The sequence below is a fragment of the Lepidochelys kempii genome, chromosome 20 (assembly GCF_965140265.1).
Source record: "Lepidochelys kempii isolate rLepKem1 chromosome 20, rLepKem1.hap2, whole genome shotgun sequence".
Taxonomy (NCBI): Eukaryota; Metazoa; Chordata; order Testudines; family Cheloniidae; genus Lepidochelys; species Lepidochelys kempii.
The window spans coordinates 22,636,415-22,776,545 of record NC_133275.1 but is presented as its reverse complement, the minus strand read 5'-3'; the positions used below and the strand labels follow the sequence as shown (position 1 = coordinate 22,776,545).

General features: G+C 54.9%; 1 protein-coding gene and 1 long non-coding RNA gene across 12 annotated transcripts; one reads left to right on the top strand and one right to left on the bottom strand.

Moving 5' to 3' along the window:
* The first annotated feature begins 35,705 nt into the window (after positions 1-35,705).
* Positions 35,706-105,881, top strand: NFIX (nuclear factor I X). 11 transcript variants are annotated; one of them, XR_012155685.1, is made up of 3 exons: positions 35,754-36,011; positions 36,706-36,886; positions 105,273-105,356. XR_012155685.1 is itself a non-coding variant. In XM_073318187.1 (3 exons), exons 2-3 carry the CDS (start codon positions 60,405-60,407, stop codon positions 105,864-105,866), a joined length of 621 nt encoding a protein of 206 aa, XP_073174288.1. In that variant the 5' UTR covers positions 35,758-36,011; positions 60,270-60,404; the 3' UTR covers positions 105,867-105,881. The 11 variants fall into 11 exon arrangements, 10 of the variants coding, with proteins under 10 accessions (XP_073174294.1, XP_073174288.1, XP_073174290.1 ...); XM_073318187.1 differs by lacking the exon at positions 36,706-36,886 and adding an exon at positions 60,270-60,431 and having other exon boundaries at positions 35,758-36,011; positions 105,273-105,881; XM_073318189.1 differs by lacking the exon at positions 36,706-36,886 and adding an exon at positions 60,270-60,431 and having other exon boundaries at positions 35,794-35,846; positions 105,273-105,881.
* LOC140900639 (uncharacterized) lies at positions 104,920-114,517 on the bottom strand. Its single transcript, XR_012155686.1, has 2 exons — positions 114,252-114,517; positions 104,920-107,339 (listed from the first exon to the last, which is right to left on the bottom strand). It is a non-coding gene; the product is annotated as an uncharacterized lncRNA (long non-coding RNA).
* Positions 114,518-140,131: the final 25,614 nt, after the last annotated feature.

Sequence of the window (140,131 nt, the reverse complement as noted above, 5' to 3'; positions counted from 1 at the left end):
CTGCTTCCAGACGTGTGCTCAGGCTGAGCACCAGGGGGCACCCTTGCCCAGCAATTTGTGGCTGGCACAGTGGGGTTTGGGCAGCCTCCGTCCCTGGGAAGCAGCCATTTCCTGCAGCAGGATTGGGGGGCAGGGGGTGCAAGCTCCCAGCTGCTCGCACCCTGCTTTCAGCTTCTCTCTGCCCCCGGAGTGAGGAGGGTGGGGGATCTCCCCAGAGGGAGGCAGAACTGCCATGTAAAGGAGCATCCCTAGCCTGCCTCCAAAAGCAGAATGTGCAGCTCCGCTCTGACCAGCCCTCCCTCATTCAGGGGGCAGGACTGAGGGGGACCAACAGGGCTGGAGGGTCAGGGAGCTCAGGGCTGGGCTAGCAGGGGGCTGCAGGTTGGAATTGAGGGGCACCAGCAGAGGTGGGGGGTGGGAGCCCAGGCTTGGATAGCAGGGGGCTGCTGGAATTGTAGGGCAATGGCAGAGCTGGGGGGTCAGGGAGCCCAGAGCTGGGCTTGCAGGGGGGTGTGGTTCAGGATTGAGGGGCACCAGCAGAGCTGGGGAGCAGGAGCCCAGGGCTGGGCTAGCATGGGGTCCAGGTTGGGATTGTAGGGCATTGGCAGAGCTGGGGAGCCAGAGCCCAGGGCTGGGCTAGCAGGGGTGTGTGGATTGGGATTGTAGGGACCAGCAGAGCTGGGGGACAAGAGCCCGGGGCTGGGATATTGGGGGGCTGCAGGTTAGGGTTGTGGGGGACTGGTAGAGCTCTGCAAGGAAACCTCTCCTTATCTCCTGTTTTTGCGCTGATATGGGCCTTGCCGGCTATTTGGCAGAGCTAACCAGGAACGGAACGTTCCTTGTTTGATCCGATTTGTCTCGATCCAGTTGCCCCACTGGGCTCATCCAATGGAAATCATTCGCTGGGGTGGGCAGGGTGCTGGTATTAAACACCCCTCCTGTCTGGCATGCACTGATCCTTTCACCTGCTCTGATCTGCAAACTGCCAGGCCCCTGGCATTGCTAGCACCGTATGGAGCCATCCCCACAATGCCAGGCCTGGACAGACAAGGTGCCCCCTTGCGGATAAGGACTCTTGGCTCGCAATGGGCCTTTGTTCTTGGCGGAGCTGATCAGTGCCCGGTGAGGTGTGTGCAGCTCCAGTGTGAGTCTGTATCCACCTCAGCCCAGCGCTGGTATCCGAACAGGAGCCTGTGGGGCAGCGGGAGGGGGCTGGGCTCCCGCAAGCTTTGGGGAGAAGGTAGCTGGGTGTGTGTGTGTCAGAAACCGTAATGGAAATGTCCCTGTGTGCTAAGGTAAAGGGTCCCCCCACAGACCAGGCTCTCCTTTGTCCTTGGCATAGAGACTGGCTCTGTGTGTGTGTGTGTGGGGGGGGGGGGGGACGACACTACACACATGGAGACCGGGGACTCAGCCTGGTGTGGGGTGATCTGAGACTAGCTCAGCCCAGGGCGGTGGAGGGGGGAGTTCATTGCCCCGCCCAGCTCAGCTTGACCCCATACCTGTGACTTTACCTTGGCTCTCACTCAGGGAGCAGCGGAAGACGCTTCCCCCCCCCCCCCCGCGTGCTGCTCATCCTTCCTGTTGCTTCCCCTGCCTGTGTTCCCTGAGCCCCCATGCCATGGTGAGGGATGAAACCAGCTGGCAGTCGCCCATAGGGGCCATGGGAAGTCCCTCTGCCCGTGGCTGGGTCTCCTGCACAGCCTAGGTGGCCCATGCTGGGATGGTTGGGGCTAATGCTGCAGGAGCTCTGGTCTATTTCAATCCTCTTTCGAGTTCCTCAGCTCCCCCAGACCCCAATCCTGCCCCCTTTTGGCCTGAAATTTCTCCTGCCCAGGCTGTGGGCCGAGGGGAATCTCTCTGCAGTTAGAAGGAAATTAACTGGGTCCATTTCAAATTAGACACACAGATGCCACCAGCCCCCGGATTCCCCCTCACCCTGCAGATTGTGTTTGCTCAAGAAAGGTTTGGGGTTTCAGGTGTTGGGCCAGAGACATTGTCACAATCACTAATGGGGGTGCTGTGCCCCCGTAGCCAGACTCAGGACTCAGCTGCTCCCAGCTTTTTGCATTAAGCACATTCAGAGTAAGGTTCTCTGACTGCAGAATAAATACACCCTTACCTGGAGCTGAGCAGGAATAAGTAATGCACGTTAAATTCCCTCCCTACCTTAGTGCAGGTTAATTAGCATGTGCAGATGAGGCACAGGGATGTGGCAGAGAAAACGGGATTTCTGATCTGCTGGGGATTCCCACATTTCAACATTTGTTCTGAAAAAGGACGAGGAGCTGGAATTTCCCATAGAACAAACATTCCAGAAATGTTTGATTCAGAGCGATGTTAATGTTTCGTTTCGATAAGGTAAAAACGTTTCCATCACAGAAACGTCGGGCTGGACAGGACCTCGAGAGGTCATCTGGGCCAGCCCCCCGCACTGAGGCAGGACCAAATATACTTAGGCCAGCCCTGACAGGTGTGTGTCCAGCCTGTTCTTAAAAACTTCCAATGACGGGGATCCCACGGCCTCCCTTGGTCACCTGTTCCAGAGCTGAACTAGCGTGAGAGAGAGAGAGATTTTTTTTTCCTATTATTGAACATAAATCTCCATGAGCTGACTCCTTGACTCCTCGTCTTCCCCTCTGTGGGAGTGGAAAACAGCTGAGCACTGTTTAGAACGAACTTTTGAAGACTGTGATCATGTCCCCGCTCCCCCCAGCCTTCTCTTCTCTAGACTAAACATGTCAAAACATTATACCATGACATACAAAATACACTATACGTTGTAGAGAATATTATGTCATAAAATTAATATTTGGCCCAGCTTGTGAGGCCCTGACAAGCACCTGGGTAGCATTTCTCTGCTTGGATGTAATGCGATAACTTTTGAACATTGCATCCGATCACTTCCAAAATCTCAGGGAATATTCCAGGCATCCACGGGCAGAGCCCTATGGATATTTGGAGGGGGAGGGAAATCAGGAAAACCACGACGGGGGAAATGGGGGCCACATGGAGCCCCTGGCCTCTGGTTTGCATAGCCACAGCTTCAGCTACCTCCGTAGTCCTCTATAGGTCAAAGGACCGATTGATGGCAGAAGTTAGCACCTTGCAGCCTAACACGCTAGCTCTGCCCCTCGCCCCAGTGGGGTTTAAAATGTTGGTACTGTGAAAGAGAAAATGAAGAAGAAAGAAAAAGGAGAATAAGAACAGTGGGGGAAGGGAGAAAGGGGGAGAAATAGGGGCACACTCACAGCCCCTGGCATAGGGTGGGGGAGAATGGGAACGCCTGGTGTGGAGGGTAGGGAATGGGGGCACACAGAATCATTGGCATGGGGGGAGATGAGGGGATACAGAGCCCCTGGAGTGAGGGCGGGGGTGGGATGGTTGCAGGGAGTTCCTGAAATAGAGGGGGATAGGAGAGCGGCACCAGGGAGCTCATGTGTGGGGGCAGTGTAGGGATCCAAGGAAACCCTGGCTTGTGGAGTGATCTTGGCCCATAGAAGCAGTTAGAGCAGAACTTCTGTTCCCGGCTCTGGGAGGGGGGAGGGGCTAGTGCTTAGAGCAGGGTGTGTGGTGAAACTAGGAGCCAAGACTTCTTGGGTCTACTCCCAGCTTTGCTGCTACTTGACCTTCAAGCCACTTTCCTTCTCCATGCCTCAGTTTCCCCCTCTCTAGTATAGCACTAATGAGTCTGTAGCAATCCCATGGCCAGCTGGGAATTTCACAGTAACAGTCAGAGTAGAATCCGGCCCCTTCCGTTCAAAAGCCCGGGCCCCCTGTGATGGGATCCCCAGGCACAACCTGGAACTGTGGGACCTCTGTGCTCCCTTAACTCTCCAGCCTGGGCTGTCTCACACAATGCTATGCCAGTGACAAGCTGCAAACCCCTCCAGGCACTGTGATCACTCAGCCATCAGTATGTGGAGCCTCACACCCAGTGAAATTGCATTAATGCTCCCTGAGCCACTCATGAATCATACCGAGAGAGGCACCAGCCAATCACCCCAGCCCTGGCGTTGCACCCCAGAAATATACCATGTTACACTGCTTGAGAATCCCTTGGACAGTGCAAGCTCATTAGTTAGTTTGCCATTTCTTCAAAGGCAAGAGGAAATGCACCAGCCTTTGTAGTCTGAGCTGAGATTCCCCTAGCACTTCAACCAAAAACACACTGTTGTAGGTAAGATATAAAACAGATTTATTAACTAGAGAAAGATAGATTTTAAGTGATTATAAGTAGCAGGCATAGAGATCAAAATTGTTTACCTAAGAAATAAAAATAGAAACGCTGTCTAAATCTAACTTTAACAGACTAAGCAAGGTTTGAATCAAGCAGTCTCTCACCCCAACAGACGTTACAGGCAGCTCACAGTTCTCCATACACAGGCTGGATTCCCTTCCAGCCTGGGACCAATCTCCCTAGTTCAAAGTCTTTTTCTTCCAGATGATCTTCCAGTTGTTGAGATGGGTGGGGGGAGGGAGGAGGCCAAGTGATGATGTCACTGCCCCTCTTTTATATTTTCTTCCAGCTGCTAGAAAGATCCTTGCCCTGACGTGGGGGTCAGGCAGTCCCCATGGGTCAGGCAGTCCCCATTGCCTACGTGCCCTCTCTAAGGAGCCTCTGGGAGAGGGGATTCTTCTTGATGGGCCATCGACGTCCTTCTGGCCAGCAATGGCTGCTCCTTTGTTGTGACTGAAAGGCTAGCTGTGGTGTCTCCCAACCTCACAACATATTTCAGTAGCACGTACAGCAACAAGTCTTAACTCCCCGTACAACGATCACACAGCCAATCCGACAGGGTACTCAGCTTCACCAGATCAAGACTTTTAAAACGATACCTCACAAGGCCTGCATTGTACAAAACACGTCATATGCCCGTCACCGTGGTGAATATGGGGGTTCCAGGGTGCTATTCTGAGGTACAGTGTAACCCCACCCCGAGCTAAAGGAGACTCTCACTATAAGCTGTACAGGGTCTGGGACACAAAGATGTGCAGTTTGGGTTCCATCCACTAGAGGCCAGTCTCTCCCAAAGAGACTAATGACTGGGGATTCCTACCATATTGCTCCTAGATCCTGCCCTCTTTTTCGGCTGGGATTGCATTTGGGGTGGGGGTGAGTGAGGCTTGGAGGAGGCTCTGTCCCCTTTTGCTTCTTCACCCGCTGGAGCATAAAAAATCCCCGTTGGCTGGGACAGTAGCTGCTTTTGCCCCCCTCTCCCTCCGCCCCCCGGCTTTTCAAACCCAGCCAAATCTCCAAGGCTTAGAGCCAAGGTCTCACTTGGGTGGTTTAACCCTTCGCTCGCCCCGCTTGGCTGATCTGTTTCTGCTTTCTTTGGAGATGAGGAGAAACAGATGGGCTCCTTGCCCAGGGGGTTCAAAGCAGACTAAGGGGGTTAGGTACCTGAAACCTCATTGGACTTGGGCTTCTTGTGCCCATCCCACCCTTCTAAAATCTCAGCTGCAGCTGCTGGACCATGCTCTTTAGGGTCACCTGGGGATGCAGGGGAAGTGGGGTCTAGTGATTAGAGCAGTGGGAAATGGGAATCATGCAGAACTCCTGGGTTCTATTCCAGCACTGGGAAGGGAGTGGAGTTCAGTGGTTAGAGCAAGGGTGATTCGGAGTCAGGACTCCTAGGTTCTTCTGTCCCCAGCTCTGGGAGGGGAGTGGGGTCCAGTGGTTAGAGCAGGAGCTGAGAGTCAGGACACCTAGGTTCTATCCCTGACTCTGGGAAGGGAGTGGGGTCTAGTGGTTAGAGCAGGGAGCTCTGGGAGAGGAGTGGGGTCTAGTGGTTAGAGCACTCCAATTGGATCTTCTTTCCTCTTTGACTGTGGTGTGGGTCAGTCCCCCATACATATAAAGAGCTTGAAAAGCAAAACTTCAATAGGAGTGTGACCCCTAAACCCCCACCCATGTGACCCAGGGTAGAGCACATGACTTGGTCACATGACCTGGCTACCATGCACCCCCAGACACACACTTTCAATGGGCATGCTTCTGGGTCAGGCAGGGGGTTAATATCCCCCTGCCTCCCCACTTTTGCGCCGAGTAAAGATTATTGCTCCTAATAACCTGCCATTTGGGAAAGTTTGGAACAATAATGAGGCAGCGTAATGGGTTCCATGCCTCGCTCCTGGGCCGGCCAGGGGAAAAACCCGGTTTTAATTAAAGAAAGAATTGAGCGGGGAGCGAGAGAGGAGGCACGGAAGGAGGTTGTGGGCTGACTGCAAGGGAGACATGAGACGAACCCTGCTATGCTGGGGTTCGCCCTTTACAGAGGGAGGCGACCCCCTAGAAGTACTGCAAGGGACGCTCAATGGTCCTGCTTTCCTAGCGCCGTCCCCAGAGCCCACCCTGCCGGACAGTTGGGACCAGCAATTTCTGAGGTGTTGAAGGGCTGCTCATGGTGGAAATCAGAGCGCTCCAATCAGGGGAGGAGGGGAGGCCTTGTCATTGTCATCCCTGTGTTACAGATTGGGAAACCGAGGCAGGGAGAGGCACAGCCGCTCACGCAGTGAGTCAGCAGTGGAAGTGGCAACAGAACCCAGGGGTCCTGACTTACAGCCCCTTGCTCTAACCACTAGTTCATGCAGTGGCTTTCTGGGGTGTCTCCACTTGGGGTGGCCAGGGAAGGTCCTATCCGAAACCTGCTCCTTTCCCCACAAACCTTCATTCTCGAATTGAACCCGAGCTCAAACTCTTCAGAGGTATGAGAAGGTCCTGATGCAATTCACTTCCTTCCGGCCCTTCCTGTGTTAGTACAGTCCCTGGATCTACAGCCTGATGGTAGATTGGCGCGAGGGCCGCTTGTTCTAAGACTCTGCTTCCCACGGCCCCTGGGGAGCAGAGAATAGCCAGAGCTCAGGGCTATCTGTCCATCCATGCCCCTGACCCACCCCCACGGGCCCTGGGGAGCAGAGAACAGCCAGAGCTCAGGGCTGTCTGTCCATCCATGTCCCCAAGCCACCCCCACAGCCCCTGGCGAGCAGAGAACAGCCACAGCGCAGGGCTGTCTGGCCAAGCCCTCAAGCCACCCCCATGGCCCCTGGAGAGCAGAGAACAGCCAGAGCTCAGGGCTGTCTGGCTGAGACCCTGGCCCACTCCCACAGCACCTAGGGAGCAGAGAACAGCCACAGCGCAGGGCTGTCTGGCCTTGCTGCTTACACTGGGAGAGAGATAATGTAGGGTTCACACTCCAGCCAGGATGCCCTTGTATGCAGAAGGTATTTTCAGGGTGCCCTCCCCCTGTTTTGTCCCCGTTTTCACTGTCAGCGCATCCTGAAGGGCCCTAAACGTAACTGGGGATGGAGCTCTGTGTCTTCATTTTGTCTGCATGACTGATAGGAAGGGAGAAGTTCCCTAAAGTGACAGGTTAGTGCTAGAGAAGGGTGGGGTCTAGAGCAGGGGTGGGCAAACTTTTTGGCCTGAGGACCACATCTGGGTATGGAAATTGTATGGTGGGCCATGAATGCTGACAAAATTGGGGGTTTGAGTGTGAGAGCTCTGGGGTGGGGCCAGAAATGAGGAGTTCAGGGTGTGGGAGTGGGCTCTGGACTGGGGTGGGGGTTGGAGTGCAGGGGGGGTGAGGGCTCCAGCTGGGGGTGCGGGCTCTGGGGTGGGACTGGGGATGAGGGGTTGGGGTGCAGGAGGGTGCTCTGGGCTGGGACCAAGGGGATCAGAGGACAGGAGGGGGTCAGGGCTAGGGCAGGGGGTTGGGGTGCAGGAGGGGGTCAGGGGTGCAGGCTCTGGGTGGCGCTTACCTGAAGCAGCTCCCAGAAGCAGCAGCATGTCCCCCCTCCGGCTCCTATGCGGAGGTGCGGCCAGGCGGCTCTGAACGCTGCCCCTTCCGCAGGAACCATCTCTGCAGCTCCCACTGGCTGCGGTTCTTGGCCAATGGGAGCTGCAGAGCCGGCGCTTGGGGCGGGGCAGCATATAGAGCCCCATGTCTGCCTCTACACATAGGAGCCAGAGAGGGGACATGCCGCTGCTTCTGGGAGCCGTGCGGAGCCTCGGCACATGCAGAGTGGGGCAAGACCCGGACCCTGCTCCCCAGTGGGAGCTCGAGGGCCAGATTAAAACATCTGAAGGGCTGGATATGGCCCCCAGGCCGTAGTTTGCCCACCCCTGGTCTAAAGGTATAGGGCTGGGAGCCAGGACTCCTGGGTTTTATCCTCAGCTCTGGGTAGGGAGTGGAGTCTAGGGGTTAGAGTGAAGGGGAGGGGGGCTGGGGGTCAGAACTCCTGAGTTCTATTTCTTGCTCTGCAAGGGGGTGAAGCCTAGCAATCAGAGCACTCTGATTGGCTCCTCATCCCTCTTGACTCTCGCGTCACTCAGTTTCCCCATCTGTACAATGGGACTGAAGAGTAAACCCTCCGGCTGCTGTGGGAGGTGCATGACCCCAGACCCGCTGTGCAGCCCAGAGCCTGCCCGCATGATGCAGGTGGGCCTGTCTCCACAGCTGCCCTACGACAGTGGGAGCTGAGCTTGGCCCTCGGCGGCAGGGCATCCCCCAGTGCGATTGTCCCCTGCCCCAGTGTGGATATCCTATAGGGTGCAGCTGCTCCTGCCCCCTGTCAACCTCTCGCTCCCAGCCCTGCACTGCAGTGAAAGCCCTAAACCGACCCCAAAGTGGAAACACACTTTTCTTCCCAGCTTCTCTCTCCCCCATCCCAGGCCCCGGTGCTGCGTGTCGGCCAAGACGCCTTCCAAAAAAACCCCACCGCAGCTTCAGCTAGGCCAGCTCCCGCTGCGAAAACCTGCCTGAACTCAAACCTCCTCCACAAAGCGGTTGCTGCGTGTCGTCTCCCCGCCTGGGGGGTCATTTTCGGGGTGAATCTGCTCAGATCGGCTGAACTTTGACCTCCTCCCAGCCTTGCTTCAGGCGATATTTACGAGCTCTCTCTGTGTCTTTTAATGGAGGCGAAGCATCGAAGGGAACTAATTGTGGCTTTCCAGCCCAGCTCCCAAATTCAAACCCAGCCATTCCAAAAGCCTTCTCTTCTCCCAGCTCATATCACACTCCATAAATCTCAGCCCATGTCATGGCCCCCCCTTACAATCCGATCTCTCTGTATTTCCCCCACCGCTGCCATTTTTTCCCTCTCAACCTTTCTCTCTCTTTGTTCTTAAGTTTTGCCAATTTTTTTTTAAAGGCACATTTTTGCAAATTGCTTCCAAAAGTCTGCAGTTGTAGAAAACACACCCCGGGCTGGGGTTTATTTTTGATTCAGGGTTCATTTTATATCCTCTATATAATATACATTGGAACACAGGGAATGGCTAAGATGTAACGTTTTTCTTGGCTAACGTCTCGACTGGAACTTTGATGGGTTTTAGAGTTTCTTCAAAAGTTTTTTAAAGAGATAGAATGCAACTTGGCTGTTCTAATAGGAGCCTGACCCCAGCTTTCACAATCGGGTCAGAACTTCCCCTAGGCTTTGAATCCCATGTTCTCGTGTGGGTCCACTACAGAGTTAGTAGATAGCCCCAAGATTCAGAACTGGACCATAACTTTCCTAGGGACACTGGGACCCTGCCTATGGATCTGGGCCTGTTCACTTGAAAAGGTGACAGCTTTTCTTCTCTCCTGTGTCTGTTCTTTGTCTGCGTCCTGTGTCTTCTCTTTGTCGGTTTCCTTGTCCCTACCTGTGTACTTTTTGCTCTTGTCCCATAATTCTCCAGGCCCAGATCCCGGCCGTCTGAATTGTATGGGCCTGAGTGTCTGCTCTGTCAATCCCATTTTGCCTGGGTGGAACAGCCTGGTGAATCGGGCCCAGTCGGGTTCTTCTCTGAGTAAGGGGCTATTCAAGGTGGGTTCGGGGGAAGGATAAGAATGGTGGTTCTAATGGTCCATTTGTCTGGCCTACTCATTTAGGCCATGGACTAGCACTCAGGAGAACCTGGCTTCTCGTCCTGACTCTGCACTGGCCTGCTGGGTGACTTTAGGCAAGTCACGGCACTGCTTTGTGCCTCAGTTTCTCCTCCCAGCCTTTGTCTGTTTAGACTGTGAGCCATTGGGGGGGCAGGAACTGTCTGTGCAGCCCCTCGCACAATGTGGGCCCCAGTCTTGGTCAGAGTCTGGGCAGCACCTGGTGTAACGGGGTCCTCAGTGTTGTTTGGGGTCTGTGCAGCACCCATCACAGTGAGTGGGGTGGGGGGGACTCAATAGGGGGCACTCTCCCCTTGCAGTCAGTGCTGGCCCCAATGCAAGCTAATAGGTGCTGTACTTCAGGGAGTGGGGTGGAGGGCTCAGAGCGCTCTCCTCTTGCTGTCAGTACTGACCACAGTGCCCCAAAATGTCACAAAAGGGTGGAGGGAATGGAGCAGGGGGCACCATCGGAGGGGCTCTCCCCGCTTGCAGTCAGTGCCGGTCCCAATGCCCCATTGTAGCGCTAGGGGGCGCTGTGCTGCAGGTCGTGGGGTGGGGAGCCCCGTAGGAAATGCTCTCCCCTGGCATCTGTGTGAACCCAAGCGCAGCGCTAGGGGGCGCTGTGCTGCTGGTGTTACTGCTTTTCTGATGAGAAATAAAATGAGTCTTTGGGGGCCTTATAGAACCTGGCGTCGGTCAGCCCCAGAGTTTTGAACATATGCTGATTTCGCCAGCTGTGCTGCTTCAGGTGCATGCCATCCCCTTCTTCCTCTCGCATCCTGAATTGTTTCTTGGTGTTGCTCCATGCTGCCTGTTGCGCACCACCCCAGAGGTGGCTGCATTTCGGAGCTGAGTAAAGCAACAGTGATCTAGCTGTCTGCTGGATCCATTCTTCAAGATGAAAGATTCCTTGGAGACCTCAGGTAGGAGCCACTCAGGTATATTTTATGCTATAAAATATACAATATTTTTATTATTCATTACTTTTTACAGTAGTATGTAGAAGTTCCAATCAAAGAGCAGAACCTGGTCATGTTGGGTGCTGCCCCTGCCCCTAAGAGCTCATAATAAAAATAAGCAAGACAGATAAAGAGAGGTGGGGGGGAAACTGAGGCACAGAGCGGTTAAGTGACTTGCTCAAGGTCACCCAGCAGGCCAGTGGCAGAGCTGGGAAGAGACCCCATGTGTCCTGATTCCTAGCCTGGTGTTTGATCTCTGTTAACCTATGATCTAACCAAAGTCTACGATGAGAGCGACGCTGAACGTGATGAACAGATTAAATGGATCGCCCGTGGCTCATCCTGGTGTTTCACTTTCATTGAGTGGGCTTGGGAACGGGAAGGCTCGAAAGAGAGAAGATCGGTGCTGTGTGCAAAAAAAACCCCCTCCGCTGCTCTTCACGCGGCTAATTGCCTTTGCAGATCCTGAGTGGACGGCATCCAAAATGCCCTGAAACGGTTGTCAGCTGCAGAGGTGGCTGTGTGGGGGTGTGACGAAGACAACTTTTCAGCCCCCCCCTCCCGATGCAAATGCTGCCGCTCGCTTTCCTCGGAGGCCAGCGTGGCCGGTTGTGTAGCCGTGTGTGTGTGGTTTTGAATTCATTTCCCAAAGAAGATGTAGCATCTTCACACAGCACTTGACTCCTACATCTGTGTTCACAATATGGCGTCCTGGCACATCTGTTGGCTCTGAGACTTGTAGTGCAAATACAGCCGGCTCTGACCATCTGGAGAGAGGGTTTGGGTTGTTGTGGTGTTTTTTTCCCCTACCTCCTCTTCTTGTGTGCTGGGTCTGGGGAGAAAAAGCAGATCCATCTCTGGGATAACTGGAGGCATATGGACGTTACTTAAGACTAGCTCCCAGTGCTGGCAGTTCTCTGCTGCCGCTGAGCAGGACGCGTTCAGCAGGTTGACGGTCTCCTGGCATAAACAGCCCTCACGCACGCATATAGATCTGCATAGGCATACGTGTACATACGAACACCCCACACGCTCCGCCCTCTACACACTTACACCACACACGGGTTTGGTAACACCCACCATAACCACATACATGTATGTGTGCACCCCCCCCACAGTAGACGCACACATAAACACACATACGTATACACCCACCTGCATGCATACACCCCATACCTAAACATACACCACATACGCGTTACAGCCATGAACACCCCCACCCCCCACATACGTGTATACACCCCCCAGCCAGACACCCCACGCTGTAGCCACATGCAGATATGCACACACCATACACATGCATGTATACGAACACACACACATACAGATATGCACATGCCATATACATACGTGTATACACACATGCACATACCTATACACAGATGCACACACCATAGGCATACATGTATACAAACACATGTACATACACCAAACAACTGCACACACATATACACCACACACAGACATCACACACGCACTACAGCTGCATACATACACACATATAGAGCTACACATCCACATATATGTATAAACCCCCTGCACACACATACATACACCGCACACACAACAGCCACATCCGCATACACACGCATACACATATCCGCACGCACTATACTCCCCAAGCCCCTTGGCAGCCCCAAATGCCCCTGGATCAGTGTTGGCTGACCCACTTTAGATTGTTTGTGTTGCTTTCGATATGCTCTCTCTCCCCCGGGAGTCTGGAGGCCCCAGGAGACCTCATTGCCCCAGACTGGGTCTGGTCTCCCCGACCTGCCTTTAGATATTGGACAGTGACTGCGTGTTGTATGTCCCATCCTCCTGTTGCTTCCACCATTCTCCCCCACTCTTAGCGTCAGCCTTTCCTTCCCTCCCTCGCAGACCAGCAGCAGGCCTTGGCTCGGCGTAACAGACCGCGTATCTTGATGATCGTTGGTGAACAGAAGGGGACCCACGCTGGTGCTCAGTCCCTTTGGAATGTCTGATGGGCCAATTGGAGTGGTGTTTGCAGCTAAACTGGAGATGGATGGATCAATCTAGCTATCCGCATACGCCCCGTCTGTCTGTCTACTAGAGCATTTACCATCAGGAAAAACTGAACTCCCAAATGCTCAGTGGAGGCTAAAATTTCCATGTAGGTTGAAAATGTAGCCAGTATTCATTACCAATCTCCTTCTGCTTCTGCATTAAACCGCTGGGGTGGGTGGCTCAGTAGGGGGCGCTCTCCCCTCGCAGTCAGTGCTGACCCAGCATGGCACTAGGGGGCGCTGTGCTGAAGGAAGCAGGGTGGGTGACTCAGTAGGGGGCGCTCTCCCCTCGCAGTCAGTGCTGACCCAGCATGGCACTAGGGGGCGCTGTGCTGAAGGAAGCAGGGTGGGTGACTCAGTAGGGGGCGCTCTCCCCTCGCAGTCAGTGCTGACCCAGCGTGGCACTAGGGGGCCCTGTACTGCGGGACTTGCCATCTCTCAGACAAGATGGAAATCCCAGGCCCTGTCTGGCAATAACCCTCTGGCACTTTACAGCAAGAATAGGCGTGTGAATCCCGACATTCCAGCCAACTATCCAGCTCAGTAATGACAGGCCTTCCCCATCCCCCCGCCTGCAGGCTGTTTCAGGTACAGGACTCTCCTTCCCACTGTTGCTGTGTGCTGTTAGCCAGCTTGCCCCAGCAATGGCTGCATTTCAGCACAGATGGATGAGTCGTGGCTAGCAGGGATAGAGCAGTGATTCTCAACCTAGTTACCGTTATGGGCTGCACATGCAGCTCTCTGTGTGTTATGTGGGTCACATCCACACACTGTGTACCTGTATGGCCCTGAGGATGTCACCTGGACTGCAGCTGTGTGCTGATTGGGCCACGGGTGGAGAACCACTGGATTACAGTGAGGCAGGTTCTCCCTTCTAGTATGGCTCTTAGTGCATGGCTTCAGCTGCTCTTCAGTATAACAGGCCTTTCACTGGAGGCAGTCGTCTCTTTGGAGAGACAGCATGGTCCAGTGGATAGAGCACTAGACTGGAACCTGGGTTCTATTCCTGCCACTGACCAGAGGCATGGCCTTGGGTGAATCACGTCCCCGCTCTGTGCCTCAGTTTCCCTATCTGTATAATGGGGAGAATGATTCTGCCCCTCTGCTTTGTAAAGCACCTTTGAGAGCTACAGATGAGAAGTGCTAGATTAGAGCTAGGTGGTGTTATTTATTAGGTGTATTATGGGTGTGCCCAGGAGCCCAAATAATGGGCCAGGACCCTATTGTGCTGGGTGCTGTACATTATTTGTTAGGTTTATTACGGTAGCCTCCAGGAGCCCGAACCATGGACCAGGACCCCACTGTACTGGGCATTGTACAACCACAGAGCCAAGAGACAGTCTGGACTCCTGTGGCATCCAAGGGACCCAAGGATTGTATGTCCTGGCTATAGTGAAGGACAGGGGAGGAAGGGGAAAAAAACCCACGTTTCCTGCCTCAGTTTCTCCGTGTTTCCCAGCATGTGGTGGTTGCTTGTTAAGCTAGGTATAAGCACCCTGCCAGCTCCCCCCTGAGGGATTTCCCCTGCAAAGGACCCAGTAGGCCAAATGAACAGGAAACAGGGAGGTCTCCGTGCTCTCGTTTGAAGGAGACGATTGGGCCTTCGTTTCAATCAGAACTTGTGACTGTGCTGGAATCATCAAAGAGGGGAAGTTTGCCACTGCGTTGGAGGAGGGGATCTGGGGCACATTTGGTTCTGTTCCCACCTCTGTGGAAGAGTGGGGTCTAGTGGGTACAAGAGGGGGGCTGGGAGTGAGGACTCCTGGGTTCTATTCCCAGCTCCAGGAAGGCTGTGGTGTCTAATGGTTAGAGTGTAGTCTGGACTCCCAGCTCCGGGCAGGCTGTGGTGGCTAGTGGTTAGGCCGTGGTCAGGACTCCTGGGTTCTTTACTGCTTGATGTTGACCAAGTTTTGAGAGACACTCCTGTGGAAGGGGCTGTAGCAGGCAGGAGATCAGGGTATGTTTGTAAAGGAAGAAAGAGAGAGATTCTTCCTCATCTCAACCCAGAGACTTGGAGCTCTCTGTGCTGCTGCTGGCCAGCACAGGTCAGGTATCTCCTTTGTGCCCTGGGCCTCCAGCTGAAGATCCACCAGGCTTGATGGACAACCTGAGGGAATGGAGTGGGAGGCACGCCAGCCTTGCCCACGTGCGCGTGCGCACACACATGGAGGGAGACGGCTCAGCAAACAGCCACAGATCAGAGGGAGAAGGGGAGGGGGTAGGAATGGGGGTGGGGAAGCTTGAAGCAGATGGTCACTTTGGCAGGGCTCCGAATAAAGAATCTGTTCCATACATCGCGCACAGCAGTCTCGGGGCCTGGCTGCTGCCAGGAAAAACAGAATTACCTCTCTGATTACAGCGAGCGAGAGCGAGCACTCTTCCTGTAACACTGTGCTTTGTGAGCCAGCCAGGCCAAATAAGGGCCATTTAAAAAAAACAACCCAAATGGAGCAATAAAGATCTTACGTGTAAAGATCATACGTGTCCCTTAGCCTAGGCTTGGCATGACTTTTGTGCTGGCTGGGGTCAGCAGCTCCTGACACTGGAATGGCCTCATGCATACAAAAGCAAAGCACTTGGAAAATTCCCCACCAGCGCACCACTGTGATGGTAAACGCCACCAGGTGGGGCTGTTGCGTGGTCTTTTTTGGCAGTGTGCGAGCAAATTTTTAGCCTTGGGAGAATTGCTGCATGGTAATGTTAGCCTGAGGTTTTGCGAGCGTGACTTGCTGGTCAGGGTGGGTTAAAGGGCCCAGATTTGCAGAGGCCATGCATAGAGCTGCTTGGAAAATTCTCATCAAAATGTTTTTTCAACAACAAATTTTGGTCAAAATTGAGTCATTTAGAAAAACGTGTCAGATGTGAAGAAAATTTGTTTTGGGGGAATCCCCCCAAAACCAAAGCGTTTAAGGGCAAGAGGCCTCTGGCCAACTCTAGTTACTTAGTTGGCACAGCTGAGCAGGGGTCAACTGATTCCATTATAAAGAGCAGCAGGCAGCTGCAGAGTGGGTGGAGATCAGGTGGGATGTGGCGGTTGCTGGGCATCAGTAGATGCCAGCAGAGAAAGCTGAGATGTGGTAAGTCTAGGTAAGAAGTGCTGAGAGAGCAGGAATTCAGACCCTCAGGGAGAAGGGGTTGTGCCCATCTTGGGAGTAGGGGGAAAGGAGGGAGGAGTTGGGCCCACTCTGAGACTGGGCCAGAAGAGGTATTATTTGTGAGTTTATACCCCAAGCAGGTATATTGTTACTGGACATGAGGTTTTTGTGAGTTCTTGCAGAACCAAAAGGGAGAAACTGAGGCAAAGGTTACTTGCTGGGCCATCCTCAGGCCACAAGGGGTTGTGCACGAGGCAGCTTGCCCTACAACCACTCTGTTTTGGAATGGGAAAAACTTAAAAAGCCATGTCATTTCCTGCCAAATGGAAACACCACTTCCTGCCCAGAGTTAGCAATGAGTCTGTCCAGCCCCAGCCATGGGGGCCTGGCTCTTCAGCTCAAGCTGTAGCAGCTCCTGCTTTTAGCTCCGAGGCTCCAGGTTCAATCCCCAGGCTGTCAGCCAACCTGGTGGCCCTAGGATGGGTAGAGGATGCAGCAGGAAGGTTTGCTCTCTGCCTTGAGCTCTGAGTGGAATTGGTTCGTGGGAGCCAGGCACTGGTGTTGGGCTGAGGTCCCTGGGAAGAAATGGCCTGCATGCTGTTTGTGAGCACCTCTGCTCCAGGACTGGTGTGTGTCAATAAAACAGTCCACAGACTCCGCCCCACTGAGCCCTGCTTCAGGGGCCGATGATCTGCAAAGCCCAGACATCTGATACCTTGGCATGGTGCCTTCCCTCTGCCGCCTCTTCTGCCCTACCCCCTTGCCTGATGTTTGAAACCTGTTGCTTCACTCACGCTCTGCCTGTATGTTCTCTGCCCCATCCCACAGCTGTTGTATTTTGGTTGTAAGCCATGCAGGGCAGGGGTTGTCTCTCTCTCTGTGTCTGTGCCATGCCTGGCACAAGGGAGTCCTAATCTTGGCTGGAGGCAGGGGAGTCTAATGGGCAGAGCACTGGATTGGGGCTCTGAAGGCCAGGATTTTGTTCCTAGTGCTGCTGCTGGGTGATCTTGGTTGAGGCACAGAGAGGTGAAGTGCCTCAGTTTCCCCATCTGCAGTGGAGATAATGACACATAAAATGCTCTGAGATCTACTGATAAAGATTGTGGTGCCATTGGAATGTATTATGTGCTACGGCGGCGGTTCTCAAATGTCATTGCACCACGACCCCCTTCTGACAACAAAAATTACTACACCACCACAGGAGGACTGAAGCCGGAGCCCCCCAAGCCCCATCGCTCCATCGGGGGGGCCAAAGCTGACGCCTGAGCCCTGCTGCCCCGGGTTGGGGGGCTAAAGCTGAAGCCTAAGGGCTTCAGCCTTGGTCAGGGGGCTTGTAACCTGAGCCCCACCACCAGGGCTGAAGCTGAAGCCTGAGCCCCCCCCTCCCATAATAAAACCTGGGAAATTCCATCAAAAAACATAGTGAAGAAAACGTTACAGCCTTAACTCTGCCCCTTCTGGGCCTATGAATTCTTTTGATACAGTCTTTAATTACATTCGGCAAGATCGTATCAGGCCATCTCTTTCCGCAGTCTCGGGTACATACGTGTAGCGTCTTGCAATCCTTTCTTTCATTCTTGCCTACAAAAGCTTTTAAAAAAACCACCCCGCTAGACTACGAGACTCAACATGTGCCTCAAAGGTTGTCGGCGGAATTGTGTGGTGCTGCGCGGCGGGGTTTCAGGTGAAGTATTTGTGTACTTAAAAATTGTATCATCTTTGCAGTGCACGTGCAGGAAGGGAAAGAGTTAGTGTGTGAGGGTCGTGAGTGATTGAGAGGGGACGGTACCCCTTATTGAGCCATCTGCACCATTCCCTGCAGCTCAGTGCCCCCCCCCACTGGGGCATTGGGGTCAGCACTGACTGTGAGGGGAGCACCCCCTACTATGTCAGTTCTCCCTGCAGCGCTGCACCTGCCCCCCCCCCCCAGCACCTTGCTGGGTCAGGGCAGGGCCTGTCTGGGTCTCCCTTGATAGGTGGCGGAGCGGGAGTTATTGGTGACAGTGGGAGCCATTTTTGTGGCTCTCTTGACCAGCTGGGGGCACGGTTGCAGCTGAGACCTTGTTTGGGGCAGCAGAAACTTCCAAGACCAGCCCACCAGGGCATGGGGGCAGGGGGCAGGGCGCGGGGGCCAGAATAGCTCACTGCAGGAGAGACTGAACTTCATTTCACGTGGAGGCAGGATGGAGCAGCACCTGCAGAGAAACCAGCCCTGTGGCCCACGAGGGAGGACCAGTGCTTAGGGCCCTCTGAAGCCAGGACCGTCCCAGGAGGAAAAGCAAGAGGCCGGTCTCACAGGAGCAGCTGGATCAGTCTGGCCTGGGCATGTGGTGCCCCTCAGGGCCAGGGCGTACGACAGGCCGAGCAGGTGACTCACCAGCTGAAGCTGTTGGTGCTCTCCACTTCCCGACTAACTAGCGAGGCTTGAGATCTTCCCTGCCCAGCAGTGCCAGCCCCGAGGCCCGTGGCATCAGCAGCTCAGCAGGGCTGGGACTGCTCAGACCTTGGCTGGGACACTTGCAACGAAAAGCCGGAGCCCTGGGGGGTGGGCTTAGCAGGGGGCGCTCTCCCCTGGCAGGTAGAGCTGGCTCCAGGGCGGTGCTAGGGGGCGCTGTGCTGCAGGGAGCGGGGCAGGGGGTCATCAGGGGGCGCTCTCCCCTGGCAGGTAGAGCTGGCCCCAGGGCGGTACTAGGGGGCGCTGTGCTGCATGGAGCAGGGCAGGGGGGCTCAGCAGGGAGCGCTCTCCCCTGGCAGTCAGTGCTGGCTCCAGGGCGGTGCTAGGGGGCGCTGTGCTGCAGGGAGCGGGGCAGGGGGTCAGCAGGGGGCGCTCTCCCCTGGCAGGTAGAGCTGGCTCCAGGGCGGCGCTAGGGGGCGCGGTGCTGCATGGAGCAGGGCAGGGGGGCTCAGCAGGGAGCGCTCTCCCCTGGCAGTCAGTGCTGGCTCCAGGGCGGCGCTAGGGGGCGCTGTGCTGCAGGGAGCGGGGTGGGGGGGCTCAGCAGGGAGCGCTCTCCCCTGGCAGGTAGAGCTGGCCCCAGGGCGGTACTAGGGGGCGCTGTGCTGCAGGGAGCGGGGCAGGGGGTCAGCAGGGGGCGCTCTCCCCTGGCTGCGCTGGTTCTAGTGAGGTGCTCCCCAGTGGGGTAATGGGTGGGACTGGAAGCAACAGCCTGCTCCTGAGGGGTGTATTTTGTGGGGGCTGGGCCCAGAGATTTGCTTCTGAGGGGCGCTGTGAAGCAGTGATTGGCTCCAGTGGGGGTAGTTGGGGAAGGGGGGTGCTCAGTCTGCTCTCAGGGTAGTTGAGGGGGGGACGTGGGGAATTGCGGAGAGCCCATGGAGGTGGGGTGATCCGCCTGGGGGGATTGTGGTGGAGGGTGATCTGTTCCTAGGGGGTAACTGGGGGGGCTGTAGGGGCACAGGAGCCACCCCAAGGAGCGGCTGCGGGGGTTGATCTGTTCTGGGGGCCAGGGGGGATGTTCACCTCTTGCAGGAGTGGGGGGTCTGCTCCCCGATGTCCCTTGTGTCCCGGATGCCATCCCCTCGCGGGAGGTTCCGAGGGGTAAGAGCCTCTGAACAAAGCCCCGATTGAGGAGGCGCTACCAGTGCCATGGCAACGCCGGCTCCGTCTCGCAGGGGCAGCGTGTGCCAAGAAGGTGCCATGGTTACGCCCGAGGGGCATGCGGAGATCCAAGCCGCCGACGCGGGCAACCGTCTGCCCCCCAGGGAGGGCACTCCCCTTAAAGGGGCAGCATCCCTTCCTCCCCCTTCCCCTGGGTTGGCGCAGGCTGGCACAGATTCCGGCTGCCAAGCAGTGACTGGGCTGGGCGGGAGAGCTGTGCTCAATGGGGCGCCCCCCTCGGTTGGCACGGCCTCCGGGGCGGCTTATTGTTGTGCTGTATACCAGCTCCATGAATAGAAGGTGGCATCTGTTTTCTCCCAGCGATGGGAACTCTGGTACCGGATTAGAGGGGGTGGCAGTGATGGTGCGGGGGAGGGGGGGAGGGCATGGATTGGGGCGAGGGGAGGGGGTGCATTTTATTGTCCAGAGGGGCACTTGCCTCCGTCTCTTTAATGCAGCTCACAGAGCTGTGAGAGACTGAATGCCAACAGCTCAGACCCAGTCTGCCCTCGCTTGGCTGCTTTGCCAGCCCCTTGGTGCCAGCGCCCCCCCCAACCCACTGCTGGTGGTGGGGGTGCAGGTGGGGGAGGGTGGCCAGCCTGCCACCAGACTGCGAGGGAAGGACAGATCTGCAAAAGGAGGAGAGAAAGACCCCAAAAGCAGGAGGTGGTTGCGGGGGGGGGGGGGGGAGCAATGCGGAGTAGGAGTCAGGACTCCTGGGTTCCCCTCCTTGCTCTGTCACTGACTCATTGTGCAGACAAATCGCTGCCCCGATTTGTGCCTCAGTTTCCTCATCTCTGAAGTGGGGGGAGAAAAATAGTCCCAGGGCAGGTGGAGGACGGGGTGTATGATTAATACCCGTTTGTCGAGAGCTGTTAGATTCTCCAGAGTGAAGTGCAGTGCAGACAGAACAGAATACAGAGAATATTCCTGCCCTTTGGTCAAACTAAGATTTCATTTGGTACAAAAATGTGGCACCAAACCAGTGGCGAGGCCACTCCCTAGGGAGCCAGGACTCCTGGGTTCTCTCTCCAGCTCTGGGAGGGGAGTCGGGTCTAGTGGTCAGAGCAGGGGGGCTGGGAGCCAGGACTCCTGGGTTCTCTCTCCAGCTCTGGAAGGGGAGTGGGGTCTAGTGGTCAGAGCAGGGGGGTGGACCTGGGAGCCAGGACTCGTGGGTTCTATTCCCAGTTGTACCACTGACCTGCTGGGTGACGGACAAGTCCCTTCCCTTTGCCTCTGTTTCCTCTCCTGCCCTCCATCAATTCTGACTGGAAACTCTTCCAGACGGTCCCTCCCTGTGTCTGTGCAGCACCTGGCCCCACGAACCCTTGGCAAAGCCGTCTCCTTGCCCCCTGGATCCCTCCTCACAGCTCTCCTCTTCCCTGATCCCACAAAACAAGTGGGCCTGGGCAGGCAGACAGGGCTCAGAATTGGCTCCTGGATTCCTTGTGTCTGTCTGCCTGTCCCCGCCCCGGGCACTGTCAGAAGGCTCTTGGGCGACGCCATCCCTTGGGTGTGTCTGCTCAGCACCGGACCTCCCAACCCTTCAAGTAGTTACAGCGGGTGCCACTCGGGATTGGCCCATCCATCCCGATGGAGATGGAGGGGCGGACAGGCTACATTGGACTGGCATTGTGACCCCCTGCTGGGTCTGGGGGCCTTCAGTGAACGGCCCTTCAGCCGGGACAAGGCATTTTGGGGTCAAAGCGGGGCAAGCCTGCGAAACCTGGGAGGTCTGCCCCAGTGCGGTCCTGCTCCGAGACTGGTTCCGTCTTTGCCAAAACCCCTTCAGGGAAACTGATGCAGCTTCTGTGGGGGGCCCTGGGTCAGTGGGTGAAGGTGCAGCATGACAGGGAGCGGGGTTAAGGGCTCCTCAGGCCAGCAGCCAAAGGCAGCGCGAGGTCCCACAGCAAGGAATGTGTGAAATGGACCAATTCAGAGCAGAAATAAGGTGCTGGGTTTACACAGGGAGGGGCCTTAGCCACAGAGGCAGTGGTGTAAGGGACGCAAGGACGAGTTTCTCATCTGTCTAGCTCTGCCAGCAGTGATGGGCCCCAGGCGGAGGTGCAGGGGGCTGAACCAGCCACCCAGAACAGGCCTCTCTGGCTTTGGGGTCTAGGAAGCTGTGAAAAATCAATGGCGTTTGGGACTCAAAGAGCTAATATCAGAGGGAGGGAGGGAATGGCGGAGGGGGCACCCGGACTCCTGGGTTCTCACCCCAGCTCTGGCAGCTTGGCGGGCAGGCTAACTCCTAAGCAGCTGGCCATCCAGGCTCCATCTGATTTCAGGAAGCCCAGCCTCTGAGGGAGGGTTGGAGAGCATGGCTGTGCCCACCTGTGCTGTGCCCCCCATGTCTGCATGAGCTCGCCACAGCCCACCCCAACAAGGCTCTAGGCTGCCACGGCGCATGGCTCTCCCTGCAAACGGCTGCAGCTGGCAATAGCCAGCAAATCCTGTTGCTGACGGATTGCCAAGCAGCCAGCAGCTCCCCCCATGTGCCCCTGTGCCAGCCCCCCTCTTCCACTTGACTCTTTCCCTATCTACAGGGGGAACAGAACATCAGGAGGCTGCTTTCCTCCCCCCCCCAGCTACAAAGCGATTAACTCAGGGGGCTGGGGAATCCAGCAGACCCCCTTCCCTTTCCAAAATAGGCTGGGGGGAGGAGTGGGGAGCTGGCTGGCACAGGAGATTCAGAACCAGGGAGGGCCCTTCGCCACCACCCCGCCCCCATCCCCCCGAAGTAGCTGTTTGTCCTCCAGCCATCCCATCTGCTGCGGGAGGCCCAGGGCTGCTGCCAGCTTCTGCCAGGCTCTGGGCTGCGCCATAGCTGCCTCTCCCTGGCGCGCCTGAGCTAGGCTGCGTTGTCCCCCCGCCATCAGCCCCTGCCACACCTCGACTCCGCTGAGCGCTCTGGGGCAGGGGGAGAGGGGCTGCAGGGTGTCTGGCTGGACAAGGTTGCAGCTCTGCATATACCCCTTGAGGTCCCCAACCCCGCAGCTCAGCTAATGCTATCTAGCCTGACCCACAGCCCCACTGCCGCCCCATCCCTGGCCACCCCAGCTCCTCGCTGGGGGGGGCTGTTCCACTTTGAATGGGTCCCTGCTGGATTCTCACTCCCCCTGCTGCTCCTGGTAATGCCCCTTGACTATGGAGGTGTAGGCCCTGAACTCGCTAGTCCTGGCTCCCAGCCTTCCAGCCACGAGACCCTGCTCCCCTCCCAGAGCCAGGGGGAGGAGGGGCTCTCAGTAGGGGGCGCTCTCCCCTCCCAGTCAGTGCTGACCCCAACGTGCTAGAGTGACATAAACTGACAAATTCTGGCCATCAAAGCTTCCATGGCACCTTCCATAAGGAGAGGATTAATCTAGCCAAATTCCAGCCATTGTGCCCCCCCTTGAGAGCCTTGTATAAATAACCCCCGTCCCCCACCCCAGAGGCTGCTGCATCTTGTGGCCAGGCGAGGAATCCCTGTAGAAACAGCTGCAATGCCCCACCCCAGAGGCAGTCCTGTCGGGGAGAGTGCTGGCTGAAACCATTCCTCATGTGTAGCCTTCTTCTGCGCCTGGGGACAGGAAGCCAGGGAGAAAACTCAGCTATTTTGGTCCTTCAGGGATTTATTTTTAGACCTTTTCAAAGGCCCGACCAGAGAGTGAGTCATCCCGACACAGCGCTGCTGAGCCGCCCCCCAGCTGCTCCACTCCCCCTACTCTGGCCTCCAAGCCTTGCCCATCTAAACTTGCCCTGTACCCACATGATGCCCCACTTCCTGTGCCATCTCTAGCTGTTCTGGGGTCTCTCTCCCCCCCCGATCTCCCCTTTCCTTGTCCTTAGTAGGGACCTGGCTGCTTTGGGTTTCATACTCTGCATGGGAGTTATAAACCATTCCCATCCCCCCACCTCCCCATAGCCTCCAGCAGCAGAAATGGGGAACAGTCGTCTTGCGCCTCCCCAGACGCTGCTGCCAGGCCTCAGGCCAGGGAAGGGGCATTGGCCTCCTTGTACCCCCAGCTCTGTTGGTGCTCCTCAGTCTCTATCTGCAGCCCCCCTGCTAGCCCAGCGCTGGGCACCAGCGCGACTCGGCAAATACGCTCCACTGGAGAGTTAAGCAGGCCCTGGGAGTGGGAGCTGGGCTGTGAATTCACAGGATGCTGGGACTGGCAGAGGGGGGCCTAGATTCCCCTCATTCCACCCATCTGTGGAAGAAGAGGCAGAAGGTGCCCCGCCCAACGCCCCTATTTGTCTGCTCCCTGGGCAACCTGGGCGGGGGGCTGTGCCAGGCATCACTGCTGCCTGCCCCACCCCGGTGGGGAATGCAGGAATTGGGCAGACCTCCCCCTCCCACCGCGCTCCCTACCCTCTGCCCCCTGCTGGCATCTCAGCAATCCCCGGGCTGGTTGGTAGCAGGAGCGGGGAGGAGTTGGGCTGGGGGACAGGATCCTGAGGAAACGGGGGGTGGGGCGGTTTGACCTTTGAAATGTTTTGCTTCTCCCTTTCCAGAGCTGGGGATAGAACCCAGGAGTTCTGGCTCCCAGCCCCCCTGCTCTAGTCACTAGTGCTGCCTGCCCTTTCCAGCCAAGGGGGTTAATTGGGGTAATTAACGAGGGCAGGAAGGAGTGACCTTACCATGATGTGGATCGGCCAGGCAAAGGGGGATCACTAGCCCCCTCCCCAAATGAGGCTTCGTCTATCCTTGTCCGTCTGTCCTGAGGTGCAGATCAATCCTGCCAGCAGCTGAGTCCCATGCCGCAAGGGTGTGTCTGTGTGGGAGGGATGGTGCAGCTGCCCAGGCCCGTGTGCCAGACAGTCCCCTCCTGCAACATTCATGATCCCACCCACCAAGCATTCTGTGCAGCAAATGGCCTCCCAGCTGTTGGTGCCAGGAAACATCTGGGTAGAGGGGCTGGGATGGGGGGCTTTGCTGGCAGTGACTGGTCACCTTCTGCCCCCACCCCCCACTCTGCCAGCATCGGCTCCCCCTCATGCACGTAGCTATCCCTGGCTGTGTGAGGGAGTGGTGTCTAGTGGTTAGAGCAGGAGGCTCAGGGCCATGCCCTGGCTCCCTGCTTGAGGCCTGGGTGTGCACAGAGTGGGGGCTGGAGGGGAGGTTGGGACCCTGGGGCTGTATCTGGTGGATCCAGTCTGACACCCCTTTCCCTATGCTTTGCAAACAGTAACTAGACCTTACTCCCTCCCAGAGCTGGGAATGGAACCTAGGAGCCCTGGCTCCCAGCTTCCCCCCCCGCTCTAACCACTAGGCCCACTCCCCTCCAAGAGCTGGGAACAGAACCCAGGAGCGCTGTCTTCCAGCCCCCTGCTCTATCCACTAGATCCCTCTAAGACTCCTCCGTTATTGACTCATTGGCACTGGGTTTGGCTCCTTCAGCTGATTGTGGGGCAAGGGGAGTTTTGGAGGGGAGCTGGAACCAGGCAGTCTCTGCCATGAGATCCCAGCCATGATGGGCATCTCCTGGGGCTGCCAGGGCCTGTGCCCCTTGGAACTGTGAGCGACTGACCCAGCTGCTTGTCAGGGCGCTGGGGGGAGTGGTGAGAGAGCAGGATATTGCTAACAGATCTGCCTCAGTCCCTGCCTCACAACTGGGAGTCCCTTGCATGAAACAAGTTTGCTGGGTCTCAGCCCAGTGGTTACCCCAAAATAGAACCCAGAAGTCCTGACTCCTAGCCCCGCCCACAGCTCTAGATGCCCTCTGATTAATGGACACTAACCAGGGCCCATGGAGGCTGATGGCTGAATGGACCATGGAGATCTAACCCCCTGCTTCCCCACCCAGGGCAGGGCTCAGAGAAATTGGGTGGGGAGGCTGTGTGCTATGGTTAAAATTGGCTTAAAACCAACATTGATCCAGCTGATTTTGTTTAAAGGGCTGGTTTCTGAGCTGAGGGGGGAGCCCAGGGCTGGGCTAGCAGGGGCTGGGGGCTTGAATTGAGGGGCATCAGCCAAGCTGTGGAGGGCAGCCCAGGGCTCACATAGGCTGTGGGTGACAGAGCTGGGGGGAGGCCAGAGCTGGGATTGCAGGGAAGCTGCAGATTGGCATTGAGGGCCCCTGGCAGAGCAGGGCGAGGGGACAGGGCTGTTGTCGTCCTGTCACTTTTTACAGGAGTGGAAGGTCAGCGAACACCGAGCTGCTGGTCCTTGGTCTGGCCCCAGCCCAATCCACAGGACCCACGAGCCTCACTGTGCCGGGCGCTCTGAGTGCATCACCAGCTGGAGCCGGCCGTGCCCTGCACCTCGCTCCGAGGGTGCATTCCAGGGAACAGAGCCTCCGGGCAGGCAGGTGTCTCCCCTCTGGGGACGGTGCAGCTGGGGAGGCATTCTGTGTGAGTAGGAGGAGCTTGAATTGTATTTATTTTGGAAAGGACACCTTAATGAGAAAACCCTGAGCTTCTAAGCAGCCACTCCAGTGAAGGACAAGAGAACCCAGGAGTCCAGGTGCCTCCCGCGCTGCTTCAACCACTAGACCCCACTTCCTGCCCAGAGCCAGGACTAGAACCCAGGAGTCCTGACCCCCAGCCCACTCTGCTTTAGAGCCCACTCCCCTCCTGGAGCTGGGGCTAGAACCCAGGAGCTCTACACCTGCTCCAGCAGCTGGGATCTCCTTAGCTGGCCCCCCAGGCCAGCGGGAAATCTGCAGGCAGCCTAGGCACAGGATCGGCTGGGGAGAGGTGGGTGGTGCAGTCAGCCTGGGCCAGGTACCGAGAAGCCAATACTTGTCTTCTAACGAAGCCTAAATAATTAATGGTGCCCAGGCTGCTCCCGCCAGAGCCTTCTTGTTCCATCCTGTCCCAGTGATAACACCTAGCAAAGGGGCTGCTGTAGGCCAGGCGTGGTCCACATGCTCCAGGGCCCAACAGGACAATGAGGATAAGGCTGTGGGCACCAGCAGAGCTGTGAGCCCAGGCCTGGGATAGCAGGGGGCTGCAGGTCGGGTCTGAGGGGCACCAGCTGGGGAGTACCAGTGGAGGGCTGGGGTTCAGGACTCCCATGCACACCCAGGTTTGGTAACCTGAGCTGCTCCAGCCTGACTGATGGCTCTGACGCTCCCTCACCTCTCCCAAGCTCAGGCTCTATGACTGCTGCCCATTCAGAGGCTGCAACTAGATTATGGTGGAGATTCTGCTGTCTGCCCTCGCCAGGCTCGTTGCTATTGTGAGGTGTCTTACTCTAACATCTAGCCATCCCACTGGAGGTTGTGGCCCCCACGCGCCAGGCGCTGAACAGACACCGAGAGGCAGTGCTCAGTTTAAATACACAAAGGGTGGGAGGGGAAACTGAGGCATGGAGCAGGGATGGGGCATGCCTAAGGTCACACAACAGCTCAGTGGCAGAGCTGGGAATAGAACCCAAGAGTCCTTATTCCTAGGCCAGTTGTTTACCCACAAGACCATGCTGCTCTGTGACCTACTGTTCAAACATCCAGGCATGGAGGGGCCAACTGCAGGGCTGAGAGGGCGTTTCAGGCAGCCAGTTTTAGCACTTGGGGAAGGGAGGACCAAGCTCTGGGCTTGAGACTAGCCACTGAGGCTGCCATTGGTCCGCCTTTTGCTTGTCTGAGAACTGGAGCATCCCAGCTGGCCCCAGCGTTAATGGCGAAAGTTTGCAGCTGATCCACACAGTTCTGGGAGTGATAAATAAGAGGACAGATCAGTGATGTGGTGTGGTCTGCTAGCAAACAATGCCTTTTAATACGGCCAAGTATAAGTGTATCTGTCTAGGAACAAATCCTAGGCTGTACTTAGAGGCTGGGGGGCTCTGTCTTGGGGAGCTGCGACTCTGAAAATGATTTGGGGGTCATGGTGGAGAATCAGCTGAACACGAGCTCCCAATGCGATGCTGGGGCCAAAAGGGCCAATGCAAACCATGGATACTTAACCAGGGAAATCTCGTGTAGGAGCAGAGAGGTGATTTCACCTCTGTATGTGGCCCTGGTGTGACTGCTGTTGGGATCCTGTGTTCAGTTCAGGTACCCACAATTCAAGAAGGATGTTGCTGAATTGGAGAGGGGGCAGAGAAGAGCCATAAGGATGATTAGAGATTAGAAATGTCGGATAGCGAGAGACCCAAGGAGCTCAATCTATTTAGTGTAACAAAGAGAAAGTTAAGGGGTGACTTGATCCCAGGGTATATGTACCTTCATGAGGAGCAAATATTTAATAAGGGGCTCTCCAGTCTAGCAGAGAGATCGAACACGGTCCAACGGCTGGGAGTTGAAGCTAGGCAAATTCAGTTTGGAAATGAGGCATAAATTTTAACACTGAGTAATTAACCACTGGAACAATTTACCGAGGGTCATGATGGTTTCTCCATCACTGGTGATTTTTAAATCAAGACTGGACGTGTTTCTACAAGCTCTGCTCTTAGGGCTTATTTTGGGGCCGTTCTCTGGCCCGTGTTAGCCAGGAGGTCAGACTAGAGGGTCACAACAGTCCCTTCTGGACAGGTGGACACCCTCTCTAAGTCAGGCAAGTGGAACGTGCTGCCTTGCTGAGCGTAGTGGGGGTACCCCGAAGCTGACCCAGCTTACGGCCTGAACAGACACTAACTGAACTGTTCTGTCAGACCTAAAACAATCCCACACAATGGAAGGCACTGGGAAAAGGGGGAATATTAAAAATGGTGGGCTTCCCCCTAAATACAGGGGATGGTGGGTAACGGGGGGGGGAGATCACACAGTGTCCCAGACCCCTTCGCCCATTCCCCCGAGTCTGCAAATCCAGAGGCCCCGAGGGAGGAAGTGAAGAGGGAATGAAATGTTCCTGGCCCAGGATTCCAGGTGCTGAGGGATTAGGTAGGTGGTGGGGGAGGGGGCACCAGGGTTTGGGGGTCTGCGTTATATGACTAGGGGGCCCAGATGTTGACTGGAGCAGGCCAGATTGGAGCTGGCGCCTGCAGAGGGGAATGGCCCCGTTTCCCATTCCCTGCCCCTGAGCCGGCCAGCCCTCAAGACACGTTTTATGTTTCTTTTACTGCATATTGAGGCCCAGTTTCCTCGTAGCGCAGCCGTGAGGGGCTTGGTGTATCTTCTAGGTTCCCAAGACTCTGTGCTGACAATGGGTTCTGTCCCTGGCTCTGGGAGGGGTCTGGGGGCTAGCTGGGTGAGCTAGTTCCGGTGAGACAAGGCCCTGTCACCTGATGGTTCTTGTGCCACGGACCTTTCCTCGAGGCTGACGCCAGCAAATGCCTGTTTGCCTTGGCTGTGGTAACTCCTCCATTCTCCTCATCTTCCCCTGCCTGCCTTCCAGGGAGCTTAACCAGTCTGGTCCTATGGCTCCCCTCGGTACCTTATCTCCGATTCACCCAGGGGTGAGCTGAAGGCGGATGGGGAGTGACTACCCCCAGGGAAGGACCCAGGAGTCCTGCCCAGCTCTGAGCTAATCGCGGAAGCTTGTCTAGGCAGCGAGTGTTCCTGGTCCCCAGCCCTATGGTGAAGGTGCTGTCTGCCCACACATTTCCCCTGCCCCCAAGACTGGTCCTTTGGTAAGGGAGCCAGGCACTGTGCAGGGCAAAGGTTAAAGGGCGCCCTGGCCCCTCTGTGCTGGCAGCCTGAGCCACGGGCCGAGCACACCCATCACCCACCACAGAGAGTGAAGCAGTGGGGCTGGGACAACCGCAGGGAGCGGGAGCCCAAATGTGGATCTCACTGCTAGCCCTGGAGGGGGAAGCCCCAGGCACCCAGAACCAACGGCACTTGACCAGTCTCCGCTGAACCCCTAGCCCCCACTCCCCTCCCAGAACTCAGAATAGAACCCAGGAGTCCTGGCTCCCAGCCCCCCTTCGCTCTATCCACTAGACCCCGCTCCCCTCCTGAGCTGGGGTAGAATCCAGGCGTCCTGGCGCCCAGCCCCCCCCTGCTCTAACTGCTAGACCCTGATCCCCTCCCAGAGCCTCAGAATAGAACCTAGGCTCCCTGGCTCTCCTTCCCTGAGCACGGTAACTCTCATCTCTGCATAGACCTACGCTCTGGGTCCTAGAACATTAAGGCTCTGGGGATCATGCCTAAAGCTGTGGCATGGGCCTGGATGACACTGCCCACAGTGCCCCCTGGGGGGGCACACTGGTGGGTGTAATAGTACATGCTGTTGCCCCCCCCCCACAGCCCCAGGGGACACCGTACTATACCCACCGGGCTCCTCTCGCCTGATATCCAGCTCAGGTCTCCACCCTTCCTTGGCTGGCAGGTGGGGCAGGATCCCTCCAGCCCCTCTAGGGAGGGTGGGTTGAAAAGCAGTACCCTTTGGTGAGGTCTGGAGGATGGGGCAGCCCATTCTTCTGCCCTCATCCCACTACCATGGCTGGGAAGCGTGCGCCACACTGCACTGGGGGTGAGGATGCCAAGGGAAGTTCTTCGGCGGGGGAAGGATCTAAGAGAGAGGGGGAGGGGAGCAGGCTGTGCAGCTGCTGACCGGAGACATGTGCCAGGCACTGGTGCTGAGTGGGGCAGTGGGGGGGCCGGTGTCTCTGCACTGCCCAGAGAGAGCAAGCGGGGAGAGAGAGAGACAGCAGGTGGCTCTTGGCACTGCTCACTCAACATGCTGCTGCCCTAAGTCGGTCAGCTCTGCACCAGTCAGAAAGAGAAGGCCGCATGGCCTAGTAGTTAGAGCAGGATACTGGGAGACAGGACTGCTGGTTCTAGTACTGGTTAGTGGGGTCTAGTGCTTAGAGCAGGGGTGGGGGGAGCTGGGCATCAGAACCCTGGGTTCTACCCCCTGCCCCACGGCCTGGGCGACCTTGGGCAAGCTTCTTTCACACCTCGGTGCCTCAGTTTCCCCACTGATGAAAGAGAGGGAGTGACACGTCCTCGCCTTTGCAGAGTGATTTCTGACCTTGCCATGCTGACAAGAGTGAAATATAGTGACCAAGCCATTGCTGTCATCTACCGTATACCTGGAGGGGGGCATAGTCTCCTGGGTGAGAACGTAGGTACACACACTACAGAAATCTGCCTACACATAGGTCTAGGGAGAGAGAGGTTGGTCCTAGGATGTGAGAGAGACCAGGTGGGCGAGGGAAACCTTTTACTGCACCAACTTCTGTTGGGGAAAGACAAGCTTTCCAGCTCAACAGAGCTCTTCTTGAGATCTGAAGTGATAGATGCACAAATATCTCCATCTGCATGGATATGGTTTAGAAATAGAACGTTTTATAAACTCAGGAGGGAAAGAATATATTGATTTGTGACTGATTAACTAGAAAGGAAACGTTGCCTGATACATACTAGTAGGCAGATTTATATATACACACAGGGCTATTTCTCAGGTAACTTCTTCTAATCTGTTCCAAAAAATCAACATATTCTTTCCCTTTGAGTTTATAAAACACTTATTTACAGGACTCCCCTGTTTTATGTGTTTTTGGCTTGTTTTTTACATTTCCAGACCCCACAAAATGCCCTTCTGTCTTACCTCTTAGATCTATAATTTGGTATATTGCATCTCCTCCTTGTCTAATAAATCAGATTCATTTGCCGTTTCTTATTTCGATTTTTTTTTTCAATATAAAATGCTACAAAAATGTTGGCAAGCTGGGAACAGAATTTCCTCAGAGGGGAGAATGTAAACACTTCGATCCACTTAGAGAAAATATATCTATAATGTTAACCAGCAACCTATGGGTTGAAGTGGTGCAGTGTAAGTGAAAACCACTCTTTGATCAGTCTAAAATCCAATTGTTCTGTTACAGAGAAAAATCAAAGCTATTTTCACCCCTTTCCTCTTTTTTCTTTGACATGTTTACGATGCAAACTGCAATTTTTGTTTTGAGAAATTGTCTGTCAAAATATTATCCAAATTCACTGCTCAAAATCCAATCCAATTTGTAGATTGATGCAGAAATGTTTCCAAATAAATAAAACGATTGCCATCCAAATCTCTCCTTTTGTTTATTTTTTAGATTATAGATTTGTTTTTAAAAAATCACACCGTATAGGGGGAAAATGCAATTTCGTTTCTAAAATAAGCCAAAACGCCAAGATCTAATTCAGGTAATGAAATATAACACCTGCCCTATCAATAAATCTCCTTCAGAAATAACATGCAACATTTGCCCCTTCTTTAGGGTTGAAAGAAATTTTGTCTAGATGCACAGAGAAATCTCTGAATCAGCAAATGAGGAAAAGTCATCTCTCTTTCTCCCTGTTATTTACAAGCAAGTTGATTTTAGCAGTGCGAAAAAAAATAGCAAAGTTTTAGCGTGAAAAGATCTACCAAAGCTTTCCTGGGCAGAAAAACAAGTGCAATTACTTGCATTTGAATGGCTGAGAATCGTTAGCTTCTCAGTTTCAAACTTGTTAGGAGGATCGATCCATAGTTTGCCATCTATTAAACCAAACTGATTTCTTCCTGTTCAGGCATTTTCAGCAAGACTGAAGATCCATCATGTACATAACGCGCGTCAGTTTCAGGTCTTTTTATTTTGTAATCTTTAGAAAAACGACTAAAGCCTATCCAGCAGAATGAAGTTGATTGTGTATTGGTTTGTGCGGATTTCACTGAGGACTACGAGCAGCTTTTCCCCATCTCATGGGTTTTTGTTATGCTGCTGACATTTGTTTATTGGGTTTAATGGCAAAGCCACAAAAAACCCTTCTTAGTTATATACCAGCTCGAATTAAAAACACAGCGATCTCGGATTGAAATGCTGGTTTGATCTGGACTTGCGATCTGTACTTCCGCAGATGTTAATTTTCGAAGTTATCCACACCCGCATTGTGCGGTTCAGACACACTTGTTCGCTAAAGTGGAGTGAAACTTCCATGTGAATTTGGTGCAACTCGAACAGCTCGAGCATCGATACTCAGGGGCTCTCCAGAGCGTTTAGATTCACGCATTAGTCACTGCAGGCAGACGGGGATCTACATGGATTGCGAGCAGGTTAATCTTTAAAAATCAGAATTCCGTAGGAAGATTTAGGATTTGGAAGCGACAGACCCAGAGATCCCAAGTTAGGAATGTGTTTCTCTGACGCTAGCTTTCAAAACAGCTCGTTCTGTCCCTTCCAAGGAGTAGCCTTTTTCTAGTCTCTCGCTTTAGCTTTGCGCCCTATTCAGAAAAAAACAGGCAAACCTATTTTCAGACCAAAGGAGTGCGAGGTTTGGAGGGACAGTTTTCAGGGTTTTTTAATTCTTCTTTTCGCGCCCCTTCAAACTTGCCAGCGACCCAAAACTGCGGAAAGAGGGGAAGGAAACCCATGTCTATTCATTGACCCCCCTCAAAAAGAATTAACATCGAATTTTTTTGGGGGGGGGTGTTGGAGTTTGGAGGGAGTGGACACGTGAACAGTATATTGCAAAATGCTGTAAGTGTTTTTCTCTTCAGAAAAATATACAAAAATAACCACCCTGTATTTTTGCAACCGATCAAAGAAACATACAGATTCACATGCTTGCGTGAGGCAAGCCCGCCTTGCATGCGATTGTGTGCCACGCGAATTAGCGCCTGCCTAGATGCCTATGCAGCCCTGCTTTGCAAATTTCAGCTCAAGACTGTTTCCTATCAACAATGGAATCTGCTTCTTTTATCTGGGAGCTGTTTAAAAATATTTTGGGAGCAGCAAAGCAGAGCCTTATTTGCAATAATTAGTATTATTAAGGCTGACACCAAACTACTACCAAGCTGCCTACTTAACTTGGGAAAGTTAGAATGTCAAGATGGATTAGGATCTTCATGGCAATTTAATTAGAAACTCAAACAAATTGGGGAAAATGCAAACAGCCATTTGTTAACCGCGTCTGAGGATAAACACAGGATGTATCAGAACAAGGGAAAGGTTTGTTTTAAATAAAGGTTATTATCCCGCTGGGTGACATGTAATAAAATGCCTCTAACCAGCAGATTCAATCTGTTATTATGTCGTGCAGCAATTCTTCCCCTCTGGCTGCTGCAGGCACCGTCCAGGGTGAAGACCTGTTTGGGTATTTGCAACATCGCCTTGGCCCGGAGAGCCCAGTTTGAGGTTGCAATAAACGAAGGTGAAATCTGCATGATCTCGTCATGTTTCGGTGCATTATCCGCTCTCCTTGGGCGACCAGGGCACTTGGGCAGTTAGCCCGAAGTGGGTGACACCTCGGATCTTGAGACAAATTGACAGTGGAGGGGTTTTACCAAGAGGTTAAATTACACCTCCCCCGAGTGGTTTTTTGTTTTGCTTTAAACCCCACCGCTTCCCAGAACTGTTTCCTTGGGTGTTTCTTTAAAGTGCTCCTTGCAAAGTGAATTGTTTCAAATCTTTGCACCGTCGGCCCCCCAAAAATATGTCTCGGTTCTAGCTGCGGGGGGGGGGCGGTGTCTTTTCACAGACAAACCCCCACCCAAATGCAGCCAAGATATTTGCTTTTTCTTACTGAAAACTCAGCGGTGAGTGGAACCGAATTTCCCAACCTCCTCCCCAAATAGCTACCAGTCTCGTCTGCCATTTTGCACAAGTAATGCAAACCCCTCTGTTTGCATCCCATTTTGTAGCTCGGTGACTAAGTTCGATACTGGATCCTGAGGGGACTTTTTATAGCAGGCTGCTTCCTTCCCCCGCCCCGAAGAGCTTTGGTGGATACACTTCAACAGGCAGAGATAAGCTTTACAAATAAGCCACCATTGTATATGTACATGCCGGTTTTCCGAAGGCAGCGTACAGGTTAGACACAGCCTGACAAGTATTTAGAGAAGGGATAAACTCAGCTGCTGTTTAATTTATAACCCAATGCCTCCTGTCCCTCTTGTTGCACCAGAAAGAAGCCAGCTCCACACCCATCCATCCACTCCCTTGGTGACTCAATTGATAAGCCACTAACCTAATGAATGACACCACTCAGCCACTGGGCGGATGTGCCGGTGATTAGCCGGGCTAGATGAAGGTAAAGGGGCTTTTCCTCACCACCTGTCTGAGTAAATAAACAGACCAGCCCCCCCCCGCCCCCAACCACCCTGGCCGCTGAATCGCTGCGGAGAGTCAGGCCAGACCGCGGGTGTCCAGACATGGCTCTGGGGCGGCGGGGGAGCTTTAGCTCCGAGCAGGTGGCTGGGGTTTCTCCCCCCGCAATGTTGCAACTCTACGGGGTCTTTCATCCCCCCGCCACTGAAATAAACTTGGGGTCCGGATTAGTCTGGGGGGGGGGGGATCTCCAGACTTCACTTCTTTGCACAGGGTGTCTCGGGCCATCTAGCGCCTCTGGTTGCTGGTGCCTCGGTTTTAAGCCGAGGAAAGACTCCAGCGAGCGTCGGATCTGCCTGCGGCGGGGAGCGAACCCGTGTTTGACAAGCCGCTCGGCTCCGAGGAGGGAGAAGCGCGCGCCCGGCTGCGGGTCCCACCTGGGTACCCCTCCAGGGGAGCGGCGCTGGGGGCGGGGGGGGGTTAGTAAGAAATCAGCCGAACCCCATCCAGCGGGACTGAATCGGAGTGTGTGTCTCTGGACACGTTGTAAAGATTTCCCTCTGACCCCCCCCAGCAGGAAATAAAATGACCCCCCCAGCTTTCTAATTAAAAACAGACAATATTTTTATTTATTACCCCCCCACGCCCCTAGCTCAGGGCCCGATCCTTTCCCCTTCCATTGATTGCAATAGTGCAGGATCGGGCCCTGGCTGGGGGGAGGTGCGGAGCTCCCCTGCTCTGCGCTTCTCTCTCCGCTCCCCCCGGCCGCTTTTCCTTCTCTCTCCTCTCCTGACTCCCCGCCCGGGGCTGCTGCTTTCCCAGCCCCCAAGTGCCCGGCTCTTAACAATTCACTCACGGCCACAGCTCCGCCGCCCGGGCTGCTGCTCGCCCCCAAAGCAGGGTGCTGGGCTCGCCCCCTGCCCTGGCCTGGCCTCTCCCCCCAGCCGCGCCAGGGACCCGAATAAAGCGCCCCAAACCCATGGGGGGGGGACCTAAACAAAGCCCCCCCCCCGGCCAGCTTGCCACACAGCTCGGCAGCAAACTTACTGCAGGCTTCACGTGCAGAGACTTTCCCCGCTCTGCCCCCCCCGGCAGTGCGCCGCGCGAGCTGGAAGGGTTGCAAACCCGGGCGCACGGAAGGTGGCACGGCTCCAGGCTCTGCAGGCCAATCTCCTTCCAACTCGAGCGAGGCGTTAGAGTAAAAAAGGGTCCCGCCGAGGAGGAAGGAGCGAGAGCCCGAGACGCGCCGATCGCGATTTTCTTCCCAACGTCAGGCGAACCCCCCCCCCATTTGTTTTTCCTCCTTTTCCCTCCCCCCCGGTTTTTCCTTCCCTCCTTCCCGGGCCGATCGGGAACTGCGCGAGGCTCGCTCGCCGCTCTCGTCAGTATTTTTCCTTCTCCTGCTTCCGCTGTAAGAAGTCGAAGGGTTTTGTGGAAACTTGAGAGCAGGTTTTTTTCCTGTCTGTGTGTGTGTTTTTGTTTTTGTTTTTGTTTTTGGTTGGTTTTTTTTTTTTTTTTAGGCGAGAGGGGGAAAAATGAGTTTCTGATGTTTGGCCAGTTTCCCTGCACCATAATGGTACGTGCCATGAGAATCAATAATTTCCTCTCTTATTAATACTTTCCCTTCCAACGCAGCGAACAAGAGCTCTTTGTATTCTGCACATCGAACTCTGCTTGAGCATTTTGCTTCTGCTTTTACTTTACAAACTCCAGGGAGGGAAGGGAGAAGGGGGGGGGGAGGATTTAGAGATGGTGGCTTGACGGTGAGTGTGATTTACAAAATCGAGAAGGGGTGATGGGCAGAGCCAGATCCTAGCAAAAGGGGCAGGGGTTTGGGAGGAGAAACCAGGGAGAGAGAAATGACCAACCGACTCTCAATGATTTTGCTTTGGGGGCTTGTAGCTCCTGGCTTTAAAAATGGAACCGGTCTAGTCCCCTTAGCCCCTTAAGATGAATTTGCTTTAAAAAAAATGTCACCACACAAGAACTCTTCCGAAACAACATCAAAATAACCCCCCCTCCCTTCCCTTAAAAAAACCCCCAACCCCAGTGGTCAGGTCAAATCTGGGTAGGTGTTTCCATAGACAGAATAATGTAATATTGTAACAGTAAATGTCTTACTTGTCTTGAATGAGTCCGTGTGGATGCCGAATGAGAGTGTGGAAAGATCACATATGAGATGACAGGACGTTGTGTGTGTGTGTGTCACAGGGAGGTTCGGCAATTGTTTGGGCTTCGTAAAAAAACAAAAGGGCTACTATGTTTCCAAGCCTCTTTCTAAAGGGCAGCTTGACACCCCCAAACCTCAAAGCTGTCGGGTGAAGAGATCAGATGCTTGGAGAGGCTGCTCAGAGAAGAGGAGAATTGCCTGAAAAGAGAATTGTACTAAATTGACCCTACCCTGTCCTGGCTTGGGAGTCAATAGGGTACTGCTCATTTTCTAGGACACTGGTGAGTGTGTGTGTGTGTGTGGGGGGGGTTTCTTCAGCAGGGATCGTGCTGCCGTGACTCTGATTTCTCAGCAAGTGGGAGCCCTTTTGGGGGGATAAATCGAGTGGCCTGGACAGTTGAAATAAGACAGAGGTTGTGTTTAAAGCCCATACTGAAGAATTATCAAGGAATAGGTTCCCCTTTTTTTGAATGAGAAAACCTCTCTTACCAGTGAGAAAACCTCTAATTTAACAGCATTTGCAGCTCCAGGGAAACCGTCTGAATGTCAGGTTTAGCACTGTTAACAAAAATTAAATTTCCCCTTTTTTGTGTGTGCGCTAAGCCCACACCCCCCCTTACGAAAATAAATAAACTAAGAGAACACAATTAAGCAATATTTTTATACTGGGGTGAGTTAGATAAAGTCCAGAGCACTTGGTATAAAGCCAAATTTTATTCCAATGTGTGGATTTGTTTTTTATTTCTCCCCAATGAGATAAAAAGCAAATGAAATTTAGGGAGGACAAAAAAAGAAAAAGAGGGAAAGAAAAGCAACCACCCGCAAATGATTTACTTTCCTGGATTGGTTTTATTCGTATTTTGGGCTGGTGGAATGTCAGCTGTCAGCGAAGAGGGTCTGGCTGTGTGTGTATGAAGGAAAGTGGCAGATTGCTGCAGGAAAATCCCCCCGGGTACGTGAATTCAGGAAGAAACCAGGCTCGCACACCTTCAAAGCAGTGGCCAGGAATCTAAGGTCCTGTTGCCAGGGGGGATTTTTTAGCCAGAACTGGAACAAAGCCGTTAGTTAGTTAGTTAGTTAGTTAGTTAGTTAGTTAGTTAGTTAGTTAGTTAGTTAGTTAGTTATTGCAGTGGCAGGGGCAGGACTTATTATTTGTAAAGCGTCGTTGCCACGTAGCCAGGTCCTTTTCTGAACTGCGGATTGCAAAAAAAGCCTTTTGCCCCAGGTGCCGTGGGCTCGGAGAGAGGTGATAGCTCGTGAGCGACTGCGGGCCGCCTTGGGGACGGCAGCAGGACAATTCGCCCTGCTCTGTTTCGGGGCAAAGGAGTAATGCCGCGGGACTTGATTTAATAAAAATCGGGGGGCAGCCGTTTTGATCTACGTCTTCCCCGTCCTCGGTGCAACTCCGTTGTGCTTGTCCGATTGCTAGGCAGTGAGGAGGGGGAGAAATGGATCGTGGCTTTCCTGCCTGTCTCGTGGAGGAGAATAAAAATGGGGATTTGAAAATACCGACAGCTGAATTCAATCTTGGCTGAGCTGTGTTTAAAATAGTGAACTTCCTTCCCGGTTGAACTGAAGATTGAGCAGAGATGTTGTCCGTACAGCTTGGCCAAGGACGCAGCCTTTACTGCGGTGTCTATATAGGATTAGCTGGATCTCCAAAGGTGCCATCTGAGGTTGGTCCCCTGTAGTGCGAGGTGCTGTGCAGATGGCCAGGGTCAGTTCACAAGAGAAAATTCCTTCTTCCTGTAAAGATATGTGCACGTGCTTAATGCGACGCGTTGTCCCGAGCAGGAAGTTAATGCACTCCTGTGTAGGACAGGATCAGGGCCTAATGAACAAAACAGACAAAGCCTGGTTGAGAAGACGGGAAAATGAGGCCCAGAGACATTCAATGATTTGCTCAAGGTCACCCAGGGACTGTGGATTCAACCCGAAGGTCCTGTGTGTCCCAGAGCCTTAACCTGTAGTCTAGAGAGACAGATACATGAAGCAAACCAAAAGCTACCTCGTTTGAGACACTGCGTTTTGGCACATTAATTTCATTTCCTATTGCAGATAGAGAACAAATGTAAAATAAGCAAACACAAAGGAAGCAGATGCACCTTGTGTTCCTATATCTTGGTAAACCTATGGATGAGTTTTTGCAAAGCTGCTTTATTTTGTAGCTACGTGAATTTTAGCTCATATTGGGAATGGAGGCGGAGGTTGGGGGAATGCCTTGATGCATCTGAAGGAAAACAGCTGCAGGTGTGTGAAATAATTCATATCCATTCAGATACCTCTCCTTTTGCCAACAATCTTCCTTTTGGCCCATCTTGCAATAAAGCCCAGCACATTGTGCGGGGAGGGGGAGTGCAGGGAGGGGGGGTGTTAATTTGAACGTAAGCCATTGATATTAAGGAACAAATGCACTGAGCTCTCATAAACCCATTGCATATTGCATAGGTGGAATAGGACTGGCTGTTTGGAAATCTTTGTTTAGAGGGAAGATCTGGCCTAGAGTGATCATTGGCTAGTTGGCAGGAAGCTGAGATGTTGGTAACAGTAACAGAGTTTCTGAAAAGTCATCAAGAAGAACATTTTCAAAAGTGCCTGAATGACTTAAGATCCTAAATCCTATAGGCTTTCAGTGAGATTTAGGCTACTAAGGGCCAGATTTCCAAAGGTATTCTGGTGCTTACAGACACAGACGGGCAGCTACAAAAGCTGGAAGTCAGTGGGAGTCTCAGTATTTGGGAGGATTTGGGGCTAGTTGCTTTATCTGCATTGGGAGGTGCCTAAATACATTTGAAATATGGTCCTTCACAACAAAAGTTCCATTGGAAGCCAGTAGCATTTAGGGGTCTAAGAGCTTAAATCACGTTTGACAATTGGTCTAAGCTCTTAAGTCACCTAGAGTACATCTCTGCGGCAAGCAGAGAGCCGCAGCATGGCCATGGCTGGCCCTGGTCCGGTGGCTCAGGCTCGCGGGGTTTGTGTTGCGGGGGGGATAAAAATCGCAATGGAGATGTTGTTTGGGCTCTGGGACCCCGCAAGTGGGGAGGGTCTCATAGTCAGGACTCTAGTCCAAGCCCAAATGTCTACATGGCCATTTTTAACCTTGCAGCCCTGAGTCCCCTGAGCTGGAGTCAATTGACCCAGGCTCTGAAACTCGGTGCTGCAGGCTTGAGGCCTAGATGAAATCACAGGGTCAGATTCTCCTCACTTCATGTGGGGTGGCCCCACGGCAGTCAGTGGGGCTTGGTCGATAACCTGAGAGAGTGGGCTTTGGCCTTTTTTTGGGGGGGAGAAGTTTGTTGGCTGTTTCTCTGTGGTGGACTCTCTATATGCAGCCGTGGTCCCTGTGTGCTGTAGCCAGAGGTGGATCAGGGGCTCGAGGTCCTGTTGCTGTTGAGTGTCATGTTGCAGGTCCCCTCGGTTCTGATGAATCTTGTCTGGGTTAATCCTGTGATTGTGCGCTGGGCCCGCGTGTTAAATTTTGCACCAGCCTCCTGCGGAGATTGGTGCAAAAATGAGGGCATAGGGTCATGTCAACTGACAGAAGACAACTAAAAACTGGGGCCCAGATCCAACACGTTATTGAGGCTCCTAATGTCCGCTGAAAGCAATCAGAGGAAATCCAGTAGAATTTAGGAGCCCAAATACCTTGGTGGATCTGGGTGTGGGTGGCTAGAAAAGAAACTGATTTTACAGCAGTGACCCCAGCGCGGTTCACTAAGGCAGTAGCCAACAATGGCTTGTTGGTCTATTAAACACCCTTCTTAAACAGCCTGATGCTGTACCTGTTACTCCTGTAAAAGCCTTTGCTGAGGTTGCTCAAGGGAGTGAAATTTGCAAGCTGAATGAATGAATGGGGCTAACCCTGCCGTCCTTGCTTGGGCAAGGCTCCCGCCGGCATACCTGCCTCAAGCATCTCCGACCAGGAACTAGCCTGGTGCTTCTAGGTGTCCGGTCTCAAGTGCTCGGCAGAACTGGCTTACGGCAGCGCCGGATGCGGCAAAACTCGGTGTAGAGCGGAGTCTGGTCTGGGAGGAGCGGCCAGAATTGAACGCGCATTCAGGCCGCTTGTGCGTTCAGATCCGGGCCTGGGCTGTAGGGAGTGACCTCGTGAGCTGTGAAATTAACCAGGGCCCGCGCCCTCCTGGGCTCAGAAGGGGCACGATGGAGGGCTTGTTTGCTGGGGTGGGTTTCACCAGGAGTAGAGCTGACCTGTGCAGGGGGGAAAGGCAGCTCTGCCTCACCGCTAGGTGCTGGGAAGCCAAGATTTCTTATTTTAAAACGGGAACATCTGAATTCAACCAGTGCTGTTAAAAACAAGCGGAATATCCAGTTCAGATCTGGAGGGAGTGAGAGGTTTCTTAGAAATTGGCGGGGTGGGGGGTGGAAGCAATTCCAAGGAGCCGAATCTAAACAGAGCCGAGATTTTGCTCCCTGCAAAGTAACTTTTGCTGCCTCCCGAACTCTTGCCTGGCTCTACCTTCAAAGCATATGCAACCCCAGTGTATTTTGACAGAAGTCTCTTTCTCTGAGCTGCCTGGATTCACACACACACACACACAAAAGTGACACTTCCCCTCCCCCCCCCCCCGCCTTTCCCCTCTTGGCAAGTGCTAGTGTGAATCTGAGTGGAGCAAAGTTCAAGAGGCTGCGTCAGTTGCAAAACAGCGTTGCCCCTAATGGAGCGCGGGGGGTGTGAGTGTGAGTGTGTGTGAGTGTGTGTGTGTGTGAGTGTGTGTGTGGATTTTCGACAGATTTGGCAAAAGCCGATTTTTATATATATATAATCCAAAAAAAGCTTGAAAACACCTAGAAATGTGGGTATGTGGGAGTTGTAAAATTCCAAATACCTTGCGATTTTATGTATTTTTTTTTTAGCAAAATAAATTAGATGCCTTTTTAAGGGGGGGAATAGGCACATTTGTGTAACACAGCCCCAGCTCGTTGGATTACGAAAGCCGTGTCAGGCTAGATGACCAGAACGGCCAGGAGGTCACCCCTGTATCAAAGCTGAAAGATCTCAGCTTGAGGAGAACCACATCTACATTCTTAAAATCCATATTTAAGGTCTGAAACAAAACCTGTCTGATTTTTCCCTTTCCCAAAGAAGCTGGACGCTCAGCAGTTCCACAGATTTCTGTGAGGTTTGGGGGTGCTCAAAACCTTCTGAGAAGCAGGTCCAGTTTGGGTCTTGAGCCTGGAAGTACTTACTCATGCACGTACATTTACTCAAGCGGGCGCCCCTCCGGTGCAGAATATTGGCTTGAATGGCTAATCATGTGCAAGGGGGCTGAAAGCAGAGGAAGGTGGTCTGGGACTAGGGCTCTCGCTTAGGACTTGTGAAATGCGGGTTCAAATCCCTGCTCTGCTGTCGGCTTCCTGTGTGACCTTGGCGAGTTGCTTAACTGCGTTGTGCCTCAGTTTCCCCCATCTGTAACATGGGGATAATAGTCCTGCCCCGCCCTCCAAGGAGGCTGGAGGATAAATACAGTAAAGAGAGTGAGGCATTGTGAAATCTACTGCTGAAAAGTCTCTCTAGGACTTATTGTAGGGCAAATAAGGGATTGCAGCCTGCAGCTGGGTTTAGGTTGTCTTGCTTTGAATGTTTTTTTGGCCTCAAACATTCCAGAGGTGGGGCTCAAGTTGTGAAGCGCAGGTGGGAAGATTTGTCACCCCAAATTCGGGGACAGTTCAACATAGGGCCTCATGCTCCCCTCGTTAGAAAGGCAGGAGCCGGTTGCAGAAGGTGGCTTTGGCTTTGGCCCACCTTTCACACCCAGCCAGGGCCCAAGGGGATTTTAAAATCGAGGCCAGGGTGGCGGGGGGAATCTGTCTGTCGATGGAGAATGCTGGGATTTCGGATCTCAGCGTCTGGCAGCGAAGGCTTCCATTGTGAGTGCCGGGCTGCAATCGTCGGCGGCCCGTTCCCTTCTGCCTGTTGCGAAATTATTTGGCTCCCGGTCTCAGGTTTTAAAACGACGGCCAAGCGTCCGTATGGCTGCTTCGTGGCTTTCGGCGCTGACAGGGGCACAGGCCTGTGTGTGTCCGCGCCGTTCCGGCACACCCCGAGCGTTCCTTCCCCAAAAAGCCAGCCCAGTCGCCTTCCTGCGCCCCCCGACCTTAGGCCTTTGATGAGCCTCTGGTCTGGTCTGGTTTTTATACCAGGCTCATCGCCGTCACTTGTACGGGCCAGCGTTTGAACAGCCAAGGCACCCCGCAACATCGGGGCTGGCATCCCCCCTCCTCATTCACAATTTGCCAAGTTATTTCCCCTTTTCTGGCTGGTCTGAAGTTTTCTCGATCCAGTCCTGCCCCTTGCCAGGGAAAAGGTGGGATGGGGACTTAGCCTCTAATAATACAGTATCTCCAGGATTTCCTCTGGAGAAGCCACATTTCGGGTTGCCCCGGGAAATGGTGCAGAACACCTGCTTTTGTTTCTCCCCAGAGGTGGCTGCCTTTCAGTGGTTGTCGAAGATGTGTCTAATTTGCAGCGCTGTTGCCGAATTGTTTGATGGGGGGGGAGGGGTCAGAAAAAATGAAAACATTTCAGTGTTTTCATCTTGAAAGGGCGTTTCCTTTCGAAAGTGCCTGGCATTTTATTAAAAAATACAAGTCGAAATTGTTTCAAAGAGGCTGAAATGGAAATGAACCCTCTTGATGGTGGCGACACAAAATGCTTTGTTTGACCTGAAATTAGATTTTTATTTTGCCCCTGCGCTTCTCCATTGGCTGGGCGTTTTTGGAAATGCTCATTTTCGGTCTGCCCCGAAACTCTTTCCCCCACCCCGACGTTGCCAACGAACCTGCCGCCCCGTGATTCACCCTGCTCCCGTGTAAATGTAAAGCCACGAGGGGCCTCCTCACAGCGCGTCCAGAGGGCCCCCCCGAACTAGATACCGCCTCCGAAGCTCTTCAGTCCTGCAGACAAAGGCTCAGCCAGAGGCAGCGGCTGGAAGTTGAACCGAGACCCGTTCAGACCGGGAATGGGGGGCGGATTCTTAACAGGGAGAGGAATCAACCATTGGAGCGAGTGGCTAGTTGCGCGCTGGATTCTCCATCGCTTTCAATCGGGAGGAGACGGTTTCCTGAAGGACAGGCTCTAATAACGCCAGGATTTATGGCCTTGCTACAGCAATTGGTGTGCGGGATCCTGTGGCCCGCGCTAGGCAGGTGCGGGGGACAGAGGAGCAGAGAGTCCTGTCCCTTCTGGCTGTAACCATCCATGAACTAGATACCATTTCTCTGAGCTTGTGGGTGGGATGGGTTTTTTTTGGGGGGGGGGGGTTTGCAGCTACTTTTTAGGAGACAAAACTACAATATGTTACCCCAGTGAAAACTCACATTTAACTTTTTTCTCCCATGTTACGAAGTAACATTTCTTAAAGTGGTTGAACCCAAAACTAAAAAAAACAAAACAAAACTAATTTAGTCACTCTCAGGAGACCTGGGCTGGGTTCATTCGATCCCTCTCACTCCCTTTCTCTCCATCCAGCTCTTCGTGCTCTCATTATCCTAGTATGTGTTTTATAAGCAGCAGCGTGATACAATGGGTGTTATAAAGGGAGTTGAGAGAGCTGACTTCTGTTCCTGGCGCTGCCACTGGCCTGCTGGGTGCCTCAGTTTCCCCATCTGCAAAATGGGGAGAATGATGCTGCCCTTGTTTGTACAGCAGTGTGAGATCTGCTAATGAAAACTGCGATAGAAGAGCTAGGGATTGTTGTTGTTATTTTATTCTTCTTCCCCATTGACCAGTATTGCCGACTCTGGCGCTTTGGTTGGAAAAAAAATCTCTCGCTTAAAATCCTTTCCTGGAAGCCCCATCTCCTGGCATCTTGGAATTTCGATGGAATCTTGGCTTTCGTTTACAAAAGTGAAATTTAAATAAAATGAGAGGGGAAAAATACCCATTTCTAGCCCTATTGATTGTGCAGAAAATCTTGAAAGCGTGACCCCAAAGGCAAATTGTTATTTTCTTTAAAACATTTCATGATTTTAAAGCCCAGCTCCCCGTTTTTTAGGGCAGGGTCTGCCTCCAGATTTATGCGGTGTTTATTCTCTGTAGGGGGCAGCGTCTGGTCATTTTCACTCTTTCTGTCTCTGAATTGTTTTCACTCTCTGATGCCAAAGAGTAAAATTGACCCCCAGCTTATGGTCTGTCCCCCAACTAACTCCCAATAAAAGAACTGGTTTGAGGGCTTATGGAGTACTGGGACCCTAAGATGGGTGAATTTCACCCCCAGTGAATGTTACAATATGTTCAAAGGGGCTAAAGAACAGTTGTGATTAAGAAAAACAAAGTCTTAGTGATTTTTTTTAATTTAACTTTTAAAAGTTAAATTTCATTTGGGGCCTATGCCATTTCTCAGTGCCCATTTAATAATGATTGTTAGTATTAGATCAGGGCCTCCATTGTGCCAGGCAAGCACTGTACGGACACACAGTGAGAGACAGTCCCTGCCCCGAGGAGTTTACTGTTACATTTGTTTACAACCAAGGCCTGGTCCTATGAATGAGGAACAAACGGAGTGGCTGGCGGGGTCACTGATAAAATGGGGGAGAGGCAGCAAGCCAGAGAGATTGTGTGATCTTACACATGGGCCCTGCTCTGGGTGTCAGAACACCAGGATTCTGTGCCCACCTCTGTGGGCAACCTTGGGCAAACCACTTTGAGCCTCAGTTTCCCCTCACAGGCATTGAGTGTGAGCTGGGTAGGGACCGTCTTTTACTCAGTGTCTTTGCAGCTGAGGGTCTGATCCTACTATAAGAAGAAGAAGCTGGGTGAGCTTATTAGGAGGTGAAAAGCTGGGCAAAATTATTGGATCTAAACTTTCTGGGGGTGAAAAATACAGATTTGACGACCCTCCAACATTTTGCTAATTTGTGTTGGTTTTGCGGCACTATTTCCATTGGGGAAAAAAAATTAAAACAAAAATCCCCCCCACACACCTAAATGCTTCAGATTTTTGATTTAAAACAAATTTTTGTTTCAAAATGGCCTCCTTTGATTTTTTTAAAAGTTCAAAGAGGCTCAAAATTGAAGCGAAATGCTTAATTTCGAGTTGACCAAACCATTTCGTTGGACCTAAAATGTGTTTTTTCTCCCTCCCCAAATTTTTAGATTTTTGGGGGGCAAATGTCATTTTCGGTTCAGCCCCAAATGAATTCCTCCCTCCGCGTTTTCAGAACTGGGAGTGAACCAAGAAACCCTTGTGTCAGCCAGCTCCTCCTGCAGGTAGGGTTTAGAGCTGTGCTAAATGCCTGGATCCCCATGGGAAATAAGGGCTTCCCAAGGAGCTTAATCATGGGGAGAGAGACATTTTGCATCTGTCCCAGGGTGCATGCCCTCAGGGCCCGCGGCAGCAGCCCCTGAATTAGCATGGTGAGGACGTCAGATTGAGTGGGAGCCTTTGATGTCACTTATGATGAAGACAGGGAATTTCAAGTCCGGGCCATAAGACAGGTCTAGGGGCTAATTGGCACGCTAGGCTTGGAGTGCCCACGTCGCTGGCTCTCTGGCTGCGGGGTGGGTGTTCCCTGATCCCACGCCCAGTCTGTAAGATCTGGAGGGGAGTGGGGTCTCGTGTGTTAGAGCGGGGGTGCAAGGGGGCTGGGGTCTGCTTCCCGCCCCATTGCTGCCGCGCTGTGTGACCTCCGAGGGCCTGACAGGTCCGCCGGCTCCCCGTTCCTCAGCGTCCCCATGTCTAAAGAGGACGAGGACGCTGCATGGCCGAGGAGGGGTGTGGTGGAGGGGTTAGTTAAACCCAGGGAAGAGCTTTTGAGCCGGGCAGAGGGAAGGTGTCTGCGAAGGGTTGGCTGTCTTCTGTGCAGAGGGGATCCCGCGGGGGCAGACGGACTCTTTGATTTATTGTGTTCATTACACCAGGTTGGCAGATTTGTCCCCTGTATTTCAGGCCTGGGCAGGGCTGGTTGGGCAGAGACTGGTGAGAAAGTTGCCTCAGAGGGACTCAGTTACTGCAGGTGCCGGGGCTTGGCTCGCAGTGTTTCGGCGGGACCGAGCCATGAGTTACTGATCTGCAGCTTTGGCTAGTTGGGGACGGGCTGTGCCCATCTCCCCAAGGGAGGAAAGATGGTGTAGCTGTGAGGATGCCACCGTGGGCGTGAGACCGGCGTTCAGATGCCTCAGTTTCCCCACTTGTAAACTGGGGGAATTACCCAGGAAAGGGGCGGGTTCTCCATCTCTTGCTGCCCTTCTGGGAGGCGCTTTGGTTCCTGGGCTCAGGACAGGGGGAACAGGCCGACGTCGATTGCTCGCTGCTGGTCAAACTGGTGGATCTACTGCTACCTCTGGCAGAGAGGGGTTCAAAGTGTGGGGCTCTCCTTTGCGGTGTGAATAGAAACGGCCAGCTCAATACAAATACCCTTTCCCCCTCAGTTCAGAGATTCTGCCCCCTCCATTAACAGCCCCGCCACCCGCTGCAGTTTTCACATCTCGGCCACCTGATGGGGATCCCCTGCTTCCCAGCCTGACGTGCCCCAGGGGCGTCTGGCGGGATTGGGGCCCGGAACGGGCTTGTTCCTGGTCGCCCGGCCAGGGGTTTCCCACTCTTGGATCGGAATGAGGAACTGCAGTGTAAAAGCGGCGGTTAGTGAAAGTGGTGCAACTGGTGATAGTTTTGGTGCTGGGGGGGGGAAGCTGGGGGGTGGGGGTCTGATCTGTGGGGATCGCTTTGCTTTCCCATACACAGTCCCCTGTTTGTGCCGCATCACAGTCCTCCCTGCTCCCCCGTCCTCTCTGCGCCCCAGTTCCCCCCCACCCTGCACCCTCACAGCCCCTCTGCTCCCCCATCCTCTCTGCGCCCCAGTCTCCCCCACCCTGCAGCCTCACAGCCCCTCTGCTCCCCCATCCTCTCTGCGCCCCAGTCCCCCCCACCCTGCAGCCTCACAGCCCCTCTGCTCCCCCATCCTCTCTGCGCCCCAGTCCCCCCCACCCTGCAGCCTCACAGCCCCTCTGCTCCCCCATCCTCTCTGCGCCCCAGTCCCCCCCACCCTGCACCCTCACAGCCCCTCTGCTCCCCCGTCCTCTCTGCGCCCCAGTCCCCCCCACCCTGCACCCTCACAGCCCCTCTGCTCCCCCATCCTCTCTGCGCCCCAGTCCCCCGCACCCTGCAGCCTCACAGCCCCTCTGCTCCCGCATCCTCTCTGCGCCCCAGTCCCCCCCACCCTGCACCCTCACAGCGCCTCTGCTCCCGCATCCTCTCTGCGCCCCAGTCCCCCCCACCCTGCACCCTCACAGCCCCTCTGCTCCCCCATCCTCTCTGCGCCCCAGTTCCCCCCCACCCTGCAGCCTCACAGCCCCTCTGCTCCCGCATCCTCTCTGCGCCCCAGTCCCCCCCACCCTGCACCCTCACAGCGCCTCTGCTCCCGCATCCTCTCTGCGCCCCAGTCCCCCCCACCCTGCACCCTCACAGCCCCTCTGCTCCCCCATCCTCTCTGCGCCCCAGTCCCCCGCACCCTGCAGCCTCACAGCCCCTCTGCTCCCCCATCCTCTCTGCGCCCCAGTCCCCCCCACCCTGCACCCTCACAGCGCCTCTGCTCCCCCATCCTCTCTGCGCCCCAGTCCCCCCCACCCTGCACCCTCACAGCCCCTCTGCTCCCCCATCCTCTCTGCGCCCCAGTCCCCCCCACCCTGCACCCTCACAGCCCCTCTGCTCCCCCATCCTCTCTGCGCCCCAGTCCCCCCCACCCTGCACCCTCACAGCGCCTCTGCTCCCCCATCCTCTCTGCGCCCCAGTCCCCCCCACCCTGCACCCTCACAGCGCCTCTGCTCCCCCATCCTCTCTGCGCCCCAGTCCCCCGCACCCTGCAGCCTCACAGCCCCTCTGCTCCCCCATCCTCTCTGCGCCCCAGTCCCCCCCAACCCTGCACCGTCACAGCCCCTCTGCTCCCCCATCCTCTCTGCGCCCCAGTCCCCCGCACCCTGCAGCCTCACAGCCCCTCTGCTCCCCCATCCTCTCTGCGCCCCAGTCCCCCCCACCCTGCACCCTCACAGCCCCTCTGCTCCCCCATCCTCTCTGCGCCCCAGTTCCCCCCACCCTGCACCCTCACAGCCCCTCTGCTCCCCCCCCCCCGCTCAGTGCTGCAGCTGCACACGATCACTCGACCCCCCCCGCCACCCCCACATTCCCATACTCAGTTGAGCCCGGCACAGTCTCTGTTCGAAAGCGGAGCCGGCTCCGAGTCGAGCGATGTCCCTCCCCAGTCCCCGGGGCTCCCCCGTCACCCCCTTGCTAGTAAAGATATTTTCTTATTAAGGGGGGGGGGACAAAGTGGAGGGGCCTTCAATCTGTTCCATATGTTGGACGAGCCTGGTTTCAGATTTAATATTTTCCCGCTCCCAACAACAATAAGGAGCCCGAGCCAAGTGCTATATTGTCGGAGGAAGGGTTGGCTCGAATATGTGACCTGGCCCGGCCCGGGACTGTCCCCCCCCGTCTGTGGAACAAATCCCGTGCGCGGAGACCCCGGCAGCGTTTCCTTCCCGCTGCGGCGGGAATCCGGAGCGGGAAGGGCTCGCCGGGAAGGCCCCGGTGCCGGCCGGGGCTGGTAGATTTCCGACCCGGACCGGCCTGGTCCCGGCTGGAGAGCGGCTGCCGGGAGCCCGTCTCGGCGACATTTTCCACCCCAAACGTCCTTCCCCTTCGAGACACCGCCTGGCGCTGGCCCCTGAGCCGCTGGAGCCCCGGCCGCTGGGCAGCTCCTCTCCCCACTCCCCCCCAGGCGCAGAAGAGGGTCCCGTCAAACCTGGGGCCTCCCCCGCCTCCTCTCTCTGATGTCCTGGACCCACCCCGGCCCACAGCTTCATTCTGGTCAGTTTCTGAAGTTTTGATGGGGCCAAAAAAAAAAAAAAAAAGCCACCCCCCCCTTCTGCTCCCCCAGCAACCGACCCCCCCAACAGGCTTGATTCCCCCCACCGGAAAATGTGGAATTTTTTCATGAAGTGGGGGGTGCCCGTGTGGAAATATTGTCCAGCCAGCTCCGTTAATGACTCGTCATGATCAAAATATCGGCGAGAGAGAAACGAACAATATTCCGTTGTAACTGGGGGGGGGATATTCACTCGTTTGTCCCGTCCAAGTAAATAATATTCTCCATTTCAGAGCCCCGCAGTCGCAGATGTGGCGTAAGAGCTTCGTGGGGGCAGATGAGCTTGGTCTCTCCTAAGAGATCAGGTTAAGCCCTGAAGCTTTAGCTCCCAGGCTGTCCGGCTTGGTGGATAAGAGCACTGGGATCCCGGACACCTGGGTCCTATTCCCAGCTCTGGCGCCGGTCTGCTGGGCGACCTCAAGTCAGTCGCTTCGGCCCAGCTCCTCCAAGGGGTCGCTGGTCTCACTTGCCGGGTCGTTGATCCGGAGGTCGGCGGAGACCGGAGGCCGTTCAGGGCTGGGCAAAATTTTGCAACCAAAACTTCTTCTCTGTTAAAATCGAAATGTAATTTTTTTTTTTTTCAATTTTGGGATTCTCCGAAAATGCTGAGAAATGGTGTGTCGGGTTTGACCCCAACCCATGTTCAAAACCTCATTTGCCAGGACTGGCAACGAAGCAAATAGCCCACCATTTGCCCCGCTGGGTTTAGTATCTATTCCTTAGGCGCCGGACGGCCGCAGCGAGGAACCCCGGCCACGGACCGGGACCCTGTTGGGCGCGGCGCTGTACGAACATCTAGTCTGAAGGCCACGGGGGCGTCCCTGAAGTTACGGAGACAAATGCCCCCGATAGAGTGTAACAGCGCGCGGGGAAGTGACAGGGGGGCAGCGGGGCCGGTCCCGAGTGTGCCTGATCATGCCACCCCTGAAATCGCGAGACCAACTTAAAGATCACGAGCTCGGCTTTAAAAGAATCAGTGCTTGGCTTTTTGGGCGTGGCGCCATTCAGAGGGGGTGGGAAGGGGGCTCTCTTGCAGCCCCAGGGGCTGGAAACGGACTTTGAAAAACGACTGACGCCTGTAATCTCACGACTCCCGGAGCTGGGGCTTTAAGACAAATCAGGGTGGAGAGTGGGCAGCACTGAGTGCGTGGGTGAACGAGGGGCAGCTGGGAGAACGGTGCAGGGCTTTTGGCTCCTTTATCGGTCGATTGGTTGCCCGTGAATTTACCTTTGGACCCAAATGAATTCTCATCCCCAGGCTTCTTAAGACTTGACAGGCTTTTCGCCAGTTAGGCGGCGTTTCCCATGTGCACATCACTCCGCAAAGGTGACGGTCCGGCTCTCTATATAACCCCATGCCCACCTGTCCGTCCGTCTGTCTGTCCACGTGCTTCGCTCGCTCCTAGCACCATCGTGCGGGAGTGCTGGCAAGCTGCAGAGCGCGCCCGCGGGTGGGGCGCTGGAAGGGGAGGCAAGAGACGCGGGTTCGAACCCCGGTTCCACCACTGACCTGCCGAGTGGCCTCGGGCAGGGCCCGGTGCCGCTCTGTGCCTCAGTTTCCCAGCTATGACCTGGGGATAATGGACAAGGCTCCTCACCTTCATTTGTGAAGCACCTTGAGGCCTCTGGAAGGAGCCCTAGGGGGTCTGCGTGGTGCCTGGGTCCAAGGGCTCCCCTATGCGTGTAGAGCCCCAGGAAAAGGACAGGAGGGGCCCAGGGATTGAAGGGGGAAATACCCAGCGAACTCTGGCAAGCGACCTGCCCCCCAGCTGCAGAGGGAGGTTAACCCCCCCCCACCTAGGTCCCTGCCAATCTGACCTGGGGGGGAAATTCCTCCCTTGCCCTGCATAGGGGGATCAGTTAGACCCTGAGCATGGGGGCAAGAACCACCCAGCCAGCACCTGAGAGAGAGACTGCCAGGTGCCACCTCAGAGCCCTGGCCAGCCCTGATGCTTTGGGGTAAGGAGAGAACCCCGCTCCCCATCCTGGGCCCTGCCCCCCATCCCAGGGAACCCCACCATGGGACTACCCTGCTGTAATACATGTGATTCATAATTAATACGGAGTTAGTCAGGTCTGCTCCGGCCATGCTGGGTGCTGACTAACGGTTAATTGCTGCTCCTTTCAGAGAGGAAAGCTTGGGTGTTTTCATTGTCTGGGTAGTGACAGTTTCTGTTCAGCAAAGGCCCAGGGCTGGGCTAGCAGGGGGCGGCGGGTCGGGGTTGAGGGGCACCACGGAGCTGTGTGTATGGGGGGAGCCCAGGGCTGGGCTAGCAGGGGGCGGCCGGTCGGGGTTGAGGGGCACCGGCTGAGCTCTGCATGGGTGATTTGCTTTCTCAGAATCCCGCATCCACATGGCTTTTGCCATGGCTGCTTTACTGGGAATCTCCAATTCACCCCCCAGATGAAGAGCTTTAAAATAAAGAGCCACCTCCCCCACTGCACAAAGTGCTGGGGGTGGGGGGCGGGGCGGGGAGGCGCCAGGAGCATGGCACGGAGCTGGCAGGTCTGGGCACAATGAAACAGACACTGGTATCAGAGGTTTGGCAGTGAAGAGGGATTGGGGGGGAGGGGCACAGATGGTCTCTCTTTCCCCCCCAAAGGTGAGGAGGTGGGCGGGGCAGGCCTGGAATGGGGGTGCTCTCAGCTCACACAAGTCGGGCAAGGGAGAGGGTTACCCAGTGGCCTCCCCCTTTGGCAGTCATGCCACTTGGAGACTGAGGGTGGGTGAGAGGGGTGGGCCGGAGAGACCCTGCCGCCTTCCGTGGCGTGTTGTAAAACCCGCCCCTTCCCGGGCCTCCAGCTGCCCCCCATCCCCCAGCCGGCGGCAGCTCCTGGCATGGCTGGGCATTCTTTGGGCATCAGCCCAGTTAGGAGGAGCTGGGCAGGGGCACAGCTGTGAGAGCTGAGGATGCCCCCCCCCTCCGCACACAGGAGGAGCAGAGGGAGCAGCCTGTGGAAAGTTGAAGCCGTTTTGAGTGCGTGGGGGGGGGTGTCGTTGAGGTCCCTGAAACCAGACTCAGCTGGGGGGAGAGACAGGCTTGGCTAGTGTAGACGGGCATCGGGAAAGCTTCTTACAGTGGTCTGCCGGTGCCCCTCAATCCTGACTCAGAGCCCCACTGCTATCCGAGCCCTGAGCTCCCCATTTCCCCGGGTGCTAGAGCGCTGGACTGGGACTCAGGACATTTGTGTTCTCTTCCTGGCTCTGCCATTGGCCTGCTGGGTGACCTTGGGCCAGTCGTTTCCCCTTTCTGTGCCTCAGTTTCCCTGTCTGTACAATGGGGATCATGCTCCTAACCTCCTTTGTAAGGTGCTTTGAGATCGACTGGTGCAAAGGGATGATGATTACTCCCCAGCACATTCTATCCTCGGGGGTGGGGGAGGGAAGGGTTGTTCCTGGCCCCTTTGTTGGCAGTTGTGGGTGGGGACAGATGGTAGTAAGGGCTGGACTAAGAGATGGTGTGTTTCATAGACCTCACTCCCCTCCCAGAGCTGGGACCAGAACCTCTAAACCCTCGGCCCCACTCCCATTCCAGGGCCAGGAGTCCTGACTTGAGGCCGAGCCCCGGCCTGGAACCACTGTCACTTTGGGTTTGATTTATGCCTGGTGTTAATGCAGCGGCAGACCTGAGATACCAGCTTGGCATGGTGCGGGGCACACACAGCCACTCCCGAGGGGTCGGGAGGGGTCACTGTCTAGGGTTCATTCTTTCCTTGGCCTCTCCACCAGTGGGGAAGCGCAGGGAGCCTTTGAGTGGTAAGACTGAGACCCCTTGAACTCAGAGCACTGGCACTTGGGGGTCTGCAGCTGGGTTGGTGGCTGAGTTGGGGCTGCAATGCATGAGGGGGATTGTGGGGGAAGTGCACCCCCTGGAGCCTGCCCCAGAGGGGCTCTCATAGGCCCTGCACCCTGCTTTGTTCTACTGGTTGGGCTCCCTTGTGGCTTGGAGGGGCCTGGGGAGTTACCCCAAATTTTGGGGTCTGGGTGGTTTGCCTTAAACCTGAGATCAGTGCCCCCTCCCCCCAGCAGGCTCAGATCCACATGGGATGGGGGTAGGGAGCAGCCCTGCAGCCCCCTGGGTGGGATTGGGATGGCTGGGGGTGTGGATGCTGGGATGGCTCTGGCTCAGGGATCTTTCCATCGCTCACTCCACTGGAGGTACCTGGCACAGTGCCCCCCTTGCGCCGTGGCATGCTGGTAATCACAGGTTCCTCGCAATGGCTGGATAATTGTGACTGAGTTGATCCAAGAGTCATTAGTGTCCCCGCAGACACCTGGGGAAGGGGGCTGCCTTGGGATCGTATCAAGATTGGGGAAATTCCCGATCCCCCCACTGTGTGGGACCTTCCGTGGCACCTTGTTCATCTCCCCCTCCTGCGTGGGTCCTCCCATGGCACCTTGTTCATCTCCCCTTGCTGTGCGGGTCCTTCCGTGGCACCTCGTTCAGCTCCCCTTGCTGCGCGGGTCCTACCATGGCACCTCGTTCATCTCCCCCTGCTACGTGGATCCTTCCGTGGCACCTCGTTCATCTCCCCCTGCTGTGCGGGTCCTTCCGTGGCACCTTGTTCATCTCCCCTTGCTGTGCGGGTCCTTCCGTGGCACCTCGTTCATCTCCCCTTGCTGTGTGGGTCCTTCCGTGGCACCTCGTTCATCTCCCCTTGCTGTGCGGGTCCTTCCGTGGCACCTCGTTCATTTCCCCTTGCTGTGCGGGTCCTTCCGTGGCACCTTGTTCATCTCCCCCTGCTGCACAGGTCCTTCCGTAGCACCTCGTTCATCTCCCCTTGCTGTGCGGGTCCTTCCATGGCACCTCGTTCATCTCCCCTTGCTGCACGGGTCCTTCCGTGGCACCTCGTTCATCTCCCCTTGCTGCGCGGGTCCTTCCGTGGCACCTCGTTCATCTCCCCCTGCTGTGCGGGTCCTTCCGTGGCACCTCGTTCATCTCCCCCTCCTGCGCGGGTCCTTCCGTGGCACCTCGTTCATCTCCCCTTGCTGTGCGGGTCCTTCCGTGGCACCTCGTTCATCTCCCCTTGCTGTGCGGGTCCTTCCGTGGCACCTCGTTCATCTCCCCCTGCTGCGTAGGTCCTTCCGTGGCACCTCATTCATCTCCCCCTGCTGTGCGGGTCCTTCCGTGGCACCTCGTTCATCTCCCCCTGCTGCGTAGGTCCTTCCGTGGCACCTCGTTCATCTCCCCCTGCTGTGCGGGTCCTTCCGTGGCACCTCGTTCATCTCCCCCTGCTGCATGGGTCCTTCTGTGCACCTTATTGGCCTTCCCCCCCCGCCCCTCGAGATGTACCTATTTCCTATTCCCTGGGCAATGCTGCCTGGGAGCCCTCTGGCCCGACTGCCGCCACGTGGCACAGGGCCTTCTGTCTTGTGCAAGCGTTGGGGTGGCATTGCCGAATGTCCCGACCCTGGTCCTACAGACCGTGGGCACTGGGGCACCAACAAGGAAAGCTTTACCCGCTTCTGTTGGCTGGGCTGAGCCAGGACAGCTCCCTCCAATTGCTGTCCTCATGCGCCAGTCCCTGCATGGCGTGTCTCCTTCGGCACCGAGTGGCGACAGATGGCAGGGGAAGCAGCTCCCCCCACTCTGCCCCGGCTCACCGGGCCGGGTGCCTGAATTAAAGCTGAGCCCCACTCCCTGGCAGGCTTGGTGCCGCGGCAAGGCGCTCAATAGAACAAGGGAGGCGCAACAGCCGCGTGCCAGCCCCTCCCCAGAGGGGGCGCATTGCTTGGCACGGGCACTGCCTGGTGCTGTGGCAAACAGCTGGGCTCGCAGTTGGAAAATGGGGCCGCCAGGAGGTGGGGGCAGCCCGTCTTTGTGCCAAGGCCTTGCAGTAGAGTTAATGGAGAGGGTGATGCCTGGGTGCCAGGGAAAGGAGGTAGCTCAATGGGGGCTTGTATCTGAGACCTCCCCCGCCTCAGCCCCCCATGTCGGCGGGGGTGGCTGGTGGGCATTGGGGGAGCTGGGCCCGGCAATGGAGGCAGCCTGATGCCAGCAAATTCCTCTCCTGGGGGATACCAGACAGCCTGTTGGGGCGGGGTGAGCCTGGGTCACGGCTGGCCAGGCTGGATTGAAGCTGGTGCCATGTGGAGGGGAGAACCCCCATTCCTCCCATCCCGAGCCTGCCAGTCCCTGGGGCCAGATCGGGATTGGGGCCAGCGCCCCCTAGAGGGGAAAAGCCCCATGTGTTAGGTGAGCTCCTGTCCAGGTTTTCCCAGGATTGTCCCTTTTTGGACGTAGCTGTCTTGGATAAAATGGGGTTCTGTATCTCACAGGTGGCAGCCCTACCCATGCCCCATTTCCCATCTCCCTGAGCCACCCAGTCCCTCTGCTGTGGGGCCGGATTGGAGCCAGTGTCCCCGAGAGGGGAAAGGCCCCATGTCTCATTCCTCGCTTCCCAACCTGTTCCCCTAGACTCCAGCCTGATTGGCACCTTCCACTCTAAGGTGTGTCCCTCCCCCCTTAGCTCACTGCCCAAGAGGCGGATGGGGAGGACCCAGGCCAGCTGAACTGGCATTGACCCCAGGTAGGCAGAAAACTGGATTCTATTGCAAAGAGTAGGAAGGGGGGGTGGGGTCTGGAGCTGAGAACAGGGGGCTGGGTGTCAGGACTCCTGGGTTCTATCCCCAGCTCTTGGGGGGTGTAGAGGCTGGGGGCGGGGGTAGAGCTGGGGGAGGGGAGAGGCTGAGAGTCAAGGTTCTTTCGTTCTCTTCCCAGCTCTGCCCTGTAACTCACTGTGATCCCTTCATTGCTCTTTGCCTCAGTTTCTCTATCTGTAAAAGGAGACTGATTTTTCCCTACTTTGTGAGAGTGTGTGTGGGGGTTGGTGCTGAGGTGCTCGGGGCAGATAAGGAGCCAGACAGAGGTGGGCGGTTGCCCATCTTATATCTGGATTGCCTTTTCTCTGTGCATAGTCCCAGGACTTTGACAGGCCACTTGCCTCCCATGTGAAACTGAGACCTAGGCTGGGAGTTGGGAGAGGGGCTGATGGACCTGATTCCAAGCAGGTCCAGGCACCTTGGTGCCTTCAGCCCCAGCACAGAACCCAGCCTGAAAGACCAAAAGGCCAAGCCAGGTCTGGGTGGACATTTCCCAACGCACGGAGGCAACAGTGCTCAGGTCCTTGGTCTTGTGCCAAATGAAAGGCACCTCATGTGGCCTCTCTGGGTGTGTCTACACTGCAGCTGGCAGCAAGCCCTCCAGCCAGGGTAACCAGATTCACGGTAGCTGCCTGGAGGTCAGGTGGGCCCGAGCTGCCACCGGAACCGCGACATACACAATGCTTGTCCCTCGCTCGCTTGCATCTGTCTCTCCAGGGTTGCTCCCAGCTGCAGTGCAGACGTACCCTGGGGGACTGGGAGGGAGATGGGCTTACCCATAAGGCAGGAATTCGCCAGATTTTGGGAGGTATTCCCATCACGGAAAGTCAAAATCGCAAATTTCCGTGAACCGAAAATCTGAAAAAAATCACAGAGGTTGGGCCAAGCGAAAGGAGATCTTTGGGTAAAAGCTCGAACCGTTTCCTTCCCATGTCGGCCTTTTTCAAAAACCAGCTTTACATTTTTTGAACTGTGAACTAACTACCATTGCAAAATGCAAAAGTGGTTTTGAACTTAAAAATGGACCGTTGCATTTTGCCAATGGCATGCCTTTAAAACCCCCAAAAAACAGAATGAGGAATTTGTCCAGAGCAACCTATTCCTGGGAAATGTTTTGCTGTTGACAAATCAACATTTTTTCCAACAAAACATCATTTTATTGGAAAATTCCTAACCTGTTCTACACCTGTGTGTGTCTCTAGGACACCTCCTGTGCATGTGTGTGTTGTGTATTGTGGGTGTATCTTCTGGGTGTACTCTGCATGTGCTGTGTGGGTGTGTATCTTGTGTGTATCCCGCCTTTGGGTGTATACTCTGTGTGTGTGGTGTCATCTGTGTCTGTGTGTGTTTGTGTGTATCTTGTGTGTGCCTGCATAGCTAGTGTGTGTCTTGTCTGTGTGTGTATCCCCTGTTTGTCCTGTGTGTGTATATCCATTTTCAAGAGAGTAAAGTCAAACACAAACTGCAGTGAGGATTTTACATACAGGGAAACATACACTCCCTCAAGCTCCCCCCCCCCCATTTAGTTAAAATGTCCAGTCTGGATAAAGGGGCAGCACAGGGACCTGTCCGCTCCCTCTGTCCGCTCCAGTCTGTTGAGTGGGGGTAGCCTTTTCCCCTTTCTCCCTTCCTATCCCTCTCCCACCCGCTCACCTTGGCAGCTCTTGGATCTGTGCTTGAAACCCTCTCTCTATCTCTGAGCTCCCCCACCTGCCCCCCCCCTCCCCAGTTTCTGCCCCAGCAACTCAGAAACAAAGCAGGGCTTTCAATTGGGGATATTAAGATGAAACTTTAGCCCTCTTCCCTCCTGGTAATTCTAAACGCCCTGCTTCGAGTTGCAAGTGCACTGTTGTCTCCTGGAGCAAATGGGGTGTGTGTGTGTGTGGCGGGGAGGTTAGCGAGTGTCTCAGCAGTGGGGCACTGTTGGAAAGAGAGGGCATGATTGCAGGAGATGCCACTCTGGAAGGGGATGGGCATGAAGGGGGCTGATGCCTCACAAGTCCACTGACCCCCCTGAACCCCAAGCCAGCCTTCCAGGCTAAGCCCTGAGAGCAGCGAGGTGCCCCTTGCAGAAGACACCTGGTTCAGCCCAGGGTGAAATTAACAAGCTTGCCTTCAGCCCTGCCCCTGACTGCTCTCTGCTGTGCATGGGCCCAAGCTGCCCCCTGGCTGCCCCATCACACCCTGGCTGCGGGGAACGGGGTCTCCTGGCTTCCAGCGCTGGATTCCCATGGGGCTCACCAGTGGGGCGCCCAATGCAACCAGGGGCTGGGCAAGGGCTGCTCAGTGGCAGGTGCAGAAGGGCAGGAAAGACCCCCCGCACCCAGCTGGAAAAACAACATCATAGAGAAACCCAGCAGAAGGGCAGACAGGGCCTGGCTTGGCAATCCCTGGGACTCAACTGGGGATCCGGGGGCTAGAGTGGGAAGCTGTCTCTCTGCCTGCTATGTACCTGTCACCTGCCAGCCCTTATCCAGCTATCTAATTTCCATACCCATCCATCCATCTCTATATTCATCCATCTGTCTCCATACCCATCCATCCATCTCCGTACCCATCCATCCATCTCCATACACACCCATCCATCTCCATACCCATCTCCATAGCTATCCATCCATCTATCTCCATACCCATCCATCCCTATCCGTATCCATCCATCCATCTCCATACCCATCCATCTATCTCCATACACACCCATCCATCTCCATACCCATCCATCCATCTCCATACCCATCTCCATAACCATCCATCCCTCTCCATACCCATCTATCTCCATACACACCCATCCATCCGTCTCCATACCCATCTCCATATCCATCCGTCTCTATTCCCATACACACCCACCCGTCTCTATACCCATCCATCCATCTCCATACCCATCTCCATACCCATCCATCCATCTCCATACACACCCATCTGTCTCCATACCCATCTCCATACCCATCCATCCGTCTCCATACCCATCCATCTCCATACACACCCATCCGTCTCCATACCCATCTATCCCCATACACCTCATCATCATCTATCTATCTATCTATCTATCTATCTATCTATCTATCTAATCTAAACAACCTGTCTGTCAGTCTACCTGGCTTCATACACACCCATCTATCTATCTTTATATCCATCTATCTAATGTCCATACACACCCATCTATCTATGTATCTATCTGATCTCCAGACCCACTCGTCTATCACATGCTAAAGCACACTTTCCCCTTTGCACCACAATCGGGTGTATTGTTAAAATAAAGCCAACCTCTTTAGCAATAAAATAAATTAACTCAAGGACATTTAAAAAACGAGTTTATGCGGAACAGGATTGAGTCCAAGGGAAAAACCTTAACCCCCTCTTTGCCAGCGTGTACATTTTCTCCGGGTCAGTTCCTCCAAAGACCCCCCCGCCCCGGTTTACGTTGTGTCCCATGGCAGACTAAGAGCTGCCCCCGCCCCAGTTCTCTGTTCTCAGGCGGGGCTCCAGCCGAGCTCTCGTTTGCTAGGGGGCAAAGATCTGTACAGCCCTGCGCCCATCCCATTGCAAATGGCATAAGCCCCCCCCCCCCCCCGACCCTGGCCAGGAGCCCCGCACTGCGGGAAAGTGACGGGCCTGGCCAAAGCAGGTCGAAGAGGGGAGTCACAGAGCCTGGGTGAGATGATGGCAGAGCAGGCCAGGCCAGTGATTTTAGCTCCTCTCCGGCTCCAAATCAAAGGCTGTGTCTCACTGGTCGCAAATGAAGCGAGTTGCCCAGCAATTCGGATTTGCTTCCTTCCAGTGCTTGGGCTCGGCTCAAGAGCAGCGGGTTTGCAGTGAAAGCACGTCTCTAACTCCCGGGGGGGGAGGGGGGGGCTAGACCCTTAGAAGGTTGCAAAAGTTGATTCTTGTTGCAATGACCCAGCTCCCTTGCGAGGCTGCTCCCAGCCCACGCCGTGCACACACCCCGCAGAACCGAATCGGAGGGAGTCACTCGCTCCCCCCGACGGGCTCCGGTGCGAAGGGGAGGGAAGAGCTCCGAATACAAAGTGTGTATGTGCTGGGGGCGGGGGGGGGGGGGGGGAAGGAGAGAGAGAGAGAGGGAGGGGAGGGGAGGGGAGGGGAGAGTGGGAGGGAGCTAAAAGCTTTCTCAAGGCAAAAGTGTTCTCGGTTCCAAACTGTGTCTAAACTTTCACTTTCAGAGCTCCAAGGCGGGGTTACCGCTCGGCAGCATGGACTAGAGAGGGAAGCCACCGGCGCTTTAGACATGCCGCCAGCTAGCCAGCTGTTCTCCATATGAAACAAAATTCTGCAACAGTTGTTTTCCAAAAATAACCATGTACTCCCCATACTGCCTGACCCAGGTAACAAACAAGCAAACAAACAAACAAACAAAAAAAAAAACAACAAAGAGAGAGAGAGAGAGAGAGAGAGAGAGAGAGAGAAAAGCAAGTTCTGTTTGTTTCTTTCATTGCATTTTGTGTGTGTGAAAGTTTCCTGTCGGGTTTGCTCCCGGTTTAATGTTGGTGTGGGCCAGGCACCGGGCGGCGGCGGGGTCGCCGGGGGGAGGATTATTGCTGTCTGTCTGTGCTGGGTTTTTGTTTGAAACAAAAATTCTTCCCCTGTCTCTCTCTCTCTTTCTCTTTCTGCAGAGAAAGAGGGTTTGATGGCATGTTTCCAAGCTCTTTGTTAGATTCACTGCACATGGGTTTAGCTCAGAAAATGGCGCTTCTCCCAAATTTATTTCAAGAATTAAAAACCAGAGAGAGAGCGAGAGAGAAAGGAAGGGAGGGAGGGGGAGAAGGGCAGCGGGGGTTGCCGGATTAATGCATGCAGCTCTGCTGGGTCGTTGGGTTGTTTTTTTGCGGGGGGGGGGGAAGCTGGGGGGGGGACGTGGGGAGGGAAGTGTACCCGTGTCGAAGTGATTTTAATATGGATCTGCACTGTTATGACCTGGGCCGTGGCGTTTACCGCGAAGGTCGGTCGCCAATGCGAGGAGTTGCTCGCACTTGCAGGGGATTTTGCCTGTCTGGGTTTGCGGCTGCTGGGAGCGGAGATCTTCGCTTGTTTCCAAAAAAACAACAACAACAAAAACACCCCTCAAAGCAACCCCCCCCCCCCAGCCCAACTCGACTTTTTGTTTTGAAGTAAATTAACCCCCCCTCCCCCCCCAGTTCCGAGCGGGAGCTAAATCCAGGCAGCTCCGAAATGCCAGGGGAAGCATCGGCCCTGGCTGGTTCTCGGGGGCTGCCTGGTTCCCTCGCCTGTTGCGTTCGCCCCGCTCGGCTCAGGTAGGGGGGGGTTTCTCTCTCTTGGGTGGGAAAGTTCCGCACTTTCCTTCCACCGCAGCCCAAACCGGTGCTTTATTTCTCGGGGGGCTGCGGGGGGGGGGGTTGCAATTTCTCGAGGGAGAAGGGAAGCGAGCCTGTGGATGGTGCAAAACGGGGCGGCGGGGAAGGGGGGCGTTTGGAGCAGAGGAAGTTTGCAAAAAGCGGAGAGTTGGGAGCTGTTTACACGGTCGCTGAGTTGTTGGAGCTGAGCGGGGGAAAGGCGTTGAAATTTACAAGCTGCAAGCCGGGGGGGGGGGGTAATCAATGCAACATTTCTAACCGTGCAAAAACAGAAAAGAAAAAGGAGGGCACAGTTTGCATTAGATCGCTGTCTGGTTTGGAGGTGTGGAATTGATGGTCTTCTGGTGATAGATTTGATCCCCCCCCCCCGCCCCGGTATACAATTTGTGGAGCAAAGAAATGTTGGATTTTGCTGTTAATTAAAACGGTGGATTTTTTTGGTGCGGGGGGCCGGGGAATTATCTTAACTCTTCAGCTCAGAGTTCCCTGAAAAGGCATTTCATATAATTAGCTTTGCTGGATGAACTCAAGTTGTCAAATTTAATATGGTGACATTTCTGAGTCGGCGGGGGGGGGGGCACGGGACGGGACACTGTCTTGAAATGCAGCTAAGAAATTATTTTGTAACCACCCAAAAGCTTTTTTATTTTTCCACTCAAATAATTAAGAACAAACCAACCAACCAACACTTTGCAATTGAATGAGGGACAAATCCAGCTGCTGCTGGGAAAGGGGGTGAAACCGGCTTAAAACAGGTCTTTGGAGCCGATCATGTAACTTCTTTGGAGGGGGGTTCGGACCCACGGAGGGGGAAAGCTGGACATCGGTATGTTTTTTAATGCCCCCAGAAGGAAGTTTCGTGAAGCGAACACACTTTGGCTTTTGTCTGTTTCAACTTTCCAGTTCCCCCAACCTGTCCCATAGCTGTGAAGCGTTTTACCAGGGACTCTAGATCCGACTCAGGTGGGGGAAAGTAACGGCTCCAATTCCATCTCCCAGCTCATCTTCTGAAAGGGAACGTGGCCCCCCAGCTAATCTACAGCCCTCCGAAGCCGGTATCCTTAGGCACGGCGGAGGACAGGGCAGGGGACTCCTGGACAGACCTTTCGCAGGTCTGCTTTTAAGAGTGGGGCAGGCAAGCCGAGCTCCCCTTAAACTCTGCACTTACTGACCCTAACTTCATGCCTCATTCGGAGGAATATTTTGTCATTATTTGATGCTCTTTAACAAATCCTCTTATGTTGAAATATTTTTCATTTATTTTTGTAAGAAGGGTATAATTTATGTCCTTTCCAAGATCTGATTATTTTTTTAAAGACCTTTTGTGTAGTTCAGTGCCCTTAAATATTTTAAAGTCCTTGTCAGTTACACATTGGCATTTTTTGTTTTTATTTTTTACATACAGCAACTCAGCTGTAAGGAAAACCAGGGCTTTATTTTTTTTTTAAATAATAACCCTAAAATGACATTGCACTTTTATTGTTTTAAATGACTTTTGCTTAAGCAGCAAGCCAAGGACATAGATGGGCTTGTGAGCAGCATGGATACACAGAAATGGGAGTTGCTTCTTAGCAAGGCATTGTTTTCTGTTCTATTTTCTTCCTTTCCTTTTTGCCATGCTGGCTGCAAATAATGTGAATCACATTTTTGAGGTTTGCCATGGATAGATCTTTCTAATTGGCTGTAATTTCTGTGGTTTGGGGCACTTTTGGAGAGCACAGTGAAGAAACTTTGCATATCTGTTTGCTCATTTGGTGGGAACAATGGTTTGGGGGGGATACAAGTTTTTTCAGTGGCTGGGAAAGTGTTCCTTTCCTTAATCAACAGTAAGTAATAAATGGAACGGACTATTATTATTATTGGTTATGGAAGAATATCATGAATTCACTTTAGTTTTGCCTTTAATTTTGGATTTGACATGAGATCAGGAGAATTATTACAATGACAATGAGCATTTGATTCTGAAAGAGCATTTGACTCTGAAAGAGGGGCAAAACCTTTCTGGGGGGTGTTTTTTAACTGGTGCAAGTTACTCTGGAGAGTTAGGGGTGGAACAATGTGGTCCCAGTATCTTTGTTTTGTTTTGGTAAAAAGGGGTGATGATGGCTCTTGATGGGCTCTATTAGGTCCTTTACACTTCAGTAGCAATTACTATCAATACCTAACAAATGATTGGCAGTTTTAGGTATGGAAATAAGCAACTAGCGCCTAATGTTTATGGATGAAAATGTCTCTATAAATATAAGGTATCTGGCATAGTATGTACATCTCTATAATTATATATACACACATATGTACGTCAGCGTGTACCTACGAGTGTGTGATACAGCTATAAATATATTTTTCTTAGGTATAATGTGTGTGTGTGTGTATTACAAATACGTACACAGACACTGAATCTAACATTTATATAATATAGTATACCGTGTGTGAACACACACATACTGTACTCAAGGTAACTTATATTTAAGAGTTTACATAGCATGATATCAATTGTATATACACACACACTATACCTAAAATACCTCGTATTTAATTTCTCTAAAATATAACTACCACACCTAAGATACGTGTGTGTGTATATTGTATACACATGCTCAGTCATTTATGTGATACCAGCCAATGTGTGTGCATGTCATATATAGGTGATACATATGAATTGGTGTGTAGGTAAATCGTGCACCTCTGTGTATAACACATGCAATACATAAAATATCATACATGTCTGTTGGAGGCCTGCATATTTTTGCAACATAATGATATATTGCGTTGCCCACTGCAACTAACAGCGGATAGCTTATAGTACTCATATGTGTCCAGAGAAATGTATTTTGCACAAGCAGCGTTGTTGGTCATGATGATTTTATTTATCAAGGCATCTCTCTTGTCACTCCACCACTCCCCACGATGCTCTGGGGTGCTATGTAACAATTAAAAGACAGTTGTTACCAATAAAACAATAATTACAACATCATTCCAGGGATTCAAACCTAAAAAAAAAAACCCTAAAAAAAAAAAAAGATCAAACCAAAGAGGCTTTAAAAAACCAAAGCCAAACTAAGTGGGGTCACTTAATTAAAAAAAAAAGAAAAAGTGAAGTGACAACAGTCAACTTCGTTATAATTTCACGATGTTTCGTTAGTTGGGCAGGAATCCATTTTTTGGGGAAGGGTGGGAGAGTTAGGCTGTAATGTTGCGTCATAATTCCTCCCCCCCTCCTCCAGGCCAAAACCTGCGTTTTTTGTAATGTCACAGGCTTGGAAAGAATATTTTTAGCATTCGGTACTGTATTTTATTTACATATATGTGTGTGTGTGTGTGCCCAGATTTCTGTATAATTATCTAGCATTCGAGCCTACATTTTTAATGGCTATATATCTACCTCACATTAGGTCCTGTCTTTCTACATAGGTAGCATTACAAACTTGGCTAGTATCTTAATAACTAGAGAAACAGCATGAGAATCTCTGTCTCTCTCTATCCCCTCCACACTATCTGTCGGTCTGTCTGTATTTTTCACAAACTTTTCTAACAAGGCCTGCCATTTCTGGGATAAGTTTTGGAATATTTTTGGAGGGTTATTTTCTTGCATCTGTTTGTTCTTTAGTTCCTCTGTGTTCGTCCCGTCCTTGGGACCCTGCCAGCCTGGAGCGACCAGTTTCGTTTCTGTCTCAGGGAGGGAAAACCCAGCTTTCTTTTTCGGAGTCACCCCTTGTTTGTGCCCAGTGAATTAAATCCAGCCTGGCAGATTCCCCACTGCCCTTCTGCCCCTGCCTGGCTCACTTCTGAACTGATTTCCCTGGTTTCAGTTCCTGGAGGAGAGTGTTTTTTTCCCCTCCCCCCTTTCCTGTTATTTGCAATCTAAAATCACCCGCTGTCCCAGTTCAACCAGTGCAGTCTCTCCCGCTCCCTTCCCTAGGAGAGAGTCCCAAAGACTGGACCTGCGGCCTTGCTGAAGAGAAGTTCTGAACGAGGTTATTGTTGTAGGGCCCGATCCTGGGCACTCCCATATCGGCCCCTCGAACTGGATTTCTCGATCTTAGCACTCGGCAAGCCTGATCCTGCTGTCCCGATCAACAGAGGGCCTGATCCTCTGTTGGTGTAAATTGTTGCATGATAATAGTGTACGCTATTGGTGAATCTGGCCCCAAAAGCTTGGCCTCGGAAGCAGTCTGGGACCCCGAGTTTGAAATAATGTGCTAGAAGTGGGGAAGTTCTGGCCTGGCTGAAGTTGGTGGGAGAGATTTAAGAGGGGCAGAATCCACAGAAGAGCTTTTCAGGAGGGGTGCAGGGTTGTCATGATGGAGGCGAAAAAATTATCAAACTACCTTCCATGTCGCATGTCTTTGGTGCCACTTGCTTTTTAAGTGGCATCTGCTCTGTAAGTGTTTATTTTATTGTTGGATGAAGGAGAACTCTCGTCTGCTTACTAACAGTTCTGCAGTTCACCTGGCCCAATTCCATCACTCCTAAGTGTTCGTATTCTTCTTCTTCTTTTCTTTTTTGCTAACAATCAGCTCTGGGTTTTATTTTTTTCAAAGATTTTTTCCCCCCGATCCCTGTGACGTTGCAAATATAAAATAAAATACACATCTGCTAGCTAGGAGGAGTTGGAGGAGCATGTTTGAAATACATAGAGAGAAGACCGAGAAAGAGAGCCAAGGCGTTGAGTTTTTGGTTTTTTAAGCCAACGCTATTTTGGTGGGGACTTTCGAGTCATTGCAAAAATTATTTTTTTTTTGACTATTTGCCATTCTGATAACTGACTTAAATCAGGCAGGTTATTTGTATTTCATTTTGGCCTTTATGTGCTGATATGCGATCTTGTGTGTGTTTGATATAATGTATGTGTGTATATATAAGTGGGTATACATGTTTTTATATAATAATAATAATTAATAATATTTAACTCTTATGTCGTGCTTGTCATATGTAGGTCTCAAAGCACTTTATATAGACAAACACACACACACACACGTGTATTATAGATCCATTTTTTATATATCTCTATCACACGTACGTACGTGTATATATATATTACATATATACACAGACTTCTTAAATTTGATTTGGAATGTGTAATCAATATTGTTTTTGTATGTGGTTAGTGTGTGTATATGTTATATGAGGTGTCTGTAAAATACAAGTATATACAGTATACATCCATGCACACATATATATTATGTAGAATCATATATTAAATATTTGTGTGTACACTGTACACATTGTAGATAATATGTGGCCCTGTATGTAGTACGTATGATGCGTTTATATAGTCTAATCACATATACATCCTAACCACGCATATATACAGTAGAACCTCAGAATTATGAACACCAAAGTTAAGAACTGACCAGTCAACCACACACCTCATTTGGAGACAAAAAAAAAAAAAAAGCAAATACAGTACATATGGGTGTGTTAAATGTAAACTACTTTAAAAAAAAAAAGGGGGACAGTTTAAATAAAAAAGATTTGACAAGGTGAGGACACTGTTTCTGTGTTTGTTTAATTGAAATTCAGATGGTTAAAAGCAGCGTTTTCCTTCTGCATAATAAAGTTTAAAGCTGTATTAAGTCAACGTTCAGTTGTAAACTTTTGAAAGAACGATCCTAACGTTTTGTTCAGAGATACAAACATTTCCGAGTTACAAATGCCCTCCATTCCCAAGGTGTTCGTAATTCTGAGGTTCTACTGTATAATATGGATTTGCATATAATAATGCATATGCAATATACAGATTTTATATGATATATATATTGTGTATGTTTATCACAAATATATACATGCCATACACACACATAATACTAGATGGGTCTGTTTATATATCGTGTGTGTATTATGTATAGACCCACTATTCCTGTATGTATAATATAGGTTTGTATATCGTATGTATGGTGTGTGTGCGTGTATATATGTGAATGTTGAATATACACACAATACTCATTATGTATAACACACACACAAATTACACATACCTCATAATGTGTGTACATATGTATACATCACACATAAAAACATCAGCCGATGTTTGTAAAAGTGACCGGTGATCTGAGGCATTTCACACTTTCAGATCAGGCTCTGTGCGGAGCCTTGTGTTGCACACTGAAATCACTCCAATTTAGGCCTGCGGTGTGCAGTCCTGCACCCCTGTAGCTGTGCCTCCAGATATCCTATATGTTCTCTATCAGCGTGTGGCTATCATGTTATATGTGATTCTAGCATTCGAATATATCCAATCACACACACAAACAACCTACTGTATAAAATGAATCTAGTATCTGGGTCAGTGTCTAATATGTGTGCATGTGTAATCTAGCCTAGCTATACATGTCAGCCATTAAAGCAATTATTCGTTACACATTCCAAATCCAATTTCCTTAATAAGTTGGCGTTCTTTTCACCCCCCTTTCAAATGCATTTTGAACCCTCTGTTTTCTAACGTTGGGAATTAAGGGGGGATTTTTCTGCTTGCATGACTTGGCGGCCTTCTAATAAAGGGAACAGAGTTTGGGCCTTTCTGACCCACCTAAAATTGGCAGGCAAATCTTTGGGGAAGTGCATTTTCACTGGCCGGAGAGTTGGACAATCGGTGTGGTTAGCTGGGCCATCAGTCCCTATTCCTCCATCTGGTTGTATTTTGAAAGATATTTGCTTGCACACACATGTAGCTGTGCAGATGGAAAATCCAGCTCGCTTACTCCTTATCTTGGCCTGTTTTGGAGGAGCCTCCCGAACACGAATGGGTTTTATATAGCAAATCCTTGCTCACCTTTTCCTCTCTCAATTTTCCTTGACTGTTCCTCAGGTTGATTCTGTAAATCCTCACTATTGGATGCAGTCATTTGTTGACCTGACTGGTGTTACCACTGTGCCTGCTAGCAAGCCCTGGCAGCGTTGGACCTTATTTATTTAGAAAATCATAGAAAGATGTGGCCTGCTTTGGGTAACCCAACCAATCAAACAAACCGACTAACAAAAACCCTACAGGTCGTTTGAAAGCAGCCCCATCCAAAACGCTATTGTGAGACATTTTGCCCCACGGGTATGACTCTTCCCTCCTGATCTTCAGAGCAGAATTTGTTACACGAGGAGCTTTTGGGGGGAAAAAAGAATTCAGGACGATAACTTATTTCAGTCAGTTCGGGCTCTAGCCGAAGTCCATGGGAGTTTTGCCAGTGGTCTTTTCTAAAAAAAGGCATCGGAAAGATTGGAGCAAAGAGTGGGTTTTTCAGACTTTGGGGAAGGAGGTGGGAAAAGAGTCTGACTGTTGAAGGAGTTAAGGTACTTGCAAGGGAAATGAAAGCATAAAAATATTACACACACACACACACAAAGAATGAAACAATGAGCTGAACAGGGAGAGTGAAATTAGCGAAGCCTATAAATAAACATTTATGCAGTGTTGAGACAGTATTCAGGTGAGTTTACAAACAATTCATTAAGATATTTATAAACTTTCACAGTTTGGGGCTATCAATAGAAACTTAATTACAAACTGTAAACAACTTTCCATTCTCATTGGAATGCCAGCCCCTGGCTTACGAAATGGGCAGTTTCTCGGTTTTCTTACTGAGCAAAAAAAAATTTTTTACAGTAGAAAATGGAAAAATGAAAGGTCAGTTTGACTGTTTTTTCCTTTTCTTTTGCTGATTTTTTAAAGTGGAAACTTTCCTCTGAAAGTCCTTGTTTGTTTGTTTTGTTAATTTTTATATTTTAATGTGCTCTGGGAACTGGGATATAGTTTTTTAATTTTGAAGGCAAATACACTCCACATTTTGTTTTTTAAGGAGTAAGGGTCTATACAGTGAGAAGTTAGCCAGCCAGTGCAGATGTAATTTTTTAGGTTCCTCTATAAACTACAGATGTCTACATATCTGTGTATTATTACTACTCTCTGTGCATATTTCATAGACAAAACGGCAAGGCATGAATATCTGCAATGCAAACACACACTCACACTCAACAATACAATATATATTTATATATGAGCTCTATATACTGTAGATCCATAACTGTCAATAGAGCTGAGGATCTGACCCTGTAAGTTTATACGATCTAAAAGTGCCAAAGAGGAATCTGTGGTGAAAGTACAGGTCTTAGGATGGTGGGTACGCTTGGATCAATGACTCACATGAGTCTTGTCCGACTGCCGAGTCCAGGAACTTTTGTGGAATAAGGACGGCTTTATCGCAGCATTAAGGATGAGGATTTTAAACACGGCTGCTGGCCAAATTTTGCGGCCTTTACTTAGGAACATCACTTACTGAACTCAAGGAGAGTTTGCTGGATCAGAATTAAGCCCAGATATTTATAGTATGTTGAGGGGTGCGGCCGTTCACAACAAGCACAAAAATTTTATTTTACCATGGATTTCTGATTGTCATTTTTAGATTATATAAGTACATAGAGTGTGTGCACAAACACACACACTCAGCAGCACTTTAATACAAAGTAAAAGATCAGTAAATACACGCGCAAACTGAACAATACAAATAAGTGTTTTCCTGTGTTTTATTGCTATAAAAATGCACAATATCTTCAGCTGCTGTTTGTGTGTGTTTTTACATACATGTATTAGCAGCTGTATATAAAGTACACAGATAATACGTAGCTATAGATATAATTATACACACGTGCGTACAGTGTACCCCTTTACATGTGTGTATGGCATATGAGTGTGTAAATACATATTTACAGGGAAATGCTTTCAACTTTCGCTATAGCTGTCCCTTCCACAGATGCTGCAGTGTACTGGGTGTGCTCAGATATAGATTTACAAACAAAGTGTGATGACTGTTTGGTGTTCCACTCTTCGGGTATTAATCTGTATAGAGAACGTGTGTGTTTGTGCATGTGTGTGTTTGTGCGTCTGTGTGTAATCTATACACTGAAACCTTGTTTATTTGAGCTTTGATTCTCCAAATAACTCCTTTATCCAGAATGAGGTCATGTTCCCCCGTGTATGCTAACAACGTCAGAAAGTCCCCAGCTTATCCAAGCCTCTGCTTATCCATATTAAATTCCCGGCCCCTTGTGTGGTTTGGGGAACGAAGGTCTCTCCGTGGCACAATGTGTGTCCAATGTGTGATCGCTCGGTGGGCTTGTCTTCATTTAGGATTTCTGGATTTCAGGCTGCTCTGCTGGCCTTTTCCTTCCCAAACCGTGTTTCCAAATCTCAGAGTGGAGCCTGGGGCTGACGCCTCAGCTGGTGTCTGTCATCCTAGTTCCACCAAAGTCGGTAGAGCTAGGCTGATTGACCCCAGCTGAGGATCCAGCCCCAGATCCAACATGTCTCTGTCTTTACTCTCTTCCTTCTCCTTTGAGAGAGGCATTTGCCAAGTGAAAACATTCCCAATATGGGGAGGAGGGTAGTTGCTGTTTACTCCGTTGCTTTCATTAGTACGCATTTAGGATGAGTCTATAATCACGGTGTAAAGGTGTAAAACAGCCCTTGTAGGATTTCCCCCCCACATTGGATTAGCAAAATGTGCTGGAAGTCCTTAATTACTCGTTAGGTTGCTTTTATTGTTGTCCATTATTAACTCCTTTCCTGAAACTGACCTTTTTTCCATCTGCCCCTCTCCTTTCCTCCTCCACTAGTGATCTCACTTGGACTTGATTTCTATAACAAACTCTCAAACTTTCCTTGCTGCCTTCGACAGAGAAAGAGCTGGGAATAGCATTCCCCCGCTCCCTCCCAGGCCTCTGGTCCCATGGCCCCACCAAAATATCAGCCGCTCTCTTTGGTTCTTCACCAGCCTCAGTTAAATGGAAGTGGGGCATTCATTGCGAAACTGAGAGAGTCCGTCCAAATAAGGGAAGGTGCAAAAGAAAAATGATTTTGGGGCCTGTTTGAGCATCTGTCTGGGATCAGAAGCTTTTTTGGTTTAAATATCACGGATATATTTTGATTCTTTTTACTTGGCATGCTTTTGTTTTGTTGAGTTTTTAAAGCAAATTAAATTATTGAAAAGGCCTGGAATTGTAAAGGGGATAGAGAATTGGGGGGAGGTGCGGTGGGGGGAATGGGAATCTGAATAATTGATGGGAAGCAAAAAGCTTTCTTGAAAAAAGCTGGATGCCAACTCAATCCCTTCTGGAAAAGGGGGGGATTTTGTCTGGCTTTTAACAGAGCCTCCCCCCCCCAACACCCCCCCCCAGTTTTGCGGATGGTTTCCCTGTGCGGTGCATGACACGGAAGAAATGCTGCCAGTGGGAAGCGGCAAATGAATCTAAATTTATAATCTGCAGCCGTGCAGCGGCCGCTGGCGTGAAGTTAGTCGGTGCCACAGAGCGACTTTGCTTCTGCTGCCCCGAAGGCAGATTGCGGCTTTTGGGTCTCGCACATGTGTGTATGATGGTGCCAGCGTCCTCCGTAAGCAGGTTGGCCGCAGAGGCTCGGTGTGGTGCACTGGTAGCTTAGATTCCTGACGGTTGTTACTACCTTGGTCTACTCTAGGTTCTGTTGTTGGGTTTAGTGTGTGGGTTCTGGGTGGGGTCTGTGGCCTGTGCAGGAGGTCAGCCTGGAGGATCTGCCCTTAAACTCTGATTCCATGCATTGTAGGAGTGCCCGGGGCTCAGAATCCAAACAGAGGCGAATGAGCTTGAGCACAAAAGTGGCAAAAACGGGGCCGGCTGCCCCGCCCTTGGAAACGATTCCTGTCCCTTTGCGCTGATTTGTTTTTAAATCCGGAAATAGGCAATTAATTTACAGCGAGAGCTTGTCCTTGTGCCGGGTGCATGGGGGAGTGAATGAGAGTCAGAGGTGGTGGTGAGGGGTATAGACTAAGGATCTAGATGGAACAGAATACAAGTGGGTTATGGATCAAGACCCCTTTGTGTGTGTGTGTGTGTGGGGGGGGCATTGGAAATGTTTTGGAATCCTGAGTGTGAATATACTGTGCAGTATAGATGGCCATCTCTACCGGAGCATGAGTCTGTGTGTCTACCTTCTCTCTGTAGATAAATATCCAGTGGTCATTGTCTGAATTCCAGGTGCCTGCAAATATAATGTATAGACTCTGTAACTGGCTGGATGAGGGAATATATACATACAGTCTGTTTATGTAAGAGTGGGTATATAAACGTCTGTAGCGCAAATATTCTGCAGTCTGAATTCTCTCTGTGTGAGTGTATATAATATATTCTTCTGTCTAAATATATTATATACAGGAGACTCTCTCGAAAAAATCTTAACTAGCACGTTCCATCCGTAGATCTCAAACTGCTTTACATCGAGGGTCAGTATCATCATCCCCGTTTTATAGCTGGGGAAACCGAGGCACAGAGAGACGTGAGTAGCAGGCGTTCACCCAGCAGGCCAGTAGCGGAGCTGGAACAGAACCCAAGGTCTTGAGTCCAGTGCTCTACCACCTAGGCCGGGCTGCCACGTTACAATCACTGTATCTCTGTCAGAGGGTGCATGTAATTGTCTGATTTCTATAGCTAGAATGTCCTGCCACTGCTTAGCCTGAACTCCGTTAATTTGTTTTATCTCCTCTATCTCTGTCGACTTAAATACCCTCCAGCCATTGCCGTCTCTAAAGCACATTGCGCTATTTTATGTTTGTTTATTACTACATGCATTCATAAGCTGCCCATCTCCGCGGCATCTGGGCTGCCACTAGAATACCAGGAGAGCACAGCGAGGCATTTCTCAGGTCCGGTGCTCTGGGCAGAGGGGTGGATTTGGAGCTCATGGTTCGTTTCCACAGGGTGGCAAATACTTTCCCATTTCGTATGCACTCGCTGCCAAACCCGTTGCTAATAGGCTGTTAAGCTTCAATGGCCAGTGCCGTAGCCCTCAGAGCTCTGAGTTCCCCTATAATTAACCCTCTAAAAAGCAGGCCAACGGGTGATCTCAGGAAGGCTACGAGTCGCCACCCGTTAACCTAACTCCTCGGGAACAGGGCTTTACCAGTGACTTTCTCTAGTTTTTTTGAGGATGTGACAGGAGCAAGGGCAACGTGCCGGTGGGGCCGAGGAGCCCCTTGAGCAAACCACCCCAACCTTGTGCTGATCCCTCAGCCCTTGCGCCTGATAAGCAGGCTCCGGATGAGGCTGCTGGGGCAATCGGGGATGGTGAACCTGGAGTGGTTAGCCAGGCCATGTGCGGGTTGAGAGTGGGGCTGATTGCGCTCTGTAATACGTGGGAGGGGGAGCCCAGCGACGGGGAAGAGCCAGGGAAGCTGTAGGACAATGTTGGCTCAAGAACAAATGGGGATAAACTGAGGCTGGAAATAGGGAGACGGTTTTGAAGCTCCAGAGCCGGGAGGGTCTGGAGCAGCCTCCCATAGGAGCAAAGGGCCTCCCTGGTTTGGAGCTGGGTGAGTTTGTGACGGGCGGCCTGCAATGGCAGGGACTGGGTGCACTGACCCCGGCGGTCCCGCCACTCCCCAGCCATTTTCCAAACTGTCGGCTTGTAGAGTCCTCTGAGCAATGGGCTTTTCGGCCAAGAGTTCTGCTCTCGGGATTAAGCCTTCCAAAAAGAGCTCTGGCAGAACGAACACCTCACGCGGCTCGGCGGGACCCAGGTTCGAGGGCTGATACCCAGTCCCCGAGTCCCCAGGCACCTGCACTTTGCACCTTTCTTTGCTGTGTGCTCCTCATGTGTTTCAACACACCGAGGCCCAGTGCAGTAACTCTGAAAGCCGTGCTGCTCAGACCCCCGAGTGGGTGCAGCCCCCGAGGTTCAGTCCACGGAGATAAGTTCAGGTTGGTGCTGCAGGGACAGCTCCAGTCACCCTTCCAAAACGAGATAAGAACAGGCACCATGTACTGGCTAGATCTTGTATCTGCCTGGTTCTCTCTGGAACTGCTGGACCAACTGACCCCAAACTTGCCCCACTCACATGAGCTGAATGAAAACTTTCAGACTAACCTCTTTTCTGGCAAAAAATGTACATTCGTGGAGAGTACTTTTGTGACTTTGTATCAGTTTCACCAAATTGTTTTGGTTTAAAGAGGGGAAAAAGCTAAAAAAAAAAGGGGGGGGGGCGGAATGTGGTTTTGACAGGTTCGAAAGGCGATGGCCCAGGTTTTCCGTTCAAAGTGACTTTTTGTTTGAACGTTTCTTTTACTTTTATTTTTTATCTACTTCAAAATGCTTAGAAATGGTTGAAATCAGAACTAATTTATTTTTGTAAAAAGTTGATGAATGAAAAAGTCTAAAAATGTCATTTTGTCTTGATCAGAACATTTTGATTTTGCAAGAGCAAAATGCTTCTGTTCCACCCAAAGCAAATGATTCTTTTGCCTTTTTGATTAACCCCAAAATTTGGAAAAATTTAGTTGTTGGGCTGAATCCACCCCCCGGTTTTCCAGACTCACCAGTGAACCGAAACATCCAGGCTTTGCACGCCTCCACTGCTCACCCTACCCTGGGGAGTTACAGCAATTTTCGAGACAAGCAGAGCATGCTTGTGGATTTTAGAGCACTTTGAAACATCGCTGGTTGACTGAGCCTTAACTATGGTCTCACCCTGCCCCAGTGTGTGGCTGTCTGCTCACGTAGCCAGCTGGTGCAGCGTGGGGCTGGGCTGGGCTGGGACCCCCTCTGCACTGATCCACAGAGGATACGAGTTGTTACAGTGCCAAGTGGCAGAGGCCTGGCTCTTTAGCTCACGCTGTAGCAGCAGGGAGGGTTTCGCTCTGGAGGTCCCCAGTTCAATCCTGGCTGCATCAGCTAAGATGGTGACTGGCCCACTTGCAAGCCGATCCCAGGGGAGCTAGGTGCGGGGATGGGGGAGCAGGAATTGGCAGCAGGAGGTGTGGGGCGGTCAGTGGGGCGGCGAGGCTCATGGGTTTGGGATCAGCGCTTGTTCCGTTTGGTCTGGCAGCCAGTGATGAGACTGGGGAGGGAAGGGTCCGAGCACCCTGCACGGCTGGGTAGGGCGCAACCAATTGTGGCTCGGGGGTGAGAGCCAGCTCTGGATTTAGCCCATGTCCCCCCCCTTAATAAACTTTCCCCAAGCTGGGCTCTGAAGGGTGGAGATGTGTGTCTGTCCCAGCCCCAATCTGGGGGCCTTGAAATGGAGTGCCCCCATCCCCATGGGTGCAGAGACATGGCCTTTTGTTGGGTGGGGAAGAATCTCTTCTTAGGGAAGGAGCATGGTCTAGTCATTAGTGCAGGGGGAGCTGGGGGCCAGGATTCCTGGGTTCTCTCCCCAGCTCTGTGGGAGAGTGGGGTCTAGTGGTTGGGACAGGGACAAAGGATCAGAATCCTGGGGTTCTATCTGGCAGTGCAGTGTGGTGTAGCGGTTAGAGCTGGAATCAGGACTCCCGGGTCATGTCCCTTCTTCTGCTGCTGAATCACTTCCCTTCTCAGGTTCTTGGGATAATAATAATGACTGGCCTTCTTGGGGGGGTGGGAGGGGGCAGCTGTGTCTGTGCAGCGCCTGGCACAATGGGGCCCTGACCTGGTCTGGCTCCATGACCCCATTTAACCAGAGGCACCCGAGTTGGGCCAGGGCCGAATCTGGCCCTTTGTTTTTGCAAAGCCCTTTGAATGAAAGGCACTGGGTTGGGGCTGGTGGTCCAGGAGGGCATCAAGAGAGATGGCAGGGTGGGGAGAGACAGCTGGGGTGCATGTGCCCCTCCTGGGTATTTCAGGGGCATCAAATCCAGCCTGGTTCGGGATCCCTCCAGCCAGATGGCTGCAGATAACCCTTCACAGCTTTGTTGGCGTTGGAATTATCAGGCGGGGGGGGGGGGGGACCCATGACCTTCAAATCCCTTGTCACCACATGTCAATTATCACAGCTCCATCAGATGGTTAGCAGTGCATTAGGGTTGATCTAAAAAGCATCACCAGCAGCTAGGAACGTGGCGTAATGATCTGTTTCTCTTGCAAGGTGGGGAATTCAGGGCGGGGGGAGAGGGGGGTTCAGAGGAAAGGGGGGTAACATCCAGGGCTCAGCTTCACTGTCAGTGCAGGAGGGCTGGCTGAGGCTTCTGAGCCTGTGGACACAGGGCATTCGGCATCATTGGATGGAAATGTGGCAATGCAGGGACGGGGCGGGGATCTGATGGGGATAGCTGGGGGGAGGGGAGGTTTTCCAGAGAGATTCCCCCTCCCCTGCACCCAAAAAAATTATCCAATCCCCGCAGCCCCAGGGCTTGTCCGCAGGCGGCTGGTGGGCGCTGGTGGCTAAGCTGCCGGTCTCGCCTGCGCTAGCCAGATTAGCACTAGCGTGCCATGCAGGGCAGCTGACCCGTAAGCCCGCTGGGAAACAGGTCGCCCCGCTCACCCTGCTGGCAGAAGCCCCAGCCTCATCCTGGCCAAACGGGCCCTTTCCCAGCTAGCGGGCTCTGCTTGGGGCCTGCTGGAGGCGCCACCCCAAAGCCCGTGTTAGATCTCGGCCGTGTCTCCGCGAGGGAGTCTGCCGGGATAGCACCACCGCCAAAGCCCTCCAATGGAGACGAGCCGTAGTCCACTGTAGGAGCGGCTTGGGGCGGAGGGGAGGGGGGCGGTGTAAGCCACTTCCAAAGTGCCATAAACTGAAGTGGAAGAAGTCCCCTCTTCTCCAGAGCAAGTGTGTGGAGGGGGAGTTTTACTGCTAGAATGATGTCATTTATTAGGTGTCTTATGGTAGCGCCCAGAACCCCATGGCGCTAGGTGCTGTATGTTATTGAGTGTATTACGGTAGTGCCCGTGGCCCAGGTCAGCTCAGCTCCCCAGCAGCCTGGCCGGTGTCGGGGGGCTGGGGGGGGAGTTAGTCGGCGTCTCAGCCAAGGGGAGGTTGGAGGAGGGTTTGGCAGGACAAGGGGGAGCTTTGCGGGGGTTTCCAGGGGCAGCGGGAGGAAGCCTGAGGGGCTGGTTTGAAACCACCCGGGGGGCGCTGGAGGGTGGCGGAGTGGGCTGGTCGCAGGCGAGAGCGCAGAGAGGATTGCGGTTTGAATTCACCCTTCACTTGTAGTGGTGTAACTCTGCCAGTCCTGCCCGGGGATCTACCCCGTGGGAGCGCTGCCTTTGGCTGCTCTTTGCTGATGGCCTGGACCCTGATCAGGGGGTGCCGGGGGGGTGCCCTTCCCACGGGATGGGCAAGGTCTGTGCTGGTTTGAAAGAGGCTTGGGGAAGGGGGAAGACACTCATCGAGGTCCTGACTGGGACGTGGGTTTAATCATCTGGAGCTGGGAGTCAGGAGGGATCTATCCCTGGCTGTGGGAGGGGAGTGAGGGCTAGTGGTTAGAGCCGGGGGAGGGAGGCTGGGAGCCAGGACTGGCTGGGTTCTTTCCCCGGCTCTGGGAGGGGAGCGGAGCTGAGCTAGGGGGTTAATGTGAGGAACTGAACTTTCTCTTGCCCCCATACACAGCGGGCCGGGCCCTGTCTGCCCAGCAAGCCCCCTGCCTTACAGTCTTGCGGTACGAACTGCCTAGTCCCCTGCCAATTCTCCCCCAGCAGGTGGAATAAATGTCTTGGCTCCCCCCGGACAGCCGGGCTGGTGTGTGTGGTGGGGACAGAGCCCGGTCTGCCTGCCCGTCTGCTCCACACAGCCTCCCCAGCGCCGGCGCCTTCCCTGGCCAGCCTGGCGGCCATCTTGATTCTCCTGCTCGCTCTCCCACTCTTCTTCCTTTGTCTCGCTCACTCGTTCTCCCTCTTTCACTCGCTCTCCGCGCCCTTCCTTTCTCCCCATCGCCTTTCTCCTTCCTTTCTTGCTGTTTCGTTCGTTTGTCCTCCTTGTCCTCCCCCACCCCACCCTGGCCCCGCTGCCACTTCCCTTCGAGCCACAGGGCCCAAAACCACCCCCTGGGCCACCCGTCCCCCCCAGTGCAGACTGGCCCCCTTGGCCGGGGCCCACGCGCTCGCTTGGGAAGCTGCCTCCTTTTCTCTCTCTCTCGCTGTCCCGTTGCCGACCATGTTTTGGCTGCCAATGAATCCCCCCCGCCCCCAGCCGTTGGGTTTTTGGCTCTGGCTGGGGCTGAGTCTGTGCCGAGCCAATCCCTGACCCCACGGAGGCAGCCACTTTGCAGAAAAACTTTGTTCTCACCGGTGGGGGGGGTGGGCAGGGAATGGAGCACAGCAATATTGGTGGGGGGGTGGTGTTGGCAGGCAGAGGGCCCGGGAGGGGTGGGGGGATTGGAGGACTGGCTGCTTTGGGTTTGCCACTGGCAGGGAAGTGCAGAAGGGGGGTACCGGGGAGTCGGGGGCGGGCATCGGGGGCAAGGTGCTAGGGGGGCTGCGGTGCCGTGGGGCTTGGCGGGGGGGGGGGATCAGGAGCCCCCCGCGCTCGCTCCTGCCTGCAGCCGGGGTTCTGGCTCGCTGCCGGGCGGCTACAGCTGTGGGCTCGGCAGCATGGCTACGCCTAATGCTGCAGTGCGAAGCAGCAATGCGGACCGCGGCAGCCAATCAGGAGGCAGGTTTAGCCGGGCCGGCCCGCGCCCCAGTGGGGTTGGCTAGGCGGGGGGCAGATTTCAGAGCGGCCTGGCGAAGGGCACAAAGGAGCCCTTAAGGGCTGCGGAAAGCAGGGGTGGCGTGTCCGCCTTGGGACCCCGGGGCTGAGGGGCTCTGCTCCGGGATTCTCCGCGCTCCATGCGAGCAGTCCTGCTTCGTGCGGGCAGGGGCAGGGTTGTCTCTCCGAGCTAGCTGCAGGGAGAATAGCCAAGCAGAGCTCACGTCACATGGGCACGACCTGCTTGGCCCTCCTCATGGCTCTCTCTGCCCCCATGATGCTAAGGGGGAAACTGAGGCACGGAGCGAGGAACTGTTTCAGCTAAGGCTTCACAGCAGAGCCGGGAGCAGAACCCAGGAGTCCTGACTCCCCAGTCTGTTTCTCCAGCCCCTGGCCAAGGACCCACTCAGGCTCTGTTTTCCCTTGCCTGGCTCTAGCGCAGTGGCTTGTCCTCCACCTAGGGGCCAGTGAGAGGGGGGGTGTGGGTGGGAGAGGCAGCCAGCCAGGCCGGTTAGCGTTATCTTTGCCGGAGCGCTCCAGCGACTGACCACAAGTCAGAGCTGACCACTCTTTAACGAGCTGCAGCCTGCTCCTCGTTAATCTAATTACCCATCCCTTCCCTCAGCCCGGGAGGGAGCGGAGTCTCCCAGCGCAGCCTTCGCGCCGCTCTGCCTGGGCCGAGGTCCCCAAGTGGGCGGCCTGCTAGGTAAAAGGAAGCATGCTCCCGGGCTGCTGCGGGCTCGCTCTGCTGGGTGCGTGTCCCTCTTCTACAGCCCCAGCTGAATTTAGGCTCCTGGCTCCCACCTTTCCTGGGGCAGAGGGCAGCATTATCCCTGCTTTGGAGATAGGGAAACTGAGGCACAGAGCAGGGACGTGGCTTGCCTGAGGTCACAGTGCAGATCAGTGACAGCCAGGACTAGACACCAGGAGCCCTGACCCCACTGGCGGGACTCTAAGCACTCTGCAGTCTCTACAGAGCCAGGGGCTTTAACGAGGTTTCATTGCAACGGGCCCGCGTTGGCCACCCCCCCAAACGTGCTGGTTCCTTGAAGGATGCCAGGCTCCAGAGTTAAACCTTTGGAGAGTTTTCCCCCACCCCCTTCCCGTGGAGTTCGGGAGCTTAGTGTCCTGCCGCTCCTTTAACACAGCACGGCTCTGCGAACATGACCCTGGGGATTTGCAGACCTCTAATGAGTTATCTCCGCTTTGTGCCGAGCAAAGTGGACATGAATCTGAAGCATTAATCCTATTAGGTACAGTTCACACTGTCCCTTGAAGGCGCCCTTGTTATCCCCAGTGCTTCAAAATTGTTCTCCTACCTACCCCACCGCCCCCAGGCACAGGGGGCGGGCTGCCTCGCCAGCCCCGGAAAGCCGCGGTCACAGATTCCAAGGCCAGGCTGACTTCCTGCAGGGCCGCAGGACTTCCTCAAGGTGCTGGGGAAAGGGGTAGAGTAGTTGGCGACTCATGGACACCCCAAGCCGGGGTGCCATGGGGTCTAGGCCTGCTCTTTGCAGATGAGGAGAGGGCCTGGAAAGAGGAGAAAAGGCAAGGAGAGAGTGGGGTCTAGTGGTTAGAACGGGGAGGGCTGGGAGTCAGGACTCCTGGGTTCAGCATCCATGCTCCGGGAGGGGACTGGGGTCTAGTGGCTTAGGGCAGGAGGCTGTTCCCACCTCTGGGAGGGGAGTCTAGCAGTTACAGCTGGAGGGCAGGAGTCCAGGTCTCATGGGCTCTATTCGTGGTCAGCTCTGAGCGTGAGTCTCCCCTTCTCTCTGGGTTGAGCTGGCATTGGGCTGGGCAGGAGATGCGGCCTGAGAGCCCGAGTGCAGATTGGCTCCCTCCCTGGTTAGGGGAGTGCCTGACGCTGGAGCAAGGGGGCTTGCGGTTAGGGCTGTCACCTTGGCCTTTGGGTTTGAGTCACAGGCTTCTTGGTGAGAGTCATTTGGCCCAGAGGCAGTTAGGAGCTGACGTACCTTTGGGCCATTGTCTCTCTGTGCCTCAGTTTCCCCCTCTATAAAATGGGATCCTGCCCTGCCTGGGGGGTTATGAGTCGCCTCAATGATGGGGCCAGACAAGTGCCTCAGCTAGATTTGGCTTTCCCAAACTCTGATTTGAGGCCAGAAAAATTCCCCTCTGCACTTGCGCTTTTCTCCAGCATTCTGGGCTCTGTGGGATCTGGGCCTCTTCTCCAAACCCCTCAGTCAGGTCTCTGAGTCCCCTTCCCCCGCCTGAAACTCAGCCTGGCTTTCGGCTCAACCCTCAACCCCATTTCGCCTGGCTCCTGGCGAACCCAGCCGCCGCGACTTTGCAAGGAAAAAACAATCTGGCAGCTATAAGGAGACGCAGCGTGGCCGTGGCAGTAAATGGGACCAACAGCTGCTTTCTTCCCTCCCCAGAGCGGGCTGCATTTCAGTACTTGGTGAACTTACCTACACCATGTGTTTGTGTGAGGGAGAGGCCTAGTGGGTAGAGTACTGCATGGGCACTCAGGAGACCTGGGTTCAATTCTCTGCTCTGCTGCTGGGTGAGCTTGGCAGTGTCTCGTCCCTGCCCCATGCCTCAGTTTCCCCATCTGTGAAATGGGGAGGGTGATCCTGCACCTCTTTGGGCAGCATTTGGAGATCAGTGGAGGAAAAGTGCGTTTCTGGGCGTTGGCCGAAGAACCACGTGAAACTCTGCCGTCCTTTCAGCCAGCCCTGCGAGCTGTGATTCACGCCGGCAGTCTCTCTCCCTCTGAATTGTTTCAGATTCCACGTCTCCCTGCGGTTTCCTATTCCTTGTACCTCCCAGGCGTTGTGCGGTTTAACATTTCTCTCCCGCCGAACCTTGCATTTTTCACGCGGGGGCGCTGGTCGGTTTGCGCTGCCTGAGGTTTGGAGGGGGACCAGGTATTTTAAGAGTCAGAGGCCCCTTCCCGATCTGGCTGGCTTGTAAATAACGCAGCTCACCTGGCTGACATATGCCTCGCCGCAGGGAGTGGGAGAGCTGGGGGCGGGGGGCTGGCTGTGGGTTGGGGGTTTTGTGCCTGGTCTGCAGTGGAGTGTGACTTGTAAGAAAGGCGGGGAGCTGTCTGCGTTCCCTCGCCTTTGTCCTGCCTTAGCTCAGAGCCGGGCTCTGAGGGCTGTTGGATTGAAGTGTGGATCCGATCAACCGCCCTGCAAGAGAGGAACAGGCTAGCGGTTACAGCGGGGGCACAGGGATCTGGGACTCCTGGGTTCTCGTCCCAGCTCTGGGAGGGGAGTGGGGTCTAGCAGTTAGAGTGGTGGGGGCTGGGAGCTGGGATTCCTGGATTCTGTCCCCAGCCCTGGAAGGGGAGTGGAGTCTAGCGGGCGACTGCAGCCAGGGCTCCTGGGCTGCACTCCTGCTTTGGGGAGGGGGTGGGCTCTTGCACTGACTTTCTCATGTTATGGGCATTTGTGGACACGCAGTGAAGGCAGCAGCTGGCTGGGACTCCTGTGGGTACCCCCCCATTGTGGGGTGGCCTGTTCCTGCCCCAGTTTCCCTCCCACACCCAGCAGGGGCCAAATGGGGCAGCCCTGCAATGACGCCTGTTGGCAGGGGGAGCTGGTGACCGATAGCTTTAGGCTGGGGCCGTGGGGGACAGGGTCAGGCTGGAGCTGGCATGTAGGACAGGCAGACTGAGGGGGGAATGGGGGCTCGGGGTGCAGGCTTGGCGGGGGGGGGAATAGACTGAGGGGGATGGGGGCTCAGTGAGGACAGGCTGGGGCAGATGGAGAGACAGAGGAGGGGACAGGGCCTCTGGGAAGACAGTCCAGGGGGACCCACTCTTCTCCCATGAGGACTCGTGGGCCAGGTCAGCTCAGAGCAGGGACACAAGCTCCTCTGACACTCTGCGATGTGCGTCCGGCTGCTGGCTGGTGTGGCCGTATGTGTGCTCTGGGGGTCCATATAGATGACTATTGCCTCCAGTGTATGGGATGGGGGCCCTGGGAGCAGTTGCTTTAATAAATGAGGGGCCTGATAGCAAAACATCTGAGAGCTACCGGGTCTAGTGGCCTGCTCCCTGGACTGGTGGTTAGAGCAGGGGTGGGGTGCTGAGAACCAGGACTCCTGGGTTCTCATCCTGGCTCTGCCCTTGGCTTGCTGTGTCAAGCCCTCTGCCTCAGTTTCCTCTTCTGTGAAATGGGATAATGGTGTTTTCAGGTGATGCCACGTGCCGTCTGTCAGCGTTGGGCGTGGTTGCTTAGAGCCCTCAAGAGTCTGATCAGGAGAAATGCTGATCAGGAGAAGGATTCAGTAGCCAATGGGTCCCTGCCCAGGCCAGCAGTCAGGCCAGCATCCCCACAATGGGCCTCTGCCCCCCTTGGGCCTCTGCCCCCGTCCAAACCTAAGGGGAGTCCAGCGGGTCTGTACCCAGGGAAATCAAGGGCTTTCTTTCCGTGACCGACTCCTGCTTTCCAGGCCTTGTGCTGCGAGGGCCAGGGCTGCTAACGAGCTTGCCCACTCCTATGGCTTAACGAGCTGCAAGGTCCCCTGAGCTGAAGGCCCTGACCAGCCGCTTAACCAATATTCTCAGCGTTCAGCTGGTGCGCAGCAGAACCGGGCTCTGTTCTCCTGTGCCGAGCAACACGTGGCCACAGCTGCCAGAGGATGAGTGGGGAAGAGCTGGTTCTAGCCCCACGTGACTGGCTGCGTGAGCGGGGGAACGGTGGCTCTGTCCTGCCTCAGTTTCCCCTTTGTAAAATGAGGATACTCCCTCCCCAGGAGTGGCAAGTATCCCCCTGCCCTGATTGGTGCCCTGAGACTGTCTACTCTGGTTTTCACCCGCGACTGAGGCCCGCAGAGCTGCGTTGGCCCCCACATCTAAGCTGTAGGCAGTGCAGTGGTATGCAAAACCCTGGCTCAGCTTCCATCGGCCCCGTAGGTTCCTAAACTCCCTCAGCCCCTCATAGCACTTGAGTTTCTGCCCCTGGGTCCGCGCACGGCTGTCTTCTGCTAGGCCTGGCTGAGCCCCAGCGCGATCCACCCTGGCAGGCAGAGGAGCACCTGGCTCCCCCCATCCAGCAGTGACCGTGGCACGTTGGGGCTGCTCCTGGTTCAAGTTGATGGCGAGAGAAGATTTAAAGGGGGGCTCCCAGCTCTGCGGAGGGTGCTCCAGCTCCAGGCTGCCTCCGTCTCGCCTGTTCCATGGTGGGGAAATAATGCCTGAGCCAGTGGATCCGGGCGCCTGGATCCTGTGTCCCCATCTCCATGGGGCTCCCTCCCCACCAGGCTGCAGAGTCAGGCTTACGCTGTCGTGACCGCCACCCTGGGAGCCGCTCAGAGCAGCTGGATTTGCATATGCAAACCAGGCCCCCCCCCATTGCTGGGCAACTGAGCTGAGACCCGGGGTGCCTCCCACTGAGTACAATAAAACGGGGTTTAGCTGCCGTCTCGCTGCGGGCGGTGTTCCTGGGACTGGCACTTCCCGAACCTGGGGAAAGCTTTATTTAGCTCCCTCGCCGCCCACGGCTCGGCCCGGCACACGCCGGGGTTATTTTTACTTTTGTTTGGCACAGCCGGCCAGCTGAGCTCACCGGTTGGCCCGTACCGGTGTCAGCATTAGCCTTAATTGCAACCAAATGAATCATTCTTCCTGGCTTGATGAGATGTCCCTGTACCCGTCTCCTGTCACCCAGGTATCTCCCAGCCCCCGCCGCCCCCGGGAGCAATGGCAAAAAGGGGGTTGAAGCCTCGTTGGGGAGAGCGGCCACCACAATTCCCCCCCCGCCCGGGGAGGGCTGGAGGGGAGAGGCCCCTTGTGCGGCTCCCCACTGTACCATGTCAGTTTCCATTTTGCAATAAACCGGACGAAAGCCAGGCTCTCGCAGCCTCGAATTTTGGGATCTCTTGGCTGGCTTTTTCCGAGGCATTGTTACAATGACCTTCTCGTGTGTGTGTGAGCGCGGGCGTGAGCATTTGGGGAGGAGCCGCCTACGGTGAGATGTAAAAGCCATTTGCCTTCGATTTCCGAAATGGCTGGACTTCTTTATCCCCCTTATATAAATCGACCCCCTTCCAGAATGGCGTCTTTTTTTTCTCGGTTGATTTGGCATCTCTGTCCTGACCTGTGGCTTGAAGCCTGGCTTCATTTTTCATCCTTTTCTTTGATGGGTTCGGGTTTTTTGTTGTTTGTTTTTTAGTCTCTAAGGTGCCACAAGTACTCCTTTTCTTTTTGCGAATACAGACTAACACGGCTGTTCCTCTGAAACCTGTTTTTTTTAAGTTACTCTGAAAAATTGTAGGTGAATTTTTTTCTTTTCTTTATTTTTTTAAAGTGCCTTCTGAAAGCGAGATGCACAGCTCCAGCTAGTGCCGGGCATTGGGTAATTGTCTAGTGGCTCGTTCACACCTCTTTGCCGGCGCCCCTCAATCCTGAGCCACAGACCCAGCCCTGCCCCCCCATCCCACTCTGCTGATGCCCCTCAATCTTGACCCACAAGCCCCCGGCTGTCCCAGCCCTAGGATCCTCCTGAGCAGAGACAGCAAATAATGCTGGAAATTGTGTGATGTTTTCTGTGCTGTGTGCAAAGCGGGTGCCACAGGTCCAGGGCACGGCCCTGGTGCATGGAGCAGTTAGTGCAAACCTCTGGACCGAGCTCTGCTTTGCTTTTGTGGTTCAAGCAGGGAAGCTAACTAAGAACGTAGGATCAGCGCTGTGATGATGGGCCAGAGCTGTGGCAGCCAGAGTCTAAGTTTGGGGCAGTTTAGATTCCAGGGATTCGGTTCGGACCCCGCTCAGTGGGAGATTTTAACCAGGCAACATGTATCCAGTTTCTGTGTTTGTTCCAGACTCGAATGGGAGGCCAGGTGTGTGGTCGAGCAGGAGTAGGTGGGGACCCTGGGAAATCTGGCAGAAATCTGGGGACCTGGCACCAAACTGTCTGAGTAGCAAAGGGGCTGCGTCTCTCCCTGGTCTGGCTGTGGTGTCTGGTCAACCTAGCTTCTGCCCAGGCCTGTGGTACCCCACAACTAACCTTCCCCCATGGAGCTTCTGGTCCCCGGCTGGGGGGAGGGAGGGAGGAATGGGGGTGGGGAGGCTGGAGCAATCGGGAACATTTGAACGTTTTGGGCTGTGCTTCCAGGAACGAGTTGGGCTTTGCCCAAGTGACTTTTCCCCTTCAGACCTGTCCAGACTTTGCTTCATCCCTGCCTGCCAGGGGAGTGGGGCCTGGGGCAGGGGGTGGAGTTGGGACTCCCCTTCCGATCCGGTTCTGGGGTAGGAGTGGGATCTAGTGGTGAGAGTCAGGACCTGGGTGTGAACCTGGAGCAGCTGGGCTGGGTTTGGAGCAGAGGCTGTGGAGTTGCTCAGTTGTACCTGTGAGCAGCGCCTGTTCCCAGTGCTACAGGCGGACGGGAGCCGCCCTGCCGGTGACACGGGTTAAAGCGACGAAGGCTGGCATTTAACGGCAGGGGGGAGAAGAGAGGCCAGGTGAGCAGCGCCGGCTGGCGTGGCTGACCTCTCCGACAATGGAACAGCTGGGGCTGCAGCCGTGCCTGGCGAGGGGAGAACAGAGACCCCCGCCCCTCTCCGGCACACACCCCCTCGGACGCGGGCACAGTCGCTCGCATGCAGCATCACACGGCCACACGTGCTCTCGCACACGCTGCCATGAGCACTAACACATGGTCACACTTGCTCTCACACGTACTATCTCGGCCACTATTGCACGGTCACGCTGGCCCTCGCACGGGCCCATAGTGCACAATCCATTCACACTCACAGTTGAGCACAGTGACACTCTCGTATGCCCAGTCACACGCAGTCGAGCACAAATATTTGCATTTTCGCACACACCACTGTGTTGAGTCACACAACTGCACACAATCCCACTCGGATGGGCTCAGCATGATAGCCGTAGAGGTCGATGTGTGTGTTTGGCGGGGTGGATCTGTGCTAGGAACGGGGGGGACGGGACAGGACGGCGACAGGGCAGCTGGTTGTTCATTCCCCCCATGCCTTTCCTGCGTGTTACTTGCGAACAAAAGAAAGTTTGCAAAGTGATTTAAAATGTTATTTAAGGACATCTTGGCTCCTGCCCAAACCTGCCCTGTGGAAACTTGTGTTTTGTGGTTACAGAGCTAGGAAAGATGCACTCTCTGATTTTCCTCTGAATGTAGAGGGAAACAGAGAAGACGGCTTCCCTTTCCTTAATGAGGGCGAAGAACCGAGAAGCAAAGGGATACCAGGCGGAGGCCACTAGGCATTTCATGGGCCTGATTTCCCCCCATGTGTGTGGAGCGGGGGAGGAAGGAAGTTAGGGTGGGTGGAGCAGTGAGGTAGGCTGGATTTGTGGTTATGGCTCTGCCCTGGGACTTGAGAGATCGAGGTTTAATTCCTCCTGTAACCTACCGGTGAGCGGGCATGGCAGTTCTCCCCCCGCCCCCGCACTCTGTAGAGAGGCAGCGTGGTCTAGTGGATGGAGGTTCTGGGTTCTACATCTGGTTCTACTGGGTGACCTTGGGCAACTTGCTTCCTTTCCCCACGCCTCCGTTTCCCCATCCGTAAAAGGAGGATCCTGATCCCGCCCGCCTTTGTCAAAGGCTTTGAGATCTCCTGCGGAAAAGCGCGAGCTTATTCCTGGTGCCTGAATTCAGCCCTAACCCTAGCGAGTGTCCTGAGTCTCTAATGCCCCCACCACCTCGCTCTGACTCTTGTGATTTGATGGTGAGTCTCGCACTACATGGTGTTTTCCTTCAAAACCCGGCTCGGGGAGTCAGGGGAATAGGCCAGGTCTTGAGCTTCCCCTGCTGGAGGGGAGGGAAGTTGGCTGAGGAGCAAAGCTTGGGAATACGACCCCTCTGAGAACCGAAAACCGGCGGAGAACTCTGCCACGTGTCATTCTGAAGCCACTCTCGGGACGTTTTGGGGGGCTGGCCCCACGATTTTGGAAGGTCTGAGGCTGGCAGTGCCGTTCTGAGGCCTCAAAGCCAGCACACGGCTCCACTGGCTTGGGTCCTGAGCCAAGAGCGGCAGGATTTCTTAGGGTCCAGCATCTTGATCCGTTCCACACAAGAGCCCTTCCCATCCTCGTGCCCCTGGGCTGGCCGTGCGATTCTGCAGAGGGGCAGGCTATGGTTTAAATCCCTTCTCTGGCCTTCCCTTAGTGAAGACAGAGAGACAGACAGACTGACCGGCAGACACAGTGGGGGCGGGCCAGGGAGCGAAAGAGGAAAATGAGAATGAATCAGTTTGGCATGTTAGACCTTGAAATATGCCTACTCAGTGAAGTCTCCCGCGGGCTCTGTGCTGTGTTATCCCTCTGCCGGCCGGGGAAGGTGTTTCTAGGTGGGCCGGTAACAGGGCAGAGGGGAGCCCAGAGATGGTGCCCTGTAGCGACTGTCCCAGTTACTAAGCCCTCTGCTGAGAGCAGGGTCTATTCAGAGCGATCCCTAGATACACCCCCCTCTGCCCTCCGAGTCACCTTTGTCTGCTGCAGTCTGGGTGGGTGAGCAGGGAGCTGATTAGGGGAACCAATGGCTGTCCTGGCTGTGGGGCGGATCCCTGGCCCTGGCCCTCAGTGGGACAGAGCTGTCGGCACTTCTGTAGTGGCTGCTGACGGCCTTCCCCCAAACCTCCCCCTTCCTTGGCCCGGAATCACTCCCAGTGCAGGGTTTGATGCCCCCCTTTTCTGACCCAGCTGATAGGGGGCCAGAGTCTCTGCAGAGTTTGGGAGCTGGCCCCCTTTGTTCCCGTGGAGCAGGGCCAGTATCCTGGGCACTGCGGCTTCTTCTTGCCCTCCCAGCATGGGTCGGAGAAAGAAGCCGCGCAGGGGGGTTGCCCTTCCAACCCAGGCCAGTCGGCAGCCCTGCTTTTCCTCTCTTGTCTTCCTCCCACTCCCGCCGACTCCTACCTGCTCCTGTGCCCTATCTCCCAGCGGGAGGAAGCAGAAGCATCCTCTTCGCAGGCCTGACAAAAAGAGAGCACATTTCCTTCCTCTGTGTGTGTGTGTGTACACATGCCCAGCTGGCTAATCAAGGCCCCAAATTTAGGGAATTTATTAATAATAAAAAAGTGATATCAAGATTTTTGTGATAGATTTGAAGTGAAAAGAGATTTGATTTGATTGTTTTCTGGAGACAGATGGGGTGTGTGTGTGTGATTTTAAACAGTCTCTTGCAGGGTTTGCAAAGTCCAGATCTTGCAGTTAGAGGCAGGTGAAATGTTTTGTCCGAAACTTTTTTTCTCCCTGAAAAATGCAGATTTGGCACAAATTCCCATTGGTTTTGCCTTTTAGTGTGTGTCAGCCCCTCCCCACAAACATGCTGAAAAGCAAAATGTTTCAATTTCTCAGTTTGCAATTTCCTTCCATTTTATTGTTACAAAGCACATGTAAAAAAAAAAACAAGAAAAAAAGCTCAAATTGAAATGTTCCATTCTGGGAGGGAAGGGAGGATTCATTTCAGTTGGATTTTTCAGACTTGTCAGTGAACGTCAAAATCCGGTGTTCACATAACTCCGCTTGCCATGTTGGGCTAATGCGGGAGGACCGGGGATCTGAGGTGCAGCTGCCCTAGAAATGGGTTAGAGTTGTGGGGGGAGGGACAGAAAGACACACCTGGCACCGAAACTGACCAGCAACAAAAGGGCAACTGACCAGGCCTTGGGTGAGGCGGCGGTGACATTAGCAACAACCGTGTCCGTTGTTCTACATCTCCTCAGTTTAGGTTCTCGTCCCGATCCCTCTCGCTGCATTGTCTGGTGGAGAAATAGGGTCCAGATTTTGGAACTGGATGCACCGGTACAGGGCATTTACCTGAGCCGATCGGATTCCAGGACCCAGTGCCTGTATTAGAGATTATGTTTAGAATGCCTTTGAGGGGCAGATTTACAAAAATTGCCTGAGGGATTTAGAAACTAACAAACAAAAATGCACCTGAATCCCCCAGGCAATTTGGAAAATCTTGCCCCCCTGATGTCTGTGGAAAGCGTTCTGGTCCCAGCTCCCGGTGGCTGGCCTTTCAGAAGCGGTGCGTGCGCTCCTGAGAAAAACCCAGCCCCGAGTGTCCCAAAGGGAGCTGCCGGGGATGGAGCAGTCTGGACAAATCAGTCCCTTAGTTCAGAGCTGAGCTCTTTTGAAAATCTGCTAGGGTCCTTGGTAACCTCGCCCTACACTGTCCGGATGAGAGCCTGGGCGGGCAAAAACTGATGATTAATGATTATTTCCCGAATCTTTAGGACTTGTGAGCGCACTTTAAAATAAGGGTTGCTCCAGAGTGATGGGACTGTGGGGTGGGACAAGGGCCAGGGCTCTGGATTGGTTTCTACCAGGGCCAGTTTTTCAGAAGTGGCCGTTGAATTGGGGAGGGGGCTAGACGTGAAGCACCGCGGGCCTGGGTTCCGGAGCTCCTGAGCACCCCCAATTCCATCTGAAGCCAGAGGGAGCTGTGCCCACCCCCCACATTTCCTGTCCCAGCTGCCAGTGGTGCTAGCCATGGTGGCGGGGGAGGGAGGGGGGAATTTTTTAAAGGAAAACCTGCAGCAGACAAGACCTTTGTGCCAGGCGCAGAGCCCAGCGAGCTGTTGGGCCTTGACAAATAACAGCAAGGGCTTGCTCTGAAATGGGGCTGCCATTGAAATCAGTGAGCTTTGCAGGGACTCAGCACCATTCAGGATCCCCCCTTTCTGTGGGCTTGTGTGCGGGGCCATGTCACCCACTCGTTTAATTAGGCCCTTGGGAACATTCGGACCAATTCATCTCTCTCCTGAGATGCACTGGTGGCTAGTTTGGACTCAGCCTGTCCTTGTTCTTTTGCCAATCCGAATGTTCCTTCCAAAGCCCAGAGACTCCCACCCCACAGATCCATGGGTTTGGGGTGCTTTGATCCTGCGATGGGAGAGGGAAGAAATGGGAAGCTGATTTTTTTGAAATCGGGATAATTCGCCTCCCGCCTCGCCGCACATCAGCACGGAGTCAGTGGTGCATGGTCCCATGAACTGATGGCCTGGGTCTCTCTTGCACCACTGGGGAAAAAAATACCTGGAGATCTCAATAATTTGCTCTGGGATACATTTAATGCTGCAATGGAAAGAGATGCAGAGACAGAAACGTGTGTGTGTATCAGATGATCACAGTGTGTGTGTATTGATTGATTGAGGCCGTGTGTGTATCAATCAACCATTGGGTGTGTGTATTGATGAGGGTGTGTGACTCAATTGATAGTGTGTGTTGAGTGATCAGTATGTGTGGGGGTGTATCTGTCAATCGACCAGAATGTGTGTGTACACTGTATATAATATGTAGGTATATTTCATATATGCAAGGGGTGTTAAAAATGAATGACTCAGGTTACGCTGCAGAGTCCGTAAAAGGAGTCTCATTTTCCATACGTGCCGAACACTTGTTCTGTTGATGTGAGATCCCTTCCTGAAGACCCTGGCAGCCACTGAGCACCCATTTCTGGAAGCTTTAGCCCTGTGCATGTATGGTTGCTAAGATCACGCCATAAAGAAGTGATATTTTTTAGAAAAAGCAGGCCCTACTTAATGCAAGGGTCAGAAATAAAATGGCAAATAGAGTCCTCTGTACTGTTGGTTTTGTACTGTCTGCCTTAAAAACGCTTCCCTTGTAGTTGTTTTTGCAGGGTTTTAGGGTGATCTAGTGGCTTATAGTATAGGAGGGGTAGCTGTGTCAGTCTGTGCCACCGGACTCCTCCTTGTTCTAGTGGCTTATATTTGATGGCACCTCGAGATGGGCGTTTGAGATGGCTAACTAGGTGTTTCTACTTGCAAAAATCGTCACCATTTGGAGACTTTGCAGCTGCAGTTTGTTCTCTTGCTCTGTGCCAGCTCCTGGAAATGCGTGTAGCGCTGACAGGGATCTCCGGGTTTACACCAGGTGGGAAGCTGGCCCTGTTGGCTTCAATAGGCCTCTGCCGATTGACACTAGCTGGGGATCTGCTTCTTTATCTCTCTCTTTCCATTTTCTCCTCCAGCTTCCCCTCGTTTTCTCTCTGCGGAAAGTGCGACACAAGCTGGGGTTTTTTTAACACAAGCAAAGAAAATGACAAAGATCTTTAAAACACCCCCCTAGCCCCAGCAAAAGTCACCTTTCTTATTTAGGGGTCTCATTGACATTTGAGTGCTGAGTTCTTTCGGCTGTATTGGCGGGGGCAGGGGAGAAAGTTTTCCAGACAGGAACCTGCTGGCCTAGGTTCTAGGAGCTGAGCAGAGCCCAGAAGCAGGCGGATGGGAGGATTAAATTAAACACAAATAATTACTATCTGGGGGGAGGCAGGGTTTGTGTTGATACAGGGGAATCGGGGATCCCTGCTAGATGAGGTGCCTCAGCCATCGTCCATGGTGCTGGGTGGATTTGAAAGAGAGAGATGCGGGGGGGGGGGGGGTGTCCAGCGCCATAGGGGGAAATGCAGGGTCTGCAGGAGAGATGTAAACCCGCAGTGAGCTCTGCTCCTGGGGTCCGGCCTTGTGCGATTATGGCATTCCTGCCCTCGGGAGCGGGGGGTCCCTTTGGAACCAAGGAAGCAGCCGTGAGATTTTGCTCCTTAAACTAGAGGAGGTGGGGCCTTGGCCCTGGCCGTGGACTTGCGAGAGAGCGGGCAGAGTGCGGCCCAGCGTGGGCATGCAGCGGGCTGCCAAGGAGAAGGCGACATGGCTTTCCTCATCCCCTCTCCTTTCTCCCGCCAGCCTGGAGCCCCCTGCTCTGCTTTTAACCCTTTCGATAGTTGTGGTGCCTGGATCTTCGTGCCCAGCGTGGGCACTCGAGGGTCTCTCTTTATAGAGCCTGTCCCCCTTCACTTGCTTTATCCCTTTCTCTTTCCTTCTCTGTTGTTCTTTTTGTCCTTTTCCCTCCTTCCACTCTCTCTCCCACTCATTTGCGCCTGAGTCTTCTCCTTCCGTGACCAATCTGAACACAATCCCAGCGGGGCTTTTTGTACCTCACACCGAGCACCATGGGGTGAACCCCCCAGGATCCAAGCTGTGTATTTGGAGTTTGGAACCCAACCCCATTGGATCAGACAAGAACTGGATCCAGGGGCCTTTCCCCAAATCCCCTTCTCGCTTGTCCAGCGGCTAACTGGACCCTTTGTGGAGCACGTTCAGCATCGACAGGCTGATGCTCTGTTTATTTCTGCTCGTGATTTTTTTAAAGTACCAGGGCTGGAAAAGGGATTTTGCAGCTGTGCATGTTAACCTAACCCAGTCCCCAAAGGGGAAGAGAGTGCTAGGCATTTTAGCTTTCTTTCTTTCTCTGTTCTTTCTCTTTCCCTTCCCTTCTTTCATCATTCTGTTCTTCTTTCACACTCATCCTTTCATTCGTTCTGTCTTTCATTCTTTGTAAGTCACCCTTCATTAATTGAAATGTTTTGTCCTTATTAAAACCACCACCCCCCCGCCCCACCTAAGCACATAATCGATACATTACTTCTCTGCAGCTTCCAGGCTTTGGGTTGCGGAGGGCCGAGAGCAGGGCTTAATTTGTAATGAAAGAGGTGCTGGGGCTCAAGCCAAGAGGTGCTGGGGCTCACCCCTGGCAACCCGTGGCACAAATTAAGCACTGCCCAGGATAAAAATCCATCTTTGTTTCTTCGCGGGAAGATGGGCCATGTGCTGGCCATGACTGCCCTTTAGTTCCTCATTTGTACCCATCCAGAGAGGAGCAGAACCACAGATTGCTCTTTAATGGAGGGTGAAAATGATTGTGTGAAATCTCTCCCCGCCCCTGTTTATAACCTGCAATTTTGCTCTTGCTGCCAAGTGTTAGGGGCTGTGTCCGATTCCTCCCCTCTCTTTGCAGTGTGCGAATTACAGCCATAGGGCCTGGTCCTGCTGTATGCTTAAGGCCAAGAATGGTTTTACTGAGAAGGACATCTCAGTGGAACAGGTCCCGCGAGGAAAGTTTCCTCGCGTGGGGTTGTGGCCGTGGGGTTGGGTCCATGACTTCTGATCAGTGGATGTTGCTTCGTTCCCCTGAGCTGGGCTGGGTGTCTGTGCGCGGGTGTAGCTCAGCGAGGTTGAGTTTCGGGAGGTTTTGTTTTAGCAGAACAAAGGGCCAGATTCTGATTTTAGCCGCCCGGCAGCAAGTCTCGAGCAATCCTCTTGCCATCCTGCCAGACTTACCTCCGGGTAAGCCGAGAGCAGAGTCTCATGCCCTGTTCTTGCTGAAGAAACGTGGCGAAACGGCGGATGGGAGTTATTATAGAAGCCGGGAGTCTTATTTGTGTCACTGGCTTTATTTTTTTAAGCAGAACTCGCACTGAGGGAAAGCCACTTGCAAGGAGATGGCTCAGAGTGACTGTAAAAGTATGAGCTGGGTCAGTGTGGAGTGTTCTCAGACGCCTGGCAGAGTGCAGGAGTGCCGGGCTAATCTTGTCAGATCCCCGGGCTCCTGACTCCCACGGGTGAGGGTCTGGACCTGAAGGACTTAGATACTGAAATCCCGTTGACTTTCAGCAGGGCTGGTGCTCCTATATCCTCCAGGTTCTTTTGAAGAGCTCTCTCCTGGCTTATCATAGACTATCAGGGTTGGGAGGGACCTCAGGAGGTCATCTAGTCCAACCCCCTGCTCAAGGCAGGACCAATCCCCCATTTTTGCCCGAGATCCCTAAATGGCCCCCTCAAGGATTGAGCTCACAACCCTGGGTTTAGCAGGCCAGTGCTCCAACCACTGAGCGATCCCTCTGACACCCGCTGGAGATCCGGCCCTACGGGATCCGGCACCACCAGCCTCTTTAGCACATGCCTAGCGTTAAGCCCGTGAGCGGGCCCGTTGTGCGTGCGGGAAGGCAGGCCTGGCTTTCGTACTTGGTTGAATCAGGCCCGTGGTTTGATTTCGCAGTCCCGGCTATATCAGAAGGCTGTTTCGGAAGAGTTCGCAAAGGGTTAATCAAGGGTTCGGCCCGGTTTTATTGAGTGGTTACAGTAGGTCACAGCGAATCTCATATAAGACCTTTAAAGTGATGTGCTTTGAATCCGTACAGCAAACACCCTTTCCCTCAGCAACCTGCCCGGCCCAGGTCATCACCCTGGATTAGCCTTTACAAGCCATTCATCAATGGAGCCTTCCGACTGATTGTGTCGCCGAGGACTTCTAAGAACTTTGGCACAGACCCTCCAAGCTATTTAGGCGCCTAACTCCCCTGGGAGGATCTGAGCCATTTTCCCTCTGCAGAGAGAATTGCACAGGTTGTTGGGGGGGGGGTGGGGTTAAACAGCTGCTTTACCTTAAGGGACAGGCGTGTGTGAGAGGAGGGCTGGGGAAATAACAGCAGTGAAATACCTCTTTGGGAAGGTAAGGCAGCTTCTGAGGAGCTCAGCTGTGCTGCCCAGTACCAGCTGGAGAGAGAGGGGCTAGGTGGGGGCCTCGCTCCGCTGGGTCCGTTCCCAGCCCTGAGACAGGCAGCTTTCCCGTTGTAATTTCAGGCCCCGTGTTCCAGCCCTGATTTCCATAAGCCAACGTCCCTGCCTGTCTGCTGCAAAACTCCAAACCTCTGCTTGAAACAACAATTAATTCAGCTCCTGTTGACCTATGGAAAAAAATGGGTCAGAATAAAAGCATGAAATGTACCTATGGGGGGCCCAATCCTGCAGCCATTCAAATTGGGGGCAAAACTCCTCCTGATTTCGCCGACTACAAGAGCCAGACTTGGCACCCGCCGTAGATAGGGCCCGATCCTGAGGAAACATTTACGCGTTACTCCCAACAGGCCTCCTTGTGGAAGTAACACCACAGCCGTGTGCGTTTTCCAGGATCGGGCCCGCAACCTCTGCAGTGGTGCTGTAGGGGAGTGAATTATCCTAATTTGAATCCAAATGTGGTTTTCGGTGAAAAGCGAGGTTTTCTTCCCCTCCCTTTGGCGGCAAGCGCTGGGCTCTGCCTGGCGGTGAAAGTCTGTGATGATTTGGGGGCTTTTTGTAAGTGCTAGGATAGCTTTTTTTTTCTTGTAAAGAAATGTTCAAGACGGGGATAATTAAAGTGTGAGGAGTAAATTGCCCCTGCTCTTTCCCGTGGCATGCATTGTCTCCTCCAGCGCTGGCAACTTCTGCCGCTTTTTGGAGTGAACTCCCCCACTCCCCCCGTCTTAATTTTATTGCAGCCTGAGTTACAAACCCAGCAAACTGGCAAATGCGAGTAACTCCAGGCGTCTTCCCCCGTCAGCCTCTCACCTTCCTCCCTGTTAGGACGTGAATTGGCTTCTCACTGTGGCTGCAGGCAGCCCGACGCACGGGATGGGCACTCAAACTTTTTTCCTCACGGCCCCAGACTTTCTTTTTTTTTTCAACGGGATACACGGGCAGAATATTAAATGAAAAGCCCCTGAAGTCCATCAGGGCTGCTGGCCAGCGCCGGGCTGCGTTCCCTGCTCTGTGCACTGCCTTTCAAAATTGGTTTTTCAGGGGCACCTAAAACTGCAGCAAAAATCTCGCTCTGTATTTACCCCCCGGAAACCTGTAAGCAATGACCCCACTTTTCTGCCGCTCACAAACCACTTTCTCCACTGCGGTTAAAGTGATATGGGAAACTTCTCCTTGTGCTTATCTGAACCTCGATTAATTTTACCCATTATCTTTCTGCAGGATCTATTATTATTTGCATAATACGTCGTCAAATCTGCTTCATACCTTCCCTGCCTTTTGTATAGTTCTGGTGTTGCTCCAGTCCCAGTTTTGGGAAGCCAGGGCAGGTGTGGGTGGGGTGAACTGAGAATGTTGTTCGGAAAAAGGGGAGGGAAAAGACCCAGTTTTATTTTATTAAAATGGGTTTGATCCTGCTGTCACCGGAGTCGCTCCGTATTCCCATTCACTTTCATGGGAGCAAGGATGCAGATATGAAAAGGATCTGCGGTGTGGGTTGGTTTTAAAGAATATTTTTTAAAATGAATATATATAAATGAGACTGTTCTTCCATCAAAGAGACTCCAGAATTTCTCCCTTTGTTACATTTTGGAAATCGACGGGAGCCTTTTCACTGGCTTTGGGGGGAGTTGGAATATTTCCCTCCCGCTGGGTATTTTTATCAGAAAAAATAATCTGATGACAAGTCAACAACGGCTGGAAAGGAAAGAGAATTGGTGTAAACCCGGCATCGGGTTTGGCTGGATTTACACCGGTCCCTGGAAAAGGTTCGCCTCCTTGAATCGGTGGGGTGGGAGACATCTGCCACAAGGATTTTCCTGAGCAAGGCAAAAAGAAACAGCGAAACGCTGTTGCATTTCCAAAAGACCCTCCCCGCCCACCCCCCCCAAAAGGTGCTGGCCCTGGTCTCACCACCTGCGCCCCAGCAAGGAGAAATTTGCTTTCCTGTTTTATTTTTGTCAGATGTTTTCCTTTTAATGAAATTCCTTTTTTTCCCCTTTGGTGGTTGTGCGTTTCCACTTGCCAAGCGGTTCCTTTGCTTAGTTTTTACAGAAATAAAAACTTTTTTTTGTCACTAGAAGTTGAGCTGGCTCAGGGGGTGTTTTACTGTCAGTGGTGCCCCCCTCCCTCCCGGGGGTGAGTGAAGTTGAGAGCTGGTGGAAACAAAGGGCAGATAGAGCCAACAAGAGCCAGGTACCGTGAGGGCATCTGCTGTTCATGTGTCCCCCAGCTCTGCCAGTGCCCCCCAATCGTGGCCTGCTTTTGTCCCCTTTCTTCTCCGCCCTGGCACGCCCCTGACCGATTGTACCAGACTCCTTGGTGCTTTCATTATAGGCACTAAAGAAACCTCTGATAATATAATTCCAGTGATAATATTTATATAGCTCTCGACACCCGCCAAGCCCTTTACGGTCATTATTGACTGGGGACGGACAATGAGATGGGCGAACTCGTTTTTGCTGCTCACTTGCGTAGGGCTTCCCGTGGCCTCTGAAAGTCAAAGTGGGCTTACGTCAAACTTCCTGCTCAGATCCATTGTCCTTGGGGCTTCAGGCCCTGCAGGGATCTGTATGGTGCGGGGTAGGGACCCACGTGTGGGTTGAATCTGAATCAGCGAGATCCGTAATGACCGACGGGGGGCAGTCAGCTTATTTTGGGGGGAGTCCGGATACTTCGCTGCAGTTCTTGCCACTGAAATCATTAGAGAGGCAAACGGCACGTTTAAATAGGGGAGGCAATGCAAGCATTTGCAGGTGCCAGGGGAAACTTCAGCGGCTCTGGTGGCTGGCTGGGCCCGAGTCCTTGCTTCTCTGCTTCTGTTCTGTGCTGCTGGCACTCCGTCGATTGACGGGGATTCGAAACCTCCGATTTCCCTTTTGCCCAGTGATTCCCTCAGCTTCCGGGGACTTATTCCTGGTGGACGCAGGTGTAGCCAGAAGCAGACAGACTCGTGTGTGCACATGTGCAGAATTGAACCCCCAGAGCGGACGGGTACAAGGCACTCCTGCTTGTTAGCTGTGCTCCCAGCTGGGTCCAAACGCGGGCACAACACTGCACTGAAAGAGAGTTTTGGTTGTGCGCGCAGGCAGGATCGGGGCCAGCATGTGGCAATCCAAACTCCAGCTGTTCCTCTCCTTCACAAAGCTGGAAGGATTCTGACTCTTCTCGGGTGCAGTGCCATTTCCAGAACTCCAGCTTATTCCCTGCGTTTGCCTCCAAGCGCTTGGCTTGGCGTTAAAATCATTTATTAATTTGTTAAAGTTGATAGCAAACAGGGCAGTGGGACCCCGCTGCTCTTTCGCCTCTGCTCTGGCAGTTGCGTTTCGCTGTTGCCAGCAGTCGCCCAGCAGAAAAAAAAAAAAATTAAGTCCACCGCAAATCAGCCCTTTTCTTTCGTGTTATATTTGCAGCTCTCTCTGCTCAGCTCTGTGCTCTGAATCCTGGGCAACTTCTTTATTTTCCCCTTCTGCAGCTCTTGGCGTTGTTTGTGTTCTCTGCTCAGACATGAAAAAATATTTGAGTGCGGGCTTTTTTTTTTTTGCAAATAGAAAACTGAAAGGGCCAGTGACCCATGATTCAAGTGTCTGAGGGGAGCCTCTTTCTTCCTCAGCATTAATTAACTCAAGTTCGTTAGGACATTGAGTCTGCTGGACAGGTTTCTCTTGTGTGGACTAAATCGGGTCAGAGAGGGAAAATTGTACCAAGCAAACACTTTGTGTTGGGGCAGAAGAATGCAGAGAGAAAACAGAGCGATATCATTATTACATGGCTGCATATTTGCATGTGTGGGGTTTCCTAGAGATATATTTGTATGGGACGTCCGTATCGTAAGGACAGGCAAACTCGTGACGCCTCATTCGGAAGGGTTGGAACTGGACTCTGGCTTTGAGCAGCATTGGGTCTGTTGGGGAAGCCGAGCGTGAAGCAAACGGGGAGAGACACTGAAGGAAGGAAGGAAGGAAGGAAGGAAGGAAGGAAGGAAAGAAAGAAAGAAAGAAAGAAAGAAAGAAAGAAAGAAAGAAAGAAAGAAAGAAAGAGAAAGAAAAGCTCTCCTCACAGTCTATGCCAGCCCAGCTCTGGGAGGGCATTTTTTACACTAATGGCTCAGGCTGTTGAGAAAAAAGATTTGTTTGCTTTTAATCTGCATTGTGGCTGGAGGAGTCCACAGCTTCTGGGTGTATGCAGGGCGGGGAAAGGGGGGCAAAATAATTCCAGCTCTGAGCCCCCCGAAAGGTGGTAGAAGAGATTGGCGGACTCCCTCAAAACTACCTCCCCAGCACGTAAGGGGCAGATGTCCTGCTGCTGCAGAACTGAGCAGGAATACCCCCCCCCCAAAAAAGTCATGCCCCAGTTTCTTAAAAGCCCCCCCATCACTGCAAGTGCAAGCCACAGGCCAAGGCAGCCCAGGTCTTGCTCACCCTGCAGGGAGACGAAATTTATGTGCTATTCATTCACCGGGGCAATAGTTTGCCAGGGTGCCAGTGACTGTTTCTATGGCAACGCCGAGAAAGCTTGACATGCTGCTGCTGAAAAAGAGAGACCCAAAATGAAAAGAGTGTGTGTGTCGGGGGGGCGGGGGAAAGGGGGGAGGAGATAAGATCAGGAGTCGGAAAGTTTGACTTGGAGTTATTAAAACTCATAAACTATCTTCCAGGCCTTGGGGAACCCCCCCGCAACCCCCCAGCTGGGAAGAAGCAGGCGTCGGGAGTTTGCTGGCTGTAACCCGGCCGGTGGGGGTGGGTTTAAAAATGACCCCCTCTTTTGGGAGGGCGAATTGAAAAAAATCCTTTTTCATAAAAAGATTCCAAGTCCTGCAGGTGTGGGTCGCGCGGGATGAGCTTGGCTGGGGGCAACAGAGAAAGAAATGCCACCCCCCCCGGCCCCGAGTGTCTCTGCATGTCGGGGGACCAGGGCGCATCCCCCGCTGGGTGGGACGTCCAGCCAGTTGGGCACAGTCCCACAGCCAGCTTTAGCTGTGCATTTGGGCTATTTTCCCTACCTGGATCTTGGCCTTCCTTTTCCCCTCATCCTTTCTTCCCCTCTCCGCAAGTTCCTGCTTTCCTCTCTGTCTCCTTCCCAGGCCTTCTCTTCCCCCCCAAATCCCTCTGCCAAGCCGCCCGTCTTTTCTAGCCTCTTCTGTTCTACTTCTTTCTTTCTCTGAGAGAGGCATTTCTAATAATCCGCCTTCTTTGCGGCTGTCGCTACCAGCTGCAGGTGCCAGGGCACGGAACCCAGAAAGATCGAACCCTCGGCCCGCCACACCGACCACTCGAGAACGCTGCCTGGCGTCGGTGTATTGACCCCTCTCAAACCCGGGGGGGGGGGTACCTCGTACAAACCCAATGGAAATATAGCCTCCTCTCGGGCGCAGCTGTGCACGGCAGAGGCCCAGCTCAGCCGTAGACCCGCAGTCCGTGTGTTGTCAGAGATGTGTGGGGAGTTGTGCCATAGAAGGGGGTGGAGGTTGTGCTTAGATCGAGGACCCGCAGGGGGTTGGCATCCAGTCCAGTATCTCTGCCCTCTTTCCTCTGCCACCCTCCCTTTAGAGACTCCAGTAACGGTGCTGTGCCCTAGTGATGCTGCCGTGTTTCATGTTGTTACTGCCATCCACGGGGGTATTTTACTAAGGGCAACCCACCCCTGTTAGACGACGGAGCACTGCAGGGCCCGACAGGACTGGCTGAGATACAGCAGTCGTCGCCGTGGAGGAGAAAGCACCCGACAACCCAGCGGCGGAGGGGCGTTTGCCTGTGGAACGGCCGCGGGCTTTGCGCTGAGCAGGCCTCTTCCTGGGGCACGGAGGACTGGGGCTGACATGTACCCGAGTCCCCCTTTTTTTTTTCTTTTTTAAACTCACAAGGGTGGCCCCAGGCCAGCCCCACAGATGCCAACCGATGCCTGCCCGGGCCCATTCCCGAGGGGCGCTCAGAGCAGGAGTCAAACTGACACGAGCCCAGTAGAGCGGGCGGGTCATTGGAGGCGAGCAAGCACCCTTAGAAAAAGAGTCTTCTTTTCTCGTTCTCTCTCTCCAGCTTTGCTCTGTTTTTCCTGTTCCTTTTCTCCCCCTCCCTTGCCACTTTCTCGTCTTCTCTCCATTGATTTCTGTTCCATTTTCTCTTTCATCCCTTGGTTTTCTCCTTCTCTCTGTCCCCCCCCCCCCCCTTCTGACTTTCTATTTCCATTTTCCTTCTTCGGCCTCTGCTTTCTCTTTTCCTCCCCCCTGGCTGTTTAATTTCCATTTGATATTCCCCCACAAAGCCCGACTGCTGCCAGCAGCTCCTTTCTCTCGTTTGCTGGGTGCTTTTACACTCAGACTGGGCGTTAATTACACGTTGACTCTGTGTGTGTGTGTGTGTGTGTGTGTTTTAGATTTAAACTGTTGTTGTATTTTCCTTATGGAAACCATCCCCGATCCAGGGAAGGATCCCCGCTCTGAGTAGCTAGGAACCAGTAAATCCCCTGCCGTAAGTGAAAGCTCTGAATTAGGGTCTAAACCCTGGTGACTTGAACTTGGAATAGTTTCTTCTTGCAGAAAATCGTTCGTTCTTTTTTTCTTCTTCTTCTTCCTCTTTCGCTTTCACTTTTTTCTTCTCTCTTTTTTCTCTCTTTCTTCGCTCTCCCTTTTCTTTGCAACTTCCACACTCTCCCCCCTCCCCCTCTGGACTCAGCTTTCCTGCCTCCATGGCACAAGTCCGCATCCTCCTCCTCTCCGATGAGGTATTTTGTAACACCCCCTTTGGCTCCCCCGACAAAGCAGGAGGGCGGGAAGGGGACAAGCCACCTTTGTCTGGCTCCCCACAGGGCATGCCGCCCAGGTCAGGGCCTGGCCACAGGTGTAAGTGCAGGGAGGCCTGAATTTCTCCCCGAGCAAGCAGGGTATTTAGGAGCCGTAGCTTTCTTGTGCGTTGTGTGCAAGGGGAGGATTGGAGCCTAGGGATTGCCGTACCCTGCTCTACTGGGCTGCGGCTAGGTTTGGGATTGGGGGCGGGGGGGAGACGGGGAAATGACAGCCGTCGCCCCCCACCTCGGCCCTCCCCCACAATCCCCGCTCTCGCTTCCTTGGCAGCCTGCTCGGGAGCTGGAAAGCTGGCAGCGGGGCCTGGGCCTGCCTGCGGGCGTCGGGGATAGAGCCACGGCGGGTTAGCCAGCGTACCTGCTCTACCTGTCACCGGAGCTCTGCCAGGCCAGCGGGCGGCGGTCTCTCTGCGGGCTGGGGATGCTGCGGTACTACGGCGACGGCGGCCGTGTAAGTGCCTGGATGGATAGATTGGGGAGGCCGTCGGGGGGGCTGGCATCGACCCCCCCACTTTGGATAAAAGAGTTGCCATTTCGGCTGTTGTCGCCTCTGCTCTGCACCCCCTCCAACGCCTGGATTTACAGCCGGGTGCTGCCTGGGGGCGCAGCCAGAAAGGCCCGAAAATCAGGGCAATTTTTTCTTCCCCCCCCCCGGTTTGTTTCTTTTAATTTTCTCTCCTCTCCCCCCCCTTCGGGTGTCGTCTTCTCTCCTCCACTTTCTCAATCTTCCTGTTTCATTTCTCTTTTGAACCCCCTCCTCTGGCTGCGTTTCTTTTCCTTCCCTTCCCCTTCTTTTCTCCCATTCCTCCTCTCTCATCCCTTTTTCCTCGTCTTTCCCGGTCCCCCTTCTCCCCTCACCTTCTCCTGCTTTCATAGGCGGCTTTTCCATTCGATGCAGCTGAGCGTGCAGCACGGACAATAAATAGTCCTGCCTCGAAAAGAGGCAACATCGGGAGGGATCGTCTTTCGAAGAGACTAGCTCGGCATTGGAGGGGACTTTAAAAATATCATACATTTGCACCCCCCCCGTCCCCCCCCAAAAATAAGATTTGGGGTTTTTTGCTTCCTCGGATTTTCTTAAAAAGTAAATAGGGCCCTTTAGGGATCTGGGCTGTGTGCTAATATTGGCAAGTCCCTTTGCCACCCATTGTAGTGTCTTTACACGCTGGGGTCGGGGGTAAGGAGTTAAGTCAGTTGGCAACTAAATTGTTTTTGTTTGGAAAAAGTAATCGTCCAGCTTGGCAGGGGAGAGGGCCCGATCGGGTGCCTGCAGGAAACCCTCGGCGGCTGTCGGATTGGGCCCTCCATTAGGATGCAAAAACCCTTTAGTGTGATGGTGTTTTTATGTGCGGTTGGGGATGGGCGGGTTTGAAATTGACGATTCCGCTGCTTAGAAAAAAGTATCCGTGCCTTTAATCCGAACCTTGTGTGTGTGGTGTGTGGGGGGGGGGCAGATTTGGAACGAAATCTTCTTCTGTCCTTTTTTATAAATAGACGGAGAGAGAGAATGCGGGAACGAGAGACACGGAAAGAGAGAACAGCTGCTTTTTCCAAGGCCTTGTGGGACTGCCTTTTTTTTTCGGTTGTCGGGGTGGGGGTGTGGGGGGGCGGTGAAGAACGGAGTTTTTTATTTATTTAGCAATATTCTGCCAGGCTCCTGCACGCCAAATATCCACCGCCCGGGAAAAAAAAAAAAAGAATCGTGGCTGGACTTTGCTTATTCATTAGATATAAACTTGTCGATTTGGCAAATTGTTTTCAGTCTCTTAACTGCACAGTCTCTCTGTGCCACCAGCCCCCCCCCTCAATACACCCCCCCCCAGTTTCTGCTCCGCCAATCCCCCCCACCCCCCGCCTCCCTTTCGCTTTGATGCAGCCATTGGCTGGTCTGGAAATGTGTCTCCTTGCCAAATACGTGGATCCTTCCTCTCTCTTTCGCTCTTTCTGTTTTTTCCCCCCTCTTCTGCTGGCATTGGCACAGGCAAATGGTTGGGGACCGAGCGTGAAAGGAGCGAGCGAGAGAGTTTAGGAGGAAAAAGGGAAAAAGGGGGGGGAAGGGAGGAAAACAACAACAAAACCCCCCAAAATCAAAACAAAACCCAGCCCAAAAGCCTGAGCACTTCGGGTTTTGCCAGCGGCTGAGCGCAGTCGATTCCAGCACAGCGTCCGTCCCTTCTCCTAGGCCTGCATTCGCCCTCCACCCGGGCGGAGGGACCAACAGCTAACTTGGCATCTTTGCGCCTTTACCAGCGCCGAAAAGCCCTCCCCCCCCCCGCCTGCCGCTCCTCTCCCTCTCCCTGCGTTTTTTCTTCCTTCCTTCCTCTGTTGGTTTGTTTAATTTTTTTTTCCGATAGGGGCCATTCTGCGAATTTCTGATTTATTTATTTTGGATCTGCCGTGCGGGGGGGTTCCTCCGATAGATTATTGGGGTGCTAGATCCATCCCCCACTGTGTCCCACACCTCCATTGTCAGCCTCCTTCCTTCCTTCCTTCCTTTCTATCCCTCCTGCCCCCCAGGTTTTTAAATTCTATATTCCCTCCGCAATCGAGAATTCAACCAACCAAGCCCCCCGGCCCCCCATTCTCCCCTCCCTGCCTCCTCCCTGTAAAATTTCTACCTTCCCTCCTCCTTGTCCCCTCCTCCCCCTCCATCTCACAGCCCCCACCTCCTTTTCCCTCCCCCCCTCACCCCGCAACTCTGTTGAGTCCAGAATTTCCGAATCGGGTGCTTAGCTTTGCCGGAATGAGACGGAGCAATGGTAATTATTTTCCTTTTTGTCAGATTTTGTTTGAGGGGGAGGCAGATTTAGGAAGAGCAGATCTTCCAAATAACCCCACATACACACCTGCCGGCAAAGAAGTTAACCCGAGAATCGAGGTATGGGGGGTGTGGGGGGGACAAGGATGGGGCCAGGGGCCAATTTTGTCTTTAACCCCGGGCTTGCCAAGGCAAACTTTATCGTGGTTATTAGTGAAAAAGTAGCAAAATCTCGAGTTTCTAGTTCTGATGGTGAATTTTCTTTGGCCTTTTTGAAATTTATTTTGCAGCTGGGGGAGGGGAAGGCAGAAGATGGAAAAGATTTAAAAAATCAACACCCACCGCTGTCCCAACTGAGGTGGATTGTCTTCCGGGCTGGTCTTGTGTTGTGTGGCTGGCTCGGCCGTGCTCTGAACTCGGTTCTCCGCGCTATCTCTGTTCTGGGGATCGAGTGAGTCGCGTCAGCTGGCGCGACTGGTCGGGAAGGTTGTGGGTTTTTTTAAAAATAGCATTCCTCCGTTTTCTCGTTCTAACGTTCCCCCCCTTTTGTCTCGTTCCCTCTTTTCACCCTCTTCCACCCCCCCCTCCAGGATGAATTCCACCCTTTCATCGAAGCTCTCCTCCCTCATGTGCGTGCCTTCTCCTACACATGGTTCAACCTGCAAGCTCGGAAGCGAAAGTACTTCAAGAAGCACGAGAAGCGGATGTCCAAGGATGAGGAGCGCGCCGTGAAGGATGAGCTGTTGGGGGAAAAACCAGAGATCAAGCAGAAATGGGCATCGAGGCTACTGGCCAAACTCCGCAAAGACATCCGCCCCGAGTTCCGGGAGGATTTCGTCCTGACCATCACCGGTAAGAAAGCCCCGTGCTGCGTCCTCTCCAACCCGGACCAGAAGGGCAAAATCCGCAGGATTGACTGTCTGAGGCAGGCCGACAAGGTTTGGAGACTGGATCTTGTAATGGTCATCTTATTCAAAGGGATCCCGCTCGAAAGTACTGACGGGGAGCGGTTGTACAAATCACCACAGTGCTCCAACCCAGGCCTCTGCGTCCAGCCGCACCACATTGGAGTCACAATTAAAGAACTGGATCTTTACTTGGCGTATTTTGTTCACACTCCTGGTAAGTCCTACACCCCCCCCACCCCCCTAACAACCATCCCCCATCACTGCTGCTTGTTTTGAGATTGAATTGTCCAAGGGATCGAGCTGTTTCTTTCTCCTTTTTTTTTTTTAATTCCCTCCTTGAACCTTTGTCTCCGTAATTAACAAATTGGTCTCTGTTGTTTATCGTGCAAATGTACCCTCAGCATCGGCACCCTCAACAGACTGAGCAATCTGGGGTGGTTCATAGCTTGCCCTCATCTTCATGCCCACGATCCCTGGTGAAAAGCCCCGTTTTGCACGGGGGATGTGCTTGTGCACATGTGCCTGTGAAATGCCCACTACTGTGCGAACGGCAACTTTAAAAAAAAAAATGGAAAGAGAAAAGACTTAAGATGTGGGAGGGAAAGCGACTCGATTTCATTCCGAGGGGATTTTTCCTTTCCCTTTCGCTTTGATGGTCATCGAGACCCCGTCTGGATTTTGTCGGTTTCTTTTGTCGGCGAGGTTTTGGGGGTTTGTGCCGATGGCATGTAAACCGCAGAACATACAACTCGGCAGCGCTGGGCACTTTTACACTGTGTGGCGGTGGAAATAATCCTGCAATTTCAGTGGGCACTGTCCCAGGCAGGAAGCCGTTCTCTCTCTCTCGGAGGGTTAGTCACTCGGTTCTTTTCAACCCCGCTTGTCATTTGTTCCTACCCCAGATGCTTTGATGTCTTTCAGATTTTCCCCTCTGTCTCCTTTTTCTTATATTTTATTTTTTTGAAAGTGGGTGTTTCTTGGGGGGTGGGTTGGTTTGTTTTTCAGTTCCTCCCTTTGCGTATTTTTGTTTTGTTTTGTTTTCTTTCCAATTGAAACAGAAATGCCTGGTTAATTTTTAGCCTTTGCCCAGATACGCCCAATTTGCTGCAGACTTTGAAATCCAAACTGGTTGGTGGAGTGTGATTCTGTGTTTACATTTTGCTCAACTAACTTGTAATGAAGAGGTCGACCAGAATTTCCTCCTCCTCTGTCTCTTAACTTTCCCCTTGTGTCTTTTATTGGCTTTCTCTCCTGTTTCCCTCTGACTTTCCTTCTGTGACTTTCCCTCTTTCTATTTTTCTTTCTCTTCTGTTTTTCTCTGTCTTTCTTTCTCTGATCTTTTCTCTCTTTCCTCTTGTCTCTCTCTGTCTTTTCCTCCTCTTTCTTGTCTTCTTTCCTTGTGTCTCAGCATCCAAACTTCCCCAGCTTTCTCTCACTGTCTCGTCTTTAGAGAGCAGAAAGGGACACAGGCAGACCTGTGGAGGATCTGGTCTTTAGCCCTGCTGTTTCTTAGCAAATTTGTTTCCTTGCGAGCTCCTGTCTCCCGAGTGGTTTGTATTTTATATCCTCTGCCACCCTCCCCGATCTGATCTTGCTGGGAGGCTGTTTCTTCCCTGGTTTGTGTCCGTGCTCCAGGACAGCGTCTGTGTGCTCGGGGTTGGTAGGACTGCAAGCTCGCTGACACACCGCTCAGGGCATCTCCAGGCTTGGCACGGAGAGGGCAGGCTGCCAGCCGTCCCCTGCACACGGCTTTGGGTGGGTTTAAAAAAGAACAAACCCGCAAAATGGAATGAAACAGGGAAGGGTCAGGCTTGTAGATCCGCACATACAACCGCCCTACACACGTGTGTATATGCACACAAACGCTCAACATGCACGTGCACTCACAGAGCAGTGACACACAAACAGACGCTCTCGCGCAGAACCCCCGGGCACACGGAACCCAGTGCACACGGAACCCCAATGCACACAGGACCCTAATGCATGCGCACACGGAACCCAGCGTACACTGAACCCCAATGCACACGGAACCCCAATGCACACAGGACCCCAATGTGTGCGCACACGGAACCCAGCGCACACGGAACCCAGCGCACACGGAACCCAGCGCACACGGGACCCCAATGCACACAGGACCCCAGTGCACACGGAACCCAATGCACACAGGACCCCAATGCATGTGCACACGGAACCCAGTGCACACGGAACCCCAATGCACACAGGACCCCAGTGCACACGGAACCCCAATGCACACGGAACCCCAATGCACATGGAACCCAGTGCACACGGAACCCAATGCACACAGGACCCCAGTGCACACGGAACCCAGCGCACACGGAACCCCAATGCACACAGGACCCCAGCGCACACGGAACCCAGCGCACACGGAACCCAGCGCACACGGAACCCAATGCACACAGGACCCCAATGCATGCGCACACGGAACCCAGTGCACACGGAACCCCAATGCACACGGAACCCAGTGCACACGGAACCCCAATGCATGCACGTGTGCGCACTCACACAGGACCCCTGTTCCCCAGACTCATGTATTTCCCCCCTCCAGGACTGCCATACCCCCCCCAGCTCCCCAGTGCCTGCATGTGCCCCCTCAGCGATGTCTGGGCATTGCCCGCGCAGCTCCGGCACTCCCTTCCCAGCGTCTCGCGGGCTCAGACCTGGCAAAATACCCTGCTGAGCAACATGGGGAGGCTGGGCTCATTTAACGCCGACCTGCTGTGGGGCGCTGGATGTGTCGGGGTGTGGGGGGAGCTGGCAGTGCCTACCCCATGGGCCCTAACCTGGGGGGATCAGGTCTGTGTCCCTCCACCCCTCTTTTCACAGACCAGGGAGCAGGCTTTGTGTTTGCCCCTTCTCCACCTGGCCCGCGAGGGCTGCTGGGCCAGGAGCTGGGCTGACCTGCCTGTAAGGTGTGTGAAATGTGGGGCCCTTCTCTCTGCAGGCGGCAGAAGGGGGTTGGGGACACCAGCACCTCTCTTCTACCCTGCTCGCTTCCAAGGGGCCTGGGGGCCCTTTAGTCTAGCAGGCCAGGATCTCCGGGACGTGGATTGTCTTCAGTTGCCCCCCTCTGGCCCCTGCCCACAGGGCGCCAGCCCTCAGCACCCAGGGGAAGGGATTTCCCCACAGCAAAGCCAGGCTGAAGTGCGGCCTCTCCTAGGCCCCAGGAGCCTGGCCCTATCCCCTCGGGCTACTGGACCCCCGGTGTGCTCCCTCCACCCCCTGTGCCTCTGGATTAAGCAGGTACCCGCCCCCCCTAAGGCAAAGCCCCGGCCTCTGTAACCCGCATGGTTCCGCGGCAGAGCGGGCACGGGATCTGGCTGCTGGTGCCCCGTGCTGCGCCATGGGGGACGAGGGCGGATGCTGCCTTGGGCCCGAGCGTCTTGGCAGCTGTTAAAACGCCGTTGTGAATGGCGGGGGCTCCCACATCTCCTGGGAGAGTGCGTGACGCCCAGCCCCCGCCGGCCTGGTTCTTCCAGGGCTGGGCCTGGGCCTGTTGCACTCGATGTTGGGGTGCGGAGGAAGTCGCCCGCTGGCAGATGCGCCGACGCTGAGTTGGGGCAGCAGCGCCAGCGTGTATGGCTGGGGGCCTCTGCCCCTGTGGGGGGGCAGCCGTCCGGGTAGGGCAGGGGCCCCTGAGCGCCTCTGAGATAAAGTGACCCTACACCTTCCCCGCAAGGTCTCCTGGTCAGTAGCAGAAGACAGGATCTACCTGTCTCTCCCTAGTCACAGCCCTATGTCTTTCTATCCCCAATCACACCACTCTCTGTTGATCCCAATTCACACCCCTCTATAGCTGCCCCATTCACACCCTGTCCAGGCCCCAGTCACACACCCCCAGCCCCTCCTGAGTTCACACCTCTCCCCCATTCACACCCCTCACTCTAGCTCTGTCTGTGCCTGTTCACACTTGCGTCTCTAGCTCCATTCACACTCCCTCTAGGCTCAAATCACACCGTTTCCAGCCCTGTCCTCCATTCACACCCCTCTTGCTCTGTCTGTCTCTGTTCACACCTGCCTCTCTCTCTCCATTCACACCCCTCTTTTTATCTCTGTCCACCCCCATTCACACCCCCCTCTCTCTTTCTCTCCCTCAGTTCCAGTTTGGTAACAGGGGGCTCTTCACTCAGGGTGTGAGAAGATCCCGTGGCTGGCAGTTGACACAGACCAGACAGGAGGAGCAGGTTTCTCAGCGGGAGGGAATTAACCGCTGGCACGACTCCCCCAAGCCCCACTGGAAATGGTTACTCCGAGACGGGACCTTTTTCTAGCTCAAGCAGGAATCACTTCGGGACCATCTATGGCCCAGGGTGTCCAGGGGCTCAGATTAGATTGACAGCAGGGCTTTCTGGCCTTAAAATCTACCTGTCCCTCCCTCCTCTGGGGCTGTGTTGAATTTGACTCGGACTCCTGGGTTCCCCTCAGGTGTCCCATGATGCTTCCCTTGCTGTGTTCTCTGGGGGAGCCATCCTGCCCCGGCCATGGGATGGGGGGGACGCCGGGAGTCCCCCTCAGCCGGTTCCTGGCAGAATGAGCCGGTGAATGGGTTTGGTCTAGCAGCTTTGTTCGCTCTGCAGGGGTCTTGGGAGACGGGTTACCCGCTTGTGTCCGACTCTGGGATGGGGTGATGGGGGGGCCCGGTGCGTCCTCCCTCCCGGCAGAATTGGCCTCTGGCTGAGGGAGGTGTTGCTTCAGAACTGCAGCCCCCAGCCCCAGTTCGGTGAGCTGCTGAGCTGTGCTCTGGGAGGAGAGCGGGGTCTAGTGGTCAGAGCAGGGAGGCGGGGCTGGGAGTCAGGACGCCTGGGTTCCCACCCTGCCACTGATTCACTTCAGCTCTGTGCCCCCCTTCGGCTTAGAACAATGGAGACACCAATGTAACCGACGCCTCCCCTGCTGCGTGCCCAGAACTTGGGGGTGCAGGACCTGGTGCCCTCGCTGCATGCCCAGAGCTTGGGGGTGCAGGGCCCCAGGCCTCTGGAGTCCTCGCTGTGTGCCCAGAGCTCTATGGGGTGCATGGTGCCCCAGGTGCCCTCACTGCATTCCCAGAGCTGGGGGGGCATGGTGCCCCAGGTGCCCTCGCTGCGTGCCCAGAGCTCAGGGGGTACACGGTGCCCCAGGTGCCCTTGCTGCGTGCCCAGAGTTCGGGGGCGTGGTGCCCCAGGTGCCCTCGCTGCGTGCCCAGAGCTCGGGGGGGGCACGGTGCCCCAGGTGCCCTCGCTGCGTGCTCAGAGCTCGGGGGGGCACAGTGCCCCAGGTGCCCTCGCTGCGTGCCCAGAGCTCGGGGGGGGCACGGTGCCCCAGATGCCCTTGCTGCGTGCCCAGAGCTTGGGGGCACGGTGCCCCAGGTGCCCTCGCTGTGTGCCCAGAGTTCTGGGGGGGGGCACGGTGCCCCAGGTGCCCTCGCTGCGTGCCCAGAGCTTGGGGGGGCACGGTGCCCCAGGTGCCCTCGCTGCGTGCCCAGAGCTCGGGGGGGCACGGTGCCCCAGGTGCCCTCGCTGCGTGCCCAGAGCTCGGGGGGGGCACGGTGCCCCAGGTGCCCTCGCTGCATGCCCAGAGCTCGGGGGGGCATGGTGCCCCAGGTGCCCTCGCTGCGTGTCCAGAGCTCTGGGGGGGGCACGGTGCCCCAGGTGCCCTCGCTGCGTGCCCAGAGCTCTGGGGGGGCACGGTGCCCCAGGTGTCCTCGCTGCGTGCCCAGAGTTCGGGGGGGGCACGGTGACCCAGGTGCCCTCGCTGCGTGCCCAGAGTTCGGGGGCACGGTGCCCCAGGTGCCCTCGCTGCGTGCCCAGAGCTCGGGGGGGCACGGTGCCCCAGGTGCCCTCGCTGCGTGCCCAGAGCTCGGGGGGGCACGGTGCCCCAGGTGCCCTCGCTGCGTGCCCAGAGCTCTGGGGGGCATGGTGCCCCAGGTGCCCTCGCTGCGTGCCCAGAGCTCGGGGGGGACATGGTGCCCCAGGTGCCCTCGCTGCGTGCCCAGAGCTCGGGGGGGGGCACAGTAACCCAGGTGCCCTCGCTGCGTGTCCAGTGCTCTGGGGGGGGCACGGTGCCCCAGGTGCCCTCGCTGCGTGCCCAGAGTGCTGGGGGCCCCCATGCTGCTGTCATTTAGCTCTCCCGACAGCCCATCCCTGGGGTGCAGCTTCACCCGCCTGCCAGTTGAATTTTTGCAGGGCGGGGTGGGGTGGGGAGAGCCATTAGCCAGGGATTTTGGGCACCTGGCCCATCCCCCCCCCGGCAAATTCTTCCCCACCCCCATCTGCCATCCCAGGTGCCAGTTTCTGGGAAAGCCGCGGGCGTGCGGCACCGCCCGTCGGGGCTTGCAGGGCGCCATGGTGCAAAGTGATGGGCGGCGCCGGCGCCAAGCTGGGCTCATTAACCATCCGCTCGGAGCCCCTCTGTGCCCAGGGAGGGCCCCCACCCGGGGCCCTCCTGCTCCCTGGCAGGGCGGGAATCCCCTTCTGCAGCTGGGGGAGCCCTGGATCCTGGCTGGCTTGTTCCTCGGCCAGGGTCCGTGGCCCCCTCCCGCATCGCTGCCAGCACCCGTCGGAGCTTCCCCCAGGGCCGCGAGCCTGGCACCGTGAGCTTGGCGCGGGCGTTGCCTGCCGTCTTTTTCACCAAGCACCCCCTCCCCGCCGGCCCCTCGCTACCGGGCCTGCCCACTGCAGCTGCTAGGACCCTCCCCTGCCGCTTGATGTACTAACCAGGCAGTGCCACCCCCCGGGTTACGGACGGGGACCGAGAGGCTAAGGGACTTGCCCAGGGTCACCGAGGAAGGGGGTGGCAGAGCAGAGAATTGAGCTAAGGCATCCCAGGCTAGTGCTCTAACCACTGAGCCACCCTTCCTCCCTCCTGCATTCCCGTCTGCCCTTGGGCTCGGCCCTGCATGCCTGGCTCCTCTCTTAGCCCCAGTGCGTGAGCTGGGAGCCCCGCTCGCTCCTTGGTGCTGTGGATGGGGAAAGCCCTGGGAGTCGTTAGGGAGCTGAGTGCCATTGCCTTCCCCCAGCATGAAACCAGAGTCGCCCTAACCACTGCAGCGGAGTGACTCCAGATTAACTCCCATGCCAGTGATAGCCCAGTCTGGCAGGGCTAGGGGCTGATACCCAGCGCAGGGCGGGCAGAGTCTGGCACGGCACCGGGCAGAGCTGGGGGCTGATACCCAGGGCAGGGCGGGCAGAGTCTGGCACGGCACCGGGCAGAGCTGGGGGCTGGTACCCAGCGCAGGGCGGGCAGAGTCTGGCAGGGCACCGGCCAGAGCTGGGGGCTGATACCCAGCGCAGGGCAGGCAGAGTCTGGCAGGGCACCGGGCAGAGCTGGGGGCTGGTACCCAGCGCAGGGCGGGCAGAGTCTGGCAGGGCACCGGGCAGAGCTGCGGGCTGGTACCCAGCGCAGGGCGGGCAGAGTCTGGCACGGCACCGGGCAGAGCTGGGGGCTGGTACCCAGCGCAGGGCAGGCAGAGTCTGGCAGGGCACCGGGCAGAGCTGGGGGCTGGTACCCAGCGCAGGGCGGGCAGAGTCTGGCAGGGCACCGGGCAGAGCTGCGGGCTGGTACCCAGCGCAGGGCGGGCAGAGTCTGGCAGGGCACCGGGCAGAGCTGCGGGCTGGTACCCAGCGCAGGGCGGGCAGAGTCTGGCAGGGCACCGGGCAGAGCTGGGGGCTGGTACCCAGCGCAGGGCGGGCAGAGTCTGGCAGGGCACCGGGCAGAGCTGGGGGCTGGTACCCAGCGTAGGGCGGGCAGAGTCTGGCAGGGCACCGGCCAGAGCTGGGGGCTGGTACCCAGCGCAGGGCGAGCAGGGTCTGGCAGGGCACCGGGCAGAGCTGGGGGCTGGTACCCAGCGCAGGGCGGGCAGAGTCTGGCAGGGCACCGGGCAGAGCTGGGGGCTGGTACCCAGCGCAAGGCGGGCAGGGTCTGGCAGGGCACCGGGCAGAGCTGGGGGCTGGTACCCAGCGCAGGGCGGGCAGAGTCTGGCAGGGCACCGGCCAGAGCTGGGGGCTGGTACCCAGCGCAGGGCGGGCAGGGTCTGGCAGGGCACCGGGCAGAGCTGGGGGCTGGTACCCAGTTGGCTTGTGCCCTGGCAAGATTTGGCTGTAGCTCTCAGTGCGATGGTCCCCAGGCCCGACTGCTACGTGTGATGCGCCAGCTGCCCGGAATCAGCTGCCCGGCCAGGGCTCGGCTGGTTTCCCTGCCTAGGTGCCCAGTTTGAAAGGTCCTTTCACAGGCCCCGGCCGTGTCAACACCGCGCCACAAAAGCCTTCTTTTATTCCTTGTTTGTTTTCATTCCCAAGGCAGGCGGGAGGCCGGCTGTGCCGGGGGAGCCCTCCCAGCGTGAGCCAGGGCTCTGCCCCTCCCCTGCTGCCCGGAGGGGGTCGGGGGGGTTGTCCCTCCTCTTCCTCACCCCCAGCCTGCAGCCCCCAGGTCGGCCGTCCAGCCGGCTGTAACAGCGCCTCTCCCCAGGCCTCGCTGGGCTGGAGGGAGGGGGGCTGGGGGGCAGCGGGGGGTGCGGGAATCTGGGGTAAGGGGAGAGTTTGCAGCTGCAGTGCAGCCCCTCAAGCCCTCAGCGTCCTGTGCCGGAAGTGTCGGGATCCGGGTTTTCCGGGTCGGAAGAGCGGGTTCCTATACCGGCCGGCAGGACGTCACCCGCCGGAGCTAACTCACCCATTCACTTCCTTCGTTTGCCCTGCATCCGTGAAATTAACCGTAACGATCAAGGATTGTGACTTCCGCTCCCGGCCGGCACAAAAGCCCCAGACCAGCTCTTCTGTGGTTAACGTGGCCTCGAATCAGTGCCCGGCCCCAGGTGGCAGTTCCTGCCGCCCGGTGGGGGGGAAGACCCGGTCCCATGTTTCAGCCAGTGACGCTAGTTTGAAGTCGCACCCTCTGGGGTTTGTTTGGGGGCCGATGGCCGCGCCCCTCGGCAGAACGCCCCCAGGCCTGGAGCTGGGAAGTGCAGCCAGGCTGTCAGAAGGGTGGGGGCGGATCTGGCCATGGGGTGGGGGTGGCGGGGGAAGGGAGGTCACTGAGTTTGACTTTCTCAAGTCCCATGGGGTCCCAATTTGATGTCGTCCAAGTGACATGACCGCCGGCCGGGTCTGTCGCTGTTCAGGTCACGAGGCAGCTGCCCAAGGACCTCCCCTTGTGCTGGCCGTGTCCTATGGCCAGGGACTTGGCACCTGATTGCTCTGGGGCTCTGAGTCCGTGCGTCCCCGCTCGGTTTGAACGGCTGGCGTCTCCAGGAGTCACGTCCCTTCATCCCGGGCCTGCTAGCCGCCAGGGCAGGCCAGGAGGCAGCCTGCTGCTCCAGACCTGCCGACCACGGGCTCGAGGTGACTCCAGGACCCAGGGGAACTGACCTCACCTCCATGGTCCCCACATGAGAAGTGGATAATCTCTGTGTACCCCAGCTACGCTGCTGGGCGACTCGCCTGCTTAGGTAACCGTCCCTCCAGCTGTGCCCGGTCATACGGGTGCCAGCCACTGGCATGAAATAAAACGCCGCCCAGGGGAACTCCCCTTTGCCCTCTAAGGGATGCTGCCACCATCTGGGAGCTGTATGTCAGGGCGGCCGGGGTGGCCTGCGTAATGGCCAGTCTTTCCTATGCCCCTGGCTCAGGGAGTGGAGATGCCAGACAGCCGTGACTCTGTACCCAGTGTGGGACACGGCGTGACACCACTCCGGCCCCCAGAGACACCCCTGGCGCGGCCTGGCCAGTGCCCATAGACCCCCCTGGGACAGGCTGCTCCGAAAACAAATGGCAAGCGGCTGCCTTGGCCTGACAGTTTGGGATTCGGTAGTTGGGTGCCGGGAAGGAGGGGGAGATGTAACTGCCGGCCTTTCAATCTGGTGCCTGGCACCAGGCATCTTGAAAGGGAGCGCGGTGGCTCTCGGTGGAGACGCTGCCGCCATCTTGTGATACCCAGGGCAGAGGCAGCTTGGGAAAAGCGCCTTCTGAATGTGGGCCCCGATTCAGTCCCCCACAGACCCACTTCCCACAGCTGGAGCTCTCTGCCTGTGCCCCTGCCCGTGTTGCAGGCAGACGAGTGGGGCTCTGCTTATCAGTTTTGAAAAGACCGGTTCGCAGCGCATCGAGAAAAGTGGAACTTGGTTAACGCTGCGTTAGCGTGGCCACCTTCGAGACGGTGACAAGAACTGCCCGGGGGAACCAAACGGCCCTCGGTATGTTCAGGGGGCTCATCAGAGCCACACCGCGTAGAACGGGCATTGCAGTTTTGGTAACAAAACCCAATAATCGGCGCTCAGCATGAAGTGACAGCCCGTCTCAGGTGGAGCGGGGAGCCCAGGGAGGAGCCATCTACGACTATTCAGAGGGGAGGGAGAGGTGTCTATTGGGTAGAGCAGGGGGCTATGGAGTCAGAACTCCTGGGTTCTCTCCCTAATCTGGCAGTAGGGCCTAGTGGGTTAAAGCAGGAAAATACTAGGCTTTTCCCTGGTGTCACTGGCTTGCTCAGTGACCGTGGTGGGGTCAATCCCCTGCCAGCCTGTCTGCTGGAGTGGCTGGGAGGGTTAATTGTTTGCAAAGCGTCTCGGGACTGTGGAGAACAGGGGCCTTGGAAGGATGGAGCAGGCGGCCCCATGCCCCCTGCACTCCGCGGCAATACAGCCTGAGAGGAAGGGCAGGGAATTGCCCTTCTGGGGATCACTGTCCTCCCCCACTGGGCTCAGCCTTGTGTCTCGCAGGGTGGGGCTGGGCCGCAGGCCAGCATGGCGCTCGCTTGCCACGGCGCTGAGCACGGTACAGAATGCAGCCGGCGCAGCTGGCCCGGGCGTCCTGATCTCCATCACGTGGTCATCAGCACTGCGGGGAGGGGTTGGCAGCCTGTGACCCAGCATCTCCCCTCCTGCAGCCTCTCTGGAGCCAGGCGCCTCGGGCCCACCCTTGCCGAGGTGCCTTGTGTCGGGTTGGTGGAGCTCCCTTGTGCAGGGAGATCTCCTCCTCCCCAACTCTGAGCTGACCCTGGCTGCTGTCTTCAGCCTCTGGGAATATTACTGGGAAAAGGGACTGGGGCAGCGTTTCCCAGGGGGACGCAGCTGGGGTGAAAAGTACCCAGAACCAGGATACCAATGGACCCGCACCCCAGGATCTGCAGTTTGTGTTGAGAATGTTTGGTTAAGTTTTACAAAGCTCTCCCTACTGTTTGTGATTTGCCGTTCCCGTTCTGGGGAGGGAATCCAACCGGCCCCACCCAGGGGGTTACCAGGGCTCCGTGTCCCCGGCCCCCTCAGTTGCTTGGAGAAACCAAACGACCTGTTACTGGGCTCATTCCCCTTCCCACATCTCTGATCCTTTGACTCAATTCTAGATTCTAACAAGAAAACGGGACGAAGCTGCAAAATTCAGATCCTAAGCCCAACCCTCTGGTTAATGGGCTGAGGTTGGGGGGTGCCCAGATCAGGGCCCACTAATCTCTGCTGCTCCCAGAAGCTTTTCTGCCTCACCTTTTGCCTAGCTGTCGGCCCTGGAAGCTTCGGGGAGAGACGCTGAACCGGATTCTCCAAAGGGCCGATGAGGACAGAGACGCATTTGATCTTAGCAAATCAAAGTCTCGCCTGGTCCCTTTTAATGTCCAGTGGGATATTTACTCAGAAATTAGTGTTGATCGTGGGTTGGATCTGCGGCTCCATCCCGATCAGCCCTTCCCAGAAACCCCCTTGTCCCTGATTGCCCCTTCTCTCATGCAGGAACCAATGAAGCAGAACGGACGGTAATATTTATTAAACATAAATGCGCTCTCCCAGTGGCTTGCAGCTTGGTGGAGCTGGTGTCGTTCTCTCGACTGGGGGTAGGCTCTTTGGAAAAATTAAAGAGATACAAACTTCCTTCCCGGTTTTGTTCTCATTTGCACTGATGTAACATTGTCGGATTTTAATGTCTTCCTGGTTTGTTCTCCTACACTTTGTGACGTGTAAATGGGAGAGCAGCATCCGTCCGGATCTATGCAGGTGTAGCTCATCAAGACTGGCCCCAGTAATGATCGTTATAGGACTTGCATTGATTCACTCCTTTAGATTTACCAAATATGTCCTTCCAGATTCTCCAGGTGCCAGTGACATGACTTCAAAATGCATCAAAAGTGCAGCAGTTTTCGATAATTCAGCAGAAATCCCTCTCCTACTCAGCTGCAATTACCCCATAAATTTCAAATGCCTGGGGGAAAATGATCCATGCTACTAACATGAGCAGTGTTATTATTGCATTAATAGAATTACCTGGGGGTTTGGTTTCTATTAATTATATTTGACACAAATTAGATTAATTGTGGTTTGATTTTTTGTCCTGCTCTCTATCCCTAACTGCTTGCTTTATTCTTTCCTGAATCCAGGCTAGTTTTCTTTTCTTGTTTAATTATGTTAACTAAAATATCTAAGTTGGGTTGCTGGATTTGAGAGCTCCTGGGGCCACGAGAGGAATGGGTTGCAGCCATGCGGGCGCTTGCCACCGTGGCTTACAACTAGACTTGGAAGGATATGACTTTTATCAGCAAGTGTCGGTAAATGTCAGTTTCGCAGAAAAAATGTTTCTGTCGACGATAATCAAAATTGGCAGCGAGGCAAAGTACGAGAACTGCTGTGTGAGAACATATGAAAGTTTGCTTTAAGGATATTTACTTTGGAGATGTGGACTTGTGGTGATGACAGTTTGTGTTTTAACGGTTAGAAAGCTTTAACTTTTTGAATCTTAGCGTCTCCTGTCATTATATAATTATTGATTGGGCTCCCCCCAATTGTCCCCCCGATTTCCCACAACTGTGAAAATTTAAATGGATGAAAATATAAAGAGAAAATGCTAAAACTCGTAATTTTGCACAACTGTGAACATTTAAATAGATAAAAAACAGAAAAAAGGCTTAAAAATAAACATGCATATTCTATCGAAAATTATACAAAACCCTGAATTCTGCCAAGCCTATTTATAACGAATGCTGATATATCATTCGTGGGTGCACTGTACTTCTGGATCTGTGGAAAGCAAGCGCCGCTGAGATCAGGAGGAGAGAGCCGGAGAATGGGCCCCAAACTCCCGTGTCCTCTGCACCAAGTGATCAAAAGTCGTGAGTAAGGCCCTCAAAAAATAACGAGGTGTTTAAAATCAGTCCCGGCTGGCCGTGTTTCTAGAAGATCTGTGGAAGCCCGGTAGCCCCAGCCCCAGCTGCGGGACTCCCCATCAGAAAATTATGAGATTGGCATTAAAATCACAAGATTTCTTTAAAAATCAGTAATGGGGGCGGTTTTCTCTCCCTTTGGGGTTTGGGCCTTTACAGCTGCAGACAACACACATTTTCAAGCTTTTTTCTGCACTGACAAGGCCTAGAAACGTCTGCTTTTTGTTAGATGAAAGCCGAGACCCTCATTTTATCCCAGGACTCCAGGAGCTGGAGATTTAAATACACCCACCCAGTATAGCGAGATCACTGGCAACACCATGGCTTGAAGTGATGGGTTCAATGTGGGAAGATGATTAGATGCTCACGGGATCCTGTCTGTCCCTTACAATCGATGAAGTTAAGAAATAATAAACTGGGGATTCCCTTTGTTTGCCCTCTGAGCAAGTTGGGACTGGGTGAACTTTTCCCAAGTCCTGTTCCTGGCTCTGCCACTGGCCTGCTGGATGACCTTGGGCAAGTCACTTTGCCCTCCCGTGCCTCAGTTTCCCCACCTGTACAATGGGGACAATGCTCCTTCGTAATGCACATGGAGATTGCTGGGTGAAACGTGCTAGATAAGAGCTAGGGAATTAATATTATTGTTATAGTTTCCTTGTAATGAAAGCTTTGAGTCTCACATCATCACATGACTCTAGCAGCTGGGGCTTTTAGAGAAACACCAGCCAGGGCCAGACTCACAATAAAATTGTGAGTGGTGGCTGCACTGAGATTTTGTTTGTATCTCTGATTCTTCAGCCGGCTGTGGGGGTGGAGAGAACGCTGTGTTATCACCTCATGAATTTCCAAGAAAAAGGACAAAAACAACAGACAAATTCTTTAAAAGGCCCAGCCAGCACTTGGGAGCAGGCAGCTAAATTTAAAAATCCATCAAATTGTAAAAATAGCCAAGGGAGCCTTGTTTTTCTTTGCGGTGCCAGGAGACGGGAATTCGCCTGGTGAGCGTCGTATTTCAGGGTACTGCTGCTTCGAGCTTGCAAAGACCTGTTGGATTAGCTTGTCCAGGGCCGGATTGTCCCCTGCTGTTCCTTTTCTGGTGATATACCCAGGGCTGGGTCAGTGTCTCACGTAATAGGCCGTTCTGCAGCCTGCCACCACCTCTCTGTCCAGCCCTTTGCTCTTAGCTGATACTCCTTGGGCCATGGCCAGGGCTGATGAGCTGGGGGAGCAGAGTGGATTGCCCCAACCCCAGGCCACTCCCTCTCTAGTAGTCCCCCTAGGAGCTCTCAGCCCTGCACTGGCCACACTGCTGGGTTTGTGGGGTTTGTTGGCTTTTCTCTCTGGAAGTGAAAATAATTAAACTTGCCTGTGCCTCAGTTTACATGAGGTTTAACAATCTGTAACATGAGGGTTAACGATCCTGCCTCCCTTGTAAAGAGCTTTGAGATCTATGGCCTCAAAGCTCTAGATAAGCGCTAGGTCATGATTATGATGTGTATTTTGCAATTCCTGCATCCTCACATGACTCCAGCAGCTGGGGCTGCAAGAAAATCACCAGACAGGGGGAGCTGTTTGTTAAGATTGAGAGCTGGGTGTTAACCCCTTCCTCTCCGTGCCACGGAGGGCCGCAGCGCTTCCTCCCTTTTATTGTGGGCCTGAGATGGTGACGGTGGATTGTGCGGCTGCTTTGTGTAGCTCAGCTCTGTGCCTTGTAGCAACATGCACTGTGCACAGAGCAAGGGTCTGGTATGATGTGCAACTCCCCAAGTCAGCAGCCAGTTCGGCCTCCCAGGGCCAGATCCTCAGCGGGCGTGTGTCCTGTGCAATCCACGGAGCTCCTGTGCCAGAGGCCAGCGGAGGATGAGAGACCTGGGGAAGAGGAGGGAGACATCTCGGAGGGGCGTCTGCAAACAGCCAGCCGTGTGTTCTTAGCTCAGGTTAAAATAGCCGGGAAGACTTGGCAGCTCATGTTCAACCCCAGGCCGCCCTACAGGCGTGAACCCGAGTTCAAACTCCCTTGCTGCACCTTCCCTGCTGTTTTAACCTGAGTTAAGGACACACTGATCTGCCCTGAGGGTCTCTGCAAGAAGCGATGGTCTGTGTGTGCCTAGAACTGCGTGCGCTATAGAAATGCCAGGCTGGAAGGGACCTCAAGAGACCACCTAGCCCATGGCCCCGAACCGAAGCAGGACCAAATAAATCTTGACCATTCCTGACAGGGGTTTCTCTGGCCTGCTCTGAAAACCTTCCCATGCCAGGACTCTGCCGCCTCCCTCGGTCACTTGGGCAGTGCTCAGTTAGCCCTGGAGTTCGGAAAAGTTTTCCCTAATTTCTAACCTTTATCTGCCTGGCCCACTGCTTCTTGTCCTGCCCTCAGTGGCCCTGGAGAACAATTGATCCCCGTCCTCTTTATACCAGTCCTTCACATATGGGAAGCGAGTTATCAGCCCCGCTCTGTCTTCTCCAGACTAAACAAGCCCAATTCTGTCAGCGTTTCTGAACCTCAGATCCCTTGTTGGTGCTCTTCTGGGACTCTTTCCAGTTTGGCACTAGCATGTGTGTTTGCGTATGTCTACAGATGTGCACACGGACGCTCTGTGTCTAAACCTGTGGTGGGTGCATACCATAGGTTACACCACTGCGTACATTTCAGATCACTCGTGTAAATTGCCTTAGTCCCGGACTTTGCAGCTGAACTTGCTATGCGTCTTCCTGTCCAAGGAGCACCGTGGGCTGGATCTGGGGAGTGTGGAGCGACTCCCCTGGGCATCGGCCGGGGTTTGTGGATGCTCAGATGTCTGGGTAAAAGGCCCCATTGGGGCTAGATTTCCCAGCTCTCAGCCTCTACAGTCAGGGCTGAATCTTCCAAAGAGCCCGGCTCCCCATAGGCTTCTAAGCAAGGGCCGGGTTTTCCCCTGGGCCCGACAGCTCCTGAATCTCACTTAATGGCTGGATTTTCTGAAGATGCAGGGCCCGAGATAGGCTGGTTCTGCTGGTTTGGGCGCTCAGAGCCGCTTGGCCCTCTGGCCCCACCTGAGCGGGTGATGCCATTCTCCACGCTGGTCCCTGGTTTTCCATAGATCGAACTTGGGGGCTTTGAGTGAGACACCTGAATAAAATGGGCAGGTTTTCAGAGCATCTGCGGCTCCCGTTGGCCTCAGTGGGTGCTCCCTGACGATCAGCCCATTCCATCCAGGGCTAAGTTCAGCCGCTCGGTGTGGCAGCACCAGGCCTGAGCCATGCCGGCAGCCTGGTGGGAGAGCAAGGTAGCTTCTGTCACCACCTGCTTGGGATGCAGTGCACCTCGTGGGCACATCTGGCTGCAGCAGGCGGGCGCTGGGTTGATTGTTCAGATCAACCCTCCAGGCAGGCAGGGTGGGATGCCTGAATGCCACTGCAGTGGCTTTGGAGTGCAAGAGCATGGCAGATTCAGGCTCTGTCTTTGCCAGGTGCATTAGTATCATCCCGAACATAAGCCAGTCTTCAGGGGTCCAGCACTTCTTACCAGGTGTAGTGCTTCCTGGGCTGAGCAGTTCTATCAATCCGGGTGGGAAATGTTTGTAGGGTCAGGCTATTAGGTTCTTTAAGGTAGAAACTTTCGCCTTCTGAAGTTCCAAGTATATCTTTGGGCGCATACATGAGTAAGCCACAATAATGCTGAGCGTGGCAAATTAAAAATATAGCCCAGTACCCTGCCGATAGGGTCCGCACGCTCTATGGCTTTGATGCACTAAATCAGCCTACGAGTCCAGGCGGTATCAGCAGCCGCTGATCAAAACACAGACGGCAGATATGAAATCTGCCATCTGAAGAAACCACGGCAGACAATAATTCTGCCATGCTTCTTGTGAGAATCAAATCCGACATCAGAACGCCGACACAATTCAAACCCACAAGTGTGGTGGTAAATGGACCAGGAATTTGATACAGTAGATCCTACCCCTAGAATCTACTTCAGTGATATAATACAGATCACATGTCTGAGACAAAAGCTGTGAATCATATAATACCTTCCTCGTGTACTCTGGGTGTGTGTGTGCGTGTGTGTGTGAGAGAGGGAGAGAAATTAAAGCTGTCTGGAAAACGGAGTTTTCATTCGGCAGGAAGTTCTGACGTTCCAAAAGTTGTTTTCATTCTGAATCAGAATGTAAAGTTGGACATTTGCAATTTCTTGTGGAGCAGAAAGGCCAAAAAATTTCAGTTTGGGAACATCAGAATGTTTTGGTTGAATTGTTTAATTTCGATACGGTTTCATGGGGGTAATGTTGAAACATTCTGATACAGTATGGTATGGTACAAAAATATCATCTCTATATTAGAATGCGGCCATTATGTACTGGTACGTATTATTGATCCCTTTTTTACCATCCCATAGAAATAATTTGTAACACGAAAGATATGGCCAGCTTTATGCAAAATCATTCGCCTTTCTGTAGCACTAGGTGTCCCGTATCCAAATCTATCCACAAATCTAGCCCAGTAGCATCATGACACAAAATTGCTCTTATTCCGGACGGAAAGAGCTCCGACAGTGTGGCTCAATATCTCATTAGAGTGCCATGAAAAGCTGCTGCGGGTTAAATCTGTATCTAGAATCTGTTCTAACCTTTGCATTGGGTGTAAATTAGGACGGTCTGCCTTGAAGCTAATGGAGTTGCATGTGTTTAACCGGCGCGAGATGGGAATGAAACACTAGGGGCAGATTCACACCAGCCTTAATCCTGGGAGATCTTCCTTGGCTTGAGTGGGGTGACACCAAATTTACCCCCATGTAAACGGAGATGGAAATCAGAGCTATTGTGTCTCTATACATCTGGCCCCTCCTACGAGTTATGATTTTTTTGCTCTACTCCTGTAGAGTCATGATGAAAGCGGCCCCCTTAGCACGTGGGGCTGTGGTTTCTCGGCTATTGACAAAGCAGAAATAAGAATATTGGCTATAAAAGATCCCTGCCATTCTCTGTGCATTCCCCGATGAACCCTGGCACCCCGAAGGTGCTTCATGTAATTGGGGGTTAGAGTTAGACCATGGTTAGAGTACTGGGCAGTTTGTGCAGGGCTGGCCTGGTACTTTAGCAATCAGCCGGCCTAGAGAGCTTTCTTTGGGCACTGAAGGAAATGACACAGAGAGAGGTGCTGTGAAATGCCCAGCATCTGGGTCAGTCTCAGAAGCAGCGGGTGTATTGTTAAGAACATGATCTGAAGCAGGGATGTGCTGGCGAAAGGGGCTGGCTCGGTAGCTCGGGGATGGAAGCTTCCGTGTGTCTCTCAAGGGAGAGCGGAGCTGGCCCTGGGCTCACTGCTGCAGGGATACGGCGTTTTGGCTGCCTTGTCTTGCTGGGAGCTGGACTGAGATCCAACCAACTTGTTTCACCTCCCTTCGTCCGAGACAAAGGGCGACTTTCAGAAGCGCCCACCAGGGTCGGAGCTGGACTGGCCACCTGCAGGGGAAAGTCCAGGTGGTACATTTCAGAGCCAGGCTTCAAAAGTGCCCCGCATCACTAGTTTAAACCCAAGCAAAGACTTCTCCTGTGGGGGAGCGTGAGGCCGGGGGTGGATGGGGTCTGGGCTGGGAGCTGTACAGACGAGGGGGCAGTATCCCCCCGGGGTACCTCCCACACGTGCAGAGATGCCGTGGAGAGAAATGCCCACCACACGCGCTAACACGCTAACGTCATGTGTTCTGACACAGCTCTCCATGCGCCAACGCCCACAAAGACACAGAGACAAAAGCCGCAGAGGGGCAGACGCGCCACACGCTGGCAGAGGAGCGGCAGGGTGGAGACACATGCGCAGGGTCACGGGTGCACAGGGTGGCCCTGAGACACACCCTCACATGCACACGGAGAGCTGCTGAGACACCCCCCCGCCCCATCTGTGTGTGTCTCACACACACAAACCTCCTCGCATGGGGTGAGCTCAGCCGAGTCCCCACAATTCAGCCCCAAGTTAAGGGGGGGAGCCAATGCCCTCAGGTGTCCTTGCTGCCCGCTTTGCTCCCCAGCAGCCCCCTGCTTTCCCATGCCTGGCCTGTGAATTTTTCTGCTTGGCTGGGCGTCAGCTCCCCTCCCAGGGCTCTGTGCTTGGGCCAAGCGCCCTGGCGAGCCGGAGCTGGGCTGTTAGCAGGTGTTTGCTGCTGCTCTTAGTGGCAGGCCCCTTTCCCAGGGCGTGCCGGCTGCCAGCAGAGGTGCGTGGCAAGAACATGGCCCCCAGAGAGTTCCCGGGCGAGCAGCTACCCCCGCCACCTGATGCACCGTCTGCGGCCCTGGAACGCCACGGGCATCGGAGCAGACGGGCTCCTTGCTAGCTCGGCTCGCAGCGGGACAGGGAGAATGGTACCCGCACGAGCGTGTGTGTCAGGGGCGTTCTCTCGGGGAGAGCGGAGATCGCGCTGCTGGGGCTCAGACCTTGCAATAACAACCACCCCTTGCTTTGAGCAGCTGGAGGTCTCAAGCATGTCACAAAGGGGGTGCAGGTGGGGAAACTGAGGCACAGAGTGGGGCAGCGACTTGCTCGAGGTCACCCTGCAGGCCAATGGCCGAGCCAAGAATAGATCTCGGGTCTCACGAGTTCCAGTCCAGTGCTCTGTCCCCTAGGCTACACTGCCAAGCATTGCTTGCCAATGGAGTACCATTGTGCCCGTTGTGCCCCTCACAACCGTTGTGCCCCTCACAACTACATCTCCTAACCTGGCCATGCCAAGCAAGGTCACCTGAACCCCGGTGACTGTCCTAGATCCCATGCATTGGGCCCCCCTGCCAAGTGTTCCAGGTTTGCAATCGGCTTGGAGAGCAGGGCAGCCAGGAATTTTTCGATTCCTAGATACGAAGGCCAGAGATCAGCCAATCTGAGCTGCTGGAGCCGCCAGGCCAGAGAACGGCTCTGAGCTCGTTCCAGTTTGCACTGGGAACCGACCCACCTTGTTTGCCAAATTCCCAGGGCCGGAGAATCCCCCACGACCCCTTTTTTTCCCTGTCCAGACCTGTGAATGGGTCAGGGAAGGACGGGCCTGTGCTCAGCGGTCCCGTGGGAACTGGGTTGCGGCTCAGGCTGAGCCCGGGAGGTGGGTCCCTGGTAAAGTTTACATTGAATTTTGGAACCTCGCATTTGTGTAGCCGCCCCAATCCCCACCCTGCTTGGCACCTGAAATGGGTGGGGGCAGCAGCGCCCTGCTGTGCTGACGACCCGGTGCTGGCTTAGGCCCCCCCGTGTCTCTGCAGGGGGCTCAGAGGCCGCTGTGTGCTCTCCGAACAGCAACTCCCCTTTCTGAGCCCACCAGCCTTGCCATCGACCTGCTCCGAGGAGGCCACGCCCGGGCACAAGGGCTGCTATTGGGCAGCCGCGCCAGGCTGGCTGCAGAGGGGCAAGGGGCATAGAAGAGCCAGCGGCTGCAAAAAGACCGGTGCTCAGATGCTTCAAATGCAGAGCGGGCACAGCGGCGACCCCTCACCCCCGCCTGGCTGTGCCCTCTGTGCCTGTGTGGCTTTTTAAGGTGTTTTAAAAAATCATTTTTAGTTTTTTTAAAGGCAGTATTTTAAGGTGGTATTTTTATTTAAGGTGGTATTTTTAAGGTGGTATTTTATTCTTTTAAGGTAGTATTTTTATTTATTTAAGGAGGTATTTTAAGGTGGCATTTTTATTCATTTAAAGAGGTATTTCAATGTGGTATATTATGTCAAGGTTCTATTTCTATCCATTTAAGGAGGTATTTTAGGGTGGTATTTTTAATTGTATAGGTGGTATACAATTTGAGGTGATATTTTATTCATTTAAGACTATTTAAAGTTGGTATTTTATTATTTTAAGGTGGTATTTTAGTTGTTTAAGGTGGTATTTTTATTTCAGAAAGATGCTATTTTTTTAAGGCAGTCGTTTTTTAAAGGTGAAGCTTTACATTGTAAGGCAGTGTTTAGTCTGGGACGGCTCCTTTGAAAACTGGAGCCTTCGTTGTTAAGGTGGTATTTTTATTTGTTTCGTCGGTCATGTGTAAGGTAGTGATATTTTCTGAAGTTGGTATATTCTTAAGGCAGGTTTTATTGCTGGGCTGTTGTGGGGATGGGTGGTAACGTCCTGGCCAGGATACTTCTGGGGAAAGAACTCGGAGCTACCAGTTTGAGTGATAAAAGGGGCAATGAGAGGGTGAGACCCTCCTGTTTCCTGGTTGGTGCAAAACCAGCCTAGTTTGACATCGCCATTTGGATGTTTTAGTGGGGGGGCTGCGGGTCAGGAGTGTGGGGCACTGGCAGAGCTGGGGGGGGAAAGGGGCTGTGGGTCGGGAGTGAGGTATTTTTATTTAAGGTGGCAAAGCTCTGCGGGGAGCCATGGATGGGACAGCAGGGGGCTACACCCCTGACCTCCCCCTAGTGCCCAGCTTCCCTCCCCAAACCCTCCAGCTGGTCTTAGCTCCAGGCTTCCTTCCCTGAACCCCCTTCACCTTGGACAGACCGGAGAAGAGCCTTTCCCATTCCCTGGGATTCTGATGCTCGTTCCAGACCAAAGGCCCCTGTGAGCCCCGCTGGGCAGAGCCCGCTGCTGTCAGGCCAGGTGGCAGAGCAGTGGGTTGAGGTGGGGATCTGGGCTGGCGGAGCAGGCTGGAGCTTGCTGGGTGCCAGGGGAGGTGGATTTTGGCTTCTGCCGCTCGTCCCCTTTCGACTCAGGGCAGAAAATTCCCCTTCATTAGCAGGTCTGTGCCTGCCACGATGCCAGTGGGGGGGTATTTCCCAGCCACCCTGCCCAGCGCAAGGGCCCTGGCTGGCTGTTGCAAGTACACGTGTGGAGACACAGGCAGGGCCAACTAGAGAGGGAACGCAGGCGCGGATGGGCACAGTGTGTGTGCAGCGGGCGCGGGGCGAATGCAGCGGGTATGGTCCCGGGTGCAGCGGGCTTGCTCGGCCTGTGTCTCTCGGGGGAGCCCAGCTAGGAGGGAGCTCGGGGGTGGGGGCACGTTTTGCTGTGAAGGAGTTTAGGGGGCGGGGGGAGCATAGAGGAGGGAGTTGGACGAGGGAACCAAGCTTCCCCTGACCCCATAAGGCAGCTGGCATGGGGTGTGGGGGCAGCCACCGTGCCCCTCCCCACCCATGCTAGGAAGCAGGTCCTGAGCTGAGGCTCTTCCCTCCCCCCGCCGTCCATCTGGGGCCATCAGGGAGCCTCTCACTCGGCTCCCCTGAGCAGCAGCTGCTGGGCTGCACCAGGGGCCATCTGGGAGTCCAGAGGGGCGGGCGAGGCAGGCGGCGGGGGGCTAGGGCATCGCTGGCACTTGGCCCTGCCCGCGTGGAGAGAGGCCCCTCCCTGCAGCCCAGGGAGTTGGCACCCGCTCGCGATGGAGCGTTCGGCACTTGCCCAGCAGGAGGCGTGCCGGAGAGCCAGAGTCAAAGGCACCAGGGGCCAGAGACAGTCCAGTCGGCCCTCCTGGCTGGCACAGGCCAGAGACGTCCACCCACGTGCCCCGAATGAGCCCCGGGCCCTGCCTTGGGTCACGCAGCTTCCTGCAAGGTGGCTGGGCTGGGCCTGGAGACGGCCTGAGGGGGGACACTCTCCGCTCCCTGGGGGTCTGTTCTACCGGCTAATCGCTCGCCTGGGCACCAGCCGGCACCGGGTCCGTAACTGAGCCGGGTCTGGCTTTAGCCTCCAGCCCTGGTTCTTGTTCTGCTTCTCTCCGCTGTCCCCCGGGACCCTTTGCACCCGGGGTCTCCTCCGTGGGCAGTTGCTGACGCCCTGCGGTCACGGCCCCTCTCCGTCCAGCCGCAGCACTGAGCAGGGCCGGTGGGTGTTTTCTCCACCCTCGAGTTGTTTTGTGGCTCTTCTCTGCCCCGTCTCTGATCCGGCAATGAGCCTCTCAAACCTCGGCCCCCAGAAGTGCCGCAGTGTCCTGTGCGGGGCTCCCCAATGCCGCCCTGGGCTCTCACCCCCGCGGTGATGCAGCCGCAATCCCCTGGCACTGGGGTCTCGCACACACGTCCCCTCTGCTGAGCTCTGCCGGCGACAGGCAGGCGCCTGCTGGGAGGAGGGAGGGGAGGGGATTTGGGGGATGTCTCCCTTGGGGATAACACCACAAATTCCAGCAGGGCGCTAGGGGGCGCTGTGGGCAGGGCAGGGCTGGGTAGGGGGCGCTCTCCCCTCAGTCAGTGCTGACCCACTGCCCCAGCAGGGCGCTAGGGGGCGCTGTGTGCAGGGCAGGGCTGGGTAGGGGGCGCTCTCCCCTCAGTCAGTGCTTACCCACTGCCCCAGCAGGGCGCTAGGGGGCGCTGTGCTGCAGGGCAGGGCTGGGTAGGGGGCGCTCTCCCCTCAGTTAGTGCTGACCCACTGCCCCAGCAGGGCACTAGGGGGCGCTGTGTGCAGGGCTGGGTAGGGGGCGCTCTCCCCTCAGTCAGTGCTGACCCACTGCCCCAGCAGGGCACTAGGGGGCGCTGTGTGCAGGGCAGGGCTGCGGGTTTGATAAGACAATGTCAAAACCACTTGTGCTAGTGTAAGAAAATGCCGAGTCCGTCCGTCCCCCACCCTCGCCCCCTTCCTTCCTCCCCGCTGCTCTGGCCCCCTCGCCACACCCAACAGGCCAAACAACACAGCCCCAGAGGCATGCAGTGACAGGCCTCCCCTCCAACCCCCACCCCAGCACCGTCACCCCTTGTGGCCTTTGACTCTGGGAATCTGAGAATTCACCGCCGTGACACCTGCTACCATTGCCTTAGTTCCCCGCCCCCTCGGGCCCCGGCCAGGAGGGGTTAGCAGCTGCGGGGGGGACCTGAATGCGGTTATGGGTGTCCACGTGCTGCCCCAGGCTCGGGAGAACGCACGGTGGCTGATGCCCAGGAATGGAGGCGAGTTTCAGACACGTTCTTGATGCAAAGTTCGGGGGGGGCGGGTCCTGCCCCGAGTTGGAGACGACTGGGGCTCTTGAGCCAGCTTTGCAGGTGGCCACTAGGGGGTGAAACGTGGGGGAGACGGGGGATAGCCAAGACTGTTGTCATTTCGGACCCGGCACCCCATCTGCCCCCATCACAAGTGCACTGAGTTTGCTGTTCTCTGTCTAAACCCAACCTGGCAGCTTTGGCATCTAGCACCACAGGGTTTCTCCACTTGGGGGCAAGAGGAGCTGAGGGTCGGGATTGAGGGGCACCGGCAGAGCTGGGCTAGCAGGGGGCTGCAGGTCAGGAGGGTGATCCATTATTTGGGGTCTTTGCCCAGCCTGGCAGGAGGGAGGCCTGGCTGTGCTGGTGTTGCCTGGGGGATGTCCCTGAGCAGCCCCGTCGGGGACACGCTGTCCAGGTCGACACTGGTTGTGCTGGGGACTGGGCTGAGAGTGCGCCCTCTAGTGTTCAGAGCTGTTGGAGATGGGGGGCGGTGGGCTCTGTCCCCAGCTCCGGGAGGACAATGGAGTCGAGCGGGGGGCGGGGAGTCAGGACTCCTGGTCTCTGTTCCCAGCCCTGTCACCAATTCATGGCATACCCTTGGGCAAGTCATACCATCTCTCTGCCTCAGTTTCCCCTTGGCCTGGCAGGCTGTTAGTAAATGAGCCCTGGGAGCAGGCTGACTCTGCCAGGTGCCCTGGGCACCCAGGCCCCGTGCGGTGGCTCCGGACGCTGGGCTGGGCTGTCAGTGTCTCCCCCAGGGACTCAGGCTGGCCGGGAGGGAGCAGAGGCAGTTTCGGGTAGAAGGCAGAGCAGGGGCTGGGTGACTCTGGGGTAGCAGCGGGCAGGGAGTTGGGGCAGAGACCAGCTGGGCTGGCACTCGACCACATCAGCATCTGGGGCATATTTAGGTCAGTGTCATTATCCCCTGGTTTACTGAAGGGGAAACTGAGGCACAGGGAGGGACTAGGACTTATGTATGGCCACCTAGCCAATCAGGAGTGAAACCCAGACATCCTAGCTCCCTGCTCTAACCATTAGACTGCACACCCCTCCCAGAGCCAGGGATAGAACCCAAGTGTCCTGGCTCCCAGCCCCCCCGCTCTAACCACTGGACCCTGCTCCCCTCCCAAAGCCAGGGATAGAACCCAGGAGTCCTGGCTCCCAGCCCCCCCTGCTCTAACTACTAGACCCTGCTCCCCCCTCAGAGCCAGCTAGAATCCAGCCTGGGCCGCGGCTGGGGAGGTGCTGGCTGGTGGCCAAGACAGCGTGGGTAGGGCAGGGGCATGGTGGGGGCAGGGTCTGTGGGCCCGTGGGCTGGGGGCTGGGCCTGGCTCGTCCCACCCCTGCCCCGTGCCTGCCACGTGCGGCTTTATTGCTCCACTTGTCGAGGTTGCGACCCCTGACCCCGCAGCCTAATCCGTGTCAGCAGGGCCCCAGGTTAGAGCAACAGCCCTCCGGCGGGGGAGGGGAACAAGCTTGTTAACCCCTGATGCGCCCTCCCCCGTTCCCTGTCTCCCCCTCGTCCCCCCCTTTGCCCCTTCTCAGCGGCTCTGCACCCCCCGGGGCCCGAGGGCCGGTAGGACTGACTTGGGGGCAAGGCGGGCTGGTTGGGCGAGCGGCCGGGGGGGATAAAATGCGTGGCCCTGTGAGTGGGGGTCTGGATTTCTCCCCTCCGGCGAGCCGGCCTGCGCACTCCGCAAGCTCCGTGCCTTTCCGGCTGGGGAGTGGGTTCGCTCCTGGTCACGCAGGTCCACCGGCTCAGGTGACGCTTCCACCGGTTTCCGGAAATTCCAGCCGCAGCGCGAACTCGGAGCCTGAAAGATCAGGATTTGCCCCAGAGCCCAGCCCCCGTCGGCCTGAGCCCGGCTGCAGGGAGCCCAGGGCCTGCCTGAGCTGGGATGAGAACCCAGGAGTCCTGGCTCCCAGCGCCTGGTGCCCTAGGCCCCGTGGTTGCCCCTGCCCCATGCGCCATTCAGGCTGGGGCTGTTTGGTGGCCCGGAGGCCCGGCCTGCTAGCCTAAGGGTGCTGCCACCGTGAGGTGGGTTGGAGCCGCCGTCCTGGCTGGTAGAGACTCCACGGCCCAGTCCCCTGCCATGCCCCCGCCACTGAATTATCTCCTTGTTGCCGTCTAGCGAGGGGCTGAGGAGACGTGACGGCCGCCTCCGAGCCAGAGCCCAGGTTCCCCAGCGATTAGCCTGCCGCTCCGGGGGCTGCGCTGCCCCACTTCCAGCAGCGCTCTGGGATGGGGAGCGGGGCGGGGCTGGACCCCCCTGCCAGGGGTCCAGAGTTGAAATACATTAGGTGGTTGTCTAGCCCCTGACACCCCTGCTCTACCCATCTATCCCACAAGCACCCCTTCTACCCGTCCATCCCCCCCCCACACCTGCCCTATCGATCCATCCATCCCCAGCCACAACCCTGTACCCATCCATCCCCCGACACACCCATCTATCCCCCCCATACTCCTCTATCCATCCATCCATCCATCCACCCCCAGCCACAACCCTGTACCCATCCATCCCCCGACACACCCATCTATCCCCCCCATACTCCTCTGTTGATCCATCCATCCATCCCCAGCCACAACCCTGTACCCATCCATCCCCCGACACACCCATCTATCCCCCCCATACTCCTCTATCCATCCATCCATCCATCCACCCCCAGCCACAACCCTGTACCCATCCATCCCCCGACACACCCATCTATCCCCCCCATACTCCTCTGTTGATCCATCCATCCATCCCCAGCCACAACCCTGTACCCATCCATCCCCCGACACACCCATCTATCCCCCCCATACTCCTCTATCCATCCATCCATCCCCAGCCTCAACCCTGTACCCATCCATCCCCCGACACACCCATCTATCATCTATGGCTTGGGGGACACAGGGCTGAGGCTCAGCAGAGTCGTGTCAGGGGTGCCAGACAGGAAGGGCTGAGGGGTCCTGTCCCGCTCCCCATCCTCGCTCGCTGCTCACCCCATCTTCCTGCCAGTCTGCTCTGCCCTGCTTCCCTCCCCCTCTTTACCCCGTCCCACTGGGGAGAGCAGAATGCCCCCCGAGTGCCTCCATGTCCCCTGAGAGCCATGTGCCCCGCAAAGTGAGAACCAGGCACTCCCCCCCTCCCCCCAGCCAGGCCCACCACTGCTCTGCATTCAAATTCTTTCACCCAAGGGCTCTAATTAGCCGCTGACAAACTTAACCCTGACCCTGCTGGGCCGGAGTCCCCCAGTCCCGCCCCCACCCGAACCCACCCAATCCCCAGGCTTCGTTCCTCAGGGTGGGAGGGAAGCCAGGGATGTGGGGCAGGACCAGCTGAGAGCAGTGGGGGGGATGGGTGTGAGAGTTTTAGGGGTCCCTCCCTCCCTCCTGTGCCCTGCCCCACCTCGCAGCCCCTTTGATTGCCAGTCCCATGAGCCCTGGGCTAGCAGGGTGGGGGGCCTCAGGACAGTCCCCTGCCTGGACCTCCCCACACACTAACCCAGAGGTGTGAGCCTCAGCCCAGGGAGCCTGGACACCTGGGTTCCACGCCTAGCCACTGAAGCATCAGGTGCAGTCTTCCCTTTGGTGCCTCAGTGTCCCCCTGCTTTAGTGGGAAGGCCCCTCCCCCACTCCCAAATGCAGCACAGAAGAACACGGCACCTTTAAGAGCTCTGGCAGAGTCCTGTGAGCCCCTTTCTAGAAGGGGAAACTGAGGTATGGGCTTGGTCCAGGTGACAGGGTGAGTGGGAGCTGTAGAGAGAACCCAGGAGTCCTGACTCCCAGCCCCCTGCTCTAACCACTAGACCTCACTCTCCTCCCAGAGCTGGGGAGAGAACCCAGGAGTCCTGCTTTGTGTTTGTTAGACTCGGGTGGAGGCGCCAGCTGGGCTCTGGGGACGGGGGCTGATGCCCTCTGGAAGCGGGGGGGGGCGCAGGGGGATGGGGGCTGCAGCATGCTGAGATCCCCAGGAGTAGAGGTTCTGGGGCAGTTTTCTTGGGGGGTGTCTCCCCCAGCTGGCAGGGTGGGGGCGGCATGAGCTGGATTCAGTGTGGGGCACCTCGGGGTTCAGATCTGGGCTGGGTGGGGGGAGAGGCAGATGGGGGCTCCCTTAGACACAGCTTGAGCCCCCCAAGTCCTGTGGTGCTGGGCTGAGCCCCGTCCTGCTCCCTGTGCTGCTGAGGGGGGACAGCCTCGGGCTCTTTTGGGGAACGGGGGAGTCCAGGCCTCCCCAGAGGACCCTGGCGTCCGGGTCGGGAAAGGGCTCTGTGCTGTGCGGGCCCTGCAGGACCCAATATAAACAATTGTCTCTTTGTTCCTTTGACCTGCTGGCCCCAAGCCAGGCGAATTCTTTGCGTATTTCCTCTGCTGAGCTCCCTCGCCGGCTCCCCCTAACCGGCCCCTTCAACCCGGCCTCCGCGTAGCCAGAGAGCTGCGCTCCTGGCAGAGCCCCCCCCCACCTCACCAGACACCCCCAACACAGCCTCAACACGGCTGGGGGGCCCCTGGGCTGGGCTGGGGGCGGAGGCGGCTGCGGGTCGGGATTGAGGGGCACCGGCCGAGTGGCGGGAGGGCAGGGCTGGGCTAGCAGGGCCTGCGGGTCAGGAGTGAGGGACACCGGCAGAGCTGTGGGAGAGGGGGGTGCAGGTCGGGAGTGAGGGGCACTGGCAGGGCTGTGGGAGAGGGGGGTGCAGGTCGGGAGTGAGGGGCACTGGCAGGGCTGTGTGGGAGACCAGGGCTGGGCTAGCAGGGGGCTGCGGGTGGGGTGCTGTATGTGGGGCTCAGATGAAGGGCGTCTGAGCTGGGCTCTGTGGGGCTGGCTCCTGTTACCTGACCCCAGAGCTCCAAGGCATGGGGTGGGGGGCGGCGGGCTGGTCCGTTCCAAAGGCCCCAGAGGGACCCAACCCACGGGCCTGGCCTAGCTGTCCGGTTAGCGTCCGGAGCATCTGCCAGCGTTGGGCGCTCGCCGGCTGGGCACAGCTGCACCGCAGCCTTGTTGCTGTTAGATGTGTTACGGCAGCACCTAGAGCTTCAGCTGAGATTGGGTCCCTGTCGCTGCACAGGGTGAGAGGGGAAACTGAGGCACGGGCCAGGCATAGGACTCAGCCAAGGACACCCAGCAGGTCAGGGACAGAGCCAGACCTAGACCCTAGGAATCCTGGCTCCCAGCCCAGTGCCCGAGCCCCTAGACTTACAAAGCCCAAAGCTCGGTAACACCCCCCCAGCAGATGGGCCCTGCCCCGGCACCACCCAGCCCTGGGCTGCCCCTGCCCTTGGGGAACTGGGGTTTACTTAACCCACCGACTGTGAGCAAAGAGTGTGATGCAGAAAGAGTCGGGGGTGGGGGGCAGGAGGCACTGGGTTGCAGGACGCCTGGGTTCGATCCCCAGCTCCGAGAGGGACGTGGCGGGAGAGCAGAGGGGGATAGCCAGGACTCCTGCGTTCTATCTCCTACTCTGCCATTCCCTCCTGTGCGCCCTCGGTTTGGTGAGCTAGGACAGCTGGGCTCGAGTCCCAGTCCTGCCTCATCTGCTCCATGACCTCTGTCAAGTCACTTTACCACTCTGTGCCTCAGTTTCCCCAGCTGTGAAATAGGGTTAAAAATATCGACCTCCTTAGGGAAGTGCTTACAGCTCTCCAGATGAAAACACCAAGCTAAGAGCAGGGTGTCTTATGGCAGCGCGTGGGCATGCCAGTGGTAGAGCAGCACCACATTGTGCAGGGCTCTGTACATTCTGTATAAGGTACATTACGGTAGTGCCCGGGGCCCTGTGGTGTAGGGTGCTGTACGTTAGGTATTAGGTACATTACGGTAGTGCCCAGGGCCCTGTGGTGTAGGGTGCTGTACGTTAGGTATTAGGTACATTACGGTAGTGCCCAGGGCCCTGTGGTGTAGGGCGCTGTACGTTAGGTATTAGGTACATTACGGTAGTGCCCAGGGCCCCGTGGTGCAGGGCGCTGTACGTTCTGTATTGGGTACATTACGGTAGTGCCCAGGGCCCCGTGGTGCAGGGCGCTGTACGTTCTGTATTGGGTACATTACGGTAGTGCCCAGGGCCCCGTGGTGCAGGGCGCTGTACGTTCTGTATTGGGTACATTACGGTAGTGCCCGGGGCCCTGTGGTGTAGGGCGCTGTAAGTTAGGTATTAGGTACATTACGGTAGTGCCCGGGGCCCTGTGGTGCAGGGCGCTGTACGTTAGGTATTAGGTACATTACGGTAGTGCCCAGGGCCCCTTGGTGCAGGGCGCTGTACGTTCTGTATTGGGTACATTACGGTAGTGCCCAGGGCCCCGTGGTGCAGGGCGCTGTACGTTCTGTATTGGGTACATTACGGTAGTGCCCGGGGCCCTGTGGTGTAGGGCGCTGTAAGTTAGGTATTAGGTACATTACGGTAGTGCCCGGGGCCCTGTGGTGCAGGGCGCTGTACGTTAGGTATTAGGTACATTACGGTAGTGCCCAGGGCCCCGTGGTGCAGGATACTGCCTGGCTCAGAGGGGTGCAGAGTGGGACATGTGTCCTTTCCGCTCTAGGGCACTCTGGCGCCTGGCTGGCTTGTGGCATATGGAGTGGGACTTGGGGTCTTTCGCCCAGCCCCCCATCTCACAGCTGCCTCATGGTCCCCGTTTCCCCCCTGCCCCCATTTGTAGTTGTGTTTCTCACTGCACAAAGTGCTGTGCCCCACACACCCCAATCCGCTGTGGGTTCCTCAGTGGCTGTGGCCCAGGCTGCCCTGTCCTTCCCCCGCAGACCCGAGACCCCCACGAGCCACTCCACTTCCAGCCCCTCCACCCTCAGCTGCTCCGCTTCAGGGGCTGAAGGGTGGGGAGCAGCTGTGGGTCGATACTTGAGAGGGGCCATGTAGGAACCGGGCTGAGATCCCCTCAAGCTCATTACACGCGCTGGCCCCGGTAGGATCAGTCACTGCCTCAGGCAGGACTCAAGCTGGCGCCCCGGGCGTGGAGTAAACCTTACTGGGCGGGGGAACAGAGGGGGGGTTCCTGGGAGGGGAAACATTGGTTGCAGGGGGAAGTCTCCCCGCCCAATCTGCTCCCCACGTGTGGGTCAGCTGGGCTGTGGCTGAGTTGGGGGAGTGGGGGGAGCGACAGGGAGCCCAGAGATTGTAATGAGAAAATTGCTTCCAGCCCCGGAGGCTGCGATTGGGGGTTAAAATTACAACCAGCCCTGCACCAGCATCTGCTCGTAAATCTGGGCCGCTCGGCCGGCAGCAGGAAACACCTCCAGCCGCTGGGGAGCCGTAGGGATGGGGCCAGCGGAGAGCTGGGAACTCCAGACACAGGGGGGCACTGGCCCTTGCAGGGCCGCAGAGCAGGAAGGGGCAAATTCTCAGTGCCTGGGCGTGCGTGGCCCCCGCTCCCCAGAGCCAGCTGCATTCTCTCACCTTGGCCGTATGCTGGGACTGACTCCCAGCCCCCTGCTCTAACCACTAGATCCCACTCCACCCAGAGATAGAACCCAGGAGTCCTGGCGCCCAGCCCAGTGTTCTAACCACTAGATCCCACTCCCCACCCAGAGCCAGGGATAGAACCCAGGAGTCCTGGCGCCCAGCCCAGTGTTCTAACCACTAGATCCCATTCCCCACCCAGAGGCTGCTGCTAAAGCTGCCTGCTCTGGCTCTGGCTTCCAGCGGGGCACTTGCCTCTTTAGTGGCTGTGACTGAGACCCTCCAAACTCGTCTCACCCAAGAGCCACTGAACGGCCCTAACACGGGCCCTGGGCTGGGATTCTCCATGGTGACGTGGTGGAGAAAAGCCCTGTGCGCCTTTCCCCACCCCTGAGCCAGCCAGTCCCCGCCTGGGGGTAGATCGGAGCTGCCACCCCCTTCAGGGGAAAGGCCCGGGTCCCATTCTCCCGGTCCCCGCAGCTGGCCAGTGCCCCACTCTGGTGGGGAAGGGCCCATGTCCCACTCTGCAGCCTGCCAGCCCCTTGGCGGTGCTCATTGCCCAGAACCTGGCCAGCTGCCTGAGGCTCCCGTGTCTGTTCACACTTGCCACTGCCCATCAGTGCCTATGTGCGCTCGGCGGCTCCCCGCTGGCACCTCGCGCCCCCCTGCCCCGGTCGCCGGGGCCCCCTCCCCGGGTTCATCTCCTTTCAATTCGGTGTTTATTGCGCATTTCCACCTGACTAGCACAGGGAGAGCTGGCTTGTGGGGAAAGGCCCCATACCTCAGCCATGTCTGGGATACCGTGGCAGAGTGGGGGGGAAGGGGTTGGAGCTGGGGTGGGGCTGGGAGCCAGGACTCCGGGGTTCTCTCCCCGCTCTGGGAGGGGAGTGGGGTGCAGTGCTTAGAGCAGGTGGGGGCTGGGAGCCAGGACTCCTGGGTTCTCTCCCTGCTCTGGGAGGGGAGTGGGGTGCAGTGGTCAGGGCTGGGAGCCAGGCATCTTGGGCCCGATCCGGTCACCCCAGCATTGGGGTGACGGCAGGCGGCCATGGCTTTCTTCAGACTCCTGCCTGGTGTCAGGGAGGAGGTGGGGCCGCTGTTGTTCACTTAATTAAAAGCAATTTGAGTTTGCCACCCTCCTATTAGCTGTGCGGTGCGACCTGTTCTCTGGGAGCTCCGGCTCTGCTGCCTGGCGTTGTGCGCCGGGCGGCCCCCCTGCTGTGGGGCGGGCCAGGGGTGCAGTGTGGGACCCCACATTCCCATCACTCATCCTAGGAGACCAGGCCTGCTGGGCTAAATGCCCCCCAGCCAGATCTGTTCCAGAGCTCATCCCATAGGGGGGCTGAGAAACTGCCACGTTCAACTGCGGGAGGGGGAGATGGGGGAGACAAGAAACTGTTAATTCTCATTGGGTGATATTACCCTTTTAATATGGGGAGGCAGGTGTGGGGGTCCCTGAGAATTCAAAAGGGTGGCTTTTGAACCAGCTGTCATGAACCGGCTCAGTTGAACTGCGCTGAATAATGGTCCCTTTTGGATTTGGGGGGGAACTGCTCATTTTAGATGCATGGGGGGCTAGAAACTGCTATTTTTAGACATGTGTGGGGACTAGAAACCACAAATTTTATGGGGGGCTAGAAACTGCTAATTTTAGACCCATGGGGGCCTGGAAAGTACTATTTTTGGACACATGGGGGCTGGAAATTGCTAATTTGGGGTGGGAAGGCGGGAAAGGAGCTCAGTGAGACATTTCTCGGAAGGTCGCTTTAAAGATCCACCCCTCACTTCGCTCCCTGCTCCCCCCCTTCCCCACTGTGCTCTGTGCATCCACTTCTCCTACATAGGGCCTCCGTCTACCTGAGTCCCATGTGCCTTTCACTGGCTTATAAAAATAATCCTCCCTGCTTGGCTGCCTTCCCGGAGCGGTGGAGCTGGCAGCTCGTCGGCACACGGCGGGGAGACGAGTCCCCCATAGCTGGCAGCCCCTCCGGGCGCTTGGGTGACAGGATTCTGCCTTCACTTCCTGTCCCAAACTGCATGGGGAGCCTGGCTGGGCAGCTGGCAAGCAGCTGCTGCCTCCCAGCCCAGAGGTGGCAGCATCTTGGTGGTGGGTGGCATGATCCTGCTCCCACTGTGTCTGCAGAGGCGTTTGGTACCCTTCCGTGGGGCACGTAGGAGAACTGGGCTGGGAGCACCAGGACCCAGTGCCTGGCACAGGACAGGCTGAGGCCAGAGCCCCTGCGATCCCCTTTCCTTCCAGCCCATCTGAGTGTGACACGGAGGGGGGTTGGGAGCCAGGACTTCTGGGTTCTGTGCCTGGCTCTGGGAGGGGAGTGGGGACTAGTGATTAGAGTGGGGGGCTGGGAGCCAGGACTCCAGGGCTCCGTCCCTGGTTCTGAGGTGGGAGGGTGTGTTGGTGGCAGTGTGGGGGTGGGGTAGGAATCTGGACTCCTGGGTTCTATTCTTAATGTTGCCACTAGCAAAAGTTTGTGGGCTGAAAAGTTGCAAACCCCCCTCCCGCTGTGCCAAGGGAGGGGGTGTCCCAGCCCAGCCAGGAATCCCCCATGAGGCTCCCCGGCCCCCTTTGAAATCATCCCCTCCCCCCATTTGCCCTGCGGTTAACCTTTACTGCAGCCCTGCAGTTCTCTGGGAAGGAGCCCCCTGCTATCTCAGCCCTGTCCCCCTGCTCTGCGGGTGCCCCTCACTCCTGACCCACAGCCCCCTGCTAGCCCAGCCCTGCATCGCTGGTGCCCCTCAATCCTGACCTGCAGCCCCTTGCCCCGGCATAGAGAACCGAGCCCCAGGTCCGGACACTGGGCCTGGGGCTGCCGGCATGGGGAGGTTTCGGCCAGCAAACGAGGGGATCTGGGAAGTTCGTTCCCGTCTTAACTGAATTAATCAGGAGAAGCTTTGGCAGGACATCGTGTGTCGGTGGCTGGGTCAGCGGCCGGGGTCCCCAGGGAGGGTCTCAGGCAGCTGGTGTGTGGGAGCGGGAGCCCGGCGGGCGTTGAGCTCCTGCCCCGAGAGTTGGGGCTGCGGCTCGCCAGACGTGGGGTGGCAAGGCAGATGGGACCCCACCTGCCCAGCCCCCTATGGGATGGGACCCCCCCACCCAGCCCCCTGTAATACAGGACCCCCCAGCCTGGCCGCCTGCAGGACAGGACCCCCCACCTAGCCCCCTGC

Bases quoted from the DNA above. Each gene is read 5' to 3' on its own strand.
- NFIX (XM_073318193.1), top strand. From the start codon at position 35,982: ATGTTTGGCCAGTTTCCCTGCACCATAATG. The intron at 36,012-105,272 runs GTACGTGCCATG...CCCCCCCTCCAG, and splicing joins AGTTTCCCTGCACCATAATG to GATGAATTCCACCCTTTCAT.